The following is a 123,026-nucleotide window of genomic DNA, read 5'->3' as shown; positions in this document are numbered from 1 at the left end:
CCCAACAAGTGATTCATGAGAGCAACGAACTACTCGAAAAAAAATTTTGTTTGATCCAATCCCCATGACTTATATGAAGTTATATCAAAAGCTCTACAACAACCACTTGATTGCCCCAAGCTGTTTGAAAGCACTCAAGCCACCCTATCCCAAGTGGTATAATCCTACAACTTACTATGACTATCACTACGAAATCGTTGACCATTTCACTAAAAATTACATTACTCTAAAGTATAAGGTGCAACGATTGATCAAAGATGAAATGATAAGTTTTGATCAAGGAGAAGCAACAACACCTAATGTTAATGGTAATCATTACCTAATCACAATGTCAATACTCTGTGTAAGAATCAAGAATACATTGATCCGAAAAAGCCTAGAGGGCTGCAATGAATCAGAGAGCCAGATGTTAAGAATGATTCTTCATTTGATCACATAGGGCTATAAATTTTGGAAAGAAAAAAGATGTTAGGGTTGATTGAAAGTTGATTGTTATTTTAAGATTTCTTTTAGAGTAATGTTAAGATTTCTTTTATGCAATTGAATTTTATTTGTTATCATTTTAATAAAAGGCAAGGATAATGCATTTCATTACATTTTCTTTGTCATTCAATCATTGTCCTATGTTTTATTACCTTTTATAACTTTTCAATCTTAAAATTTAGATGGTGAATATTTAGACAATGATAACAATAATTCTGACATTTAATTTTGAGAACTCATTCACATTAATCTGAGGAGATTATTTAAGCAAAAAAAGCCAGCTACTAACAGATGTAAAATAGATATGTCTTGAAGTTATGCAATCTTTTATAAAGATCTATGAGCTTGTTTTTGTTCAATAGATGATCTTTAAATAAAGCATTCATATTTGACATGAAAAATGATAATTTTTCTTTTACCATTTGAAAAATCATTCATTGCTATCCATTTTAAGCCTATTATAATTTTTTTATCTAAAGAACCCCGACTAAAGATCACCTTCCACACTGAGAGGCAATTTTTAAAAAAGAAAAGAGACGAAATATCACAAAAAGATATCAAATAAAAAAAAAGAAAAAAAAGCAAAACAAAGGAAAAAGAGAGAAAAAATGAATGCCGCACATGATTTAGGACAAAGTAATGAGAGTTTTTTTATGAGAAATGAGATGAAAAAAGGGAAAAGTAGTCTAATGAAGTGGAATTGGGTAAAATGCCAAGTTGTATCAAATGATGAGAAATGATCATTTGGTTTTGAACCCTTTAAACATATGTTTTGAGCCTATTTTATCTATTTCTTTCATGATCCCTCACCATGGCCTACGTTACGACCTTTAAAAGTTCATTTGGATCAAATGTGAGTGCTCGAATTGAATGATCATATGTTGGGCTAAGACATGCTTGTGATGGAATAACGAAATCATGCTACATTACTCTAAAGATTGATGAATGTGAGATATCACTAATGGATTAAAAATGAAAAGAGAAAAAAATTAAAAATGAGAAGAAAAAATAAAAAAAGAGAAAAATGAAAAAATAAAAATAAAAATAAAAATGAAAGAAAAGAAAGACTCAAATTGAAAACCAAAGAGGGCGATTTGAATGAAAAAATCTCTAAGCTGAGAGTTGGATAAATAGTTTACATGGATAGAAGATTAAAGACATCTGAAGATCTCTCAAAGTTAGGATAAAGTTTGATGAGCTGAAAATTACTTTGAAAGTCAATGGAATGAGTTTTTAAAAAAATCTTAGATTAATGTTCAGAATTGTTTTAATATTCATTGTTTGGATATACCATTCATCCCAATGACATGTGTCCAACTTATTTCTTTCCCTATTTATTTTTGTACCAAACTCATTCTTCATTGATTACCTTTATCTCAATTCACCTTGTGCTATCTTATTTTTACATCCCCAAAATAAAATCGAGAAAATATATGAATGCATTATATTTTTCATGATTTGAAATGATGATGAATGAATGACAATGTGCATAAAAGAGTTTTGCATTCCTTTGAAAAAAATCTAAAATGATAAGGGAAAAAATAAAGAGGGTGCAGAAACCTAAAAAGATGATTTGAAAGGATGCATAGTGTGACCAAATAATGAATATAGTAATGGATTGGCTAACAAAATGAAGAAAAGGTAAAATTTGAAAAGATAATATGACCGAGTGATGAATATAGGGATGAATTGGTTGACATAACCTGTGAGTTGTGATCGAATGATAAAAATAATGTGGATCAATGGGTGAAATTTATTCTAAAATGATTAGTGCTGAGAAACCTATAATTGGTGACCAAGTGATAATGGGCGAAATTTGTTTTGAAATGGTTAGTACTAAGAAACCTATGATTGATGACCAAGTGATGGAGCATGAAATTTGTTCTGAAATGGTTAGTGCTGAAAAACCTATGATTAATGACCAAGTGATGGAGGACGAAGTTTATTTTGAAATGGCTAGTGCTGAGAAGCCTATGAGTAGTGACCAAGTGATAGAAAATAGAATTCATTCTAAAATGGCTAGTGTTAAAAAGCTCAAAATAGTGGAGTCTTGAGATCCATATTACCACATTAGAATTTCATGACATTGACATCCACATTACATACATTGCATTTGCATTATTGTTTGGGGAATATTTAAAATTTTGGTTTGGCCATGCACTTGCATTATGTAGTAAACATTTGACTCATGGTTGAAAATATGGCATTTGTAGTATTGTGATGAGCTAGATTATTGCATTTACATAATTAAGAAAACATTTGCATCATTGATCATGACATTCATTACATATAAAATTTTTATTTTGATAAAAGTTTAAAAGTCATCCGAAAATTTTTTTTGAATATTTTGATAGAGTCTTTGAGACAAGATTGTGATCCTATAATGAAAATCTTTGAATTTTTGAGTTATTAAATGAGAAATCTTGGAGTTTTCAAAAAAGAATCTTCAAATTTTAAATAAGAACTTTTGAGACTTTAGATGTGAAACTCTAAATGTGAACCTTTGAACTCAAATGAGAAGTTTTATACTTTTGGATGTGAATCTCTAAAATTTGAATGAAAAGCTTAAACTTTTTGGATGTGAACCCTAAATTTGTTAAATGTGAACCTTTGAACTTGAATGAGAAGCTTTGAACTTTTGGATGTGAATTTCTAAAATTCAAATGAGAATATTTAAATGTTGGATGCGAGTCTTGTAATTTACAAATGCGAATCTTGAGATTTTATAAACTTGAATTCTTGTGAAACTGAAATTTTGATAATCAAATTTCAATGAATTCTTGCTAATTTGAACCTTTGAATTTCAAACTCAAATTATGAATCTTTTGAGTTTTCATTACAAATTTCATCAGATCCAATCTATAACTCCTCTGGACATGAATGTCAAGAAGCTTTTTATTTTTCAAAATTATTGTGTCTCTATTTAGATGAGCATTTTATTTTTTTAAATTATTGTGTCTCTGCTTAAAGGAGCATTTTATTTTTCAAAGTTGTGCCTCTGCTTAGAGGAGCCTTTTATTTTTCAAAGTTGTTATGCCTATACTTAAAGGAGACTTTTATTTTCTAAAGTTATTGTGCCTCTGCTTAGAAGAGCTTTTTATTTTTCAAAGTTGTTGTGCCTCTACTTAAAAGAGCTTTTTATTTTTCAAAGTTATTGTACCTCTGCTTAGATGAGCCTTTTATTTTTCAAAGTTATTGTGCCTCTGTTTAGATGAGCTTTTTTATTTTTCAAAGTCATTGAGCCTTTATTTACAGAAGCCTTATTTATTTTTCAAAGTTGTTAAACTTCTACTTAGAAGAGCCTTTTATTTTTTAAAGTCGTTGAGCCTCTACTTAGAGGAGCCTTTTATTTTTCAAAGTCATTGAGCTTTTATTTAGATGAGCCTTTTATTTTTCAAAGTCATTGAGTTTCTTCTTATGGGAGTTTGATGTCATTCAGCCAGTTTGAGTGTCTGATTTAAAAAAAAAAAAACAAAAGCAAAATGAATGTGTTGGAATGATGATAAGCATGCTATCTACGTCTTTGCACAATTCTTATTGCACAGAAAATGCGTAAAGAATAGTAATTATAGACATCTTAATTAGTCCGAACTCAAGCCCATTGGGCCTGGTTCAATAGGGTCCGAGCCTAAACCTATCAAGCCCGGATTAATTGGGTCCAAATGGTTAGAGCTCAATTGCTTATTTTTAATTTTTTTAGATTTTATTTTATTTTATGGTTTTTTTAATTTTATTTTGATGCTTATTTGTGTGTTTTTTTTCTTTTCATTTTAGTTGATTTATTTTTAGGTATTCAGGGGTTAAGATAATGAAGAAAAAATAAAAAAATAAAAAAAATAATTCCTGCTAGTGGAAGAGTTATAGACTGATTTAATTTGCAAATAGGATAAATCCATGTTGGGTGATAATATTGAAATCCTGTCAATTATGGACTCATGATCAAACTGAAACTCTTTTGATTTTTGGCTTTATAAATATGTACATTGATCACACAGATCACATAGAGAGAAAGATCAGATAGACAGAGAAAATACATAGTAATAGATTAGGCAAAAAACACACAAAAGATAGAGTACAAAAATCAAGGTGATCACACAAAAAAAATAAAAAGCAGAAGCAGGGAAAAATGTTTAGAAGAGCTACGACAATCCTAGAATTTTTAGGAATTTTTTTTTGAAATTTTGGCAGTTTTTTTTTTGAAAAATTTTTGAAAAAATTCTAGATTTTGGTGAATTTTTTTGCAAAACTTAAATTTTTCGATGACATTTTCCAGTTTTTGGTGTGTTTATCCTAGTTTTCGATGAAGCTTCAACCGAAATTCTGGGTTTGTATAGAGAAATAGAGAGGAAAAAAGAAGGAAAAGAAAGAAAAGAGAAAAGAAATCTGAAGAAAATATCGAATTTTGGCCTTTTATACAAGCCCCAAAATGACACCATTTTCACCTTAAAAAAAATCCATGATCTGCGCGTTTCTATTCGGACCAACCTGACCTGATTACAACCCATTCCGTCGACCCGCATTTCAGCCAATCCATTCCAGCTGAGCCGAGCCGAGTCGCACCCCTGAGCAACACTTTTAAGTCATTGTTTTTGTCTCGAGCCGAGCTAAATTTCAGTTACTAAGTCGAGTTGTTTCATTTTTTTGGTATTTTATTTATTTATATGTTTGTTTTTAGTATTTTTGCATGATTAAATTTAAAAAAATAAAATAAAAAAATATTTTTTGAGAATAACTAATAATTATCTAATAATGAAATTTTCAAAATTTTCAAATGATAAATTTCTATAAAATTTTTAAGTGAGACATTTTATCTAAATTTATCCCAAATTATGAAATAATTTAGATAAAGTTTCAATAACAATAATTAATATTTATTTTCAATAAAAAAGGAAGAGAAAAAAAATACAAAATAAGAAAATATTTTTTGAGAATAAATAATAATTATCCAATGATAGAATTTTTAAAAATTTTAAATTGTAAATTTTTATAAAATTTTTAGGTGAGAAATTTTATCTAAATTTGTTCCAAATTGTGAAATAATTTAGATAAAGTTTTAATAATAATAATTAATATTTATTTTCAATAAAACAAGAGAAAAAAATAGAAAAACAAAAAATAAATTTTTTTTTGGTTGAAAATATTTGACAATTATCCAAGAATGAGATTCTTAAAAATTTCAAATGATAAATTTTTTAATAAATCTTTAGGTAAAAAATTTCTTTAAATTTATCCCAAATGGTTGAAGAATTTAAATAAATTTTCAATAAAAAATAATTATCATATTATTTTATTTTCGAAAATAAAAAAAGCAAAAAAATTTCTAATTAGACCTAAATGGTAAAAAATTTAGAAATCCAAAAAAAATTTTAAAAAAAATTTTTAAATGGGCCCAAATGGTGAAAATTTTAAAAGTTTCAAAAAAAATAAAATATTTTTAATTTGTCTCAAATTATGGAATAATTAGATATATTTTCAACAAAAATAAATAAATAAACTTTTTACGACGACGGAGCTTCTTCAAGATATCAAATAAAATTCTTGAATACTCTTAAAGTGAAAAAATATTTTTAAGAATTTTATTAGATTGATGGAAGAATCTTAAAAGCTATTTCTAATATCTAACATAAAAACTTAAAACCATTATAATCAAAACCCTAGGTAAATTTAAAATAAAATGGTACCATCGTTCAGATAGGCATGTGGGGGTGCTATAACATTTTTCACATGTAACCGAATTCTTGAATCCTATTCTGGTTAGTAGACCCGAACCTATTCTTTTAGAAACTTTTTGTCAAGCTTAAGAGCTCTTTAAAGGGATAGATTCATTAGGTGGCCAATCACACCTAATTAAAAAAAGATTGGTTGTGACTCTATTCATTTGTTAAGTCTAGCTATAGATTTATAGATCTATATGTTATGATAATGAGGTCAGTTTAATATCATGTTGTAAGCTGATGGGACATCAACAACTATAAATTCTATAACTGAGGTAATAATCTTCGATTTTATTCCTAAAAAGATCGATAGCTTGATTGTTCCTTTCATCGATACCTGTTCATTCCTAAATCTTATTAGTCCTTAGTGATCGGTTGTAGCTTATTTTCACTTATTCCCATTTTTTTCATGGTATCGTAGTACATGATGTTGGTCGAGCTCTCATTATCAAATAGGATTCTCTTGACTATGTAGTTGTACACCACATTCGTGATCACTATAGCATCGTTATACTGGATTTTTTTTAAGATCTTTCAAGCTAAATGAGATTGGCTCATCTCTCAAATCTTTTTCTCTCTTTGACAAGGTGCCTACTTCCATGACCATGCTTGGATTGAATTTCTTTTTGGTTAAGGTGGAGCTGCCTCTAGTGATCACATTAATCACCTCAATGATCAGCCTATTGTTATAGTTTGAACCTCTTCTTAAATCAGCTTATCTCCTTAAGCTTCCCTTCTTCCATTTTTTGGCACTTTCTCTTTGTCTCGGGTGGGTTTCTTTGGTCTTATCTATAGTTTATTTTGGGTTAGCCCTATCTTCGCTACTTTACAAACCTTTTCAACTGACCTCTCTTTATCAGGGCTTCGATATCATTTTTCAAGTTGACGTAATTTTCAATATTATGGCCTACGTCTCTATGAAAGACACCTCTTTTGGTTAGGTCTCTTTTTATGTTTTTGTTTTAGTGATTTTGACCATCTGAGGTTAGAAATTTTTTCAATTTACATCAAAATATTCTTTCAAAAAGTGTTCAGTGCAGTGTAGTTCCTTTCTTCACTAGTGTTTCTAAATCTATACTGTCTCCTTCTTGGAAGAAGATCATAGAGATCTTTACCTTTCTTACAAGCGAAGAAGGGAGATAAGTCTATCTTACCTCGATCGTCAAGAAGGAAAGATAAGCCTTTTTCACCTCAATTGTTTTTTATTATAGCTTTTGGCATTTATATATTTCTCAACTATCAGTAGGACATTGGGCAGAGTTTTGGTTGGCTCTAACGATGAGGTTAACTTTAGGTGGTACTCTTTGTCGTTGAATCCACTAGTTAGGATGGCTACAACGGCCGTTTGTTTAAAGTTTTTAACTTGCAGAACTTTCACATTAAAATGCTTGGCATAGCTTTTTAAAGATTCATTACGACCGTAGTGGATTGACATCAAACTTAGAGCTATCTTCTTTACTCTTTGACTACTCATAATTTTAGACAGAAAAAAGTGGTTAAGCTTTTTGAACGTTGTGATTGGCCTTGATACCAGGTTATTGTACTAGAACCAAGCTGCACCTTTCATAATGGTAGCCATGTTTTTGCACATCAGGGCTTCGTCTTCAACTTGTATCATCATGTTAGTCCTATAATGTTTCAAATGATCAAAAAGGCTAGAAATACCATCGTAAATCTCTAAGGTCAGCATTTTGAACCCTTTGAAAGACATGGCTCTATCGATTTTTTCAATGAAGGGTGAGGTCTCTAGGAACTTAAGCTCATGCTCACATGCCACTACTTTTATTTTTAGCTTTTTCTCCATGCTTGCATCCAAGCTTCTAAGTCTTTGTTTGGTTGCGTTCTAAAGTTTATCTGTTTGGATTTTTGGGTTGTGGCATATGTCGAATTATGACTAAGGTAATGGCAAATTGGAGTGTTATGCTTATTTTCTCTAAAGGTCGAGGAGGCTTCCAGCTCCTCATAGCTTGGATGTCTTACTGCGGCTCCTTGGTCAGAGGTGATCAAGTCAGGCACTTTCGGAGTTTGTGGTGGGATTATAGTTTACAACATCTGTTTAAGGGCTTGTATCTGCTTGGTTAAAGCCTGAAATTATTCCATAGTCAAGCTTATCAGTGGTTGAGGAGGTCGTTTTGAGCACTAGATATTATGTGTTTCTGTTGCAATCGGGATGGTCATATTTCCTTCCTCTAAAGTTTTTTTCTTTGGTGACATTGTTTCGTATTCGGCTAGTGAATGAAAAGGTTTCCCTACGTGGTGCACCAAATGCTTATGTTGAGTTCCAATCTCATGGTCATATTTTGGAAATACATAATAGTGGGATGGTTAGAGGCAAAGATAAAAGTTATTTTTTGTGTTTGCACTTCGACAAGCAAGTCAAAATAGATAAGATTAGAATGAGAGTAATACAAAGAAATAAGAGTAGTATAAACTTGCTTGAATGGCGATTGAACCTTCGTAAGCAATGTGAGATCATTAAGAGACAATAAAAATAGTGCCAAGCTGATATGATTAAACGTGTCAAATCAACTTAATATATTAAATCGGTACAAATAATAAAATTACCTGTGATTGTCTAATGAATGCTTTTAATATAAAACAAGATCATTATACATTTTTAATCATTAAATGTCTCTAACAATTATATATATATATATATATATATTGTTTTGTAAGAATTTTATATATATATATATATATATGTGTATATGTAAATATGAATTGTACGGTGAGTGCCACCACCAAAATATCTGTTAATGTCATCACATGTCTAATTCAATCACTGTCCAAACTCGCAATTCGACCAGCCCCACGTCGCTTACCGACTAAGCTGAGCCGAAGACCAAAAGAGTTTGCGCGTCAATGCTTGCAGATGATACTTGAATTTCTTCTACGCTTGAAGACATATCTCTTCTTCAGCTAATTGTAGAACAAGCAAAAACTTCACTCGCTCTGTTTTTTTTTCCCCTTTTTTGTTTACTAGAGTAGTAGTAATAATAAGGTGGGTTGCGAGAAAATGAACATCTCTCTGGATATCGGGTTCAGATTCCTTCCGCCAGATGAAGAAATCATCAATTATTTTCTTTTGAATAAGCTGAAAGGCTATCATGATCGCACCCGCCATATCAGAGAGGTTGAACTCGTCAAGCAAGAGCCCTGGGAGTTAGCAGGTGAACTAATTTCATCTCATTTCTAAATGATTTTCCATTTTATTGTTTATATGCTGTTAAGTTTGTTATCTTGAAAATTGGGTTTTTTTTTTTTTTTTGCGAGGATAGCCCTGTCTATAATAAAGTCGAGATATGCAGAGTGGCTTTTCTTCTATAAACTAAACAAGATATCCGAGGGAAGAAACGATAGGGCAACGGAGGCTGGATATTGGAAATCAACGGGTCAGGATAGGGTGATCCGTTATGGAGGTAGGGTGATTGGTACCAAGAAGTCTTTGGTTTTCTATAAAGGCCGTACTCCTCGTGGGGTCAAAACCGACTGGATCATGCATGAGTACCGTGCCACTGCTGACTTCGTTCCCCGTAATGCGGTAATATTCGTGCACTCGACACATCCATACTTCAAACAACAAGCTTTCTTTTTGTTGAACATGGAATTTAGTACGCTATAAATTAACTCCATTCTGCAATTTTTAGTTGTTAACTTTTTACTCTTATCTGTTCACAATTGATAGCAGAGCATTCTAACTTTTGATGTCTTTTTTTTCTTTTGTCCTTCAACTTCCATAGGACAGTAGTTATGCAGTCGGCTGCTTAAGGAACAAAGCTGCCGAGAATAGTGAAAACTCAATTTCAAATGATGGTCAGCCAAGTACCCATTTTGCTGCTTCTAGTTCCCGAAATAATGCAGTGAGGGTTACGTCTATGGAGGTGAGAAGGAACATGACTTATAGGCAGCTTTTTTGCTGATAACCTTTTATCTCATACGTGTGTGAGCCAGCATTACAGAAATTAATGCTTTGTTACTAATGATTCTCACTCAGGTGGTTCCTCAACTACAGATCAATAATATGGATTACGAAATAGCTTGGCAGACACAAATGGAAGATCAGGATATCTTTGATTATGATCTTGATTATAGACTCTCACAATTGAATGACTTATTCGACAGTGCCGTTACCAATAATGACCAGAACAGGATGGAAGGAATCTCCTTGGAAGATCTACCACCGTATGATGACTTGGTTGACGATGAGCAGAATGAATGGCAACATCAATTTGACACCACCATCGAAGAAGAAAGGAATTTCATGACTTCCCTGTTTCCTGGCCAAGATCATCAACACTCCTATGCAGAGGTTGGGCACCCTCTTCGCCGTGATTACAGGGCACCATATTATGCTGAGGATAGCCGTGACACTGACCCTAAATGGGCCAATGCATGGGTAAAGAGATATTCTCGAGTAGTTACCGTTGGAGAATATTTCTCCAACTGTGAGTATAAACTGCCAGTACCATAGGAGAACAATTACTGCAATAATGTCTGACACTGTCACACATTATTTCAGTGTCTAGCTAGTTTCTAACTTTGATGTTCTCCTATAGCGTCTTTATGATCTCTAGCAAATTGAAAGTCTTTAGTTGTGTGGATGTCTTGAAGAGGTCATACAATGTTGCTTTGCTACGGTCCTGGCAATGTAATTATTTTAGATTTTCTTGCATCTCTTTAAAGTTTCATGTCTGGGATACTAGAAAATTTGACATACATCCTCTGTATCTTATATAACAGTGTGATCCAATTGTTCGTATGTCTGGCCAAGGCCATTCAAAAGGATTCAATCAGCAGCGAATGGAAAATGGTGTCCGTCATGATGAGATCCTGATAATGGATTCCACTGTTGACTCAGCAACAGTTACGGCCTACGAGAACGATTGTCATGAATCGGTCCGGGAGGAACAGTCTGTTAACTCAAGAACCTGCAAATCTCAATATGAGCCAAGATCCCACATGTCAGTGGTGCAGGGGCATCCTACAAGCGTCGAATTGCAGGTTAAATCTTCAGGGAGAGCAGTATCCAGAGACATGGTAAGTTAATCAAACACTGCTTCAAAGGTGAACTGAAATCAATAATGCTTTCTTTAGTATTAACTGTTTTTTGCTCCACATGATTTCCTTTTGCAGACAAGAGAAAGTAGTGTACGTTGTCCTGTTGTTGAACTTGTCCAGAACAAGAAATCCATTGTGCAATCTAACAAAGGCCTTAAAATGGATCGGGACAGGAATGCAAAATTGGATTTGAACTCAACATCTAAAGGGTCAGCTGACAGCGTTAGAAAAAGATCTTTCAATTACCTGGTGATGTCCCAGCTGAGCTCCAAACCGAATCCACCTTTAGTACATGTTGGGAATGTACTTTTGGGCGTGATTTTGTTCATAGTTGTGGTTAGGGAAGTTATGTTTCTTCGTTAGGTAAAGTCGTGTGTGTTTCAGGCATTCCATTGTAGTAAGACATAAGAGAGCCGCAAGTTCATGCAAGGTCTAGATCGCTTGGCTTGTGTCTCTTTTGAGATGGAAATTGGAATAAGCTATAAAGATAAAGTGTTACCATTTACAGTGAACTTATGTTATTTGTAGTTTGTCTGAAAAATCTAAATATTTTCAGAACCCTGTTTTAATTTCGATAGCCGTGTATTATAGTGTTCTAGCTTTAGGATAGATGATACCCCAAAAGCTGAAACGGTTCAAACTTCAAAGCTAAAACGGAAATGATGCAGTTGATGATGGGGAATTGTGCATATCTAAATCTGAATATAAAAGCGTACGAACATTTAGCTGTTAAAATATAACATATCACCCATTTTAATTATTTTTCCCCAGCTAATTCATTCTAATTTCAATTTTATGATATTATTTTCTATATGCTCACAGTCACATACATTTAGGGCATCTTTTCTTTTGTCAAACAGCTTTGTTTTACTAGTGGAATATTTATCTTTTTTTGGTGGGAGTAGATAAGTGGGTAACGCAACAAACCAACAAATGAAAATTGTAAGAATCTGAATGGGATGGCAATGCCAAAAAGAATGGCGAAGAATGAAGATGATGTTGGCCAAACCTTAGGGGGCAAGTTCATAACAGTGAAATGGAAAAACTGAAGTATTAGTCAAAAGAAAAAATAACCCTTGTAAAGATACCAGAATAAGAACAGTGGCTTGGGTTTTACCAGACTAAACTGAACTTGACAACATTGGTAATCAAATGTGAAAACTAGTAAAACTAAGACAGTTTTGGGACCCACATAAATAAAATCTTTTTCCACAACTTCTCGAGGAAGGGGAGTTTTGCTCTCTATAAAGTTTCTTTTTCTCTCGACTTAGATTTCAGGGGAGCACCCTTCCTTGTTCCTTCAGAGGAAAAACATGCAATTTCATAGCAGGAATTAGTGTTGGCTTTGGTTTTGTTTCTTCCATCGTCTTCTTGTTGAGTTGCCCTTTTGGTTTCTCCTCAATTTCTGATGAGATGAACTGTTGTAGCTGCAACGACATAGTGGGATACAGATTCCATCCTACAGATAAAGAACTCATCGATCATTATCTATGGAATAAAGCTCTCGATCGTGATTCTGCTGTCCAAGCTATTGGTGAAGTCCCTGGCGACCTATGCGACTGGAAACCTGAAGAATTAACCAGTAAGTATCGAGTTGATGGTTTTTTTTTTAGGTATAAAATTTGTAGTCATGCTGTTTCTGTATCGTTGACTTTGGTTTTGCTTTACAGGGTTTTCAGCAAGAAAATCTAATGATCAAACATGGTTTCTGTTTTCTCGAAGAAACCATAGTAAACGGGTCAAGAGGAAAACCAAGTTTGGGTACTGGAAATTGACGGGCAAACATAGGAGTATAAAGGCCAACGTGGGAATTGGCACCAAGAAGACTTTGGTTTTCTATGAGGGTCCTAAGGTAAAATGGACACCTTGGGTCATACATGAGTACACTTTACCTGATACACTTCCTAATCAAGTATGTTCTTGTATCCTAACTCTGAATTATGTTTAGTACATTTACATTTATTTCAATTTCTCTTTGGTCGCATCGATGTTTATGTGTTAGCAGCTCAAAGATTTATCTTTGCTTGTACTTATTCATTTGTAGGACTGATACCAAATTCAATTTATGTGAATCCTGAATTTTGTTCTTCTTCTCTTCTGTATTTTGAAATTTGTTTGAGAAAGTAACAAAGTGTCTTTCAGTCTTTCTCACTGTTGAACTTTGCTTTGGTAAAGCAACTCTAGAGAATTTAATTTTGAAGAATTACTGCTAGTTCCCAAATTAGATATGTATTCTCCTCTACGAGTTCTATTTCAATTTCTTAAATTTCATGGCACAGCTCAATTTGTTGCTTTGTTTCTTTTATTATGAATTGCATACTTTGGTATAATCTTAATTAGGAGTGTTGATTACTGCTGCAAGTCATTTAAAGTATGTGATCTCTAGTTTAGACTTTAATACTATACTGTTTTGTCGTCTCTTTGTACAGAAGGGTTTTTTTCTCTGTAAATTGAAGAGAAAAAATGATGAAAAGGCTGGCATTAGTGGTGAAGAAGGTCAGCCAACTAATGTTGCAGATGACAAAATTTTTGATGTAAGACACCTTCTAATGAAACTTTTAATACATGTGATGCCTATAGAAATGGTAAAAAGTATCTTGAACTATGTTTTTCTGTAAATCAGAATTCATTGGCTATTAATGTTGATGAGTTACTGGCACAATTAGGAGAGACAAATGGCTCTAATGAGGTTGAAGATGAGGTTGCTTCTGCACAGAAACTACAAATGTATGGTGAGCAGGTGCCTTTTTGTAATGCTGACTCATTTTTGTACAACCCTAGTGAGGATTTTTATGGGGTTCACAATCAATCTAGCACCAATGAACAGGATGATAAGTTACACCTCCTTTCTTCTACACTACAATCTCAGATGCACGAGAAGCATGTGCCTTCTTGTAATGATTTCTCATTCTTGTGTGGTTCTAATCGTGACTTTCATGAGATTCAACGTCAATCTAGCACCAATGAACAAGATGATGAGATTCAACATCAATCTAACACCAATGAACAACATGGTGAGATCCCACTTCAATCTAGCACCAATGAACAAGATGAAGATTTTTGGAAATATATTTTCGTCGACGATGATGATACCTATCGGTAGTGTACCGGTTCTAGGCATACTTTGCTTTGTAGTAGTATTCACTTTTGCATTGAATTTAAAGAGGAACTGGAAGGCATATCCCTATTCCAACTAATCAATGTGGATACTGACTCGACCTACCTACTGTAATAATGGAGTTGTTGATTTTCTTATGTCAATATAGAGCAAATCTTTTATGTATCCTTAGTAGTTTACAATGCTGCTCTACATAGGGCATTTGTAATGCATCCATGAATCGCCTACGATTGCCATTAATATACGGATGATGAGTTTCTTCATGTTCCTCTTCTACCATGGATGAAATTCTCTCCCAAGTTTTAGACCTTATGATATTTTATCTCAACATATACTAAAGCCTAAAGTAATTAACGGATGAATGGGGACTCAAAATTCTAAATAATTTATCAAAGAGAATAAAACGCCACCAAAAACCCTTTCTCTGAGAACATATTAAAGAACTTGCATGCCATGATTTCAATTAATGGAAGAATTTAAACAGCGTGGCATGAAAGATTATAGAATTTCTAATGCTAATATTTCTTTCATTCTCTGGCTTTGAAGGGAGGCGTAAAGGATCAGCAAAGCAAAGGCAGGGAAATTCATTGGTTGATGATAGTGACAGAGAAATGAGAAGAGAGAGATGGGGACAGAATTAAATCTAAGCGTATAACGAAATTCAAACTTCAATCGATCCTTTTCACTGATCAACAACTCAAAAATCTCCCATGGATGCACAAAGGGTTTGCCACGTTGGAGCCATGATCTAAGCCTATGGCACCGCACCAACCTCCTAAGTCCTGAAATTGGAAAAACTGTAAACACAGTTTCTTGGGGGCCCATTCACTTGAAATCATAGCTCATGACAAAATTTACATAGAGATTTTTTTTTTACTGTAATTTGTAAAATTAAAAAAATTAAATTAATAAATTGATAAATTTAAATACAAAAATATGTAAAATATTATTATTAAAATATTATTTATAATTAAAATTTGATCAATATTTTTTTAATAATATAAATTTTATTAATATTTTTGTTAAAAATATCTATTTAAAAATAAATCAAAATTTATTAAATTTTACACGATTAATTTCTGTAAAATAATTTTTTTATATATTTATTTTGATTTTTTATTTTAATAAATTAAACAACTTAAAATTTAAATTAATCATTTTTTACCAAAAATGTTTTTTTAATCACTTTAATAACTTAATATCACTAGATTCTATTCTTGGAATAGATATAGTAATAACTCGATGGGTTTTTCCATGAATTAGACTGCATGCACCAAAGCCTTGGGACGTTAATCGTTGTGAATCCCAATTCCTCCAAGCTGCGAATCTGATGATCAAAGGTACCAGCCTGGCTGGTGCCAGCAGCGTCCCACCAATAAGCTCTTTGGATATTCGTGTGGAACAAGGCATGCGGGACCCACTAAATCTTTGTCTTTTTCCTTTCCTCAAACTTCTTGAGTAAGGGAGTTACAGTAACTTACTATTGTGTTTGTTGTTTGTGATCATATTCAGGGGATGTCTCTCTTTTCAGATGAAGACATCTGAACCAGCTTCACTTTTCTTTCTCGTTTCTTTCGATCATCGTCCCGTTTGTCTCTTGAACTCATCTAATTTCTTTCGTTTGTTCTCGTTATCTGATAAGATGACAAGCATCAATAGCAACAGCGACATAGTGGGGAACAGATTCCACCCAACTGACAAAGAACTGGTAGATCATTATCTATGGAACAAAATTCTCGACCGTGATTCTCTCGTCCAAGCTGTAAAAGAGGTCGATGGTCTTCTCAACAAAGATCCCTGGGAACTACCCGGTAAGAATTCTAGCTTTATTTTTTTTACATATATACCAGTTTGTGACTTTAAAAATACTACTGTATTTATTAAGCCTGGGTTATATTTTTGAAGGTTTTTCTAAAATAAACTCAACTGATCAATTGTGGTATTTCTTTTCCCGACGACGAGACAACAAACGGGTCAAGAGGACAACGGATAAAGGGTTCTGGAAAGTAACGGGAAAGGCTCGGAAAGTAAAGGGGAAGAGAGGGAGTGCTGTAAAGAAAACTTTGGTTTTCTATGAGGGGCGTGCCCCTAATGCAAAATGGACGCCATGGGTCATACACGAGTATACTTTAACCTCTACTGTTCTTGATAACAAAGTATGTTCTTTTGTTTATCTTAGTTTTAGAATTCTGTCATCTGTCTTAGCTTTAGCTTGCTTATGTTTGTTCGTTATTGGCGACTGATATTGAATTCAAAGTTTATCTCCTTGCTTAGTAACTTTCTTGGTATTTAACGGGGAAACTAACTCTATAGGGTCATGATTGTTGTAGGAGTAAGTCTTGATAAGCTAATTGATTGTTCCCAAATTTGAAAAACTGGTGTCTATCTTATCTTATTAGAATTTCTTTAGTAATTTTCATTAGTTGGTTGGTAACGTGGTCCAATTGAAGTGCAAACTTGTTATAAACCAACAAGTTGATCAGTGATCACTGCTCTTAAGTCATTTACAGTGGTTATTGAGGTGATTGGAGGAAAATGGTAAATCCAAAGAGTAAGTTTGATGTGTAAGCTCTGTTCAGGTTTTGTTATATATATTTCTGAAATTTAGAATTTAAGGCTGAAATTGAATTTCTCTTCCACCCGTGCAGAAGGGCATTTTTCTCTGTAAATTGAAGAATAAAGAAGATGAAAATGCTGACACTTCAAGTGGTGAAAGTTGTCAGCCAAGTCTGGCTGCATATGATGAGATTCCTGAAGTAAGATGCCTTGTACAAAGTTCTCAAGTCAATTCCTTGGACTGATAGAAATATACATAACTATTTTTGTTTCTTTGTGATTCAGAACTCAGCCGTGTTTAACCCTGATGAGATGCTTGACACATTGGAAGAACCAGATGGGAGGGATGAGCCTGAGAACAACTCTCTTGCAAAGCATGAGGATCAGGTGCCCTCTTGTGAGGAGTTCACTCATTTGTACTTTCCTGATGCCAATGATGGAGTTCAACACCTGTCTAACTCCGACGAACAGAATGATGAGTCCTGGATTGGATATTTAGTCGACAATCACGAACTCTATCCTGATGAAAGGAGCAATGAACAAGTTGTTGAAAACGAGGGCTGCAATTTGCCGCTAGTTGATACGACTATGATCTACCCCGCAGAGTCCTCTGGAAAAGGATCACGCTTTGATGATGGTGTACTGTTTGGGGCCATTGAAAGTGAAAGTGAAGAATGTCAAGCAACGGTAAAAAAGTACCCTTAGGGTGTATTTGGTGCATAATGTTATGATAAAATAGAATAAAACAATATTATGATTAGCATTAGATTAAATAGTGTTATGTTATCTTGTGTTTGATGTATGCAATTATTAGAATAAAATAATTTATTTATTATTCAAAATTATCTTTTTTCAAAGTTTATACAATTTAAATTATTGATATAATTTTTAAGGATATAATAGGATATATAAGTTGAATCCTATGGATTAAAAATATTTTTATTCATTTTGAGAGGATTGAATCATGTTATATTAAGATGATGATTAATCATTTTTATAATCCTATCTCTTTCTTTAAGTACACACTAAATATAATATAAAATGATTATCATCTATGGTACCAATAATATTATGCATCAAATATGACCTTAAGAGTATTATGATAAGTTGAAAAGTAACACCATTAGAATATTATACTACGCAAGCAAGATGGGTAGTCCATCTTCTTGTTATGTTGGTTTGGTGATATTGTTCTATGGAAAAAAAATTTTTTTGGTTGCCCAGCCTAAGGATGAAATAGCATGCCTATTTCACAAATGAAATGTTAAGCTGGTTCCAAAAAATGAATACGAAAGTGAGTAGTACAATCTCACACTATTTTTGGTGGAAAAAATAATGAAGGGATGGAAAGAAACGGAATGAAAGAGAATCAATTCTCTTTTGCTTGTATCTTTTTTTCCTTTTACATAGAAACTTGGTGTTAGTGAGAATGATTTACATCCCAAATTCTTATAATTCTCCTATCATATATTATTTTGTGGATTAACCTATGTTTTTTAGCTCCAATATAGGTCTCATTAATTTCACTAGGGTCCTGGAAAATGCTTTGCAGCAAATGGTCATGCTTTGCTGCAGTCTTGGCCCCCTTTAACCTTTCAGAAGCACTAAATTGCTTTGTACTTTCTCTTTTAGGATGTTTAATTAATTGTCTGTTTCTTCATCCATTGCAACAGTATCAGCAGGTAGTAAGTGCTCTAAGCATGCTTGATGAACGTGCTGGTTCAAAGAAATTTCAAGCAATGACAATGGTTAATGCAACAAATGTGACTTTTAACTGTTGTAGAGCATGATCCCTATGGGAGGGAAAGGATGTTATCTGCCCCTAATGAATCCGGGGAAATGGACGGCCCTTCCGTTGATTCAGCTGTTGATCTGCATTTTCTTGTTCGTGTTGCATTAGCAGAAAGTCTAGATTATTCTTTTGCCACAATATTCCACAATCCTCACTATCAAAAAGATAGATCTCAAAATTTAATTGAGCAAGAAGATGATCCAAAAAGCATCACTAAGAAGGGAAAGTTTTATGGAAAAATAGTCTCCCAAGACAGGGTAAGGGAATCAACCTGCATCAATTGGAACCCTGACAATTCACCTACATAAAGGAAAGATGTTCTCATAATGAAATTGCTCAGGTTTATGTCATTTGCTTTTAACAAACCAGCTTGACTCCTTTCGCAGGCTATAGATGTAAAACAGCTGTCAATCCGCCTCAAAAGGAAAATGCTGTTACGGAATCTAACAGAAAGTGGAAAACAGCAGAAAAAAACAATGGAAATAAGAGCTAGCAGATGCATTTGAATGAGTCAGCTGACAGCGATAAAAAAAGGTTTCTCCATATGAGTAGATAAACCTTCATTAAACCATAAATCTAGTCAATCGTCAATATGTTTTGTCAATGCTCTTGTAGGCATGGTATGGTTTATACCAGTCATTTATGAATTGATTTCCGTAGCAATTGGTCCTAGGAGTTGTTGATAAAGAAAGAAAAAAATAGCCCTAAGCTGTTATGCCACCCGATGTCTATAATTTTATCATGACAAATCCCTATCTGATTCCCTCAAATAAAACCTGTGTCACTTGGGCAAATCCATTTCACATGTAGCTGATAAGCCTACCTTCTTCATGAACCAGTACTTTGAGTCGAGACGTCTTAACTCTTAATGGTGAAGCTATATATAATATCTTCATAATTTGTATTTGCTGCTCTTAGTTGGTATCTTTGTATTTTTCCTGTACCCTGCCCGTGCAATTAATGCAAGGATAGCAGATTTCAGTCTCAAAATTTGTCACGCGTGTTTTCAAACTAGAAATAAATAAGTTCATGATGTGGCTGCGGGTTTTCTTGGCTGTTGCTATAACTTGACTCTTTTTCCTGGTGACTTCACTCTCGAAGCTGTGTGAAGATTTGGTTCTTGCGTCCGAACTTGATGGTTGAAGCTTTTTGAGAAATACTATTTTCTTATTCATGCCACTTTTCTTCTTGTATTTTAGAATTAAGGTTTTGTTTGGTTAGTTGAAAAGAAATATAAAAAGATGAAAATTGGAAGAGAAGAAAAGTGGAAAGATGGATATCATTTTTTTTTTTTGTTGGTGCGTTTGGTTGGAAAAATTATAAAAAAAAAAATGAAGAAAATGTAATTTTCTTTTCATTTATTGTATGGTAGAGTTGAAAAATAAAATAAAAGAAAGGAAAAATTACATGATTTTACTATTATAATCTTTTGTTCGTTAAGATGAAAAAAAAAATCTAAATATAATTGATAATTTGGTAAATATATAATGCATGTTCACACCTCTCTTATTTTTTTTCTTTCTTTTATTTTTAATTTGGAGTAATTTGTTTTTGTTAATGAATGTGAAAAGTGACAATCTTTTTTCTTTTTTTTTCCTACCAAACACAGTCAAAATTCATTTATCTTTTACTTTTCCATCCATTCTTTTCTATCCTTTTACTTTTCAACCGTACCAAGCACAGTAAGAGTGAAAATTAATTTTATCTGTTACAGGAATTCAACTCAATAATCAATAATTCATAACTCTGTAATATCTGAAGATTGAATGCAGGTAGGTCACCTCACTAGTTGTTGTATTTTCGAACATCAAAGCATTCCAGTTAGCATTTGGATGCAATGCTCTTTAGTTTATCATTCATCTTACGCACAGCGCCAGAACTTCACCCTCATGTTTACAGATTCTCCGAGACTGTGCATTCCCTGGACTCTTTAACCCTTGTTTCTTTCGTTCTTAGAGACACGTAGGTCAAGCTTAATTTCAAATTTAATAACTGATGCAAGTGAAATAAGAATCAAACTAAACAGAACTCGAAATGGCTGGAAAATACATTGATATCACTATTCACTTTGTTAAAATTCAAAAGTTATGAGAGGGATTAAGAGTTAGAACCTCAGCTAAAATGCCCTTCTCTTACTACAACCATAGCATGAAGTCACGATCTTGCCCTTATGCTTATTAACAAAAGGATGCTTGTCATGGAACATTCTAGACCTCCAAATAAAAATAGTTTCAAAGGTTTGGTTTCCTACATTCTAATCATGATCCTAACGAAGATTCTAGAATCGAAATGAAACTCATTTCCAAAGGTTTGATGTAGTATAATTTCGTAATAGATAGTGGGGAACATAACTTACATAAAGAAAGGCCAGAGGGTGACTGATTGAAAACAGTGAAAAAAGAAGAATCGAGATGGCAGGGATGGTGGTGTTGGCTAGAACATGACAAGCAATTTCCTAAAGCAATCCCAAGTAAATCAAATACCAGAGTATGAGTCCAAAGATTGACTGTTTAATGATAAATGTCTCAAATACTCTTTACTATTAGTCCTTTTGTTCCTTATGGTCATATGCTCATTCCTTGAATATGTCATGCATGCATAAAGAATTTGCCACATAATTAATAGTACAGCAGATTTCTAAGCTTCAAATATCACTTTTGCTGAGCTCTCTTTTTAACTTTAAACAGGTTAAGGATTGGAAATTGGAAATCAGACACGGTCTAGTGGGGTCAAGATGCAATCTTTTTCCACAAGTATACTTGAAGGTAAAGTAGTATTCTTAGTATCTTACTGGTTAGCTCTTCGACTGTACTTCTGCTATTGCTAGCAGACTGTTCTATTTAATCCTGCTGTCCCTCCTCTTCATGCAGTGGGCAGCAGTGTATTTCCATCAAATATCAAATTCTGGCTCTCAATTTTGTTTCTCCTGTTTCTTCTTCTAGGTGGCTATTTCGGAAATCTGGATGCAATGAACTACATGAAGGGATTCAGATTCCATCCAACAGATGAAGAAGCCATGGAACTTCTATGGGACAAAATAGAACACGACAGTGATTCGATTGTCCAAGTTGGTGATTCCTCGGTTCGAGTCATAACCCAATTAAAAGACATCTGCGAGTTCGAACCTTGGGAATTGCCTGGTAAAGCACTTGTTGCATGTTGTTGCAGTTTCAGATGCCCACTTGTAATTTTTTTTTTCTTTTTTCTCTCTTCGTTTTTGCGTCTTGCAGGGCGGTCGGAGTTAGGGTCAGGTGACAATGTTTGGTATTTCTTCAGCTCACCAAGATACAAGTACCGCAATAGTAAACGAAAAAACAGGGTTACCAAGAGAGGATACTGGAAACCAACGGGGAAACCTCATGAGACAGTTATAACATACGATGGAAAGGAGATCATCGGAAGCAGGCATACTTTGGTATTCTACCAAGGTCGTGTCAGTGATAAAAAGAAAAATGAAAATAGAACCCCCTGGGTCATGCATGAGTTAACTCTTAGTCTCCCTAACCAAGTATGTTCTATAAGCTATCTGCCAAGCCATGAATCAGATTACTTCTTTTTTACTCTTTTATCTATTTTTTTGGTCTCTTTTGTCACAGCAAATTAATCGGCAGTGATATTTGTTTGTATGCTGCATTAATGATGCAGCACCATGGTTTTCAAGGAGTTTTTTGTTGGAATTTTTCTTAAATTACTTGGCATGGCGACCCTGTTCGTTTGTTTTTGAAAGTTGATTATTAAACTGTTCATTTTTTTTTTATAAATTAATTATAAATGTGATGAAGAAACGTAGATAAATGCAGTTGATGTAATTCTGTTTTATTTGGTGAAAGTTTGCCAACATACACTATTGTGTTGTTTTTCTTTTACCTGTATTATTACTACGATAATGTCAAAATTTTTCGTGGGTGTCACACTATTTTTTTTTCATTTAATTTTGTGTAGAAAAGTTTAGCTCTATGTAAACTGAAGAAAAAATATGGGAAGGTAGATGTTTCAAGAGGTGACGAAGGCCAATCAAGTCACCCTTTGCCTTCTAGCTTAGAAAACCACTGTACAAACAACGCAATTCCAAAGGTTAGAAGCCTTAATTTCTCTATGTTAACAATGATGAACATATAAAAAATTATGGCTTATTTGTGTATGATTCAGGACCAGTTAAACTCTAATGGGGTATTAACAGAGTCGGAAGCATTTACTGAATATAGTGGAATTCAGTCTCAATCTACCACCAATGAACAGGATGATGATGAATTTGTTGGTTCACTTCTTATTGATAATGATGAAATCTACAGCAAACACCCTTACGTTGTTGATGAGAATGAAGGCAATAAGCTATCCTCTACCTATAACTTCCAAATACATGTTGCTGATAATGATATTCCAAAAGTAAGCTAGGAGGAATTTTTTTTTCTAATCATTTATCCATGTGGATGATGATAATCGCATCTAAAACCAATTTTTATTTGTCTATGATTCAGCACCAGGAAGGCTTTTGTGAGCTAATAAACCAAAAGCCAAAAGCACCTAATGAGTGTGTTGGGACCCTAGATGAAGTTAGGACCAGTGAATATGATAATTCCTCGTGGAGTTCGATTCTCACTGCCAATGATCAGACCTACTCAAAAGAAGGAAGCAGATTATTTGCTGAGATCGAGGGCTCTAGCTTGGCTTTAGAAAATCACATGAAAGTGGATTCCATTCCAATGGTAAGCCTCTTCGAGAAACTTTTCAGTTAAATTATTCATGCACGTGACGATGAATAGATCAATAACTAATCTGTCTTTATTTATGATTCAGGAATGTCCAGAGTTTGATGAGCTTTTACGGAAAGGGATATTCGTGGCTGAATTAGTAGAACCCCTGCCAGAAGCACCTAAAAACTCTGATGGGGATCAAAATCATCAGTTTAGCACCAATGAACAGGATGATGAGTTTTGGAATTCAATTTTGTTCCCAACTGATGAAGTTGAGGCTTACCCTGAAGTCCTACGAAGCAAACAACAGAACTTAGCAGATAAGAATGATGGCTTCAACTTCTCCATGAGCATAGAAGAGTCACCGAATGATTCATTTCGAATGGGGTCAACTAGGAAAAGGCCACGCATAGAATCTGAGGGGTTAACCAGTAAGGAAGATATTGAAGCGGCTCCAGCTCTGGAAAAGAAATACTGTTTTAATACAGAACAAGCACAAGCTGATTCTTATAATAAAGGAGCCTTGGAATACGATGGAAATGTTACATACAATTAACAGGAGAATTGGAGAGAGATCAAAGAAAGCTTAGTGCTGAAGTCAATCAGTGTATGTAAATGAGAATATGGATTTACCTATTTTATATAAAAGTGTGGGCATGAAAACAGATGGAGTAATATTGTTGTGAGCTTGCTATACCAAGGATCTTTGATTTTTAGGTCCAAGTAATGGTGAAAGAGTATCAATCTCTAGACCAGGAATTTGAGCACTCGATGTTTACATCCACACATCCACCAAGCACCAATAAAGCTAGATAATGAAAGAATACAAGATTAGAGGAAAAAGGAAGAACCAAAAAAACTATTTTTAGTTTGAATAGAGTACGGACATTCAAAACAAAAATGACAGAATATCTTAATGATCTTAACTAAAAAACCTGTGTTGTACAAAATTTTACAGCATGCGCAATCAAGCAGGCCCCTACACATCGATTCACAGTGGACTCCGTTATCACTAGTTCATAAAGAAACAGTTTATCAGTTCCTGACAACAGAGCTGAAGTACACAATTCAACTATTTTTTATGTGTCCACATTGTTAAAGTTTAAGCAGAAAATTAACTAATTCGGGAAAACATTTGAGATCTTACATATCAAAGTGCCAAAAAAAATCATATCAATTAAACACAAACAGGAATTTTTGCATGGATGGAATCCTCAATCTCATTCCTCCCCCCCTCTCTCCCACTTGGGTGAGTTTCTAACCAAGTTCCACCAAGGCATTTTCATTTGCCCCTACTAACCTTGATTATTAAAAAACCATCACATTCAAAAGCAAGCAGAAATCATAATTTACAACATTTCAAGGCTCATGCAGTTGGCATACAGTAGTAGGGAAACAACAATCATAGCTATAAAGACTGCATAAGCACAAATGTCAATTATTTGTCATGTGGAAAACTGTAAAGTATTGATTATCTGACCTTTTAATGCCACTGTATTAGATGATAAAACAAATAAATCAATGATGTAAATCACTGAAGGTGGAAATTCCCAGACCTGTAAAATGTAAAACTGGAGTCAGATGGATGATCTTTGATTACAAGTATATAGATAGAGGTGAAAAGATCAAGGGAAAATGAAGAAGCCAGCAATATGTTTCTACAAATAAGATCTTTGTCTAGTCAACAGGCCAAGAAGCATATAGAAAGCAAACCATCGTGGCAGCGAGAAAAATCTTGAAGTAACTTGAAATTAGAACAGCAAGCAACAGATCTCTGAACCTGTAAAGTTTAGAAACAATAGGTTCATTATTTGCTATGATAAACAGAGAAATATACCAGACAAAAAATCCATAAATAGCTAATCCAGTAATACTATAATTAGTTTTTAACAAATCCTTATTTTTCTAATGCCTCATCAACTTTTTCACACCACCTAAAAGATCACATACAACTACATTGTAGACAAATGTCTCTAATCTTTTCACTAGTGCTACCTCTAAGTTCTCAATTCGGAAATTTCCATAATTGAAAATTTTTTCAAGCTATCCCCTATCCTCCCCTCTCCTTTCCACAACTTCTTTTTCTATTGCCATCTTGCAGACCTTACCCTCATCAATTCTTTTACACTCATATTTCATGGGCATGTCTCCTGCCTACCCTACCAATAAATACTAAAATGAGTACCTATCAGTAACCCTATAACCAACAATTAAATAAACCACATTATCAAAGTTCACTGGCAGAGATACCTCTAACGTAAGTAGCATACTAAGAAAAATGCAAACACAAACCTAGAGAATCGAGCTGATGTCTTCAGCACGTTCCTGATTGCAAGAAGAAAAGAACATAGAAACAAAAAGTTTCCAAGAATTACATCCACCAACATCTATAATTGGCATTAGCAAAGATGTTCAGAAACTATATACAAACCAAACACATCAGAAATCTAGAATCTGAAATTTACCCACACGTGCATAAGATAAACAAACCTTTCGATATATCCAAAAAAATGAAAAAATGCTCATGGACATGCCCCATTCTTCCTCAGGTCTTTTGACAAACAAACTTCTGTCTTAGATGGTTAAGGCACCCAATTTATTATACAGAATTCGAAGAATTATTGAACAGTGTTAAATTTAGTTAAACGATATCTATTAAGCAAAATTTTCTCCAATATGGATACAAGCATCCATAACAAGAAAACCAAATAATGACTTCCACAATAGACCCTGCAAAGTTTCAAAATACCCAATTCATCGTAAGAGCCAGCATTTAACCATGACTATCAATAATTAAATAAAGACCAAATATTCTGCTTTAGTAACTAATCAAATAGCCAAAAGAATGTAAACTGAGTAGCAGTCTAAAACGAAACAATTCAATTGTACCTGAAAATGGACACTTTGTTGGCTGAGCACATTGTAAATTAGATGCCTGTATGCTTTCGGCTTGTGCAAGATTAAATCAATCAAAACAATCTACACCAATTTTTTTTTAAAAAAATCATTACCCAAATTTTTTTAAAGTAATAACTAACAAAAAAATAGAGTATTTGAGAATAAATGCCAAAATATTTTCTCTTGAGCTATTACCATGAGCTCACATTCAATATACTCATCAGCAACTGCTTTACAATTCTCCTGTAAAAAAAAATCAATAAGTTAATAAGAAATTGGAAAAAAATGTGATTTTTACAAATAAAAAACAAAAGTAAAGCTTACGCATTTCATCAATCGAATGTTTCCCGGAGAGTATTGAACGAATAGGCTTTTGACCAGAAACCCGCACTGGACACACCGGTATTCCATTAACCAGAACAAGAAAGAAAGCTAAACTTTTTTTTTATGGGTGTTTTCGCTACAATAGACTTGACGGTGAAAAGGCTGGATTTCAACTGCAAATTTGCAGAGGCGAATACGAATCAGAGAGATGGGAACTGAAATTTGTTCCGTTTGGGAATAATCGGTTTGAACAGACTCCTTATCTGACCCATTATTTTGTTTGGGTCATGAATTTATCTAGGAAAAGCCCAATGATTTGGGCCATGCTTACATTCGTCATGGCTATCTAGTTTTTGTGGCCGAACAATGGGCTATCCATTTTACTTGCAAACAAATTCTCAAACCCGTCGTAGGGTTTTTTATATTTTAGGGTTAGATTTTCCATGAAATTTTATGGTCGAAATAAAACGTCAAAATCACTTTCATTTTTCAAACTTATTGAGCTTTTTATTTCCTCCACTTCCATTTTTCAAACATATGCTACGAAGAATAATGTTTTGGATCTGACCCATTATGTTTTTTCCCCCATTTTTCTATTCATTGTCGAAAGATCTGATCAATAGTAAAAAATTACACTTTTTAATGCACAAGAGGAAGGTACTAACAGTCTTTTTTGAATTTTAAGAATGGATGAAACTGAGTTTTTCTAAAGTGTGACATAACGATTTCATTTAACAAATTGAACATATATATTACCGGCTAAAAGTATACATTGAACTCTGTGATATTTCCTCTATCCAGAACAGGCAGATTTCTCTTTAAATGAACAAGCTTATATATAGTAGGTTACACATCTTACAGATATGTATAGAGCAATGGAACTGGAATAGCCTCTAGATTAAAAATTAAAACTAGTAGTAGTAGTAGTACTATTCTTTTTCTAAATACCCATTTAGTGGGTGTAAAATTAAGGGAGGCTAGCTAGAAGAGATGAGACATCAAATTAGCTCTTGAGAATCCCATCAAACTCACTCACTTTCTCCAACTCATATTTGTTTTCTTCTTCTAATTAATGAGAAATCAAGGTAGATATTATTATCAAACTTAGATATGTCATTTAATGCACATAAACAACAATTTTTAGCCTATATGGTCCCATATATTCAAGTTCAACACCCAAAAGAGAGTTTGGTCGACATTTCAGGCCTCCTGCAACAACCTCAAAATAAAGTGGATAAAAAAGGTTTAAGCTTCCGAAAAGAAAAGAAAATAGGAGGAAAAACTTAGCAGTGAAATCAGAAATGAAAGAAGCCACCGATTTTTTTTTTCTTTTTTTTTCCCATGGCTCTGATATTCTTTCTCTTCATCATCTTCGCTCCTCGCACATGTGGTTTCTTTCTTATCATCAATTATTATGCCTATCAAAACCTAACCTATTTGTAACTCTCTTTATAGGGCGTGGGGAACTTCAATTTCAATGACTTTTTTTTTCTTTCTTTCCTTTTGAGCGTCGCTTGCTAGGAATCTTGTGATTGAAATTATAATGAATCTTTTTAACAATAATTCCACCCATCTTGCTGTCATATTTATTATTAAAATTAAATATAATAACAGTACCCTATGCTTTAACCTTTATATATAAAATCTTTCCAACAACTGTGGCTTTAATCTTCATTAGTACTAGACTATACTTTACCCCAACTTTCCCTTGTTACTAAAGCATCATGGAAACATGAAAGAGACATTGTATATGTTAGGAACAAAATGGGTATCCGTAAATTGATTTGCTTTGTTTCTGAAATATTATTATTGGTCTCCTTGATGCTTATCTATAACTTTTTTCACTTCATATTTGTTTATCTTTCCTTTTTGAGCTTCTTTACCCCTCTCTCTCTCTTGGCCAAGAATAACTCTTATATGGCTTAGAAGTTATAAAAAAATTGCCGTTAAAAACTAGTTATATCTGATTTCCTATCTAACAGACTGAAATTTGCTTTTTTTAGATTTAGAAGGAATGAAAATGGAATCTTCAAAGTTCAAACACAGAATGAAGGGATGGAAATATTGAAATTTGTTTCTGTTAAACTCTTTTTATGTTAACTTATAATCTATATCAGGCAAGTCCTGATGTAATGCAACTGTTTTATAAATATCTAATTAGCCATCAGCTTAGAGAAATTGAGGCTCTTTCGGTCAAGCAAACATCTCCAACTTCTATTCTTTTGCTTGATGTAGTGCAGCTGTGTCTCAACTCTCGTGTACAGATGTATATATAGTTTGAGACTGCTGCGATGTTAGGAAGAGTGGATGAGTTTACAAAACAATACTATTTTAAGTTCATTAATATTTGGTTAACTTTGCCTAATCAAATGGAAGCAATTTGTTTGCTTTCTATGTTAATTTAATCTAAACTGATGGCTATATGATTGTTAGAAAAATAGACATGTATCTATATGTGTTTGCATGTGCATAGATCCTAAATACTGCCACCTTTAATATATATATATATATATATATATATGTGCATGGTATTTTACATCTTTTCTTCAATATCTCGAACTAATGAAACAATAACTATAAACAAATTAACTATATTAGAACACTGCAGGCTTTAATTTCCTTTAAATGAAATTTTATATCAATGTTCGTATGTTGAATGGCAGTTGTACCATTCAGTTACTATGAAAAACAGTACATTATAGTAGTATTTATTTTAATAAAATATTGCACTGCATGACCACACACAAAAATGGATGATCACAATTATATATATATATATATATATATATATATATATATATATACACTCCATATTTTATCATTGCGCAATTCAGAAATTTATGCTTCCATAAGTAGAAAACCATATGCAACAATGAAAATGCAAAGAAAGTATATCATCAGAGTATTTTGTTTCTGTTATTTTTGGTTTCTTACATTTTAAATGATCATCGGCATATATAAATAAGCCAATCCAAAAGCTTTAATTTTTTCTCTCCTAGTTGTCTTACATCTAAGGAGTAGTATCAGATAAAATTTATATAAATTTCCAGCATTTTATATCTACACTGTCAACAAGGCCAATTTTATACAGCTTTCTTATTAGATGCAGATGTCCTAATCCCCAGATATGTAGAATTATGCAGTAACTAATTATGGCTAGCATGAATTGGCCAAAAAAAATTATGGCTAGTATGAGTCATGCATCTAAAAAACATCACATATACAGAAATTGGTCAAAATTATATCAAATGCCATGAAAGATATGCATTTGCTGCATAGATACTTCAAAAACCTGTAAAACTACCCATTAAGGCTAAGGCAAAATCGTACTTCTAATATAGCAGTGACCACCAGATATATATATATATATATATATTATATATGTAGTATCACGCACAGATATGCCCTTTACATAGCTAGAGAAAGCAATATATATATTTACATAAATATATTATATATACACATCAAAGTGGAAATGCATTTCTTTTATATTGACTGCATGACATAGATGACAGAAGGTGTTATATGTATTTATTGATGAACGCAATTCAACTAACCAGGAAGAGCAAGAGTGAATTCACTGGATTTTAATGCTTTACTACTATTTTAGTCAATTTCAAAGCAGTATCACTCAGTAAACTGAAGTGAAAATAATTGATTGGGAATGTTACAATAAATATTTTGAACCACCAATTACCAATTAGCATGCATACCAAGAAAATCAGATCTTCTTCAAGTGATAATAGTGTATTTGAATGCTTATAAATTGCTGATATAACCATCCTAAACGTGTTTATTAGTTGGATCAAACATCATTTTAACCCATTTCATGTCATTTGAGAAGCTATATTTGATGTCAAATTACTGCTATACGTTTATTAATTTTCCCTAGCATACTTGCACTACCTGATGTTGCACATCAGCGTCTTCTCGTCCCTCATTTCTGCGAAATCTAAATATTATAGCAAAAATGGAAATTTGACCAATAAGAACCTATGTAAATGGTGCGAATATTTGGTGCAAATGTATAAATTTAAAAAAAAAAAAATCCGAACCCTCTTTTGTACAAGAGACTTTGTTTTTGTGTTAGCAGTTCAGACAAGATCATGGCTGTAAAGAGAAGACACAAATTACCAAGAAGTAGTAAGGAAACTCTAACCGGTAACAAATGAAAAGTGATGATATATATGTAAGAAATTTTCAAATTAAAAATAAGAATACATATGATACCTTTTTACAGTGCTGCAACTTTTCTGTGCATGCATTACCTGCAAACCTGCAGCTTGATTAAATTTTATAAACAATATAGTTTTTATTGAAAAAATAATTATTAAGAAAAAAAGAACCTCTAAATTATACAAACGATAATCCTACTCAAACAATTTTCTATACCAAATCAATAAAATAATAAAAAATAATTAAATATATAATTATAATTATTTAAATGCTGTTAGCTTTTGTTGTTTAGTTATACAACTTATATATGGTTTTTTAATATTTGTTTGCCAAAATAAACCTTTTCTATCTCTTGTTTTCTCCCAAATTGTAAAACAAATTAAAACAATCGTAACTCTAAAGAAACTATGAAAGATAACAAAATGTATTTAAAATTAAAAACTAAAACAAAAAAAAGAATGTCACATGTGGAATAATGTTGAGCTAAGTGTCAAGCACATATGTTATTTGTTTTGGTTTTATTAAGTTAAAAATAAATATCCATTACCAACACATGCATAACAGCACAATTAAACTCTGTCAGTCAGGGAGGAAGGAGGGAGGGGAGGGGGAGAGAGAATTACAGATGATAAGATAACTATATATAGAAGAGGGGAAACAAACTGGGGAATACAATCAAGCCACAGATTCAGTTTGGAAAGGGCAGGGCCTAGTAATGGAAAAATATTATTTAATAAACAAGTTGGGAATACGCTTATGATATATTTGTATATGTATTATACACAATTTTCACCTTCTTTCATATTTAGCTCTTCACAGATCCCAAACCTTAACTAACTAAAACAATATTTAAAGAAATAAATAAAGTAAAAAAAAAAAAAAAAAAAACTCGGAATGCTAAAACTTATCTCCAACGTCTTTCAAACCTTTTTCCTAAATCCAGAGGCTGTCGAAATTTTGATGATAAGGCAACAAAGAGAGAAAATGCAATCCTTCACTGTATTTTCCTCTTCATCAGAGATCTCAATCAATGGACAAGGAAGATTTTCCTTTCATTGAATAATCAGCTTGCATTCCGGAAAGTGGGGTTTTATTATTATTATCGGACAATTTTGGTTGGAGAGAAGAGTAAGAGAAATGAGGAGAATCATCTGATTCTATTGTGCCATGAGGAAAAGTAGAGGAAGATTCATCTTGTGTAGGACACTCCATGTTAACACCAAACAACCTTAGCCTTTTAACAGCAGTTTTATGACCCTGAACAACTGGCACTGAATCAATCACCATTGGCTCTTCTCCTCCTTGCACTGACACAATTTGATGATGGTGATGTGACCCAGATGATGACCTTAGATAATACTGCGCCATATTGCCATAAGTAATTGCCTGATGCTGCATCTGTAGCTGTTGTTGTTGCTCTTGCTGTAGTAGTTGTTGTTGATGGTGATGATTATAAGGATAAATACTGTAATTCAACCTATGCAAAGGCTCATAGTTCCGTGACTCGCACATGGATTGAGGCAGCGAGTAGAGTCTACCCCACCGGACTGACTGAGGAAAGTTGAACTGATTTTGGAGCTGAATATGTGCAATCGATGTTGGATCTGGTGCATTCGGCCTGCGCCTACAGCCAATGTATAACCGGTCTTTTCCTGACTCCCCAACACCCCGTTGAAATGACACGATATCACCTGCATCAAGCTTTTTTTCCTTGACAAAACGACTCCACCCTTTGGTCATCACATAACTCTGGCTGCTATTCCAATAGGAGTACCGGAACCGCCACGACTTGCCGTTCTGATCTTCAAAATTCAGCAACAGCCCTTTTTCATTTGATGACGAGTCAAGAGGGAAGTACTTCTCAGCATGTTGCTTGGGTATAACAAGGCGGTTGAGCTTGCCTACATCGCTTGGTGTGACAACTTTATCAAACATGTGTTCTCTCTCTATATACCTACTACTATCACCGCCAGCTCTACAGCTTCCAATATTTGATTCTTCATTATTGTTGCCAAGTGACAAGTCCATCAGCTCTAGTTTCTTGTCAAAATTGATAGCAGACTCTTGGGTTTTGTAATCTTCTCGAGAATCCAAGGTTCCCAGCCACAAGTTTTGATGTTGCTCAGGAACAATATCTTTGTACTTAGAAGGAGCAGAAGAAGAGTAAGAGGAACATGGGAAATTGCTCGTAATTTCTCTTATGACTTCCTCATCGTCTTCCTGATCTTCATTATTGCAATACCCTTTTTCTTCTTGCACAAAGTTCATTATGATGGTATGATGACCCCCTCCAAATTTTATCTTCTTTATCACACTAGATGATATGATTTAGATGAAAATCCAACCATAAGAGTGATGGCAAAATGGGGGGAAAAGGAAAGAAAAAAAAAAAAGAAAAAAAGTAGGTCGAGATATTTAGCTGCTAAGACTTTTTTGTTTCTAAGGAAAAATAAAACCAAAACAAGACCTGACCTGCAAATACTGGTTTCTTGGAAGTACGATTTTCTTTCTTCTAGATCTTTGAGGGCCAAGGGAAGCAAAAGACAGGTCTCAGTACAAAGAACGATCAGGTCGGTGCCTTCTTCTTTGAAAAAAAAAAACAAAACACACCGAAAACCCTAAACAAGACAAATTAAGGCCATAGAGGAATCAACCGGAAAAGTTGTTTCTCGTCTAATTGACCTAGCATTTGGCTTAAAGAGAAAGCAAAAAGAGAGAGAGAGAGAGAGAGAAGAAGAGAGAAGTGGGATGAGCAATTAGGCTTTAACCCCAGTTTTTTCTGCCTCCCTCTCGAGGTTTCTTTCTCTGCCAAAGTTGAGGCGTCGATTTTCTTTTCTTTTCTTTTTTGGTTCTTAAAGAGAAAGAAAGACGAAGAGTAAGGTAAATATTCCTACGTAATGGCCTATGAATGATCTGGTTCCACTCATGTGCGCTCGTCCTTTCATCATTTATGGCTTATCTCTATTATCTTCGACCCAAATGGCCAGTTGGACTTTTAACTCTCACTCAGCTTTGAACTGTTAAAAATTTACCTGCAAACTCTTTTTTTTTTATTGGTTGGGGGGGGGGGGGGGGATTTTAGGCCAAGCCAGTTTGAGAGAGAGAGAGAGCATGTTATGGTTAGGTTTCGAGTTTTGACTTTGGTGTCATTGATTGTGTGCTGTTGCTGATCCTGCGAAAGGAGGAAAAGTTGAGGCCATTGAAGCAGACCGACCTGGCTTTTCCTCCTCCTCCTCTCTCTCTCTCTCTCTCTCTCTCCCTCCCTCTCATCCTCCAACTAGTCGGCAAACCCCCCCCCCCAAAAAAAAAAAAAAAGATTCCTCTATTATCATACAACAAGCCACACCCCCTCATTAGTGCAGTTCAAGTTCATCAACCCTTTTTCAAGCTTTCAACTTCAAACCCCACTCCCCATATTACTTTTTGGTTTCTTTAATTTCACAGTGAATCATATATGAAAAAGGGAGCCTATAGCATCAGAATATGGAAAAAGATATGGGTTAAAAGTGCTAAAATTTATATTCATGACTATTGAATATTATTTTTTAAGAATAATTATATGAACTAATAATATATTCTTATTCATACATTATTAATCCTACCATATCAAATAACCAATTGTTTTTTTTTAATTTATGTCAACTATATATATATATATATATATATATCTCACTTGCATGTACATAGTAAGCCTTTGATGTTTTGAACTGTCTCCAAATAAGAGGACAACCTAATTTAAGGATTTGAATTGAAAACCAAAAAAAAAAAAAATGTGTACCATATTGCAACTTGCTAATATGACTACTTTAATTTGTGAAAGGCTAAATATTAAATTTTGTTGAGTACTATAATAATATCTCAATTATTACAAAAGCTCAAATCATAGAGTGAGGATAAATGCAAGTACCCTCTAAAATTAAAACAGTGGACCGTAAATGCAAATACCAAAAGCCTAAAATAATTAATTAAAACAAACCCAAAGCATATCTAATTTAATTTTATCTATAAATACACCATTTTCATTGGTTCATAAAATGCAAAATTTTAAGAATTAATGATGACCCAGAACGTTTTAGTTAAAAAAATAATAATTAAATGAAGTGATGATACTTTATAGCTAGGAGTGATTAATATTAATACATGTACATGAATTATGAGTCAATTAATTAATAATTACTGTATGTTTGCCTGATGACCAGGGCAAGTAAATAAGAAAATTAACGTGGTTTTAATATTGGATAAGTAATTAGAGTAGTAAGTTAATGAGCTGGATGTTCTTTTGTATTCTGATGGGTGTTGTAATATTGGCTGTTATTACAAAGTAATGAAATACTATTGATTCTAGAAAAAAAAAAAAAAAGGATTTATGCACCTAATTTCCCCTCGATTTAGCCTTTTTTACTTAATTTTTTATTTTTAACAGAAATAAACGGGCCTATCTATCAATGTAAAAAATTGTGAGGTAGTTATGCGACAAAGTATTCATTCCCCATAATGTCTAGTAAATGAGGACCTTTGGAATTTAAGGAAACTGGCGACCTAACAGATCTTTTCAACTCTTCAACTAAGGGTTTAAATGAAACGTATGTACATGAATTTTGTTATGTTAATAATGTATTTATTTGATTAATGAATTAAGAAATATTATTTATGATTATTTATGAAATTTTAGTTTTTTTTATTTGTTTATATTTTTAAGTGTAAACAAATTTAATATGAATAAATTTTGTTGTATTTGTAATATATTTGTTTAATTAACAAACCCTAAATATTATTATGATTGTTTATTATAAACCAAATATATTTATGAATTGTTTGTTTTACGTATTGTTCATTTACACCTTGTTAATCTTTTTTTTTTTGCAAGTCCAGGGATATTTAGATTGAACAGCTAGAAGACTGATTTTAAAAATTCTTTAGTACTATAATTTTAAAGTGTTGCTTTAAGTATTGTAGTTTCAAAAGGCTTAGGTTACCATGGAAACTTCAAATATTGTTGCACTAAAGGATTGAAGGTTGTGTTAGATGATTTTGCAATGAATTAGGTTTTAATCTTTAACCATACACATAATATTAATTTTGCTTTCTGCAAACATAACTAGTCATCAGCAGGTGGATGTGGCTATTGATTTTTGTGGTCCAACTAGATCTTCCACTATATGCGTTGGACAGAAACCTCCATCAAAACCATATTTTTTTTCTTGCCTTTGATGGATTTTGGCGATAAAAAAATAGGTTAATATTTAATACATTAAGCATGTGTATCAACCCCAACATCGGTAATACTTATACCGACAAGTTTAAGGTTAATTCTATGAAAATGAATGAATATCTTAGACATTGTAATTTATTGTATCAATAATGTTTGTGAATGATTGGATAACTTGATTGTCGGATCAAATAACACTATCATAATTTTATGTATTTCGAAAAATTCGTATAAGATCAAAGATTTAACATATGTGTTAAAATGATATTATCTCACATCTAATAAATATTTAATATCATATAATTTTATATTCAAGTTGGGCTCCTCCACTTACTACTAATTAATTTTAAGTTAGATACTAACATGATATCAGAGTCAAGAATTTTTTTTTGTTATCCATTTTAAATCTGTTACGTGTAGATTTTTTTTCATTTCCACCCACACGTTATGTAAGTTTATTAAAATTGTATTATCTCACATATAATAAATAATTTTATATTCAAATTAGACCTCTTCACTTACTACCAATTAATTTGCTACATGAAACAGCTAATAAGGCCTGCCCCACTTATTGACTTGGGAATTTGCATGCCAAATTTATCAATTGCAATTAGTGTCCCAAAAATCAGTACGTAGCCCCACTGGTCCAGACCATTTTGGACAACTATCATTTTTATTATTAGAGTAACTGTATTTATATTTTCATAAATGCAAATTCAATGATTTCTGGGTAATATAAGTGATATTGGTTCAGATGTATATGGTATAATATATAGTATTAGTAAATTTATAACTCCAACCATCTAGTTTTGATGGTGTGGGGTTGGAATGTACAAATTATTTGAATGTGTAAGGCTTAAAAAAATCTAAAAAAAGACATGAATTTTGAATAGCATCAGAGGGTCATTATTAATTAAAAAATATTTGTGAATGCTTTTGAAGTTTTTAAGGTAGTTTTAGAAACAAAAGAAAAATGCTAGAAACAAAATAAATGCAAATCCAACATATAATGGTTAATAAGTAGGTTAATATTTTTTAGTGAATGTCTTGATGAACTGTTAGATTTTCAATTAAAACAACAGTTCAATTTATAGACATAGTTAAACATTTCCTCTACGATTTTTTTATTATAATATTATAATTATTCAATCAAAACAAAAAAATTATGTATGGATTCATAATTTATAAATGTGAATTTTATATAAAATTTTGATGATCCTTACAAAATTTTAAATTATGATTAGTTAATTATATTATAATCATTGTGAGTGATATATATGCTCCATAAATACTAGTGCATTTATTTTTTAATTAAAACAAACATTATTGGATTTAATCTTTCCCCTCATGATGAGACCATAGGCTTAATTATTTGTTTATATATTTGTTTTAGTACAACGATTTTTTTTTCTGAATTATGCACGTAATTCAGAGAAGTGCAGAAATCAAAATGGCACCGTGGATTTAGATTCAGCCACATTATTTAACAGATGGCAATGCAGGCAGGAAATCTGAGGGAGGATCGATCACTAACTAAAAAACAAAATGAAGGAAACAGCTGCAAAAGCAAACAAAGCAAAGTATCGTTCCTTTAAACCCTCTTTTTTTTTTTCGCTGCCTCTAAAAGGTGTAAAGAGTACAATGCATTGATCGAAAAAAAACAGGTTCGTCTCAATCTCTTCAGCTACCCGCACTTGATGTATGTAATTGTAGTTATAACGTTTACCGAGAATTTATACGAGGAAATCAAATGAGTTAACATCAAAGCTAATCAGAGACAAGAAGGGGAGGTATGGGTTCTCACTTCTCACTGCTCAGTCTGCCGTTTTTAAAGCTGAAGCAGCCTATATATTTCCAAACCCTATACTGGGGACCTCTTTCTCTCTCTCTTTCATCATTTTATTCAGATGAAAGGTCCTCATGCTCCACCATTTTTATATAGTTTTTCTTTTCTTTTGCAATACTGTTTTTCCTTACAGCAATAAGTTAATGTTAGTAGTTCTAATTTATTTCTTTATTACTGTCTGGTAAAATTGCATTTAGAGTACTTGCAACTGTTGGGTTACAGTTTATATGTAATATAGGGTCGAGCTAATAGGGACAGAGGGTCAGGACCACATTCCTACCTCGGGTACCCCCCTTCCGCACCCTCCCCCTCTTCTTCCTCCCAAACAGACTTTGATCCAGTTAATGGTTATCTTGTTTCATATCTTGTGCTGGCTTTTTGTCCCCTTCCTTCTCTCTCCCTCTCGGTTTCGGATATATTTCTTCCCCTACCTTGTCCAGAGACCATCATTTTCTTGTCACTTCTTGTAGTTCAACAGTACTCAAGACAGTCAGACTCCCCGTCCCCATTAAAGAGGTAGATGAGATTATTTTTTTGTATACCACTCTTAACAAAAAAAAATGGGCTGGCATCTTCATTAAGTACCCACTAATATTGTTTAAGTGATAGTAGTAAATATTTAATTTCAACAGAAATAAAGCTTGAAAAGATTTGAGTTCTATATATAGTCTTGATTTTTTTTTTTGGTGAATATATTGAGATTGCAGTAACCATGATCATTAAACAATAGTGCTTTTTTTTGGTTAGATTCTAGTCTTAATTAGTAGGAGTTTGTAGATATAATAAATATTGACATCAAATAACTATGATCATCTTTAGCCCATTAAGGGACAAATTTATGTCATGTTTTAAAGAATATGATACTAGCTACTGTATTTGAATGTTTATGATTATATATCTGAATTTGGATCCACTTAGAAAGACCAGCAGAAACAAGGAAACAGGGTTTTTTTTTTTTTTACAATTTTTTTTATTGCTTCATGCGTTTGGCTTATGATGTTCTGTGAGACACATATCCTTGCTTTCATTGGTCTTTTCTTTGGTCATGTCAGCGGTGCCCACAAAACCAGGTTTTGTATATTCATAGTTTATTAACCATAAAAGCACCGCATACATGGGGTCTCCATCAGTAGTGTTATCTCATTTGATGAAGATATGACGATAATTGCAACAACTGTCATGCCCAAGAGTCAAGGGGCGAAACTAAAGTAAGCTGTAAGATTGCTTTACATCAAATTTCATATGAGGCTATGCTTCTAGTTTGAGAGATTAATTATTTAATGATATTGCAAATTATACAAGAGTCTCAAACAGTGGGCCCTTATGTAAGGGCAAAGGGATTCTTACAAAATGCACAAACCAACCAGCTAGCTAGCTGAAGAATGGAACTTGAAATCCAGCAAGGATACCAAAATAATTCCTTTTGAAAATATGGGCACACCCCCGGGGGCTGCAGCTGCTTGCTCTAGCCTTGTAGCAGGTACTGCACAGTTTAGCAACAGCATATATGTGTAAATGTAAGAGAGATAATAGTTTAAAAATTAATTAACCTCACACTAGTAATCTAGTGGCTCACCCTGCCCTCTGAAAACCGTTGAGCCTGCCTGTTTTGGTCACTTTTCCTTTTTCTCATCAGACATCCATGGATCTTAGCCCACCAGCTATCTGTAGCTCTCTCATTTATTCATGTTTTGTGGTGCCTAAACTACATAAATTTTCTCCCTTTCATGCACCTTTTTCTCTCCATGATGTTTGGTTTTTGTATTCAAATCGAGCTGTGTCGTTAAATTATCTTTCTTGCCCAAGCTGTAACCACAAATTCGGTCGAGCTTTTTGGTTTCTTGGAAGTCATTACTGATTAGATGTCACTTAATTACGAGAAAAGTATCCCCTACTCAGGACAAGGAAAAGATCATTAGACTTTAGATAAAATTTTTTATTAAAAACATAAATAATAACCACAATAGAAAATTAAAATCAATAAATTAAAAAGTCTTATTTTATAAATTAACTACACAAAATTTGAAAAAATTTGAAAAATTTTTTATATATTTTTTAAATAGGTATTTTTAATAAAAAATTTGTTAAAATTTTTAATGTCAATAAGTATTTATCAAATTTGATTTATAAATAATTTTTTAATATATTATTGATTTTTATATTGAATTTTATTAATATATCAATTTATATTTTTTATTAAAATTTTTATTAAATCATTCATAAAAAAAATTTCATAAATTTCACATATATAACTTCATTTAAATTTTATCCCTAAATGACAAAAGCCTATGTTCATATATTCAATTAACCTCTTCAATTAAAGGGAAATACAGATATATACCCTATGCTTTATGCTCATGCATGTCTTTCTTATCCAAATCATTTTCCCCTTTTGTTACATCAATATGAAATAAAAAAAAAAAAAACTATATATAATTTTCATGTATGACAGTATAAGTTATTAGACATTCTTTTTTCTAAATGAGATAACAAATGGATCTTGGGTTAGACAAATTGTAAAATAGACGAAGGCAAGGTTCAGTATAAAATAAGCAGTGTAATGAGATGGAGAAGGCTTCCCACTACACCACACCTCAGTGTCAAACGGTGCCTAATTCATAATGTATCGAGTTAATAACATATCTCTGTCTATTTGATTGTCAAGATCATTCACTGCTTTCTATGAAAATTAACCAACTACTGAAAATAGATGCATATAATGCCCCAACAATAAGTATCCCTGGTCCAACAACCTTTTGGACTCTAAACCACTCGTTTTCAAATACTTATATTGCTAATAGTGAATAACATAAATCTTTCCATGGGTTTTTAATTTCATCTACCTTATTCATAATTAATAATGAATGTCCCTTTTTCTTACATAAAAAGTTAAAATTTGAAAAAAAAAAAAAGAGATTATAAAATAAGAATGATTTACATTAACGTTCTTTATTCCTTTGGTTACCTGAATTGTTTAGCACAAAAAGGTTAATTTTTATCTTATGTCCTGTTCTTTTCTAGTTCATGCCTAACTAGACCTCTAAAGAGCCTATAAAGCTACCAAGCTGCCCACATCTAGCATGCATAAATGTGGCCCTAACCCATTTACCCATCCTCCCTATCCAGCTTCCTTAGTCACTCATCAATGTCAACTGTCAAGGGTCCAGTTGAACGAGGAAAGAGAAGAACCACATTCGGTTTCTTAGCGACTAATAAACGACCCAAATCTAGTTTGGGATCAGCGCAATCAGTGTGGCTCTTATTATACCAATGTCCTGAAACGACACTGAACTTATAATCATAATCGAACCGATCCATCGATTTCTCTAATATAAGTTACCCTTACAGGTGATTGAGACCTCCATCTGACTTCCCACATAGTCCATTGAATTCTGGAAGGTAATAAGAATTTTGGGTGATGTCTACCCCCACGAAAGATAAAAAATAGAACTGCGGAAGAATTAATTGCAATAGGGTAAAATCATGTAGAATAAAGTTCATCTGTTTCCATCCACGGCATCTATATGTACTACTTGTACCGCTCAACTAAATAGTCTTTTGGTTCATGGTGAATAAAACCAAAAAGAATGACACTTGATGATGACTACCTACTATATTTCTCTTCTAATATAAGATTTTACTTCCTACTCTCCATTTTGTTACTGATTATACTGTTTTATTCTTATTTGTTTCTGCTTATTTTCACTGGGAATTTTGGAGGAGTTGGGTACGAATGGATGATAGCGGGGCAGGCAGGAGAAAGTGAAATTTGAAGTACGGTGGCAGAGAGTAGACGGCCAACAACCTGATAATTGAACTTTATTCTGACTATTATTTCTTCCTGGTCAGCAACCTTTTTTACTTTCTATTGCTATTTTGTCAAACACGTATACAAATATGACTTCATTTTTCAGCACTGTTCTAACAGCTACAATGAAGGAAAGCGTGATCCATATGCACTTTGAAAAGTGGGTCATGGTGGGTCTATGGATTTGGTCTGTTAGATTTAGGAGCACTTTCATGTAACAAGGTTCTTCTGTTTACAGGCTGACTCAAACAGTGTGGAGAACGTAGGCCCATGGTCATTTAATTAGTCTGCAACGGTACCCCTACTTGATGCAGAGCCCATTTTGGGATGCCTAGCCCATGATAAGACAGATGAAATGGGAATCTATCTAGATTTTAGGCCTACTAAAATCTGAAACCGAGACAAATCCAAAACCTCTGTTTCTTTTCTTTCATCTTTTAGAAACCAGATGTTCTATTCCATAGCAATGTACAAAAACGCAACGCTTTGAGACCCATTGATAATGGGCAGGAGCAGGATGATGGCTGATGGGCTTTCGTCTTGCCTCCTGCTCGGCATTCGGGACTAGACTAGCTTTGATAAGATGCAAATTTAAAGACCTAATTTTTTATTTTCGTCCCTTTATACGATATTGTATAGTAAATGGTTGATAGAGTATTCAATTCTTAATTTTAACGATCAACACTCAAATTTTAAAAAGCTCATGTATAAAAAATATTTAGTAACATTGGCATATATATTTATTTATTTGAAATATAATTTTTGATTTTTGTCTTAAACAAACTGCAAATTAAACCTGTTGAATCTGACAAATAAGCAAGTTTTGAATGGATGTGTGCATGGATCTCTTCTCAAAGTGCAAGTTCTGAATCTTTCTCAGAATAAAGAAAAACAATGGTTGATTTGATGAGGGAAAGAGGGGAGTAGGAAATGTGGAATATTGTCGGTTTGAATTCATCTGATATCTCTGACCACATGCAAATTTCGTGCACTCTTCTTATGTCACTGAAATTCAGGACAGGAAGCATATCCGAAAGCTAACTAATTTTTGCTGATGAGAAATCTAACTGATAATAGTATGGTTGAGCGACAAGCAATGACAATTGGCGGCATGAACGTCTAGCTTTTAGTTTTTTTTTTTTTTTTTTAACTACTTATCACTGAAATCGGTTAATAGACATGTTTAATATCTTGGGAGAGATTGGTCCGGGTCTGACTGCCCTTCCCCTGTGTGGATTGATGTTGCTCTAGTCTTGATGCTTCTTTTTAGCAGTATAAATGATGAATGGATCCTATGATATTTCTTTATCAACTTTTTTGCCCTGTAAGTTGTTTCCCATCACTTTATCAGGTTCAGTAAAACATATTTCGATATCAACTCGTTGCATGAAAAAGACCAAGCATTTCTTGCATGAGTGGTGCCCGCCCCCTCATTCCAAAGCATTTCAATTGACTCCATCAACTCTATTCTAATTTCATCAATCATGACCCAACTCTCATAATTAGATGGCTTAGCTTTTTACTGTCAACAATTTTTTTTTGAAGAAAAGTTTAGAAGTAGAGAAGTTATTATATTTTTAATAAAAAAAATTTATGAATTTTTTAATATTTTTGAAATTTATAAATTATTTATTAATAGAAATTTATGAGGTTCAAATATAAATATTTTGTGTTCTTCAAATTTTAACTACTTGCATCAACTTTTATTAGTTCTGCTAACAATTTTATTTCACTTTTTTTTATTAATAAATAAGTTATTCTTTTTTATATGATATTAAAATTAAAAAAATTATAAGTATTAAACAGTAAATACGTTGAAAGTTACCTGATGGGTAAATATGATTGCGTGGTTGTAAATGGGTTGTTTTTCTTTTTCATAATATTAATATCTAATGTAACCCATTTCTTTTTTTAGTTCATCACTCTTCTAACCAAGCATTAAATGATCGACTGAACTTTGACAGATGAAAGAGTCGAAACTTCACAATTCCCCATAGCTATTTAAAGAATCCACCAGTAAATTAATAAATTTCTCATCTAATTAAGAAACAGCGTACTACTTCATTTATTTTGATTAGACAAAAATGGGGTCAGAGTATAGAAACATTAATTATGAAGTTTTTGAAATTTTGTTGTTGGTACAAAAAAAAAATTTTGAAAAATTAAATCTCATAGTCTTAGTCATATTTTAAATTTAAATTTAATATTTTTAAATATGATAAGTAAATAATAAAAAAAGTGAAATGATATAGATTAAAATTAAAAAATATATGTATATATAGTAAAAATAAAAATATATATAGTTTATATATAATATATAATATTGTGATATAATAATTTTTTTATTTTATATATGTTTGGTATGAAATAGATATAATATATATATATACATATAAATTGTTAAATTTTTTTAAATTGATTAATTACTATATAATTTATTAATAAAATATTATATTTTTAATTTCAAATCAGAATTTAAAATTTATCAATCTCTATTAGAAAAAATAATGTTCTAAACTCGTGAGTATTAAGGTTAATTGATTAAATACCAAAATAATTTTAACAAACATTCTTAAGGTAGATGTTAAAAGCAAAAGGAAAGCATATTTTCTATTACTTAAAAATAAATAAAAATTTTATTTATTTATTTTTGAAGATGATAAATATTTATTCAAAGCGTTTTAATCATTTTAATTAGTTTTTATATTTAATTTTAAATTATTAAATTTTAATAATAAATTTAATAAAATTAATTTATCACCCATAACTTCTACTAATTGTTAAATAATGTCGCAAAAGTAAGATATTGTTTTTCTTCCGAAATCACACTGATTTAATGAGAAATTTGGTGGGAAATTAATGCAAACATCATTGAGATGCAAAGAAAAAAAAAATCATGGATTAATTATTATGCCAATTAGAAACCAACCGGGCCTTCAAAATTCACCCAATCACAGCACAAATGCCCATTTAGTTGACCCCACCAAGGGATGATTTCATAGGATAAAAACATTCAGCCTGATCTAGGGAATAATTTCCCTTTCCTCTTTTTTTTGAGAATAAATCAAACGGCTCAGAATGTTCCACCACTTTTGACCTTTGAATTCGTCTCTTAGACTTAAGTCTTTTTTTCGCTTCCCTCATTGCAAGAGTGGGCTCCATCTGTGTGACACGTGTATTCGTACTTTTCTTTTTCACTCGTAATAAAATTTGCTGTTCATATGTTTTTTTCTTAGCAAAAACTTGGCAATTGAAAAGCAAAAAACCTTAAAACCCCCCACTCCCTACGGTAAACACAGTTAGACTGACAGCATAGTTCCCAAAACCCTATCGTACTATCCTCTCATAAATCACCACGTAATCCCAAAACCTTATAAAATCAACGTGGCACAATCCTATTGGTCTAATCACTTGAAACACCGTCGCACGTTCGAGTTTGAAGTGGAAAAAGAAAAACACAACCGCCTCAAGTATAAGAAGTTTCTTTGTAAATTGTAAGAGAAAAAAGAAACATTGCGTAAAGAACAATAAAAAACCCCTTATTTTTGTATTTTTTTTTCTTGTTTCTTTTTCTATCTCTCTTTCGGAGAAAAAACGGAGCTAAAACCCAGAAGCAAAGAGAGAGAGAGAGAGAGAGAGAGAGAGAGAGAGAGGGAGGGGCAAGCACAGGAAAGCAGATATAGAAAGAACGAAGAGACAGAGAGAGAGAGAGAGAGAAAGGCACACGCTTGAAAAAAGGGGTCAAAAGAAAAGAGAAAAGGAAGATAGCAGAATAGGCGTTGATAGACCGTGGAATCTAAGAATCACACACAAAGTTATGGTGGGGATGCTGGTTTTATTTATTTCAAAGTTTCTTTTATTTTCTGTTTCTCTTTTTAAATGAATCCCCTTCCATAACTATATTTCTTGCGTGTTTCCTGCGGTCTATCTACTCTTAATCTGTGTCTTCGCTCTCTTTTTTCATCTCTCTGTTTTTTTTTTTTTTTTAATCTTTATAAAAACTCTCGCCTCTCTCAAAAACCCAATCAAGATCCTTCGTTTTCTTTCCAAGTTCTTTCTTTTTCTTTCTGGGGTTTCTTTATAATTGTTGTTGTTCCTTTTTTTTTTTTCCATTTTTTTGGTGTTCTTTCTTTTCTTCTTTCGTGTTAAAGATTTGGGCTTTTTGTTGTTGTCTTGAAGTGGGAATATTGTAATTTTAAATACTTTATTAATGGAGGATGAGAGCAGGGTTTCTGGTAGCAATGGGTCATCTTACTGGCTGGATGCTTGTGAGGACATATCATGTGACCTGATTAATGATTTTGTTGATTTTGATGCTCCTATAGTTCAAGAATCAGCTGACAATGCTTCCAATCAAGATTTCTTTGGAGGACTTGATCACATTCTTGATAGCATCAAGAACGGCGGTGGCCTTCCTCCAGTGGGCAGTAACAATAATAGCTCTATTGTCAATGTAAATGGAATTCCCGATTCCGTTGTTGGAGATGAATGGTCTCCGAATGAGCCTTCTGGGGTTTCCAAGAATTTAGCTGAGAACTCGGTTCCACCACCTAAAGTTGTCGAAAAGAATAACCTTGAAGGCAAAGGGCCGGAGAAGAACTGTGATAATAGTAATTGTAATTTGTTTGATTATTCTACTAAGGAGAGTGGAGTACATAGAGACGAAAAAAGGTCTTGTGAGTCAAGGGATAGGGGTTTGGATAGTGAAGAGAGGTGTGGCAAGAGGGCTCGTGCGAATGGTTGCAAGAGTGACAGGCAGTATTCTAGTAGAGGCCAATATTACCCCAGGGATAGGGAGAGGTGTTCTGCTAGAAAAAGAGTTCGCGATTGGGATGAAATTGATAGGAGAGATAGGGAGCATGTTAGGAGAAGGGAACATTATAATGGTAGTAGTAGGAGGGATGGGAGAGATAGAGAACCGAGGGGTTATTGGGAGAGGGATCGGTCAGGGTCCAATGAGATGGTTTTTAGGTTGGGCACTTGGGAAGCTGACCGATACAGAGAAGGGAAGGCAGCTAATGATAAAAGTCAGGAATGCAATGGAAAGATGGAGAAGAAAGTTGAACAGCCTAAGGAAAAACTTTTGGAGGAGCAAGCTCGTCAATATCAATTGGATGTTCTTGAACAGGCAAAAAAGAAAAATACAATCGCATTTCTTGAAACAGGGGCAGGGAAGACACTCATTGCTGTTCTCCTCATCAAAAGTATTTGTGATGATTTACAGAAGCAAAACAGAAAAATGCTCTCTGTCTTTTTGGTTCCTAAAGTTCCACTAGTTTATCAGGTAGTAAAATTTGTAAAATTTTAATGTTCTTTTTAAGATTTGATGGGTTTTGTTGTTTTCAAGTTCAGTTCATCTTATTGATTTTATTTGCCCCCCTTCAGCAAGCTGAAGTTATTCAAGAGCGAACTGGTTTCCAAGTGGGTCATTATTGTGGGGAGATGGGTCAAGATTTCTGGGATGCTCGTAGGTGGCAGCACGAGTTTGAAACAAAACAGGTAGCTTTTCAAGTTCATTTTAAGCTTTTCTTTCTTGTTCTAAGGTAGGATACTACTTTTTTTTTTTTTTTTTTTGGTGTTTGTCGGTACTAAGTAATGCTGTATATTACTCTAAAATTTTTTAGGTATTGACATTACAATGAGCGTTACACAAAATGTTTGTATATCCAGTCTGTGGTAATACTTTTATTACGCCCAGATTTATCTCATTTGTTTATTAGCTATTATATGACTTAGGTTAGATTTTTGAACCAATGTACCGTTGTTCAATTTTGTTGAAACAAAAGGGTGATATTGATAAGTTCTCGAATGCTAGCATGGTCCTTATATGCCTACTCTATAGATTTGGAATTTAGTGGAACTGTCCACCCTTTATCCCATATTAAAGGGAAAAGAGGAAGAAAAAGGAAAGCCCTCCTTGAATCGAAATACGTTTCCTGGATGCTAGCAAGATCCTAATATACCCACTATATAGAATTGGAATTTAGTGGAAATAATAGTAGTATACCCTTTATCCCATTTTAAAAGTAAAAGAGGAAAAAAAGTCAAAATCTCTGAATTAAAACTTGTGCAAGCATATTTTTATTAAACAGATGTAGTTCTACTGAAACATGCACAATCAACTGAAAGGAGCTGTATTTGATATTTTGGATGGATGGAAAACTTCTTTATTTGTTTTGTACTTTTTGACAAAGTATTATGGCTTCCGTATTCTTGTCATTCTATATTTAATCGAGCAACTTTTAGTTGGCTGTCTAGCAACCAGATGTTCTCAAAACAGTTGTATCTTTTTCTAGCCTTCTGGAGCTGTTGATTCTGCATATATGAATAATTGTTGAACTTTTGCTTAAGCTGGTTGTTAATGTATCGGGTTGCTGAGTGCATATATACAGAAATGGCTTTTATTTAGCTACAACTCCTTTTGTTGGTTCTGTAACTTGAGATTATTTCTTGATTTACTGAATTGGTGTTTTCTTGCAGGTTTTGGTTATGACAGCTCAAATTCTGCTGAATATTTTGAGGCACAGCATAATTAAGATGGAAGCAATCAATCTTCTTATTTTGGATGAGTGTCACCATGCTGTGAAGAAGCATCCATATTCACTGGTGATGTCCGAATTTTATCATACGACGCCAAAGGAGAAGAGGCCTTCTGTTTTTGGGATGACCGCTTCTCCTGTTAACTTGAAGGGTATATTGTTATTTTCTAGTTGTGGGTTTTTCTTCCAATTTATATTTCTTCTAGTTGAAGGAGCATCTCTTTCCTTCAGTTGATTGTAAGATTTTTCATGTAACACAAATATTTTGGAATTGTTATATTCAGGTGTTTCGAGTCAAGTTGATTGTGCAATAAAGATTCGTAACCTAGAAAGCAAGCTGGATTCTGTAGTCTGTACAATAAAAGACCGCAAGGAACTTGAGAAACACGTGCCAATGCCCTCAGAAGTTGTGGTAGAGTATGACAAAGCTGCCAGTTTATGGTCCCTTCATGAACAAATTAAACAAATGGAAGTGGCAGTTGAAGAAGCTGCACAGTCAAGCTCTAGAAGAAGTAAATGGCAGTTCATGGGAGCTAGAGATGCAGGAGCCAAGGAAGAGCTTCACCAAGTTTATGGTGTATCTGAAAGAACAGAAAGTGATGGAGCTGCTAATTTGATACAAAAATTGAGGGCTATTAATTATGCACTTGGTGAACTGGGCCAATGGTGTGCTTACAAGGTATCATATGTTTTAAGTGATTAAGGTTACTATGACTTTGCTTTTTTTCTTAGTTGTGCAGAAATGATCTTGGTTCCTTTCGTTTTCCTTTTTTGCAGGTTGCACAATCTTTTCTGACAGCTTTACAAAATGATGAGAGGGCAAACTACCAGCTTGATGTGAAGTTTCAAGAATCTTACCTAAATAAAGTTGTATCTCTCTTACAATGCCAATTATCAGAGGGAGCTGTTACTGACAAAGATATGAACACTGCAGAAGCAGAGAACTTTAATGCTCAAAATGGGACCAAGATTGATGAGATTGAGGAAGGAGAGCTCCCTGACAGTCATGGTGGATCTTTTAGTTTACTTTTCTAGCTTTCTTTTGTTACTTTGCCAGCCCAACTTGAGACTGATTTGTTCCTGATTTTGAAAACTGATATATCAACCAGATGTTGAATATAAGAAACCAGCTCAAACTTGCATGAGTTAGACCATATTATAACAATAGTTAAGGTCACAAATATTAGGTTAGTTCCTGGATACTTGATGTCAATGGAGTTTGCTAGAATCAATTTCCTTGATACACCAGTTTTCTTATTCACGCACGTGGGGCACTTGAAGTTAAGTTATATTTGCTAGCTAACTTTGAATGTTTGCTTGGGGTAATGTTAAGTAAACCACCAACATATATTGCTTGTTTTTGCTGTGTTTCTTGTCCTCCTTTTGAAGGAAAATTTTATTATCCAATATATTTGTAAATAATGATATTTTAAGAACATTTTGGTCTGTATTCTCAACTGGTGTAAGTTTTTGACATAGTTGTCTCTGGTGGGGAGCATGTGGATGTGATAATTGGAGCAGCTGTAGCTGATGGAAAAGTGACCCCAAAAGTACAGTCGTTGATTAAAATACTTCTCAAATATCAGCACACGGAGGATTTTCGTGCAATCATCTTTGTTGAGCGAGTTGTGGCTGCTTTAGTTCTTCCTAAGGTTAGAAGGAATGGCATGTTTTATTATGTTTAATGATAGTTTTTCTCCCACTTGCAGTTTCACAATAAATGCTATTTCAATTCTTTGTGAATGGACAGGTTTTTGCAGAGCTTCCATCTCTGAGTTTCATTAGGTGTGCAAGTTTGATTGGGCACAACAATAGTCAAGAAATGCGGACTGGACAAATGCAGGATACAATTGCTAAATTCCGAGATGGTCGTGTATGTCCATATTCCATGCTTCCTATCTTAAGCTGATTGAGATCTGAATCATGCAATTGTTCACTTTTGATAAATGTTTTTGCTTTCTATTGTAGGTGACATTGTTAGTTGCAACTAGTGTTGCTGAGGAAGGATTGGATATTCGCCAATGCAATGTTGTTATTCGTTTTGATCTTGCAAAAACTGTTTTGGCATACATTCAGTCTAGGGGTCGTGCAAGGAAGCCTGGGTCAGATTACATCTTGATGATTGAGAGGTACTTCTTTTGGGTTTGGTTAATTTAAACATCTTCTTTCCACCAAAAATGATCCAGACAAACTCTACTCTTTATATTGTCTACAGAGGAAATTTATCTCATGCTACATTCCTAAGGAATGCTAGGAATAGTGAGGAGACCTTGCGGAAAGAAGCCATTGAGAGAACTGACCTTAGTCATCTGAAGGATACTTCAAGGTTGATTACGGTAGATATGGTACCAGGTACAGTGTACCAGGTTGAATCAACTGGTGCCATTGTGAGCTTAAATTCTGCTGTTGGACTCATCCATTTTTACTGCTCTCAGCTTCCAAGTGACAGGTACTGTACTCATTATAAGATATTGACATTTGCTGCTGTCTCTATTGGGGTTCAGTCTTTTGCTTAGTGGCCCTTACTTTTGGATTTTAGATATTCAATTCTTCGTCCTGATTTTATTATGAAGAAGCATGAGAAGCCAGGAGGTCCAACAGAATATTCTTGCAAACTTCAACTCCCCTGTAATGCACCATTTGAAGAGCTTGAGGGTCCCAAATTCAGTTCAATGCATCTTGCCCAACAGGTATGCTATCTTGTCACTATCTACTTCTTCATCAAACATATATTTAAGAATATTACTAATGTTGGTAAACATGTGTAACATGTAGGCTGTATGTTTGGCTGCTTGCAAGAAGCTTCATGAGATGGGAGCATTTACTGATATGCTTTTGCCAGACAAAGGAAGTGGGGAAGAAGCAGAGAAGGTTGAACAGAATGATGAAGGAGACCCACTTCCGGGAACTGCTAGGCATAGAGAGTTCTATCCAGAAGGTGTAGCAAATATACTCCAGGTCAGTTCCTCCACGGATTTGACTTCCTGTATGTGTATTATGGGAAACTAGCAGATGCAACTTTTAGCTTATGCAATTTATTGGATGTCAATTTTAACTGTTTCTTTTCTCATTTTTAAAGATATACATGCTAGTGCATATGTCCATCTTTATATTCTGCAACCACCATGAACTGGATAATTTCTTCGTCGCTACCTGCTCGGCTCTTTGTTTTTATAATTTGACCAAGTTTTCCTTTGTGTTGCTGGTACAACACTTTTTTTTTTAATGCCTATCTGAACATCAAAGTTGGAAATGCCTCGTGTTCTTCTTGTTGTTAAATAGTAGTATGCGTTGGGGTTGTTATACTCTGGTTGCCTAACAGGCATATGAGAAGTAATTGCTGTTGTGAGATTAGTGCTCTTTGTTGTTTTGACAAATCAAGAGTAGAAGTACAAATGTTGTTTAATGTTTTTATATGCTGACTTTGGCAAGTGAATTGTAAAAATAGAGGATCATAACTTGCAATATGGCATTTGTATTTGATTGCATGAGAGGTAGATTCATTATACCTATATTTGCTTGTTTTTGAAGTTCTGGTACCAAGTAACATGGATGATGATTTTGGCTATATGTTTTAGGGAACTTCTATTTTGGTAGAAGACTACAGTTGTCTAGTGTTGTATGTACGCTAAAAGGATTTGCCTTCTTTTTTCTTATGAATGAGGAGGGGAGGTTGTGGGAAGAAAACAAATGTGGTTCAATACGTCTTCATAGGATACCCTTAATCTGAGTAAAAGAAAGATGAAAATAAGGAATCATTCAGAAAATTTTTTTTTTTTTGGGAGGGCAGTAAATGTATTTATCTTAACTTCTAATACTTCAAATTACTTGAATGATACAATGAATTATACAATTTGGTTTCAAAAATTAAGGAATAGATAGCAAAGTATTATCAAATTTTCAAATACTTATACATGCATCATAAAGGACAGATGAAAGTTTTCAAACTTAATAAACAGCCAAAGGTTTATGCACAATGTGGATTGTCTGTTTCATAAGGGGATATAATTTTTTTTTATGGGTTTTAAAAAACTTTCACAATACCTCAACCATGAGAACGTTGTTGCTGTGAGTGATACTATTTATGATGAAATACTTTGGATAAAATTGTATCTTTTTAACTAAGGGCTACATATGTCATTCTTTATGCCCTTGGTGTCTAATGGCTTTCTGTTTAAAGCAAAATGTTAAAATGCTTTCTGGTCCACAGGGAGAATGGATTTTATCTGGAAATGGCACTAGTGACTCCAAAATACTTCATCTGTACATGTATGCTATCAAATGTGTAAATAATGGCTCTTCAAAAGATTCATTCTTAACTAAAGTCTCAGATTTTGCAGTGCTTTTTGGCAAAGAGCTGGATGCAGAGGTACTTTCTTTTGTTTTTATTCTAGCATAACATGCATTTGGTAAATAAGATGTTAATTACAAATCAAAATTTTCAATGACAGGTGTTATCGATGTCGGTGGATCTATTTATTGCTCGAGCGATGATAACTAAGGCATCTCTTGTCTTCAGGGGATCAATAGATATTACTGAAAGTCAGGTGAGTTGCTGTTTAAATTGTTTGGTTAATGATTACAATTTGAGGCTTTTGGTGTTTATACTTCAGACTATGCTTTTGATATAACTTAAAAAGTCTGCTTATGTGCAGCTGGCATCCCTTAAAAGTTTTCATGTAAGATTGATGAGCATTGTACTGGATGTGGATGTTGATCCTTCCACCACTCCTTGGGATCCTGCCAAGGCATATTTGTTTGTCCCTGTGGTTGGCGATAAGTTTGTAGATCCTGTAAAAGAAATTGACTGGGATTTGGTTGATGATATAATCACAAAAGATGCATGGAGCAATCCCCTTCAGAGAGCTAGGCCAGATGTTTACCTTGGCACAAATGAGAGGTCGCTTGGAGGTGACAGAAGGGAGTATGGATTTGGGAAATTGCGTCATGGCCTGGCTTTTGGGCACAAATCTCATCCTACTTATGGTATCAGAGGAGCTGTAGCGCCATTTGATGTTGTGAAAGCTACTGGTGTGTTTCCTAGTAGAGATGTTATTGAGGTACGAGAAGGGGATTTGACTGAAGGCAAATTGATGATGGCTGATGGTTTCACACATGCAGAAGATCTTGTTGGAAGAATAGTAACAGCTGCCCATTCTGGGAAGAGGTTTTATGTGGATTCAATACGCTATGACATGACAGCAGAGACTTCCTTCCCGAGGAAAGAGGGCTATCTTGGTCCTCTGGAGTATAGCTCATATGCCAATTACTATAAGCAGAAGTATGAATTTGATATTTCTTATTTAATTCCTGCTTTGTTCTCTCCACCTTATTAAAATTAAAAGTAACAATTGGTTGCCTATTGATTGCTTCTTTTTAATGGATGGGATAGCCTTAATGCACCTCTGTTGTTGTGTGTGAAGAAAAGAAAAGCATGTCTTACTCTGTGAAGGACATGGTTGACTACTTTTGGGTGCAGAATATGTGAGCTTTTCTCACAGTTCTATCTGATAGTAGTGGATGTCCTTGCAGATTAAGATGCTTTTTGTTTCTTCTCGCGCAACAAAGAGTGCATTAGGCTATTAAGTCCTCTGTATATCATTATCAGGTACGGTGTTGAGTTGAGATGCAAACAACAACCTTTAATAAGAGCTCGTGGTGTTTCATATTGCAAGAATCTCTTATCTCCTCGATTTGAGCACTCAGAAGGTATATTTAGAAAATGCTTCTTGTCTCTGACATTAGTTTGGCATGTTTTATGGTCCTTTTGGTGCTAAATGTAATGTGTATGTATCATATGAAGGTGAATCTGAAGAGTCTCTTGACAAAACATACTATGTGTTTCTTCCTTCTGAGCTGTGTTTTGTTCATCCACTTCCTGGATCACTTGTTAGAGGTGCCCAGAGGTTGCCCTCTATTATGAGGAGGGTTGAGAGCATGCTTCTTGCAGTTCAACTTAAGCACATAATACAATTTCCAGTCCCTGCTTCAAAGGTGTGATGTAATCCTCACACTGATCAAATTCAAGCAGCTTTCAGATGATCACTAAATGTTTTCTTTTATATATACAGATTTTGGAAGCTTTGACTGCCGCATCCTGTCAGGAGACGTTTTGTTATGAAAGGGCGGAGCTTCTGGGGGATGCTTACTTGAAATGGGTTGTTAGTCGCTTTTTGTTTCTTAAATATCCCCAGAAACATGAAGGTCAACTGACCAGGATGAGACAACAAATGGTGAGTAACATGGTTTTGTATCAGTGTGCACTATACAAGGGACTTCAATCATATATCCAAGCGGATCGCTTTGCACCATCTAGATGGGCTGCTCCTGGGGTATTGCCAGTCTTCGATGAGGATTCAAAAGATGGAGACACGTCCTTATTTGATCAAGAACAGGCAACTGTTGATGTTATACCAGGAAAAGAACCTGGTGATGGGTTTGAAGATGAAGATATGGAAGATGGTGAGATTGAGAGTGACTTGAGTTCTTATAGAGTCCTCTCTAGCAAGACCTTAGCAGATGTTGTTGAAGCACTAATCGGAATTTATTATGTTGAAGGTCGCAAGAATGCAGCTAACCACCTCATGAAATGGATTGGGATTCAGGTGGAGTCTGATCCTGATGAGATGGAATCTGTAGTGGGACCATCCAACGTTCCAGAAAGCATACTTAGGAGTGTAAATTTTGATGCCCTAGAAGGTGCGTTGAAAATCAAGTTTAAAAATAGGGCCTTGTTGGTAGAAGCTATTACTCATGCTTCACGCCCATCTTCTGGAGTATCCTGCTACCAACGATTGGAGTTTGTTGGTGATGCGGTCTTAGATCATCTTATCACAAGACATTTGTTTTTCACATACACCAATCTGCCTCCAGGTCGCTTAACTGATTTGCGAGCTGCTGCTGTAAACAATGAAAATTTTGCGCGTGTTGCAGTAAAGCACCAGCTGCATGTGCACCTTCGACATGGATCAAGTGCCCTTGAAAAACAGGTTTACTATCTGATTTCTTCGCTGTCCATATTTAATGTTGGGGTGGCAGTTTTAACCCATATCTATGTCTGTTATGACACAGGCTGCAGCTGCGTGCTTCTTGTTTATGGTAGTAATTTCTTCTTCAAGTTATATCAAAAATTTTTTTTTTTTACTTTAAAACTAAAGAAATCTCTAGAATAAAACTATTTTATTCTTCTATATTTGTCTTATTACAATACTAGAATTGCATAAAAATATATAGGCTAAAGACTGAATATTCTTAGCCTTAAAACCCAAGATTTTCATGCATTAAAGCAGCTAATCAAATGAGTAATTTACTCTCTATACACAATAGAAAAATATCTAATGGATTTGGTGTAATTAACCAAATCACTTCTTATTCTAAAAATAAGAGACTTAACTAAAATAGATAATGTCAATCAATGAAGAAATAATGAAGATTACATTTTGACAAAAAAAGTTTTCTAGAATCAATCTACTTAGTCCTATCATGTCACTGCTGGGTTAGGTGGTGTGGTGTACAGGTCAAGTTTTAGATGGTCACCCTTCTATAGTTTTAAACCAAAATTTCGTTGTTTATGATCCCAGTGAAAAATTTGCAATCTTCTTGCTTTACTTTCATTTTAGTAAAATCTTAACTGAAGAAAAATTGTAAAATTCATAAATAATAGAGTTTAGGATATAATTCGAGACTAACTGGTATGTTTATGTGACAAGTGAAGTTATGCTTGATGAGTTTAAAATTGGTACATTCTGTTTTATGGGTAATAAGTTGAACAGAAAGGACATTATTTGCTTGGTGTAGGGCTCCTTGAGTCTGCAAATGGTGGGTTCCTCCTAACTTAGTATTCTTGGCCACTGTTTCAGATTCGGGACTTTGTGAAGGAAGTTCAGGATGAGTTATTAAAGCCTGGGTTCAACTCATTTGGTTTGGGAGATTGCAAAGCTCCAAAAGTTCTTGGAGATATTGTTGAATCTATTGCTGGTGCCATTTTTCTTGACAGTGGACGAGACACTACAGTTGTCTGGAGGGTTAGTTTCAGCCAAGAGACCAAATTTATTGTCCCTGAAACCTTCCATTGCTTTTCTTGCAGCTATATGAACAGGAGATCTGATAAGGGAAATTTTTGTTCTTGCTTTCCAGGTTTTTCAACCTCTGTTGCATCCCATGGTCACTCCAGAGACATTGCCAATGCATCCTGTGCGGGAACTACAAGAGAGATGCCAGCAACAAGCTGAAGGCTTGGAATACAAAGCCAGTCGAAGTGGCAATTTGGCCACCGTGAAGGTTTTCATTGATGGTATCCAGGTTGGAGTTGCTCAGAATCCCCAAAAGAAGATGGCACAGAAACTAGCTGCCAGGAATGCGCTTGCTGTTTTAAAGGAGAAGGAAACAGCTGAAGCTAAGGAGAATACTGAGAATGGGAAAAAGAAGAAGAATGGCAACCAGACATTTACCAGACAAACTTTGAATGATATCTGCCTCCGTAGAAATTGGCCTATGCCCTCTTATCGGTAGGAAATTACAGTCAGTACATTTTCTTCCTCTTGTGTTTTGACAATAACACAGATAACTGATCTGAGGCATCGATATCTTTAGGTGTGTGAATGAGGGGGGGCCTGCGCATGCAAAGAGATTTACCTTTGCTGTTAAGGTGAATACCACTGACAGGGGGTGGACAGATGAATGCGTAGGTGAGCCAATGCCTAGTGTTAAGAAGGCCAAGGACTCGGCTGCGGTGCTTCTCTTGGAACTTTTAAACAAATGTTATTCATGACAATGTGGAGGACAACCATTATCTTGGTATTCTGTTCCCAACCCTATCTTTTCAATTGACCCCGTTGGTCGTGGAGTATATCGCAATTCATAGTAGTTTTTTTTTCCCCATTAATGGACATTATGCATAGGCCAAGGAAAATTTATAAGCAAATGGATGAGTAATTTTGCATGGATTGATGTCCATATCAATGTAATGGAGGAAGAAAAAGATCAAAGCATAGATGATGCAATAATTCTTCCTCTTTGTACTTAATTAAACGAGATACAGGAGGCAGTTATCTTCTTTTTATTTTTTATTCTTTTATTCTTTTTTACTATAATCTATATTTCTACTGTGTATGGTTAATAAAAAGTTACACCATTTAGCACCAAAAATAGTTGAAAACAGGCCGACTAAAGTCTACAGTAATGCTAAGTAACGTGGAATTAAATATATTTTGAAAATGATACATTCTAAATGTCTCAGTTGCTTCAAGGTTGTTTTTGAACAAATCTCTCAAAAGATTACAAGAGGCCAGTACAGAAATACATAGAAGGTGAGCATGATCAAAATGATCTGCACAGAAATAGTGAAAATCCAAATCACATTCTAGTAACTGATACATTCACTCTTCATTTCTTCTCACAAGAGAGTTTAATACAACAAGCAATATATAATAAACATTCAGAACTACAAAAAAAGAAGAAAAAATCAAAGGAGTTGTAATTCTTATTCAACTGCAGTTAAGATGTTTTATTCAGTATAATGCATTTCCCTCCAAGAATGAATGGAAAATTGAAGGAAAATAGCTTTTTGAGCCTATGGCCTCAGGGTGTGCAGAACGTACTCGGCATAAAGGTCCCTGCACCATAGCAACACAAAAACCTCAGTGAGGTGGAGAAGTGTAAGAAAAATGCTGACTAATATAATTATAGCTCTTTAAGGAAGGCATACATTGAATATTGGATGGCTTCAAATGCAGTGCTTGCAGGTAAAAACTCGTTGACTGCAACCGCCTTGTTCTCGTTTTTCTTGTCTGTGCCATGTTAAGAAGCCAGTATTTCTCACATTGGGGAACAAACTTAAATATTCTTTCAATAAGCAACAGATATGTTGAGCAACGAGTATATAATTTGAAATTGAAAGGATACAATCTTCAAAGAAACGGCGGATCTCAGTAAGGCGGTGAGGGGGAAGATCTTTGATATCAGTGTAATGTTTGTATTCTGGATCATCAACACAAACTGCAATGATCTTATCATCTTTCTCCCCCTGGGTGACAATAATGAAGCCATTATCACACAAACTGAATGGAAGAAGTGTCAAAAGGTTAGCTTCAAACTTCAATGAAATACCTGGTCAATCATGGGCATTAGACCAAGGGCTCTGGCTCGCAGAAAACATCCAGGAAGAACTGGCTCCTATTCAAAGAAATGACATTATCTGAGTACTTGCAGTTCATTTGTTAACATACAGCTCAAAGATGCAACAATCGAGTTGTAGGAATAAATTTGGCATAATGTACTTAATGCCAGATACTAAGCCATGGAATTCCTAGGCACCTTAATGAAAAGTTCCTTGTAAGCAAAGAGGGTGATTCAGAGCACATTGAAGGAGAGGGGGCGTGGAAATCAGGTGGAAGAAGCAATCGTCGACAATGAAACACATAAGATGCTATTATAGTGATTAAATTAAGAATAGTAAATATTAATATTAAAGAAAAAGTTATTGATAAAAACAGAATCATATCAGCAGCACGATAAATGCTATTATAGTGATATAGCGATTAAAGAATCATATCAAATGAGTAATACTATAGTATTAAAGAATCATGTCAATAACTTTTTCATTAATACCATAGTAAGGTTACCCATTTGATAAAAACAGAATCATATCAGCAGCACTATAAACTTCTATCCTTCGGCATTATAGTCCATCACAATATAAACTGGAGATGGATAGAGGAAGATCAGATAGGTATTTCACCTGCATGATAACCAAACAATCCAAGGGATCATTATCTTCACATAGTGTGTGAGGGATGAAACCATAGTTGTGAGGATAGACCACTGAAGAATACAAAACCCGATCAACCTGAGATTCATTTAAATAGTAGGAAACAATTACAATATGGAGAGACATACAAGAATTTAGAATTTAGGGAGGACCAGGACTGTATTATGTGAAGTAAATACTTCCCTTGTTCAAAAATTTTCCAGTCCTAGACTGAAATACTGGCATATGTCCTGATAAACAGGACAAAACTGGAATTGTTTGGAAGAGGGGAAGAGTCTTGGCCCTTGAGGTATGGCTCTATCTATAGTAGCTCAGGAACATGTTCTAGGAACTTCTATCTTTGAAGGATGTAAAGTTTTTCGTACCTTAATCATTCCGGTCTTCTTGTCAAGTTCATATTTAACCTTACTACCTTTTGTTATCTCAACAACCTGTACGGTTGGACAAAAAATTCAACAAGCAAACAATTAGCAGTGGTTGGAGGTTAGAAATTTCGGCTTAATATGAGAAACTTTTTCCAGAACCTTAAGATTGTTTCTTCAAGGAGGAAAACTAGGGGAAGTTCAGGTGAACCTAATAAAATTGGTGAAGGTTGTTGTTGATACTATAAAACAGGCTAATGTCAAAAAATTTAAATCCATAAAGGTTCTATTGACGAGTTCAGGCTCCATAGGATTTATATGATTGATTTGATATAGTTAAAAAGAATGCATACACAGTTGAAAACGGTTGGAGCTTCAGGTCCTGCAGACAATATTTTTGCAACATGTCAGTTACCTAGTCTGATTTTTTTCTTGGCCAAGCACATTCTGATTATTCACTCAGACAATATTAGCTAAAACATCAAATCTGATTATTCACTCAGACAATATTAGCTAAAACATCAAATCTGATTATTCACTCATTGGATAGGTACCAATCTCAAGATCATGCCAAGGATGTGCAGCAAATGATCTCCTTGACATAGATGAAAGGATCCTCTCATTCAGACGGGGTGCTTGACGTGGAGATTCCTTTTGACCTGCTTCGCTCATCTTTTTCCACAAGAAGAATAAATTGCATCAACATTCAATCAAATTCTAGTAATTATGTCAGTCCAGTCATCAGTTGAAATGAATATTGATCCAATTAGAGTGGCACTATAAATCAGATTTAAGAATTTATAATAACCATGATGCATAAAACATGTAGCTAAATGTTTCTTGGAGCTGAATGAATCAAATATTAGATACATATGGTGATAAAATGCCCAAACAACTAAGTATAAATTGTCCCATTGCTCAGATGATGAATGCCAGGGAATGTACTAGAAACTATTGCAAATTTTGGCAAAACCAATAGCCAACATGATCTTCAAGAGTAAGGAAAAAGCTTACAGAACTTTCACACTCTAACAACCTAATACGTGGCTTGTGCTTTGGCAATAAACTGATAATAGACCAGCAAGTAACCCAATACTATGCCATCGTAAAAGTCACATAATTTTACTTTAATCAGTACACAACCAAAGTGACTTTGCACTGCGGATCACCAAAAAAAAATGTGAAGAGAAAATAACATAAATAATCTATTACAATCTGATCCAATGACGCATAAATCTTCTCTTAGGGATAAGCCATTATGGGTCAGGAGTTTATGCTTACAAGTACATTATAAAAGATAGTACTTCACAGTACTATTGATCTGTATGAAGGTTGCTGCATCAATCAAATACAAGACAAGATCAATAAATAAGCAACTTTCTTACAAATCTATTTCTTCTGCAATCTCTTTTCCCAACATGGTAAAACTACTAAGTAAAAAGGTTGCTTTTATTGCTTTTAAAGCTTTACATCTATGCCCGGCTAAACCAAAGTCTAGAGCTTGTTCATGAATCGTAGTAGGATTCAATAAAATCCTATGGAACTTGTGCCGTTGCACTGAAACCCAGGAATGTTAAGGCCATGAAATATTAGCCGATAAAGTGTAAACGCGCGATCTATAATATATACAAAAAAATAAAAATAAAAAGGGGTTTCATTTGTGATCCTAAGCAGTGCAGAAGTGAAAGAAACGTACCTTGGTTCTGCAATAAGAGTGTAGACACAGAAAAAGTTTTCGATTATTGATCCTAAAGCTGCGGTTAATCTACAGGTAAATATTTATAGCATGGAGGGTTGAAAGTTTGTTTAAGAACAAGAGAGAAAAGAGCTTGGTCAATGCTTTGAGGCAGTGCCTCGTGTCTGCTGTTGAGAAAAAAACAGGTTGGATTTAAAGTTCTGCCTCTGCCCACCTCCTCGGCACATCCTTTTTTCTCTCTGACCTGGCTAGTACTAGTAAATATATTTTATTAAAAAATTTCCTCTTCCAATTACTTCTATTTTGGAAATAAAAATGATTGTGCAAGGAAATAAAAGCCAAATTTAGTTCTTTAAGACAGAACCCTTTGTCGCATAAATGCAGGTTGACCTGAAAATGTTTGCTTAAAATCTAAGCAGTTAAATGTCGGCCCTGAGAAGGGGCAAGGGTACAGGTGTTGGTGAATGGACTTACAATCTGAAGACAAACAGTAGTTAAGGTTAGTACAGCATTTGAAAACCTCAACTAGGTATCGATGAAGATATTCGGAGGAATATCATACTTATCTTCAATAAGATTCAGAACATGCCTCCACAGGTAAAAAACATAATCCGTTTCACTTATTTCATGTTTTAGTCTTTTTTATAAAACAATAGAATAAAGATCTATCTACAACATAAAAAGTGAATTTACCACGGTAAAAGGTTTGTCCATAAAGGAAAGAAAACGAATCTGAAATTCCTTAAATATTCCAATTCTTTCGTTTCTTCCTTTCCTCGTCAAAGTGCTTCATCAGCCCTGCAGCCATCGGCGTCGTTTCCACACAAACAAAACCGGAATGAAGGGCAAAAATATAGAAATAAAAAACATAGTCCAATAAGACAACTGCAAACGTTTTCAAATATTTTCTTTCTTTCTCTGTCTGTCTTCTCTCTTCTTTTTCTTATTTTCTTTTGTTAATTGAGGAGCTAAAAAAACCCAAAGGATTTCTAACAAAATCATCATCATCACCATTACCAAATAGCAAAACGACAAGAAACGATGATGTTTTTAACTCAGGGAACTAAAACCCAGTTAAGCGAGTGAGTCAATTCGTTAGTCGTTGATGATAACGATGACGATGGATCTCGGGGGACGGAGCCCAAGCCATGCCCAACTAGTGGGAGACTATATACTGGGTCCCAGAATCGGTTGGGGTTCATCCGCGGTGGTTTGGAGGTCAAGGCATAGGCAACTTGGGTTCGAAGTAGCAGTTAAAGAGATTGATAAGAAACTCCTGAGCTCTAAAGTTGGTGAAAATCTACGAAACGAAATTTCCATTCTCAGCACCATTAATCACCCCAATATCATCCGCTTTTTTGAAGCCATTGAGGTCTTTCTTTTTTTAAAAAATTCAATTGAAACCCACTTTTTTGTTTCAATTTTGAATTATTTTTTGATTGATTAATGTGTAAGTAATGCTGTGGCAGACTGATGATAGGATATACCTAGTGTTGGAGTATTGTGATGGAGGGGATCTTGCGGCTTATATTCATCAACATGGGAAAGTGTCAGAGGAAGTTGCCAGGCATTTTATGAGGCAATTGGGTACTATATCTTGAATTTTTATAAATTCTATTGCAATGTAGGATTGGTTTTTACTTCCCAACCTCATTAATAGTAGTAGCTGGTTTAAAGTTAAGTATTTAATGGTTGGGGCAATTAAGTTAGATGCTCTTCATTGGAATGTTTAGGGAAGTGGGTTTTGGTTGGGAACCTCATAAAACAGTTAAAAGAAGAAACTTTTGCTTGTTTAGTACTAACAGTATTTAAATTAAATGCTTGATAGTTAGGCAGTGGGTTTTGCAATTTTTATTGTTGGAAAAATTTTTTTATGTCTAATTAATTGTAAGATCTTCTTAATTACAGTGTTTAGGTGTATGGATATGATGCCAAACGTAGAAATTTGTAACTTTTCTTTCCTTTCTCTTTTTGGCTTTTATCTTCACTCATCAGTTACAGTTGAATCCTGTAATACTTATTTAAGTGGTTGGGCAATTTGGAGCAGGATCAACGTAAATAGTATTTGGCTGTTCAAATTCAAACATATTAATTCTATATAAGTTGGTGGTTAAGGGAGTGTGTTGTAAGTGTTTCTTCGTAAGAGCTCATTTTTTCCTTTTATCCCACATTCACTTGCTATTTAGCTTATTGAAAAATCTGAAAGGCCACAATTTGTGGACTATCTTGTGCAGCTGCAGGATTGCAAGTTCTTCAAGAAAAACATCTTATTCATCGGGATCTAAAGCCACAGGTCTGGTGCTTGATTATCATAGTTTAATTGTATATTTGTTTGGTAGAATATTGATATTCTCATTAGATTGTGTTATTCTATGCTATGAAGCCAAATTTAGATTATTGATATGAGAACCCCTAGTGTCGACCATGTTGTTTGGTTGGAGAATTTATTTAGTTTTAAAAAAATTTAGACATTATTCTTTTGTAGGATTCTGTAGTGTGCTTCTCTTTTTTTGGATGTGAGTATCTCTATTTGGTAATTACTGGCATCTAACATCTGTAGTTGTAATGTAATGAAGACTGGATCTTTGGTTTATCAATTTATTTCTTTTAAATTTGTTGCAACTTTGCAGAACTTACTACTGTCAACTAAAGCAGCAACTCTGCAACTGAAGATAGGAGATTTTGGTTTTGCAAGGTGAGCACTTTAATTGGGCTTTTAGCATAGGACTAAGTTCATTGACATTGCTGGACTTTCAAACATGTGGTATAACTTACATCATTTTGTTGCTTTTGATACTTTGGCCTTGATACTTTCGCTGGACTTCTCTTCTTAGTTTCTTAGAATGGAAAAGTCTATTTCCTACATACACACATTGACCCACCCCCACCCCACACCCCCCCCTCCCCTTAAAAAATCTTCTGTCAGAGCCTGTATAGAGCAATGTGTTCCATGAAACAACTGGTCAGCCATGTTTGCATGTGGTGATTCGAAATTATATAATCATGGTTATGATTTAGATAATTATAGAATGTTTTGACACATGGCTGTTGTTCATAGAAAGCCATTGATAAACCTTGTATGGCAGATCGCTGACACCCCTAGACTTGGCTGACACACTCTGTGGTTCACCATTGTACATGGCTCCAGAGATTATTCAGAATCAGAAATATAATGCAAAGGTGAAACACTACATTGTTTTTCTCCCCTCACCCCCCCCTCTTGTTTTTTTTTCTTGTTTTTCTATCTTTTACATAAATATAACAATCTATGCAGGCTGATTTGTGGAGTGTTGGGACAATCTTATTTCAACTGGTTACTGGGAAGCCACCATTTGATGGAAATAATCAGTTACAGGTTTCTGAGAAGAGTAATCCGTTTTGCTTATTATCAAAGCCTAAATGCTTCTCATATTTATTGTGATTCTCTGCTGTACACAGCTATTTCAGAATATATTGAGATCCACTGAACTGCAGTTTCCAGAAGGTGCCCTAGAAGAATTACATCCAGATTGTGTTGACCTTTGCAGAAGCCTGTTACGTCATAATCCAGGTACTGGTTACTATTGTGCAGGTTTTTGTGCTTTTTGCATATATTTTTATGTTAAAGTGATTGTTGTCCTACACTCAAGTTTGTCTTCTTATATAGTACTAATAATTATGCTAAAAAATATGAAAATTTGATATTATGCCTGCAATTTGCTAATATTTGAGATCTTTGGTTTACTTGCAATACTTATGTAAGGATCCTTTAATCTAAAGTTTAACTCAATTTGCAGTTGAGCGTCTGACATTCATGGAATTTTTCAGTCACAAGTTCCTTGGGGAGTCAAGGTAAAATCCTCTTTTAGTACATTTGATGCTCCCTGTTCAACATGCTCTACGTTAAGTTGTCCAGTAGTCAAAGCAATTCAAGCTACTTGGATTGAATTTATTGTATCATTATCTGTAGCAAGAAAGTGGATCTTGAGCTGGACTCATCACTTCCACAATCAAAATCAATGGTTGAGCAGTTTGATTCTTCTGCCTCTGAGAAGAAATCTCAGTTACTATCTGGGCATCCCATGGACACATCTAGCAGAAAGATGAAATCAGCCAGTTCATCTGGACATGGTATAGAATTACTTTCAAAGGAGCATGGTTGTTCATCCAGTGTCGAAGGTGCTCATGGGGCAGTGCCTCTTATTGTATGTGATAACAAACGGAAATCTGTTGATAACCAATGTTCATCAGATCAGCCTAGAGGTGAGTTCTTCTGCTAAAGCATTTTCCCATTTATGCTCTTTTCTCTTTTTTTTTTTTTGAATTCCTAATTTTCCTCCTATGACCAGTAGCTGACTCAATGGAGTACATTGAGAAAGAATATGTCATTGTCAACCCTCATTTTGCATCAATGGAGGCTTTCTCTTATTACCTTGAGACATCCCTGCAAGATAATTCAACTAGTAGGCTTTTAAAGTGCCAGGCAAAGAAGAGTGACCAGGAATCAGCAGTTTATGTGGAAACAAAGGAGGCTGCTGGGAGTTCTGCTAGTTTTGCAATAATTCCACAATTTCAGGGATCAGATCCACAGGCAACATCATCTGAATCAGCTATGTTAAGGGAAGTGCAGGGACTTAGCATACTGCATCCCTCAACTAGACTGCAATTGTTGCATCGGTATGCTCAGGCTATAGCAGAACTAGCTCAAGAAAAGGTTATCTTTTTATTCTTTTCTGCTGAATAAATACAAAGTATATCTTGTTTACTGATAATGGCATGACCGAGAATGTCATGGATATTCTATTCTAGCAGCAGCATTTTGTTGCTTTTAGAGGAAAAGCTAAAAAGTCAGTTTGTTCCCATTTATATACCCATCCTATCTGGGCGTTAGATTATCTGGCATTTCAAATTTGCTGCTCAACTTTCAAGAAAGCCTGCTTTTTTTTTGGTGATAAACTTTTAAATGCTTTAGATTTTGCAGTGTAGGAACATGAGTTGCAACATATGGCCTTTAGTGCTGTATGTGCTCTGTACTCACAACTGATGTAAAAGACAGTTAGTACTCATTATATTTTAGCATGTGAATTTTCCATTCATAGTTGAGTAAAAGCTTGTTAATTTTTCTAAAAACAACATTTCTATTACTGTTGTTGCAGATGACATTCTTGGTCTAACTGCATTCTCACTTTGTAGTAAGGTTTCTGATATGCTCAATGGCCTTGAATTAAGTATCTCTAACAGCTGTTGGCTGCAGTATAATGCAGGACTATTTCTAGAATCATTTTCGGTTGAACTTGTTGTCTTGGCTATATGGAAGAAAGCTCTTCAGATCTGTGGCTCTTGGATGACCTCTGCTGCAGAAAATGAATTACCCGGAAGCAGTTCAGTCAATGAACCTAGCAATGTTCCGGGTAGTGCAAACTTGTCTCTAAATTCAGAATATAATGTAGATTTAACCAGGCCGTCATCTGTTTGCATCTGGGCAGAGCAAGGGTTTGTTGTTGCATGTGATCGTGCGGAGAAGTTATCATGTCATCTTCAAGATATGGATGGTTTGGCAGTGAATCTGAAACAATACTTTGTTATTAACTACTCTTAATTGGGTTTTTGATTGATTTAAGATATTTGTCAAATAATTGCAGCTACTGTTGAGATGCCTGATGCCATGGAAATAATATATCAAAAAGCAGTCACTATGGGGAGAAGAGCTGTGAGTAACTTGTATTTATTTTCTTCACCCTTCGTAGTTGTGATTAATCAACAAAATGGGTTTTTTTCCTTGTTCTAGGTAGATGAGTATACGGAGAACAAAGGTATTGCAGCAGCATCGTACTCTAAAGCAATGCTTTTACTTTCATTTATTGTAAGAGAGGCGTTTAATCTGCCATTGAACCCACCATTTTCACTGACTCCTGCCAATAAGATGCGAATTCAGACCTACATTAACTATTTGCAGACCAATCTCAGTTTCTAACATCAGCACCATTTTCCAAGCTGTCTGCAGACTCCCCCAAGTGAATAACGCTGCTTGTCTATAGATAATTTCAACTACAGCAATTTTTGAATTGTGTTTTCTTGACAAGGATATAAAGAAAGACTTGTCTGGTAATGACATTATACGGATAGATTTGGACATATATCTAATGTATAGAAAAAGTACATTACCAAAGCTGTCTGGAGCAAAATGATCTATGTTGAGGAGGAATTACATGTAAATAATAGTATTCTTCCTCGTGATAGACTGCAAATCTGGATAGAAATTATAACCTGTACAGTCTTATTTACTATACATGGATAGAGTTCTTTCAGTTAATGTTGGATCTCCGGAAGCATGCTTGATGGATTTTGTCTAGCCTGACAGCGATTATTAAATGTTGATAGATAGAATCTGCTCTGAGTCATGCCCGCAGCTCTCTGGCAGGCTCAACGCAGTGACCCCTGTTGTCTTCAGAAATGAAATTGTAGTGGAAACAACCATATACCTGAAATAAATTGGAGATCAAATCATCCTCCTCAAGCAGCAACTACAAGGGGTATGAAAACCTGGTGGCATACTTCATCATATTGAAAAATGTCACTCACCATTCAACATTTTTTTGACAATGAAATTTTAGATATTGACTTAAAAAAACAAGGAAAAGTTGACATCTAAAGTAGAAAACTATAGTTAAGGCTGGAAGAATGAAAGAAATAGGCCTAAAAGCAGTTAAAAAGTCTCCATAAACGAGTCTGTACCCCTGGCAACCGAAAGGCAAACAAACCCTTTCTTATTAATTAGCCGTTTCACTGCATCAAAAAGGTTTCAGCTTTTGCAGAATTTGATCACTAAGCAAAGGGATAGAAGAATAATATAGACAAGGGCATATCTTCGAAGAAAAGAGGCCAAATCAATGGCCATTCAGTACTTAATGTTTCTTATCTATTTCAAAGGAGTTTTTTTAACCGTAGTGGCATGGTCCAGGTACGTCAACGTTGACATATAGTACACACACACCTACACGAAAAGTCTCGTGAGCTGCAAGCCTTAAGATTAAACATGAAAGGAAATAAGATATTGGGGGGGGGGGGGGGGGGGTTACAAATTACACGCAATAAACAAAATTTTCCTTTGTTAATTGCATGGAATAGTGTAAGTCAAGTTGAAGCTTCCCCTCCCAAGCGTATCCTCTTAGGACCTTTCTCTTCACCTTGACTGCCGGTGTTCATCACTCTGTTTTCCATGGCTTCCACAGAACACCTTTTGTAAGGTTTGAATCCTGTTCGGCGGGCTTTAAGCTTTGCATGTCCTAGTCCAATTGTTAGCAGGCTCTCTTCCACAATGCTCTCTCCTCTTGACAATGCATTTTTCTCAACTTCTTGATGGTCAGAACAAGATCCCCATGCCTTGCTGTTGAGGTCTAAAGTTGATGCCTCTCTGTCTTTCTCATCTGTATTTCGCTCGTCTTCCCCTACATTTTCCTTTTGCTGCGCCTTATTCTTGTCGTCATGCGGAGGAGAAAAGCTTTGTGGCAGTACGTCTCTGGAGAAGAGGGCTTGAAAAGCCAGTCGCCCCTGACAAAAAAGATACTAACAAATAAGTAGTGGAGCCATAAATGCGATCATATCACAATACAATTAGAATAAGTTAAAGCTACATGGAAAAACAGACATATCAACTCACCTCTTCGGATACTTCCTTCCAAGAGTCACTCAGGTTGCTAATGCTTCTACTACGACGATTACTACACTCAGCTTGTGGATGATTTGCATCAGCTCCTTTTGAGTCTTCATTGTCTTTTTCATGTTTTTCTAACATATCTGTCTCCACCTCACTACTTGAAGGTGTATTGGAACCACACGAGGACCGGTCAACTTGTTTCCTGTTCTTTGTTTTATTTGCATCTTGAGGCTCAGTTACTGCACCAGCCTTCTCATCATCGTCAGCTTTCACTTCAGTATTCACTTTTGCATCTCCACTCTCTTCACAGTCTGATGATGATGAAGTAGGTGATCTAGATGCTGAATGTTGACCTTGCAAACCTTCAGAGTATTTGGGGTCCAGCTGTTGGTCCTGCATGGAAAAATCTTGATCAGTATTATCTTTTCTTTCTGTCTTTGCAGTTGGAGCTTGACCATTCTCCATTGGAGGATCTGCAGCAGTGGATGCAGGAGCACAGTTAAAGCCAGCGTGTAGAGGAGCACATACAGGAAGAAGTCCATGGGCAGCCCACCATGCAGTAGCAGCTGCTACAGTTGCAGCAGCAATAGCAGCCATACTTGGAGCAGAGTTCATCTGTCCAGATGGAAAACCTCCTTGGCTGCATGCTGGAGAATCAACAGAACTTTCAACATTTGCATATGGACAAAATGTAGCCGCAAAGCTTGCTGCAGCATGAGCTGCAGGATTCTGTAACAAAGTAGACACAATGAGACTGGAAAAATTGGAGGAGACGTGTAGAAATGATCGATAGTCCTCTTGATTGGGGCGAACATGCATAAAGGGAGTATGAAAAGTTGGAAATGCCTGATGAGGAGATCTTGGTTCATTATTCTGATGTTCAGTAGTAGCAGATGCAGCTGGATTTGCAAACATGTTAGGTTGTCCATGAACATAGCCCATAGGATGAAATACAGAATCCTGAAAATGCGTATCCTGGGAAGGATTCTGAGCACATGTTCCCAGGCTTCCATCTAAGACATGCACAGCAACATGCCGAGGATAATTTTGAGTGGCTTGCATCTCATCGGTATGTAAAGCACCATCCAAATAATCCTTTTTCTGGCCTTGAGCTGATTTATCATGTGACATGCAAGAATTCTCCAAGTTTGAAGCTTTATTTGTACCATTATCCTGAATTGTCTGTTGGACATTAAGTTTAGAAGCCTCATAAATTTCTTTAAAGTTCTAGAGTAACATAGGGTTCATGTTTTTCATCATGATTTCTACCTCTTTTAGCGAAGGTACAAACTCCCTAAAAGTGCAAGAGTTTCTGACTGGTGCTGATGATGATATAGAATTCTTGTTTGCCGAAGACACAGAGGAGCAATTTGCTTCGTGGAGAAGGGTAAAACCCTCAGAGCAACTCTCATCTTGATTTTCTTTCAGATTTCTAGGCTTTTCATCTCCCTTAGGTCTCTAAGAAAAAGATACATATGAAGCTTAGGTAAACAAAAAAAATGGAAAATAACTAAGCAGCATGAATAATTAGATAAACAAAGTCCGTGAGGAGAAATTAACCTCTGGAAGTGGTTCTTTCTCCAAGTCCAACACTTTTTTGCAACGCAAAGATATTGACATTTCAGATTTTCCATCCTTGGATCCCACCTGTGCTGAGGTGGCAGCACCCGTCTTTCGAGGATAAGGGTTGCTTGGTTTTCTTTTAGGGCGTGGAGGTGGAATTTCTATGTCAAGAGCTTGACCTATTGTAATGCCTTTAGCAAGTGCCTCCTTCTCCAACTGATAATGGAATATTTGTCGATAGTCAACTAAAATGAAAATTTGGCCCAAAAATCAAAAATAAAAATATTTACAGTTACTGATTTTGCCAATGTAACATCAATAAATGAAGTGTGCTATGAAAATATATGATACGAATGGAATAATGCAATTTGCCTTTAATTAATTTATTTTCCCAGGAATTATTGTAGACAAAGAGATAAATTTGTTTTTCTCATATGAATGCAACATAGAAAAATCTAACCAGAATAATACAAAATATTATCACGAAAGTAGAAGTCCACATATATAATTGCTCCAGCATCTACATATATCTCATACAGTAGGTTCATACAAAATTTTATACTCCTATTATCAATTATAAAGGCCTGTTTTATGCATTAGATTTCTCTGCTTCTCAGCAAATAATTAGAATCCATCAGCAAAATTTATAGAAGATTAACACATTTTTTTCTACCCTCCCTTCTGAAAGAATATAAACAATTGTGTCCTTCGTATCAGGTAAGATCATTCCAAAAGGTAAATCCTGTAAACTGCCTTTAATGAGTTATCTACATTTTTTCAGTCCTTTAAATCCATCATGTGTTCTCTCAAAGACTCCTGTGAAATATAACATTTGACAGCACAAGACATGCACACAGGCCACAATTGAACTAACATACACGACCATTGGCTAAATGACTGCTTGGCTAAACCAGCCCCTCTCTTTTACTAGGAGAAAATTTTAATATTATATATATATATATATATATATAGAGAGAGAGAGAGAGAGACGGAAAGAAAGGGGTTAGTCTATTATACAGAAAGAAAATTAATGGTGGTTTTTTAGGAATCACACTTTAAGTTCTGCATAAAATAGTTTAATCTTGCATAAGGTCAACTTATCCGTATAATGTGAATCAAACTATCCATGATGTTTTTTGTCATGTAAAATTGAGATCATTACAATGTTATGGTTCAGACTTCAGAGGGAAGAAAGAAATTCGAAAAGCATTAACCATAATAATCTTGAACAATCTTCATTTGCTTATCCTCCAGGTCAGAGTTATCAATCATAAGCTAATCAAGATAAATATGATGTTGGAAACTACTAACAACAAAATATGAGCATTTTGTTTGAGAAATCAAGAATTTGAAGGAATAAAAGTAATCGTTATTATGTACCTTTAATTTAACATAATTGGCAGGTGACCGCCAATAACCTGCGGGATGTAAATCTTTAAAGGAGAATCCAGTAAAATTTCATGAGTGGTTCCTTTTACTGAATAAGTATACCACATTCACTAAATAAGAATAATCTCTTCATATGGACCTATGAGATGCTTACCTCAAATCTAACATCATAATTACCTATAAGGCACATCTTACACACCCAAGCAGCTGCTCCTATGCTTGGCTGCAAATCTTAAGGTACTCTGGGACAGATTGATCCCAGCATGATCATATCGTGGGTATAATATAGTTTTCAATTAGCAATCATCTTTCTGATGAAAAGTAAAATATGCAGATTAGTATTATATGTTCCTCATCACCAAAAATGACATTAGTTCTGTGTCATAAGTTACAGATCTTTATAGATGTATTATCCTCAACCATAAATGAGTAGCTTATCCTGCATGCCAAACTCTCCCAATTCCCAGAAATGGAAGGAAAGAAAAAGAAAATTCATATTTTAGACCTAGTGAGTCTCTAATTCATACTAGGTAATTCTTGCTAACATTTAAAGAGATTTCACACCACTAATCTAGATGCCTCAACTCACCCTGTAATCCAACAAATTATAACCTACACCATAAGACACGTGACATCCTTGCTAGCACTAACTACTCAGCTGATTCCACCCTATCACAGATAAGGTCATATAGAAGAACATATGGCATAATGGGATCAACATCTTAAAACACATAATGACTAGCAAAGAACATCCTTTTGGTAAAAGTTCATCAGACCTCCTGCTGGACAATATATGAAACACCCTAAAACTACATTTTAAACTCCCACCTCGTACTGGAGACATGTTGCAAATGCAGGTAATAAGGTGGACAAAAGTCCCTTAGAGATTGTCTTGAAAGGATGTGATACTTGCCACTATAATTGAAGTTTAGCTAGCTATCAAATTTTACTAAGTACAGATTCATTGTCAATATCAGACGCTGATGAATTGAACTATTAGCAAAGTCAAAACCTTTAGATAGTCAACACATGAAGGATACGTTAATTGGCAATCCTAACTGTCCATGAAGTACATACTACCCATGGATGCTGAAGAATTCAATTTGAAGCAGAGCCAAAATTTTGGGACATGGTTACTGCTGAGTACCTTATTATTGGTGGATTTTACTCCCTTTACAAATTCAGACTAGCATTTAAAATGCACCTAAATGACTATTATGTGCCAAAAAACCAAAAATATTAAATGCCAAAACCTCTGCTGTGGTAGATTAAGTAAAAAATTGCATCAGACGGTTCAAAAGTGACCAGACAAGTGGATGCCTTGTGCATAAAAAGCTGGTGAAGTTCCTACGAGAAAGTAATAATTTATAGCAACTTAAAAATGGAACATGCTCCTTTCTTTTCTGACAGATAAGATCTGATGATGATGAACCATCCTTGAACACACCTAATGGCCGATCTCATATGGAGACCAATAGCTGAACATCTCCAGAACAGCAAAATAAATTTGTAGATAGGAGAAAGGCTATCACCCTGAATGAGGTATGCTAAATTAGTATTTAGCAGCTCAGGTGCTCATCTTACTCAAGGTTGATGCCTTTTCTAGATAATAAATAAAATCCAGTGTGGTACTTCATATAACTGGTTATAAATTTGATCACTGATATAGGACACATGTTTTTGACAAAGAAAAGTTATGTAATCTCTACAAGTATTAGGTATTAACGCTTCCTCCTTATTCTGTTGCTTGCATATGCCAGAGGAAACCTCTTATATCCTTTTTGTTGTATCAATCAACAAAATTGCTTATAAAAGTAAACGGAAAGGCAACATAAGGTAGAGAATAATCATTAAGATTTCCCAACCGATCAAAATAGTGAAATTGATGGATCAATTCCATGTATTTTCAAGCAGAAAAAAGAGTTGAGAAGCAGAAATATACATTGAATATAAGCATAAGCAAGAAGGCACCAAATGACCTTTGAAAAGAACTTTTGAGCATGACTCCTGATCTGCACAGCAGTCTTTGTTCCTATGTGTTCTGCAAATCAACAAGTAAACAGAAAAGAGAGAAGAGAAAGATCTCCAATTAAGAAAATAAAGAACAAAAGCATTTCATATGTCAGTCCAAACAGGCATATCCAACGAATTTTAGCTCAATCCACAATAACAACAGTTCTAAAATGACAGTAACTGAAATATTTCTGTTTTTCCACCTCACAAAAAAATAAAATAAAATAAAATAGAAAAATAAGTGAAAACCTTCAATGCGTTGCCAAGCTCGTCCATAGAGCTTCAAGGCCTCTAGGAACCTATTATGCTCATCCTCGGTCCATCGTTCACGTTGTTTCGTAATAGTGTAAGGCTTCCTAGTCTACCATTGGACATAAAAATTCAATAGTTAGAGATTTTAACAACAAAAACTCCACTTTTACAATTCCAGCAAGCATAAGTTAAAAAAAAATAAAGTTTTAACTGTTTCAATAATTAATACCTTAAAAACGAGTTCTTCCCCGGAGGAGTATGTGTCCATTGACAGGACCTGGGCAGCGCTAACGCTGCTTCAAATCCTCTCTAACGAGCAACGGGTAAAGCAAAACCTCCTTTTATTTCTTTCCTCGTCCTATACTACAAATAACAAAGCCGTTTTTGAACTCCACAAAACCTGATGATAGCTATTTACTACTGCAAAACATAAAAGCCAACAACAATCGATAGAGATCCGTCTCTGTTTTTTATTACCATTCCAATTGATATTATTTTCTCAACATTCATAATCATAACAATAAAATTATATACTTTTTCATAACTATTTTATTTAATCACATGGTAAACTTTGGATGAAAGTTAAATCTCTGGAACTTTAAAAAAAAATTATATATCCACCGTAACAGTGAGAAGAGACGGCTTCTTCCAAAGAACTTAAAAGAAAATTCCTTTATTCAGAATCCTCACCCAAAACGAACCCGTAGACGCCAAAACCTTTCAAGAAATGAGAGAAAAGCTTTAATTAGTAATCAGCAACACAGTTCCACATCCAAACCTCCAGCAAATGCAAAACTTTGCCGTTTTGACAGCCAAAAAAATAAAATTTAACGAAAAAAAGTATTCTTTACCTTCTATTTGGTTACCAAGAAAAAAGAAACTCAACTGCGTGCAAACAACATGAATTTAAACTAAGAGCGGAGCAAAGTTATTAAGAAAACAATCATTTTAGGAGGCAACCAAACGGAGAGTAAAGAAGGAAAGCCCTAGAAATGCGGTGGAAATACCTTGAGAGACAGCCATGTTGGATGAGAACTCTAGAAGCAACAATCACGCATGAAAAAGAGTTCACCGGAGACCTGTCGGAGAACTCATGGTTTCCGGCAATGAGGAGATCGGAATCAAAAGAATTTGGAAAACGGTTTTTTATTTTTGGTTAAGAAGAAAAGAATTTAAAGAAGCAAAGCAGAAGCGAAAGCAAGCTTATTTTCGGTGAGACCTAAAACGCCAGAAACTACAGTTTGGAAGAAGTGGGGAGAAATCTCAGCCACTACAATTTCATGTGGATTTATTTTTCTAAAAACCAAAAAAAAAATGTTGGGCAACTTTGATTTGAGGCTGCGAAAGACTGAACGGTAAACAGAAAGGAGAGACGCACTGGATGTTGCCAAGTGGCAGTAATTTAATGGTTGATTTAGCTAACGCCCAACCTTGCGCTTTTTCACTTATTTTTCTTTATTTTATTTATGTTATTCTTTTTTGCACTTGGACTGCTGCTTCCTACCTTCAAATCTCAGCCACAAGTTCCTATCCTGTGAGGTTAAGTCCGTAAAAGCGCCTCCAGCTATGCCACGTGGGACCCTCCTGTGAGGTGGACTTTTACCGCTTGCCTGTTTGTCCCGGTGGCTTCCGTACTTACAAGTGTGAAATAGAGGATGACGTTGTGCAAGCGAGGCATGTGTAACCGGTACGTGGCGGTTGGGGGCAGATGTGGAGTCCGGCATTAATGGGTGAAAAGCACGAGACGCGAGTGGGAATGGATGTCAAGTGCGACGGTTGCGGTTCATGCGGTTCCGCGAAGCTTTTGGGGGATAAATCTTTTCCACTGTTTGCTCAGGCAGAAGCCGTAAGTTTAGAGTCAAAGCCACTGGATTTGGTTCCATAGCAGATCTACGGTGATGATCCCCTAGCAACAAATCTAGGGACATTTTCCCTCCCCCTGTTTTCTCTTTTATTTTATTTTATTTTTTTTAAGATAAACTTGAAATTTAAGATTGTTTGCATTGAATTGGGAAGAACTGAGCCCCACAAGACTAATGAATTTCAAAACAACATATTTCTAGACCTGAATTAGTTGTTATTGCATCACACAAAATTTCAGAATCTAAATGGATGCTTCAGGAAAGAGATTAATAGATCTACTTTTCAATTTATTAGCATATCTTGCATAATAATCGACATTTACCTAAAAAAAAAGAATAAAATCATTGTGAAATTAGGTCTCACCCTTCAAATGATCTGTCCTTTCCTTTTTGGGGGTTTAGACTTTAGATCATCTATATAGGGGAGGGGACAGGGAGACTAACTTTTAAGTGGCCTGCTATTTTAAGTAGAGAACAAATTTACAAGGATGGGCTTCAGGGTAAGAATGAACCCAAATTGATGGATTTTCCAATGGGCCAACAGCAATTCTGAACATGAAGAATGTTGAAAGCTCTGAATTATAAATATGGGTCAAAATCGAAAAGACATGGATTGCTTCCTGTTCTGTCCAAAAGTTCATTTCTATTGATACGAAAAGACAAGACTATCGATTCTCTGACTTGGAAAGATGTGCCCCTAATTGCGTTTATATCTATACGAGAACTAAAATGAGGCTTTCCTGCTGCACTTTGATTTCTTACCAGGATTAAAGGAAAAGTAATCAAGCCATGATGTCTCCGATGGATTGTACTTTTCACATTCCAAGATCCAAATTTCATAGATTATAATTGGAATTGGAGTTTCATGGCAATTGGAAAGCTCCTCTTTGCTTTTACTACAAAAAGATGGAAAATTTCAGTTTCAGTAAAATGTACCAAACAGAGTCTGAGAAGACAAGTCCCAAAGTACACATCCAAAAGAACTGCAATTTACAGTAAAAAGCATTGTTGCATAACCGAAAAAGATTTGGATTACCTCAATTATTCATTTCTAATTTTTTTTGTTGCTTATTTTTTAATTCAATAATTACTACCTACTTGGTTTTCCCATTTCTTTCAAAATTTGTAAATTGATGATTGATTTATTAAAAATACTTCGTTAATTTCCCTTTAAACAGAAAATTACCAACCCAGTAAGCAACTGTCAAGACACACCAGTTGTCAAAGGTGGCTGGTAGATATGAACAATTGAACACCTAGTCATCCCCTCACCAGTTGCTGACTCATGCTCTGGGTGACGAAGGAACCATGACGTTATTCCTTCGTGAAGCAGCTAACCACGGACTTGGGGAACCCTGATGTAAATCGTGAGCATTGATGCAAAAGCTCACTGTTTTTATCGGGAAACCTTTGGCAATGGTGGTTTTCAAGATGAAAGTTAGACTGACTTTGTCAGAACCGTTATGTTTGTGCGCTTCTCGTTTATCTCTTTTTCCTTGGTTGCTTTTCAATGCTTTTCCGGTTTGGGCGTTCACCTTTTTGTTGTCCGCAATGTATACGGTTACAATTAAACAGCGTTTGAGGCGTTTCTCAGCCGCCAAGCTAAAAATATTTGATGAGTTTTGCAAGTTAACTCTTTAGTAGATACAAAGAAGATAGTAGACTTTTGCCAATAGTTAGTATATCTCAAGACTTGTATAAAGATGGTTGTGTTGAACATTCTAAGTTCTGACTAAATCTGATACATACGTCAATGTAAAAAACATTTGCAACGCCATGAATTCAGACTATAAGATCTCTGATTGTTGAGTTTATGTCTTAAAACGCCGTTGCAAAAAATTCATGTCATTGAATAACTAATGCACAAGTGCATCTTTTTCTTCAGTCAAATTTGACAATGGAACCCTGCTCACTTCATTAGTTTGCGAAAAAACTATCTTGAAAAGTTCATATGTCAGCCATCGATTCATCATTCATAAATGACCAACTTTTTTATTTGTAAATTAATTTTAAAGTATTTTGAAAGTAAATCTGGAGCTATTCTGTATTTGTATATCAAACGAAACCATAGGACAGTTACCAAAGAAAAGTGTTCCTCATTGCCAGCTCAATCCATAAGGAGGACATCGGCAGAGATGATTTAATCGCTAAAAAGTGAAGAAAATAAAAATAAAAACTAAAAAGACCATGCTGGAAGCACCAAAAGTCATTTGCCTCCGCTTTTGTAACTGTCGTTCTGCATCTACCACTAGGCAACTGTTTCACCAAGATTTTAAAACATAACAATGTCCCTTTCTCGTGAGAAGAACCCCGGGAATATGAAAGATAATAGATAAAGAATTAAATCAAAATCTTTATTATCTTCTAAAACAATATTTTATATAATTTCAAGTCTATTAAATTATAACTTTTTTATGTTGGTAGAATATACTTATATTTTTAATAACAAATCTTTTAAAATTAATAATAAAATACTTACTTTAAAAATTATATCAATCTAAGGACAAATACTAATTTTATTAATTCAAGTAATTTTTAAAATTAAACTGTTAAACGTACAAATATCAAAATTTTAAAAAATAAAAAAAATTAAAAAATAAGTATAACTACTCAATAAGCAATTAACATCTCTTCAATTGAAATAAATATGATTAAAACATTTAATCCAAAACAAAAGAATTAAAGATCAATTTCAAATTTTCTTATTCTTCAATGCTTCAAGGATCGTTAAAACTTGTTTTTAAATGCTTCAAAAGTTTTGGTAACTTGATCTTGAACAAATAGAATTTATCTCCTTTCTTTAGAAAGAATTAAGATCAAAAAGCAATATCTTGTTTTTCGAGTTTTTCAAAAATTTTTCAATTCTTAATAACTTGCTGTTGAGATTTTAAAGAGGCTTTAACGTTTTCAAAATATTTTTCTTTTATTTAGAATTGTGAATTATATAGTTAAGAAAAACACTACATTTATAATGTTAGTATGCGAGAAAAGAAAGAGTTTTAAAAGAAAACAACCTTTTTTATTTTATTTTTAAACAATTGTAATTTAAATACAGATAAAAATTAATGATTTATTGATGAAGTTTGATTGGTCAAATTAAGTGTTTTATCTTTAATTAATAAGTGATATATTTAATTAGTCATAAAATTAATTAATTAATTATATGATTAAATTAAATAATATCATTAATTCACATTTCGATAATTAATTAATCATTTAAAACTTTTTTAATTAATTAATTAAAAAAATTTATTGGATATGTGACACTTCGTAATTGAAGAAAATTTATCTTTTTACAAAGATCACTGGAAGATTGTAAAAAAAATAAAAATTTTAATATAATACGTGGATATTTTTTACAAAAATTATAATTGAAAAGTGTAAAAGATAAATTTTACTTTAATCATTCTATTGTAAACTTATAATATCAAATTGCAACATCTTCGGAGTTTATTTAAAAAAAAAAATTTTTGTCAGAAAAAGCTATTAATGAAAACTGTGGATAAATTTTTTTTTTTACATTAATAATATTCATGGACTGAGTGAATTGATTAGACTATAATAAATTTGGACTTGAGTATTATAGAAACTAATTTAGATTTATCTATTCTTAGGAAAATTATTTCCTTTCCAATAAATGGAAAAGAAAGGACCCCACCAATGAATTCAGCCTGCAATTTCATAATATCTACGCTTCAGGGCTCTATAAATTTGTTAGTTTGCCATCATCAAGACCATCCCAGAAATTTGACGAGTCAGGATAGAAGTACTATAAGACCAATTCCTCCAATGGCTACACAAATGAAGCCACTATTAACTGACCTTGTATCAACGGTGAGCTCTGTTCCTCCAAATTATGTTCGATCTGAATCCGATCGTCCAAACCTCAATGAGGTTACCTTTGATCATTCCTTCCCTGTTGTTGATCTCGAAAGCCTTTATGGTCCTAACCACTCTAGTGTGATCAAAGAGATTGGCGAAGCATGCCAAAATTACGGTTTCTTTCAGGTACACGATATAGCTTAGTTTGTGCAGTCCTTAATTTCTTTTGTTTTTACTCCAGATTTACTTCCATGTAAAAGATGTATCCATGACCATGAGTAACATTAATTACAATATTTCAAGAAACGTTGTTATCTGTGAAGGTTAAAAATCATGGCGTTCCAAAGGAGGTGATAGATAAGATGTTGCATGTCTCAAGAGACTTCTTTCATTTACCGGAGAGTGAGCGATTGAAGAATTACTCCGACGATCCTATGAAGACGACGAGACTTTCTACGAGTTTCAATGTGAAAACTGAGAATGTATCTAGCTGGAGGGATTACTTAAGACTCCATTGCTTCCCTTTAGAGGACTATGTTCATGAATGGCCAACCAACCCTCCATCTTTCAGGTTCCACAACCACATCTTCAGGGGTATATTTTATTTAATTTATTCCCATTTCTTTTTACTTTCTTGTTCCACAGAGAAGATGCTGCTGAGTACTGCAAGAATACCGGAAGACTGGCACTGGGGCTGCTTGAAGCAATATCAGAAAGCTTAGGCCTAGAAAGGGACTATATCAACTCTGCACTGGGAAAGCATGCGCAACACATGGCTATCAACTACTATCCACCCTGTCCCGAGCCAGAGCTGACCTACGGTTTACCTGTTCATGCTGATCCTAACGTTATCACCATTCTCCTTCAAGATGATGTGCCTGGTTTGCAGGTGCGCAAAGATGGCAAGTGGATTGCTGTCAACGCCATTCCCTACACCTTTATTGTCAATATTGGTGACCAGATACAGGTTTGACATTTAATACGTACATATTTATAGAAAGTCCTATCAGTAATTATGAGTTTCCATTCATTTTCCCACTCAATTTGGCTTGGGAAACGTATTCTCAAAACAATCATAATATATAGGATAAAACTTTAATGACACGTATATTGATTTTTCTGTTAATTCCAAATATATTTTTAATTAGAAAAATATTCACCTCCTTAAAATCAATTGAAAACCCATGTTGGTTTTATATTTTTATTTTTATATGGTAAGAGACATCTTTGACACCATTTTATATTGTATAAGAGATTTAGAGTAGACCGCTGCTAATTAATAGAAATCAAGAGACAAATTCAAGGGTTGTTGACTTTTCAATTCGGCAATTTAGAAAATTTTATGTGCAGTGAAAATATTGAATTTGAAAAGGTCTGCCCGAATTGTTCCAAGTAGTTCTAGAAATTAATTTTTTTTTACATATTTTTGAAGATAGAAAAGCTCTCACTTTCTGTTGTTCAAAAAAATAATAATAATTAATTCCCAGGTACTCAGTAACGATAGTTACAGGAGCGTGCTGCACCGGGCAGTGGTGAATTGCAAGGAGGAGAGGATCTCTATTCCAACGTTCTATTGCCCATCACCCGACGCCGTCATGCGACCTTCCCCGCAACTGATCGACAAGGATCATCCTCCCTTCTACACAAACTATTCATACAGTGAATACTACCAGAAGTTCTGGAAACGGGGTCTCAACGCTGAAACATGTCTAGACATGTTTAAAATTTAACACATTTGTCTTTATGTAACGAGACGCAAGAATTTACTATTTTTAGAAATAAATAATTAAATAATTAATTCATATATACTCCTCTAAATTTAATAATATATATCTTGTATATTATTTTATATATAATTTATATATTCTTTTAATTACTTATCAGATGTTATTTTTATTTTTAATATTTATTTAAATAATAAAATTATTTTTCATGTCACTCAAATAGTGGTGTGCCATGTACTAAGATGGTAAGGCACTTAAAGATGAGAGAAATTCATTAAAGAGACTTCAAACAAAAATTATTGGGTGGAAAAAAAAAAGGAATTTGGAGGATGAAATGTTTAGTTACCTTGATTTAAATATAGAGTTGTAAACCTTGAATGAGATACAAAGAGAAATTCAGATAGAACCCTATATAACGAACAATAATGTGACAAATCTATTAGCTAATCCTAAAAATTCTAGAAGCTTACTTTTCTTTTGTAATTTGCACATCTCAAAGTGTTTCTTAGTTTGATCTTTCTTTAGAAATAGAGGAGAGGTACTGAGGCTCCACAGCCTTTTACTCTCTTGCAAAAGAGTGAATTATCTTCTGTAGCTCATCATGAAGCCAAGCAAAAGCACACTGGAAATTTATACAGTTGTAGTTCTTACTGTTTACGTTGACAAAAGAAGATCATTATTTGCACCAGATAGAATGCTACGGAGGAGAAAATAAAAATATGCATGTATCTCAATTTCCCATGACCAAAACCATATCACATTAGTTTACTCTGGTTAGCACTTATGCTAAAAAAATGAAGCAAGATCACATGTTGATGCTGCAAGTATTGGCTTCAGATTTCAACTGTTCACCTCATCTGAACAGCATACTTAACCAGTTTCCTCTAGCTGTTTCCAATTATTTCTTTGTATTTGTCTTTTATTTTCTGTACCAGAGCTTCCCTGAATTTTAAGAAGTAGGATGAAAGACCGTCAATGATACGGGTAATATTCTTAGAAAGGATAGAACATAATGGTCTTTTCTGCTAAAAAGATTAAATATAATGCACAAATGAACTGGCAACGAGAGATTTAATTGAGAGAGCATGCATTAGAAGACTTGCCTGTCAGGCCTGAAAATAAGGTTCTTGTATGCAAACCACTGCAAGGAGAGACAATATATAGAAAAATTCATAAGAAAATGGGAATTCCCGATTTAATAATTTATAGATTATTTTATTCATGGATATATCTGATCAGTCAACTCATTTGCAATTGAGAGGAAGTAGAGAATATATTCAACCTTGTCTTGGAATCTATCAAAATCCTAATTAACAAGACTGATAGTAACAGAAATATGTTTCTCAGTTGATAACTTGATACTTTAAAGAATTGGCTTTTAAACAAAATATATGGATATGATAAATAATCCTGACCTCTAGTAAAGAAGATGATAACTTATTTGGGGGTTCTTATTTCTATAGAACTTTCACTTGAAACAAAAGGGAATTAAATCCAGCTCACCCCACTGTAGCCAATACCCACTAGCTCCAGAAGGCCAGGAATCAGAGGAAGCCTATCAATTGCCTGTTAGGGAAGACACCCATTGAATCAATTTAATTCTCATATTTGAAAATTGAAGTGTAATGCTATTCATGATTAATGCTTAATCAGTTAAGGCTTAAAAGAATCCGCATATTTAGAATCTCACCGAGATCAGTCCAGTAGAGCCCCAGAGGGCAACCACTCCTGCTACAGCAAGTGAACTCACAGCATACTTGTCCTCAACTTTATCCCACTGAAAACCAATAATATCTTCGTGTTATAAATACAAAATCCTGCATAATAACAGGAAAATGAACAAAAAGAACAAATATTACAAGAAATGTGAGGCAAAATTCTTACAGTTTCTTGAATTGTCTTGACAATTTCTGGCAGCTCAGTTGTCGCAACTTCCGCTGGAGCCTCACCTGTGGCCATAGCCATCATATTTCGAGCAATCTTGCGACCTGAAACAGTTAAACACCATTCCGTATTGTACTTCAGGCATGATCAAGTGTGTGATATATCTATGAAATGACATATTGACATATATGTCATTAAACTTACAGTAAGCAGTGGTCTTCCAGGGACGACTCTGGGAATGAACGGGCAGAGGAGGAAGAGTAGGAAGAGTCACACATTGTAGGGATGCAGCAGTTGTTTGACGAGGGGACTTGGCATCTACAAGGGTAGATGAGGAAGGGATTGATAGTGCACTGGAGGAAACTGAAGCCATTGATAGTCAACCTCTAACAGGATGTAGTTCTCTAGTCCAGAGAGAGTTTCCCAGGTCAATGAAATGCAGAAATGATGCAATTTGGTTAGTTTTTATAAATTTATTTGCTTTATGTTTTTGTTGCTTTCCTTTTTTTCTTTGTCTGGTTTTAGTTGGAAATAATCTGATAATTTGGAAAGGGGAAGTGGAGATGGTTTGTCGTCCGCCTTTAAAGCCACAGAACCACTCATTCAGTTCATCCAGATAGTGCTGACATGGAGGTTGGATAGGCAATTTATGGTGTTTGATCGGATATTGCTCCAGGTTGGCCCTCCACTGCGTCAAAATCTTTCTCAACTCTCAGAAAGAACCCAAAGTTTTTTTCTTGTACCCATGTACTCTGTAGTTTCATTTCTCAAATGATAATAATTTTAAATTTAATTTTTAAAACAAGATATTTTGAACACATAAAATCCACATCATTATATATAAATGATAAATCATATCAACAAAAAAAATTACCAAAAATTCAAAATTAAAAATAAACTCCTTTAATCCTCTTTTAAAAAAAATTAGGGTTCTTTTCCTACTCCAATCTCCTTTGACCAAGTGATTTCTTTTTTAAATATTTTTTTATAACCAACGTACTTAAATTTTGGAAATATTTTGTACAGGCATGGGTGAATAATACCCTAAACCTATAATCCTTTTTCTGAGGATGAATTTGAAAGAATCATAAAGGGGGTACTGGGAGCCTACGAACCCATTATTTTTTCAGAGAAAAAGATTATAATGCACTTGCAGTCTTTTTTTTTTCCAAGCATTTATTGATTGAAAGCATATTATGAGCTTTTTTTTTTTTTTTTGGTCATTGGGTGTTTTTTGGATTTGATTTTTGTAATGATTTTTTGATTTTCTGATTAATGCTATTTTTTTCTCAGTAATGTTATTAGTCACTTACAACAAAATTTGTTAAACTTAAAGATGCATTTGGAGCCCAACTACACTTTGAGATTCCAAAAGAAAAAAAAAAAACCGGTAGATGGAGGGGCCGAATACTTAATTGTTTTCTATTAAAAGGCACATAATGCTTAATCTTGAATGAAAAAAAATCTGCTCGAGCAGAGGCCCGTCTAAATCTCAACAGTTTGATTAATATATTCAGTTTTCCATTCATGATACATACACAAGGTTAGATACTCATTGTCTCAAGTACTGGTGATTTTTGCAAGAAGAAATTTGATGAACTCCATCTCATGACTCACACCAGATATATCGTCAAAACTTTTAGTTGTTTGAATGTGAAATCTGAAGGAATTTCTTCCTTCTAAAAATCCAAATCAGTTGCATCTATAGCAGCTAATGTGTTTTGAGGATCCTGAAATTTTAAGTGCTGATTAATCCTAATTCTTGTATTTGTTTATTTTAATTTTTAAATTCTATCACAGATTGCTGATTTATTATGCGACAGTTTAGGTTGTTCTACAATAATATTGGAGTAAAAAAAGAAAAAAAGACAAGAAAAAAAATCAAACTCAATTGTCATATAACTAATGACAAAACATAAACCTTAAATTTACCCAATAATTTTAACTAGAAAGTAGAAAATTTCCATGAAATATACAATTCTCCTGTTTGTTTTATTTTTCTCATTTGTCCTTATATTTGGTGCTTGTACATTAATTTTTTTTCAACTTCACAATAGGTTAGATCAGAGTAACTTGGGTTTCAATCTAAAGCCAATCCATCGGTCCTGTAAACGGGCCTAGAGAACATCACACTAATCGCCTCAGCACCTGATGTCAATTATGGTCTAGGTCCATTAAATACACTACTACCAACGATATGTGAGAACGACCTTAGCTGTGTTAGATATTAGGCAACATTTGAGAGTAAATTTTTTTTCCCAAGAAAAAGCTTTTCCTCACCCAATTATTTGGGCTCTCTGCAGACTAAAGCACGTTGATAACTGGAATTTTAATCGTGACAAAGACAACTTCTTTCGATAACTAATGAGGTTTTCTTAATATTCTATCCAAAATCCGAAGCTTTTTTTTTTTCTTTATTCGAATGAATTCCAAAGCAAATTGATGACATAACGGAAATAAAAGTTTATTCCTCAGAACATGAAAAGGGTCAATTCCAAATATCCAATATATAGCTAGGTAGATGAAACAATAGCAACTTAAAAAGTTACTGCATTGCAATAAGAGATTATGTCTGGACCACTTGGAGGTGAATAATTACTGGTAAAAAGGGGGGGAGATTAGGATGCCATAACTGAAGTTCTAAGCATATTTTGATTGGCCAATCTCGAAGTCCCCACAACCTACTATAACTTTGTCTTACCACAATGACCATTTGGAAAAGTGAATTTTTAGTATTGGTCCTGCAAAAGAATTTGATATTCTTATCACTTTTCGACTGCCTACGCCAAAGCGTAAGGGAAAAAAAAGTACTCCAAATCCGCAGAGGTAAGGGTCAATTAGAAACCTCAAGACTTAGCTGTGGAATACATTACGTAGTAAATGTACGTCTCCAAATTAAAGGCTACGTTTAAGAACACATCATTCGCCGAAAGCTAACCAAACCAAAAACCCTTTCAAGACCACAGAAGAGAAGAAAATTAAAGAAATAAACATTTCCTGATTTTCGACCTTTTTTTTTTTCTCTGGCAAACGTGCTACATGCACGAATAGAAAGTGAAGTCCGCAGTTGAGAAGCCACACTGCACGCGCTCGCTCGCGTAGACAAAACTCCTCACGTCATCCACAATCTTTTGACCCTTCTTTTCCTTCACATCCTAAAGCATTGCTTTGATTGATTGTACGGTGAAGAAGGATGAAAGAAGGTGAGATGTAGCCATGGGGGCACGAGAGAGAAGATTTTACGTGGAGATCTCTCTGGTCAGTCTCTGTTAAGATGCGGGATGCCTTTCCATCAGAAGGGAATCAAGCTCTGATTGTGACCCCACTTCAAACTTTGGGACATTTCAAAAAAAAAAAACCCAGGTTTTAAGCCTTGACCATGTCAACACCCAATCAAATTCAAACCCTATGACCTAGATTTGTTTGCATTTTTTTATTTGTTCAATATTTTTGTTAGGGGATTAGAATTAGAATTTTTTTCATGTGAGTTTATAATATAGATAAAAAGCAATGCTTGCTCAGATTTTTTTTTCTCGTTGGAATTTGTAGTGAAAGACTGTACGCATATAGTGCAATTGTGGTACATGATCGAGCTTAGCATTTTCTTCATTGGAATTTAAAGAATGGTGAGATGGGCAGGGATTTCTTTTTTTTTTTTTTTTTTAACTTTTGAAGATGAATGAACAGGAACCAACCACTTATTAGCCATCTTCTTCGTTTAGTAATGCACATATATTTTTGAAAGATGCACATGTATACATATATATTTCATACTTGTGACTGGTTAAATTTTATTTGCTAAATTTAATGATTTAATATTTTATAAACAAATTATATGATTATTGACCAATTAAATACATTTTTAAAAAGTTTAATTAATAAATTAATGTGATTGAATATTCCTAAATTTTGATGGGAAATAATCAGGTGGGCGGTGACTTTGTTTTATGGTTAACTCCCTTGCTCGCATTCTTAGGCTATACAACTGTTGTTAACCATGGGACAATTAATGCTTATATTGTTAAGCAGGCATAATGATTCAATCTCCTTATTTTATTAATACCATCACTAACCTTCTTTAAGAATTCTCTACTCCATTGTTCATTAATAATAACAACAAATTCAGATTATTGAATAAATTTTACAAAAATTATGAGATGAAAAAGAATTTGAATAGGGGTTTTGAAAGCTTAGTTTCATGAGAGGACGTAGTCACATTCCCATGTCACCTGTGGTATCAAACTAGGGGCAGAGACGCTGCAAAAAGCTGGAAAAAGAAAAAGCGATCTTCTGAGTGGTCCCAATGTCTTTCTTTCTACGGCTGACGGCGATTTCTTTGGTAAACCACTTTCAACTTCTCAATTAATACTTTCTAAAAGCTTAAACAAATTTACAAAACTCAAGGTAATGCTAATGATAATGTGGAAAAGCGTGAATAAAATAAGCTACTGCCAATGATAATCATATATAGAGATGCGAGATTAATTGCCTTTAGGTTGAATATGCTGGCTCGTCCAGTCGTCCTTCCCAATGAAACATTCATTTATGCCATTATCTGTGACCAACGTTCTTCTTGGATCCATGTTCTATATACTAATTTATTTTTAATACGGTTGGAATTGCCCATGTTTTGGCTCCAGTATAGTATGTCTAAAACTACTGTAAATTGCTAGTACTATTTTTATTAGAGTATCAGCTTAGTTTAGGATCATTGACTTGGAAAGAGAGAGCTTAGGATCATTGAAAAGAAACTGATAACATAGAAGGAGGAGGAGGTAGTAATCATGGAGCTGTAGCTTGTATAGGGGTTTTAGAAAGGGCTAGGAAGAAACCATATGATGTTGGATTGGGACTGACCTTGGCCGTAAAAAGAAGCAACACGAAGACCACAATGACTAGGACTTGGCTACGATGGGAGGATGATTTGTCCCTGGCCCGGACATCTTTTGATTCTTACACATGGGGATGTGTGCTTTAAGCTGTTGCACACTTTGCAGCTCTCCCTCTCTGACCCCTATGACAATTTTCAGTCTAGAACGTGGGTTGCTCTTCATCAATTAGCTTTGACTTTGCCTATTTCCATCAAAACCCTTCTCCTTCTCTTTCCTTTGTAGTTTGTTTGTATAAATAAGAGTACTTTTGTCTCTACACTAAATGTATCATTACACTTTTTTTTTTTTTGGTTACACGAAGCTAAAGCCCTAATACAAATAAAAAAAAAATTTAATTTAAAATCAGATTTTTGATGTTTATTCAAGCACTTTTAATCATTAAATTAAAGACTTGGAGACCATTATACTTTGAATGTATGCATTATACTTATTAGACTAAATCATATTTGTTTTGAAGAAAACCACTGACCCTTAATTTATTTATTATTGAATACATCCAAGTGTAGTTTGAATCCTGTATTCACTTCTATATACCACGTCACTCATCTGCTTTTCTTAATTAATTCTCGCCCCATTAGTTAAAAACATGGTGTGATTAGTTTGGAAATTTTGTGTTTAGTTAATGGGTTTGTCAACTTAGAAATTGTCACAGGCAGGGTCAAATTTTGCTGATGCGTGAAAGTTTCAGGTTGTCATTTCAATCCAAATACCCCGTTGATAAAATTTAGGAGTCAATGCAACTGAGTAGAGTACCCAAGTCGATTATGAGACATGAGCCCATGAGCTCTGTGGTTCTTGGTGATGCGTCAGGAAATGGAGACAGTTTGGGATTCATCAAATATTTGTAATCCCAACCCATCATCACTGCCATTCTTGTCTTTCCTGTCAGGCTTTCCTCAAGTAATTGAAATTCCTGCAACTATATTGTAATTGTGAATTACCGCTTTATCTAGTCTTGGGGAAAATTTAAAAGGGCTCTTCTAGGTCATTAACCTAAATTTTTGCAAAGTAATGTTATGATGTTAATGTTCCAGGTTTTGTTTTCATGTAGTTTCTTAGCTACAAAATTCTTAAATGGGGCCTAATGAGCACCTTCGAGGACCAAAAATTGGGGATTAGAGCATAAATAATATTATTTTGCTAATATTCCTCAGTTTTGTCCATTCCTTTACTTTGATGAATTAATTTTAAGCTAATATTGAATCACAATTGATGGCACACTGAAGAAGTTCAATACAAAAAGTTGTGATGAACCAAAAAAAAAAAAGGATTTACTGGTTGTAGCTTTTGATAAAAAAAAAAAAAAAAGGATTTACATGTTCAAAAGAGATGATCATGATGCCATTTCCGCCTCAGGACTAACTCTAATTCCAAAACCAGATTCTGATTAAACATCTTTTCTTCATCTTTTTCTTCTTAAATAATATATAAATCCTAGAAGTACAACACCAATTGCTTCTATATATATATATATATATTTATTTATTTATTTTTCCTTTGCCTTGCATTTGGCACAAAATGCACTTTTTAGGTTCTCATATTACTAGTAGATCGAGACTACAACAGATTATCTCATGTTAACTTCTACGCAGACCATAATGGATAGTACTAAATTATTACAGCATTGCTTGTATTCTTTGAATTTGTATCTAGTAAGGTCATTTTGATTCAGACAAATATATCATTACGTTTATGAAAACTTAAAGACAATTATGATAATACCATAGCGGATGTGAGTATATTATTAAGAAATGCCAATTAAGAATTTAGGATATGAAATTGTGATGAGTTTGCGTACTCTTAGGTTTTGAACGGTTGTGAAGAGTGATGAATCAGTTGTACTTTTGAGAGTCATAAATATAAGAAGTGGTCCATCACCCATGAAGTTAAAGCTGGAAAATGAAGTGTGCCTAAAAGAACACGAGTCGAAAAAGAAAGATGCGAACAGGAAAAGGCAAAGGAAAAAAGGAGTAGGCGGAGAGGACAGTGTGTGATGATGAAACATCCATGGCCATACATTACGGACAAGTATAAAAAGAGGAGCATCACTCGCAAAAGTGCAATAACGAGATTTAGATTTATACAGCAAATTTTGAAACTCGATGAAAGCCATACACCCTAAATTGGACCCCCACTCACCCTCAACTCTCACCACTCCACAGTCCACACCAAAAACTAGTACTAGGATAGAATAGAATCATCCTCCTAAAACCACAAAATACGAAAAAAGAAAAAACTTGGAAAGAGCTAACCAAAGATTAAATATATTTATCATTCTAATAAGTAAGAAATAATTAGTGATAAACAAGGGAAGTTTCTTAAGTTAAGCTGTAAACATCAAGGGCTCTGTCTTGCATTGTCTTTGTGGTACAAAACATTGCTTCAAATGGACACAGTGGAAGGTGCCCTCTGTTTCCTTTCTTCTATTCTCAAAAGCCCCAGCCCCCCTTTTCTTTCAACCTTTTCCCTGGTCTTCCTTTTCTACCCGTACTATTCCCTCCAGGAATCAAGTCAGCTGCCTAACGACCAAATCCTTTTTTTTTTTTTAACCTTTGAATTTAGCTGAATATTTGATGAACTGCTGCTTCTATCTCATCCGCTGATCTTAGGTGACAGCCGTCCTCCATCTGCCATTACAATTTGCAGCACACCCCAGAAAATAACAAAAAAAAACAACAAAGAACAAGACAAATATTGAGAAATTTTGGAACTAGGGTTTGAGCAAGTACTTGTTGAATAGTAAAGACCTAGGTTAAAAAAAGAAAAAACTAAACTAAAAAACATATTAGTTTTACCTTGAGATTGAATGAGTAAAGAACAGAAGCTTGCGTAGAAGTAATGTTGAGATGCAAAACAGTTAATCTAAGACTTTCCAGGGTGACAATGGCTTGTAACAGCTGACCGGGTCTTCTTGAACACTGAATCTTTAAGTTTACATGATTGTGTATTACATTAACATCTATTTCAGCTGCACCTGACTTGCTTTCTGCATTTACTTCCTCTCCGCAATTCCCATCTTCAGATCCAATTCCAGATTCCGGCTGTGAAATTTCCATTGCAGACTTTGACACTGAATTATTACTTTCTTCAATTCTTCTCATTTTCTTTTGCGCTTCCTGGGATTGAAGAAGTTGCTCTAGTTCCTTAACGAAGTCAATTGCACCTCCTATAATAGACGCTTGGTCACCCTGTAAAACAAAATAAAATATGATATTTGGTAAAGAAACGATAGCTATACCACCTAACTGTGGGATTAAAAATTTGCTGGGATTAGATTGATATACTCTTTGGATATAAGATGGAGGCATAAGAGAGCGGAGAGAATTTAGATAATCATTCATTTGACGTCTACGGTTGCGTTCAACGGCAATGTGGGTCATCCGTTGGCTCTCAACTTCTTCTTTGTTCTTGGCTGGCTTCGTTCGTTTTCGCTTTCTTCGTTCTCGAGTAATGGAAGGGGATTTTGTGAAGTTTTTCTGAGGTGAGGAACCAGAGTTACCTTCTCTACTACAATTGTCTGCTGTTGCTGACTTTGGTGGGTCTTGGTTGGACTCGGAGCTGACAACTTCAAAACATGAACTGGAATTTGCGTTCCTTTTAAAGTCTTTGGTCTCAGATATGACTGGTGAATGTAAGTCGAGCACTTCATGGGTAACACAGCTTTCAAACTCTATGGCTTGAATTTGGGTTTCCATTTCCAGGACGAAGGGGTTGTTGTTTATCTCCAAAGTCTTCTTCGAGTGTTGCAGTCTCAAAAGTGTCTGAAAGTTGGGTTCTTTGAAGGCAAAAAGTTGTGGGGATTCTACACTTTGAAGCATCTGAAGGAATGGCATTTTGTCTTCTAAGCTTGGTATTGAAAAGTGTGCATCTTCTTCTTCTTCTTCTTCTTTTTCTCCAAACCTTAAGCTCTCTGAGTTAACAAATCCTTGTTCTAAGCATTCCACTTCCAAATCCTCTCCTAATAACTGCAATGAATAATTTGAAGGTAGGAAACAAAAACCAAAAGGAAATGATAATGTGAGAAAATGAGAAAAATTCTTAAGTGGGTTCACATAACAACCATCTAAAGAAATTTGAAAAAAAAAATACTGAAACTAATCGGGTGGAGGACTCAGGTTTCTCAGCAGATAAGAGAGAATGAAAGCAGTGTGAGAATAGAATGTTAGAAGAGTAAGAAGCAGCAGTAGAGCAGTCGCAGATGTTAGAATTTTCCAGCAAAAAACCACGCTGCATTGAATGCAAGCATTTTTACAGGAGTAAATGCAGATGCAATCTATATCTTGATTCTAGAAAAAGGATTGAAGAAAAGAGGAAGTATAAAAGAAACAGAAGTACTAAAGTAAGCAAAGTAACATACGCAAGGATTAATTGGTCCTTGGAGCCTCTCCATAACAGTTTAGTAGTAATAAGTACTTGGAAGGAATGCCTTAAATTCTCTCTTTCTCGTTCTGTATCTCTCTCTCAGTTACCAACATTCCATATGGTGATGCTAAGAAAACAAACACAAGTCATAAATGTAACCCCTAAGAAGCAGAATAAGACCCCATACCCGAACACAATTTAATTCCTTAGTTTTCTCGTGCTGGTAATACTCCTAAATAGAATAATATTAAATGCTTTGAAGAACTCTCACAGAAAGAAAGAGAAAAATGTCATCAGAGTAAGAATGCAACTCGAAGCTGGTGTAAAACAATGGTGAAGAAAATGGAAACAAGAAATAGATGTGGTGTGAAACGAAGGGGGGAAAAGACCCAACTGAGAGTGAGAAGATATGCAGGATATATTTGGGACTGGGAGAGTTGGTGAGACTTAGCTTTTAGCAGAGAAGCGGGGGGGGGGGGGGGGAGAGAGAGAGAGAGAGAGAGAGAGAGAGGGGAGGTTGTCTAGTTTACAAGGTCCCAAGCATTATTGGCGGTGGCAGTTTTGTCTAGCAGCGGGGACAGACAGTTGTGGGGGCTTCCCTTTCAAGCGTACGTAAAAGAAAAGCTTTGGAAAGTCCTCCTATGGATTGTGTCACCCGTCTGATGATGGGTCATTTCCTTATAGCGCATCTATTTCTTTTTTGTTTTTGTAAAAATCCACCAGGGAATTCCCCCTTTTACTGCTACGCATATAACCTTCATTTTCCATTGCACATGGGTCCAATTGTACAATTAAGACTTCCTTTGCCTCCAGGGTGGTAATAGTGACCCTTCCTTCTGGTTCTGGTTACAAGGACAAGGGAAGAGTTTGCTAATTCAGTTCTATTTAGATTCCTAGCTCAAATGGTTAAATGGTTAAATTGATTTGCCTTCAAACTCAGTACTTACTATCTAATTTGGGTTGAAAAGAAAATGGGGAAGGAAATGGTATCACCTCCATCATGCTGTTAGTTAAAATAATAATAATAATAATAAGAGGTGAGACTGAGACAGGAAAGGAAAAGAGATTAACTTTTAATATGATCTCATTTGGTCAAATTCATATGGATAACAATAAATTCGCAGCTTACAAACTTATCATTTTTATTCAAGGATGAGCGTCCTTGGTGTCCCAAAAACATGTGGAGGAGTTGCCATTTTTCTTATTCTCAAAAATTGAAAAAACAGCTTTGACAGGGACCTAAGCTCTCCTTAGCCACAGCTGTGAGCTTATTCTACATTAATTGTCTCGAGGACAGAAAATTTGTCTTCAAGTGGAAGCAGAAGGAAATTGAGTTTTAGATCTGTCTTTTGCTTCAAGCTTAATTAGTCAAGTTCCTCTTCAACCAATGGAGAGTCCTTCTTGAGTATGGTTAAGATTTAAATGTACCAATGAGCGTTAATGATTTCAGGGGGCCTCCACTGGTAAAATTTAAACTGTCTCCATGACTTTACTCTGCGACATTGCTCCTATTTTGCAAGTCACTTACCCCATTAGAAGGGCCTTGTATGTCGAAAATTGTAGGAAATAATGTTCTTGGTTCATCTAGTTTGGCAGTCCTAAATCTCTCTGCCTCCACTATCAGATAAAAACGCTACCTTGTAGTTGCTCAGAGCCTAGTAATACTATACAAACTTGAAAAAAAAATTATGCCTTTTTATTTAAGAAAATAGCACCTCCAGCAGCATTTAGATAGCTTCAGAGGAATTACCTGATGATCAAGGCATGACTCTGACTCGAATCTTTCAGAAGCCTAACAAAGACAACAATCTTGACTGCCAGACCAAGTAGTAATAATTTTTTGGGTTGCTATTAGAACACCGTTGCTGTCAACTGTTTTATGGAGACCAACCCTGTCTTATAAGGCGATTTCCTTTCCCATTCAATCAATTTTTTATAAAAAAATTTTCTTCTGAATGATTATTCTGCATGTGGCAAACTCCTTTCTTTCTACCTAATAGGAAGCGATTGAACAGCTCACACGTCCCTTCATGGTTCATGAGTGGCAAGATATGTACGTGACTAATGCGTTTTTATTCACAGCTTCACGCACCAACAAAAGCAGAGATAAAAGACGACTTACAAAATTAGACAAACACAATCTAATAAAATCGGAGCCTGAGAATTGAGGACACATAATTCATCTGATAATGTCTTAATAATCTTATCCATTTGGACTGCGGTATAGCCCTTTTCAACCTATAAAACTATTTTGCACATCTTTAGCCACACAACCAGAGGCATTCTCTTTCTCGAGAAAACTGCAATTTTTGGTCTTGTCCTGTAGTTCATAGATTACGCCCACACATTAGAGTCGGTCTAAAAAAAAGAACCGTAAATGTTACCACTGCATACCGAGCTGGCATTAGTCTCATCAAACAGTATTCTTGTCTATCTTCTTGGTTAAACCAAAGCCCCAGGATTGCAAGGAACCTTATCCCTTTCTTGCAAGTTGAATTTCATTTTCATTTAATTTACGTAACTGGTTTCTTCAGCTCATTCACCTGTAACCATGACAGATTCTAGATTTAAACGGGCTGCCGGACACATTTCAGAGAAAAAATATCAGGGTATAATGGAAATCTCAAGTGCACAGACTGAGTGAGACGATGCCAGTGTCCCCACCTCCCAACATCACATGCCAATCTGTTCATAGTAACTGAGTACGTGTTCACGGACCAGGTGCTTAGCCCCATCTCATATGATCCCTGTGACGCAAAAAATTTAATTGGTGGTAGACCCCAATTATTGGATATGCACCTGTGTTGGTAAAGATTGCTAACTTTCTTTCACAGCATGATGAAAACTTTTCCCTTAAGAAGAAAGATGCATGCATCTATCGAACTAAAATGGTAATAAACATGAAATGCACCGAAAGGGATGATTCCATGAACGAAGTTTACATAATATCTACTGATTAAGTCTTGGATATGGACTTCTAAGCAGAAAATCATGTGCTAATCCGGATAAAATATCAACCATAAGCCACCTAATATATGTAGAGTTTGATCCTTGGGATATAAAAAGCTTTCAAAAGAGAGGACAATGAGGCCCCAAAAAATCTTCCCTTCCATTAACGCTCTATGACTGCCAGTATGGTAACATGACTGCTATTATACTCCCTTCTCATACGTTCTATTACGTTGTCTAAGACCATGTCAGCATCTGCTTCTGGCCTGATTTCGACATGGCAAGCTAACAGGATCTTCACCACAGTAATATCCCATATAAATAAAACATTAAAAAGATCATTAAGCTACAGGCTTAACACTTGGACCAGGTTTTAAAATTCATTGGGCCTCTTCTTTTGTGGACCAAAGACCAAAAGCTATTGGCACTACATTTTTAATACTTTGGGCCTAATTAAAATGAACAGTCTGGATGGCCATTAATTGTTAGTTGGCTGGGCCTTGTTGACCAATTAAATGACCTCCATCGAGCCTACCACGTCTTTCTCCTTCCTGTTTATTCAAAAAAAAATGTTTTTTTTTTTAATGAGTGTTAATTCAATCTTTAAATTTAATAAAATACTTGGTGTTATCTTCGGCCAATTTAAACACATTCTCATGGTCGTTTTTTTTTAACAAATAGGATAATTTTTAGTCTTACATGGTTAATGTAATTTTCAGAGTTAAAGAAAACATAGGCGAGAAGTCAAGCTTTTGGGTTGGTCTGTCAATTTTAATAGTAATTTAGTAACTCCAAAAACCATCGAGATTGTTTAATTTGAAAGTTGCAGAAAGATTGGTTAAACAACATGTTCTCTTGATTCAAGACGCTTTAGCCTGGTTATTGGGTTTAGGGTAACGCACTAAGGCTTGGCAATTGTAGTCACCTCTATCACAGGGAGTGCGTTGATGGGTGGGTTGATCAGGGACACGGGACCTGTCCCTTGTGCAGGTTTAAGCTCCTGCCTTGTCAAGCGGATGATGAGGACGCAAAAGGTAAAAAAGATCCATGATGGTTGGAAAGAATTGCCTCTCTGTTTGGCGAGAATTATTTGCTTGATACCCTCTGACCCATGTTATTTCTGCAAAAAAGAAAATTAAGGAATGCTTTTTTTCAATCAAGATTTTCATTAGTATATTTTTCTTCCTATTCTTTATTCTTTCTCTTGGTTCAATATGTTAATAAGATATGATTTAAGCAATCGATATGAGGTATATAAGGCAACTAATTAGTAATAATAAAGCAAAGGTAGATGAAGGGAATATTACTTAAAAGGAATACAGAAAACGAAAGGTTCTATCAGCACCTAATTAAAGAATCCTAACTTTGTTTCCTTGTCGGTGAAATACTTTGCCTCAGTTTGCAAGTGAGGAATGTATAGTCAATATTATGTATGACAAACAATAAACTAAAGATAAATAAATAATAATAATAATAAAACAGATGGTGGCCAACTTTAGACGCATGTACAGCCATGCGTCTAAACTTTGGGGCCATGTGGCAATCCATCTCAAAAATTGTAAACCGACAAAACACAAATTTCAGAACAAACTAGAAGCTACTACTTCATAGTTTACACTGATCTGCAGTCGAACTGAAACAAAGATGATAGTGAAAAAGTGAAGAAGAAACCCCTTTGCATTAATTTTTCTGATCACATTGCTTAGGAGTACATGTTTGATGTTCCTCAACATACTTCATATCTGATAAAGCAGATAGAGATACATATACATATCTCTACATAATTCATATATCAACTTTACAGGGAGGAGCGCCAAGCAAAGGCACCTGCCCTACTACTCCCTTCTTCAAACCAACCCAAACATCACATTTCACATAAATTCCGTACTTTCCTGTCTTTATAGCTCCAGTTTTCCATCTCAACTTTCCCAACATCACCACCCTCAGCACCACCACTCCGTAAGCTTCATCCATCATCAGTCCGTTCACCACCTCTGCCGATGCTGGCACCGTCTCGCTACCAAGCACCGGAGACAGTACCACCGTGCTCTTTGTCTCATGGTACAGTGGCAGCAAGTCCACTGGAGGAGTAATCTGTTGGTTTCTATACGAAACATAAGCTTGCAGCTTTTCATAGAAGATGGAGACTCTCCTGTTGGGGTTTCTTGTAACAATTGTGAACTGCATGGAAGTGGAAATGAAGGGTTGTGAGGTGGCGTTGAGTTCATAGATAGCAGCATCGACAACAGTGAAACGAGGCTTGTGGGGACGGTAGATGAGCCAAACAGTAAGCGCTGTGGCTCCTGCTAAGAGGAGGAAGATGAAAATACATAAGCAAAAGGACCGGCCTGCACCTCCTTGGCTTTTGCTTGGTGGCCTGGGTTTAGGATAGAGAGGGGGAGCTTGCTTGTCTTCGCCCATTTTGGGTGATGGGGGTTGCTGTCGCTGAGGGTCTTGTGATTGCTCTTGGTCTTTCATGGAAAAGTGAATATAAATGTGACGGTATTTGCACAATAAAATGGATAGAAACTGAAAGAGGGAGGAGGGTTCCTTGGTGGTGACGGCTGGCCTAGTGACAATATTGTTGAAAACAAAATTAAAGAATGAGAACAATATGTGTGAATATATACTTCCTGTTTCGCCTTTTACTTCAAGGAATATAGCCGGAGGCCCCCTTCAGATCCATTACTTACTAGTCCCTCATGATACATTAATCATAAAAGTTTTTTTTTTCCTTTTATCTCTAATAATTATTATTATACATTAGAAAGTAATGCAAGTATTGATCAAAATTGACTTAAAAGTTTCTTTTACCAAAAAAAAATTTAACAAAACATAAACACCTTAAATTAGTTTACTCAAGGTTCGATAGAGCTGCGAAGCTGATGATTGGTATGATGGCTCGTCAATAGCTTTAGGCCTTGAGCCAGTAGTAGGACATTATATGATGTTAACAGTATAAGGCCTCTGTGGACTGATACTTATCAGGCTAGAGCTATCAGTATCACATACTAACAGACATTATTATATATGATGTTGTCACCTTATCCAATATTATCATCCTTTTGGTACTTTGTTAATGTAAAAGAAGAGGGGAAAATGAGATAAAAGAAAACAGTAGAAAGGGAAAAGATGAAGTTCCAAATCATTTGCCCAAAGCGACGGTTGAAATAATTTGACGTTCATTTTCATGCTTTTGATTTAAAGATTGTAATTTGTAATCCGGGTCCCGAAGAGAGGAGCCTTCGTGGGTAAGAGATAGAGGAATGATAAGGGATAGTTTCTTTTTATTATTATTATTTTTTCTCTCTAGATGGTAAGCAGAAAAAAAGTAGCACATTGGGTGGGGCATACTGTGCCCACTGACCAGCAGCTGCAGCACCGACAAATGGATAAGTTCTTACCCAAATGTATATGCACTGGAAGAATACGTGGCTGTTCTTTGCCTTTTCAACATGCTTGGCCCCGAATCCCGATAGTTTCATGCCTCGTCGATGCCGTCATTCACTGGATCCCAGTATTCCACGTTGCAATTGAACCGAGTGCCACCTGCATATGTATGCATGTCAGAGTTCCATGGGTCTCCTCTCTTTCTCCATGTGACAAGTCTGGTATTTCGCTCCAACTCCATTCACCATTTTAGTTGGAACTTGGAAATCACTTTCTTCAATTTCTGCAATAGAAATTACTTTGTTTCTCCTCTTTTGTTTCTTCCTTTTCGAGTTTTGCCCCCACCCTTTTAAGGAGGCAGGGTGCATATCTCATGAAACATCAATCTCAAAGAACAATGATACATTTGTTATAGAATCATAAATGCGTTTCCCCTTGATTTTGAATTCAGGAATATACCTTTCACTAGAATTATTTCAACTCTATTCAACAATCAGAACTTTTGCATCCGTTTACATTTGATACAAAAAAAAAAAAAAAGAAGAAAAAGACGGAATGAAAGATCCTACGCAGTCTAGAATATCAAGTTGTACAGAAAAGAGTCAGCCATGAGAAATCCGTATTTTAACCTATTGAAGCAAATTACATTATACAACTAACCTGCCAAACTACAATCAGTCAGTTGTAGTTGGATGCAAAAGAAAATGACAGCATCACCCATGGCAATAACAAAGGATCAGCTTGCAAAATATTTCGTCTATAACATGATCCTACTTCTTTCTTAAAACTTCTTGAATACGCTTGCAACAGTAAATTAAATTCATCACCATTAATTAAACATGGGAGAACAGATACAACATATTTGATGGTGGTTGGGCTTCCTTATAGCATAAGCCTGCACTCCCACGCTGGAAAAAAAATCCATTTAATTATTTTATGTGTATCTATAGCTCCAATATGTGGCAGTGATGGAAACATGCTAAAGGAATTAAAAAATGTTGGCAATAATAATTACAAATCATATTATTGCTTCTAGTCGCTTGATATTGTTAGAGGGTGATTGTCTCACGAGCCGGAGCTTAAGCTTAGAACAAGCTGCGTCTCAGGATCCACTTGACTCAAGACTTACGCACGGACCGTGACAATTGCAGGTATATGGAAGATTAGCTGTCTGCCTCTAGCTTTAGCCACCCGTTATGGGAGCATGATGCAGAGATACCATTTTTGGTGAGTGATGTTTGGATCCACAGAAAAGCCATCAATAGAAGCTTTGATGGCAAGTGGTTTGATTCAATAAGGGCGCGCTTTATCACAGTTGTCACAACGTATTTCCATGGTCCACCAAATTTTGTGGCGGTACCAAGGTTGTTGAAGCTCCAGCATTAGAATCAGATGGTTGGTAACTATAAAAAATGGTTTCTTCAAGCGATTTTTGTAACTATCATTACCCATTTGCAATTAAAATTGGGCCTGATTCCTGGTGTTCCAAAGGAAACTGGTTTCAACTTCCAAAATATTTACAAGAAAGTGGGATATATTTTCTTGTCAGCGCTTGAATGAAACCAAAATTTGATGCAATATGTAGCCATCTATTTGTTTCGATGGAGTGATGAATTAAACCAAGAATTCATTACGGTAATTATTTATGCAAATTGTGGATTTTAATTTGGAAAAGCGATACCAAAAGATTCTCTTTTTTTTTTTTTCCTTTAAGATATTGTTTCATTTATATCCTATTTAATATATTTTTCTAAGAATCAAGTGAATAGCGTTGGAATTAATTAATAAAATTTAATTATTAATCAATCTTGTCATTTTTCTTAAACTAAAATAAACTAATAATTTTTAACAAAAGCAATTATTATTATTTTTTAAAAAATTATTAAAAATATCAAATGAACAATTAAAAAAATATTTATATTTGATGCATTATTAATATATAAATTTTATATATTATCAATAAATAAAATAATATCATATCATTAATGAAATAAATTAAATGATGTTAAAAATATTAATTTTTGTATATTTATTTTAAAAATTAATATTTATTTATTAATAAAGTGACATTTGGTTGATAGTGCATAAATTTTATACTCTCAAATATAAATTCTCACAAAAATCCATACCTAATATTAAAAACTATTAAAATGATCAGCTAACACTAAGCAAGTAAGAAAGCACGTTCCTTAAAGATAATAAACATAACTATGACTCAAACAAAGAGCTTTCAAGTTTCTATTAGAAGGGTCAAAAACGAAAAAGCTAGCTGTTGCTATGCTGAAATGCTTATGAGAGGCCAAACGAGGAGTTTATAAGAAATTACAAGAAAGACCAAAATAGCAGGAAATAGGGCCAACCAACCCTTTGGGGTTTGCCATTCAAAGCATTTGTCCAAGTAACAAATGGAAATTAAATTAAAAAGAGCACATAATTGCTACACAAGAAACGCTAAAAAGATGTTGACAAGAGATTGCTTGCACAAACTGAATCTATGAGGCCATGCAATAATAAAAAGTGAGCATAAATAGATTGATCACGACCCTAATTTGAAAGCTTAGACATGAGCAGTTCCTTCAGTGAACTTTGGATCCTCACATCTATATCGGCCATCAGGTCCAATTCCAAAACCTTTTGGATCTGCAAACACATTTTTGAGCAGCTGGCTCCGAGGAGGAAGGGGGCTTTCATCTGCAAACTCGACAGCATCCTCTACCACCTCATCAATCTTCTTATCTATGGCCTTTAACTCTGCCTCACTGGCCAGATTGTTCTGAATGAGGTAGTTCTTCAGGGCTGTGATGGGATCTCTTGCTGCGTAGTGAGCCTTCTCAGCTGCCAAAGAAGAACCAAGAAATTGAAAAAAGTGTACATTTATGAACTCTTAAGATCCAAATTAAGAACAGAAGTTAAATGTGCAATCTCCCTCGACATCATTTATTCACTCAGGAACTAATCCCCAAGAATCCAGAAACTCAATCATTTAACTTCAATCAGCATGCTTTTACCAATAACATAACAAACGGATTCTTATTGAGCCATAACATAACAAACAGATTTTTATGGAAAAAATAACAGAGTTTAGAAAGCAATCACTTCAACTTTAAGACTATACAAGACCATTACAACACATGCATGCGGGTTGTTTTTTTGTTTTATCATTGCAATCTAATAATAGCTCAATCAAACCAAACATTTCGGGAAACAAAATAATAGGAAAAAGCAAAGACTAGAACTAGCTATTTCTATCATACAAAAAAGTAAAAGAGGAAAAAAAAAACAATAACCAGAATTTGCTAATTAAATCATAAAAATAACACCATAATAAATAAGCAAAGATAATAAAATGCCTACCAGGGTCACGAAGCTCATCAGGGTCAGCCAATGAGTGTCCTCTAAACCTATATGTCTCGCATTCGACCAATGTTGGGCCTTCTCCTCTCCTAGCCCTGGCAATTGCCTCCTTAGCCACTTCCCTTACCTTCATAACATCCATCCCATCGACATGAATACCAGGCATCCCAAAAGCCGGTCCTTTCTTATAAATCTGAGGATCAGAAGTAGCTCTCAAATGAGACATCCCAATAGCCCACAAATTATTCTCAACAACAAACACGATAGGTAGTTTCCACAGCGCAGCCATATTCAAACACTCAAAGAACTGCCCATTATTACAAGTACCATCCCCGAAAAACGCCAACGTGACATGATCACAATCCGCTTCTTTCAAAACCTCCCTCTTATACTTAGATGTAAAAGCCGCTCCTGTGGCAACAGGAATCCCTTCACCAATAAAAGCAAAACCTCCAAGCAAATTGTGCTCACTGGAAAACATATGCATCGACCCACCTTGGCCGCGGCAGCAGCCGGTGGTCTTACCGAAGAGTTCGCTCATGACGGCACGTGCAGGAACGCCTTTGCTTAAGGCGTGCACGTGATCACGGTACGTGCTTACGACAGAATCTTGTTTCTTTAAGAGCTTAATAAAACCAGTAGAAACAGCTTCTTGGCCGTTGTAAAGATGAACAAAACCAAACATTTTACCTCTGTAATACATCTGAGCACACATATCTTCAAATGCTCTCCCTAATACCATATCCTCGTATAATTCCAATCCTTCCTCTTTCGTAATTAACTGAAAAAGTAGAAAACTGAATAAAAATCTAGATTTGTTATTAAACAGATTTATATGAGTTGTATATTGGTAGCAGTGAATAACTGTTTTAGGCAATAAAATTACAAATTATCCAAAAAAAAAAGAGAAAAATGAGGTTACCAGATTGGGGGTGGATTTGGATTTCTTTTCCTTGACGACATCGGAGACGGCGACAACGGTCCCAGATTGACGATGGAGATTCAATTTAGAGGAAGAGCTGAGGCGGAGTTTGCGGATGGATCCGAGGAAGGGTGAGGGGGCGTTAGGGATTTTGAGAAGGTCGAAGAGGAGCTTGTCATGAGATCTGGGGGAAGTGGTTTTGAGAGGGCAAGGTTGGGTAGCGAACTTGGCTGTGGAGAAAGCACTAGACATTTTTTCTTCTGAAAAGGAGTATTTGTCGAGGAGGTGGAAAGGAGAGAAAATGGGAGGTGAAGAGGGAAGGGATACAAAGAGGGTACTAAGATATAAATGGGAGGGGGGAGGGATACGGCGGAGGAAACGAGGGAGAGGGCGTGGTAATAATCGACTGGAAGGATTTGATGAAACTCAACGACACATAAACACAGCTGGGGAAGTTGGAGGGTTTTCTTTTCGTGAAGTCAGTAGGACTGCAACAGACATTTATTTTTTATTCTTAAGTCTTAACCAAAATATTTGTGATTCTTGTTGCCTCTTTCTTTTGCTTTTGGGGCTATGACGGTTGGGAGTTGGGAAGATGTGTGAATCTGCCTTTGCTACTATCAATTCTCGTTCGATTGTCAAAAACGATGTCGTTTGCTGTCCTTCAAGTTTCATTTCTTTTGACTTCTGAAAATATTCTCAAAGAAAAGACTATTAAGATCGATTTATCAAATTAAACAATTAGCCAAATTGATATTGAGATAAAAAAAAAAAAACGTTATTAGGAAAAAAATAGGTCTCTTCACTGTTGGTTTTTTGAGTTTGGATCTGTACTAGGGAGTCCATTCGGTGTGTCGGCAGTGCGTAGAAACCATGGGCATCACCATTTTGATCATTAACATGCCCGGCACCATCATGATCACCATAATCATGACCACCATGATTATAGAAAAGCATTATATTTTCCATTTATGTTGTACTAGTTGATGAATGAAGTGGTAGGGAGACGAGTTGGAGCACGTGAAACTGAAGATGAAGGATAAAAACTGAGTGTTGGTGTTGGCAGCTTCAAAGGAAGTTCATCTCTAGTATCGCTAGTCTACACATGCCAATTTTCGTGAGGGTGTGCTGGTTGTAGTCTAGAGGGCCATCAACTAACTAAACCTTCCTCTGTAAGAGCAGATTTATTTCTAGACTTCTGAGTATCCTTCTTAGGCAAACAATTAGAGCATCCAATTGATGCCTCATTTTCCAGAAGCTCACATTGAAGATTGAGTTGCGTGACCACAACTGAAAACTTGAATACGAAAGCTAAAAGACTTCTTGGTAAGAAGGCTGTTGCATATACAACATAGTAAACTTCGTGGGGCACATCTATGAGAAGCTCCCTTCTTCAGTAAGCTCATGGAGTAAAATTTGTCATCCTCAATCAAAGATTTGGAAGTATCCCTAAAAAAATTCACCAAAAATTTTAATATTAAAATTACTCGTTGCAAATTATTACTGAAAGAAGAGTTCTACTAAGTTGCTACAAAATCCAACTTAAAAGAGAAGGGCTGGAAACATTTAGTTATTATGCTGAAGTCAAATGACATTTCCGAAATAAAGTCTTGCTGCATAATTTGTTGCCTAATTATGTATACTACAGTAGTATATACATCATGCCAACGGAATCAGGGTTTTTGTTTCTTTTAGATGCCGCCAATTCAAGATTTATAGCATCAGCTGTGAGAATGAATTCAACGCACTGTGATGAAGCCTACAGTAAAGCTTCCCTAGTTAGTTCTGACGATGAACTGAAAACATCAGGAGGATTTACTTTTACAAATTAAAATTCACAATTATGTATGCAAATTTAGTCATGAAGGACTACTTGTGTGGCCCACCAATGCACTATCCTATTTACAGGGACAGATTGTGGAATGTGGTGCAGTAAATGGTAGGCTATATTTCTTGGTATGCTTATTTCTTTTTCCCTTTTAAAGAAAAAATGATAAAGATAAAACAATGCTTCAACTAAATTCAGTTACAAGTATATAAACTATCTTTATATTCAAAACAAACAAACATACCAGAATTCTACTTTCGTAGCCATAAATTCCAGCATTCCCAATTTGGTAAGCTTAAAATCTCCAAATTCCTGGCTACCATTATCAGATAGTAGTTTTGATACAATAGTTGGAGGACGAACATATCCTATCATTCCCTCTACAATCTCTTTGATGAACTGAGAGAACAGTTTCCTCAATACATGACCACCTTTGTGAGATATAGGGATCCTCCCCTTGATTATGCATTGCTCTTCCTCTTCAGAACACAATGATTCAACTAGCATTCCCAAATGATTTTCCTTCTCAGATACACTTTCATCGCAGTTTGAACCCATCAAAGGTTCACAAAATCTGCATTGAAATTTAGATGGTAAGCATAGGAAAGAGTAAAACATACCCAAGCAATTGGAGATTATAGCAGTTTTCACCTTTCCTTTTTCCTTGTCGTTTCCTAGATACCTCAATAATTTACTGTATTTTCTTGTTTATTATAGATTCAAACTCTGTCTCTCCATCTTTAATCATTTGAAGGTGATTCACCCTAGATGTACTCTTTCTATCACATATAATGTAATCTCCTCTACTCAGCTATCAGGTCTCGTGCAAAAAATAATGAGTTTCAAATTTAATGAGGAAAATGGGAAAATAATAATGCATTTTTAGTTGTCTAAAGTTGATCAGTAGTTTTACACAACTCATTTATAAATATTTAGCTGAACATTGAAAACATGGGATAGAAGGCTTAAATTTTGGAGAAAAGCAAATAATGAAGTTGCTGAACTTACGAGTAAAGTAATCTAAACCAAAGCATCTCAGACTCTTTTGGATTCAAACGAGGTGTATTCCAATGGCACAATTCAATACACGCATGCAATGTATTGTGTATGTCATTCATCTGTTTGATAAAGATCAAAAATAACATCAGGGTTTCCAGTCATCCAAAAAATAAAAGATCTCAACGTTATTTCCTAATCGCAGAGATATACACTATAAACCTCCTTCATTTTTAAACCAGAGTTGAAAACTGACATAATAACTGCAAAAGGAAAATTAGAAGAGGCAGGATCATAAAAAGTGGCTAACCTAAATCATAAGAACAAATATATATATTAAAAAGATAATATGAAATGACAAATAAGGAACGCCATACAATGTGACTTAAAGCTGTGCATATCTATTGTACAGCAAGGGGAGTTGGGCAAGTTGCAAGCTATTACATAAGCAATGCAATACATAGGCACTTACTTCCAGATAAAGCTCAATCATCATCAGTTACATGAAGACGATTATTTTGCAGCAACTTAGGAAAATTAGAGATTCTTTCCAAGTATGCTTCAAGTTCTTTTGATGAATCTTTCCCTCTTCTTCCACTAAAGACATAATCAATCTCTTCTTCTCTTAAACAAGAGTAGTTGAGGGTGCCTGATAAGAGAACCTTGATGACTGTCTTTAAGGAAAGGAAAAGGCTTTTTGGATGAGAGTTAAGTTCAGATAGGATATACGAACTTTCATTATTAAAATGGTCAATAACTAAGAAGAATGTCCCCTCTCTGCAAAAGATCATAAAAGCATAAGGTTGACAAGAGGAAGAAATCATTTCTAGAACAGCAGAAACAACCTTTTTAAAGATAACAAAATAGAGACAAATCCGAAATTCATATGAAGTACTACCTGCATAGATTGACCAGCTCTGGAATCCAAGAGATAACTGCTGATTGAAAAGTAGTATAATCTCCATTGCTCAGCTGCATTAACGTGTTGTTGATAAAAGCCAAGGCATGAATTGGCTCATCCACATCTTTTATATAGCTATCGAGAGCAGCAAGATACTGATGTCTGATGGCATGAATTAAGCCACAAACCTAAACATAAGAACACAAACCTTAAGACCTGAAGAGAGAAAACTAAACCTTCAAATTATGTTCACAGTGAGAAATTAAAGAAATTAACATGGTAAATATACCTGGTAAAAGTGTGCATTCTCACAAAGTTGTAACACGTTAAGATTGATCCCAATCAGTCTCTGGCACTACCTCCCAAAGTGCCAGTAATCGCTTCTCTCTTCTTTTGGATGTTTCAATACTAATGGTGGAAAGACTATTATTTTCTAAAGTCAAAGTATTCCAAAGTCTGATTTGCAACATAGTATGCAACAAACTCAAACAGATAACCCATGTCCTTTTTTGAAGACCATGCTTCTATAGATTCAGTGTCTTCATTGCTTTCAAGCCCATCTGCTGGAGAGACAGTCTTTATCAAGAACATGAACAAAGCATTGATGGTATTCTGAACCAACATAGTTTCAGATTGAGCCATCAAATGTATTTCCATTTTAGCTTCGACATTTTCATTGCCAGACTCAGAAAAAGAAAGTCTGGTTCAGGGGATTTGTCTTCTATGAAAGCACATTTGAGAACATTTAAAGTAGCCTCAGTATCTAACTCTAAGAGATGATACAGACTAAGGTATGCCCCTTCAAAAGCCAAAGTTGAAGCTGATTTTCGATCCTGGCCATTAGAAACCTCTAACAAAAACTGCGGAAGTTCTGTCCTAAGAGATGACAAGCCTGACGGTGGAAGAGTACCTTGTCCTATGGATAGAGAATTTTGATATTTTAGTGATAACTGACAGATTCGATGGTGCCAAAGTTTCTTAGAATAAAATTGTGCAAATGATCAGCATCAATCATTTCCAAACCAAGGTTGATAAATCATTCAAAAATATGTAAGACCCTACATGTACTAGTTCAGAAATGCAAAATCGCTAGAAATCACTATAAAATAAAAGTTAATATAGGATGTCTTTTTCAATAAGCCAATGCATTGGATAGCATTTCAAATGTGTGTTAATGAAACAATAAGCAATTAAACTAACAAATTCCACATTAATTACAGGTCAATTAACTTTCTATGGTTCAAATCAGTTCAAGATCCACATAGCCAGGAAAGACAATTAATTTTTTTTAAGTCAAAAGATAATTTGATTAACATCATGCATCTTTTTCACCAATTCAATAAAGCAAAACTCATACCTGGTGGAAAAGCAAGACCGGAAAAGCAGTACTTCAAGCAAACAAGCATCCTGTACCTGATAAGTAATGATAGAAAGCTAACAATATGAAGATCAAAAGAAATGCGATATTAAATATATAATGAATTTAAAATACCACGCTATTAGAAAATAACCACTAATCTAAATAAAGTGGAAAGAAATATTAACAGTAAACAATGCAATTTTTTGCTCCCCAAATCTTGTAAGAAGGCCTCACTTTCAAAGAACAACATATAGAATTCTATCAGGAAAAAATATTTTATAAACTTGTAAACTAACATAGACTGTTAGAAGTTACTCCGATATATCTTGTTCCTTCTGTTAATTTAGGCAGCTGAACAAACAAAACAAAGCAATATATCAGACTAAACCACATGGTCTGTACTACTGTCTTCATATCATTTCAATCCTCCACATCTAATAAGAAAGCATTGAAAAGTGATTAAAACAACTGTACCTACATGCGTTAGTTTCTGCTAATTAACATATAATTGTCTCATCTGTTTTTATTCAAGCTTGCTAAAATCAGCTGAGTAAGGCAGAAGCCACCTTAGACTTGGGGGTTGGGCTGCTCACATGGACAGAGGTTATTTAACTGGTTAAGACTTAAGAATGGTCCGAGGAGTAAAGAACAAAAGGTAGATAAGTTATATAGCTTGTATGAGTCCAGAACAAAATAGAATCTATCCTTTAACTAAACAAGCATCATCTTGAATCCCATCAAGGAAAAAACCCTCCTAATCAACATGCCTGTCCATCTATCTTACCCAAGGCCAAAAGCACTTTCTCTTTGACTATTTCATAAAACTACCAACTACTCCTCTAAAGGTGCCCCGAAATCATCTAATCCTTTGTTGAAAAGAAACACCAGAGCACCATACAAGCCATGCTCCAGACTTAAAATGACAACCTACAATTTAGATAAGGAATATTAATGAAAATTTTGTGATTAAAAAAAAAGAAAGACAACAAGAAAGCAACCAAAAAGACATGTAGAACACATATAATAACCAGATTGAAGTCCAAGGAAGAAATGTCCATGTGGAGAACACACTGTTCCACTCGCTGCAACCATCCTTGGCTGCTGTAATGCTCTACCAGCACTTGCATTATCTTCCCAACAAAGTAAAAGTAAAATTACAATGCTGTAAGATGAAGAATAGAGCTACATATTTAACATTAAATGGTGCATCAGGAGGCAAACATCCAAGCATGTCCTTCCATATGTATGGCTCCAAAAGCTCTAAAAATGTATCTAGAACATAAAAAAGCAAATTATTCAGAGATCTATCAATTATGTTTAATGAGTGCCAAACAAGGCAGTCATCGTAGGAAAGATTATATTATGCTCATCTTCACTAAACTGTGCATAGCACAAATTTTATGGAGGAAATATCCCTTAAATGTCACTACACCAAAAACCATGAGAAGAAGAGCCATTATACTGATTCTGGATATAATTCATTCATAACTCAAATACCAAGAAATCCAATAAATAATATCTAAAATAAGAGTTACTTCATCAACAATTAAAACCTACTAAGCATCATTCTCTTCAATATCTTCCCAAGTTGTCTTGCTCTGTCATTAAACTACTTAAATTGATTTTTCAGTGCCAGTTTGCCCCAAAGAGATGCAAGTAAAAATTAAATTTTTGTTCTTAAGTTTGGGTTCAGAATTTATCGATGAATAAGGAGTTCAGAGAAACTATGCATATTTATGACATTCAAAAACTAGTTCCAAATGATGCTAACTGATAAGAAAGCACTCTAGCTTGAGTCCATTGGATGTGCAATTACCATCACAAACAGAGCCAAGATTATCAGATATCAGGCATGACATTCTTTCCTTAAGCTTCAATTATAGCAATTATACCAGAAAGATAATTATTCTACATCATTAATTGTTTGACTTGGCAATGTAGATCTCAACTTTAATATTGAACAAAGAATACAGAATATGGAAGTAATTATTGCAGGCACAGAATGAGCTGTGTGTAATACCTCTTTGCTGAATAGCCATGAATTTGGAGAAAATTTCATCAAAAAGAATGTGACTCCTCTTGGCATGGGCACAAAATTCAACAGCGGCACCACCAACACAAGTGAATTGCTCTTTTATTTCGGAGTGCACAGAACCGTTTCTGATTCTTTGGTCATCTGGCTGGTCCACTATACCAATTTGGTTACGAAATGCGGCTGAAATATAGGAAAACACTTCAACTACATATGAAAAAACCAAATCTACAAGATTGGGCATTATGGCCTCCTGCACTGCATTCAGGTTTCTAGGAAGGTCAATAACGCCATGGGCTTGACCATCATAAAGTGTCATTGCCATGCTCAAAGCTCCCATCCAGTCACTGGCTTTCTGTAGAACCTGAATCCTTTCCTTCCATGGAAGAAGTTGGCAGACAGCAAGATGCATAGGTCCTAGTACATATACGGAAGCTCCTCTCATGGATACATGATTATGATAAGATTTTTCAGGGTTTCCAAATACTTTAATGAAATGAGTATGATATGCAATGAGATCATCTCCTCCCACACCATCTACAGAAATACTTGTTTGGTGAATCACAATTCCATCCCTAGCAAACAAGTAGAGCTGTCCTGTCATTGTAAAAACCACCATCATCTGTACAAGAATGAAAACCTCCACTAGCAAAATTGTTTTATGAAGGAACAAAAAAAAGCACAATAAAATCTAGATGAAGTGGAAATGCCTGTGTAATTAAACAAACAAAACCATGCATACCTGATCATCCAACCAAGCCACACCTATCGCTGAACTGTCAAGAGACCATTTCCCATATACTTTCAGGTCAGATTTGACCAACTTTGCAACCTGAACTTTCCGATCCATGCAAGTGCAAGCAGTGAAACTCTTTCTGCTGTTTCTATTGATGCATTTTCTGCAGCATATTCATATCAGAGAAAATTGTCAATGCAAAAAATAACAACCTCGATCACTCTATACCTGATGAAGAACCAGGAGGCCATGTCATACTTGTCCATGCAGTGCAAGGCATGGAACCCTCCTGCACACCATCTGGCCAAGAAAATTGCACATAGACTTCTAATGTTGGTGTAAGCCTTACCTAAAGATGAGAAAAAGTGGCTTCAGCAAATGGTGGATCAGAACTGTCTAGAAGAATGCAAATATAATCCTCAACATAAAAGATACATCGAATTTGCGCAATCATCCAGACTTCATACCACCAAAATAGTTTGATAGGTGATAAATATGACCACACCTTCTTCAACCAGAGAAGAGCCTTCGGAGAAGAGTTTCCAACCTGCATCTCCCCCAACTACACCTCCCATCTTGCTACCAATACTGCTAGTAGAAAATGTAGCATTCCCTTGAGATGTCACCAAAGTGCTCCCGCATGAATCATCAAAAAGAAGGGCGAAGCTGACAATACAGTGCCCATTCTTTGTCCATCAAGAAGGCACTATGTCAATCAATATCAGTTTAGAATAAGTAGATCCTCAATGCAAATAGACTTATTTCAATGGAGTAACTTTTTACCTGCATTTTGATCAAGAACCTATTAAATAAGGGCACAACGAGAAAGCATGTAAGAGGATCTGGCCTTTACTATGACCTTGAACCACTTTAAATTGGCAAGTAACTTGAGAATCCTGCCCCAGAAATAATGTATCACTGGTGTGGTATGTTCTCCCATAACAACTTTTGCTGCCAATGCCCTCTGAACATTCCAAACTGTAACATGACCGTCACCATAGCCAGCTAAGAGCAGGTCTCCTGGCTGATCGAAGCACATGGATGTTACAGGGGCAAGGAACTGATCCCCTTGCAAACCAAGTATCACCATCTAGAATACATATGACATAGTTAAACAGCAAAGTTAACTCAAAAAATTAAATAACAAATCAAAAATCAAATTCAAGAAAGTGTGAAAACTGTATGCATAATAAAGCTTCGAAGCTCATCAGACAATCAATTGCAGTAGAAGTCAACAGGGATAACTACAATACTAAGATTCACCCGTATCTTGTCAAGCTGCTGCATCATGTCTTTTTAGCCACAATGCACTAATAAGATATGGCAAGATTCCATCTTCCTAATTTCGATCCATCAAGCCAGTATTTGATACTAAATTTTATTGTTTTGGGCATTAGAATGCATTGTCATAAGAATATTTTCCTAGTACCCTTAAATTTGTCTTTAACAAAAAAGAAGCAGAATTAAACAACTTTAAAAAGGCATATATTTCCAAAGAAATGCAACCAAAGATGGAAATTAAAGAGATAGAGCAATTGAATCACCTTAGGATCCATGTTTTCAGCATGATAAACATAGTATTTACTGGGCTCTAGGATGGTGACTCCTTTAGTCATCCCACAGTACTAAAATTCAGATGAACAGCCAAAACTTGCGGGGAGTCATGATCAATCCAGAATACCTGTGATAGAGTCCGAGTGATTGCATTGTTAGCCTCAACATCAAAGTATCCCAACGTGGTTGAACCCCTCCTAACACCTTCAAGCCGCATTGGTTAAGCAACAGCGCCCTCCTACCAATGCAAAGCAGTAGAAGCTGTTTCTTCTCAATCTCTTCAGCCAATTCAAGTGGCTTAACAATAGCACGCGAATTCTTCTCCACCCTCCTACTTATCCTCTCACTCTCTAATTGCACCAATCTCACCTCTACAAGCTCCCAAATATCACTTATCGAACTTGCATCATTACCACCTCCACTATTAGCAGCACCAGCAACATGCTCCTCACCATCTTCACCACTAGGCTTATCATTTACTATATTCTCTCTTTCCAAATCCACCATCTCTAAGTCCTTATCTATGTTTCTCCCCTGAACAACCTTAGGCAAAGACAAAACACTCTTTATATGAATCATTCGCATCAAGAACAATAGAATTCTCACACACAGAAGCAGGGGGAATTTCTTTATCGAAAACTTCTTCCAAACCCGTAACCGTAACTTCTTTATTCAAGTTCTCCTCAAAATCAAGCTTACAAGAGCCATCCTCTCAATCAATTACTTCATCCGTTTCACTTCCCTTATCTTTAGTATCAACCTCACCATTCTCATGGGCATCGGCAGATTGAAAATCGCCCATTTCATTATAATTATTATAATCATCAATTTATAATTTTTCACCAACGTTTGATTCAGAACTAAGCCCAACCGGTTCCCCATTCAATGAGCTTACCTCGTGATCATCACTATCTACAACCTTGTGGAGAATCCCACCGCTTACAACCCTTATCGACTTGATCCCGTCAGGCATGTGGTGTTGGAACCGACCTCGAAGCGCTCCTGGTTTCGTATTGGATTTCACTCCGCCGAACAGCGTCGGCAACTGTTTTTGAAGAAGACGTTGACGAAACTCTCCATATCGGATCCCAAATCCGCGTGAATAGGCTAGGCTTCGACGATTCCGCTGGTCCTTGTGCAAGGGCGTCCCTTTCCTTCAGGGAATCCGCGAATCCTTGCGGAAGGATGTTGAACCGGGCAATATGGTTATTGGAGTGGTGATGAGCGGAGGGAGGCGATGAGGGTGCGTAGGACGAAGAGGTATTAGAGTCGTTGAGGATTTCATCATCGATGGTGCGGTGATATATGATGGTGTTGGAATCGGCGGAGGTCGAGTCCCATACGGTGGAACCTTTCCCGTTGTCAATTAAAATTCATCGTTTATTCCTGGAAATAACTTCGCCGGTAGTGACAGCATTGTTAGAAGCGTGTAGTTAAGGAGGAGACAGATCACAAATTATTTCCGGACAATTTCAGTTTGATCAATTAAACCCATAATTTATTTTATTTTTCACTGCTTCAAAAATAAATAAATAAAGTTTCCCTAATATATAAGGATGTATACCATATAACAACATATACTTTTACAAGTTATAATCAACAAGATTAGCAAAATATTATGCCAGAAAATTAGATAGCAAATTTCGCCTATTATGTCACCCAAAGAAATTTTAACATTATCGAAGCAACAACTTTGCTTTACAAAATCCAAGCTACATAGGCTATTCTAGTCATCGAATTATGAATTATAGATATACTGGAGATGAATTAAGTCAATAAAGAAAGTAAAAGATAACCAGAAAGAATCAGAGTAAAACATTCAAGCATCAAAGACCCAGCCCTGGGTCCACTGTATCGTACTCAGAAGAACAGATATAATAGGAGATTCAGTTGATGTTCCTTGTACCAAATGGCTAAATTTACCAGTCAATATATTTGGCAAGAGGAAAAGGAAAGGTACCAAATCCAAGCAACATAGCAAAAAATAGACAAACCGAAGCTTAAAGGACTAACATTCAGCCAAAAAATAAGAAAAGTGTAGAGCTCAGAACCAATGACTAATTACAGTAATGAAAAGTTACAACAATCTGTTAACATGTATAAACAACCATCATACCAGTTGGATAAAATCAAGAGATGTCATAGGTAGCATAACGATGAAAACAACAATCTGAAACAAAAGCATGCATAGCCATGGAATAAACCACATCAACTCAATACTCTGACAAATGGCAAAAATTGGTCTAGAATACTCGTATATGTAGGAAGATTCAACCATACAACTCAAAAGCGAAAAACTACTCAGTCTCACTTCATTCAAAAAGACATATACTTCTAATTAACAGACAAGTACCCATGCTAAATAAAACTCAAACTACTGTTATAGCTTAATGCACTAATCCAGTAATTGACCAAATCACAAACTGAAAGGAGCATCTAATCGAACAAACTGAATCCCATATCATCATCACTCTCTTCCTCTGGCTCCTCCTGCAAAATTACCAAAGAATCACATATCAGAATAAATGGTGCAAGGCAAACATCTACACTTATTTATTTGTAAAGTTTAATCCCACCTTCTTCTTTTCCTCAGCAGGGGGTGGTGCTGCTGCACCACCTCCACCACCAGCTGCAACAGGTACAGCCGCAGAAACTGGAGCACCACCACCACCAGCTCCAACATTGGTTATGAGATCCTCAATGTTACACTTCTCGAAAAGCTTTGCGAACAAGCTTGGCCAATAAGATTCAACAGAGATATTTGCAGCTTTAATTATTGTTGCAATCTTCTCAGCCTATTAGCGACAGTCAAAGAAAAAAAAAATCTTCCCATACATATGGGGAATCTCTCATTCTCTCAACAACAATAATCAAAATTGCTACTTTTCCTTTTTCATTCATAATCCTATCAGAGAAATTAAAAACAAAATTCAAATTATAAATCATAGAACCCTAAAATGCATAAAGGATACGGTAATGGGGATTCCATCATCATAGAGAATCAAAGCAGCGTAAGAGCAAGCAGCTTCTCCAACCGACGACATGGTTTCAACTATGAACATTAAAATAAATAAATAATAAACAATTAAAAGCCAATCCATATAAAGATTTTTAAAAACATCAAGGCTAGAAATGAAAAGAAAATTCTTGGAAATCTCTTGAAGGAAACAATTTTCCGAAGAAACAAACAAGAAAAGAGAGGGAAAGGCAGAGAACTACCTGAGAGATGAAATCTGGGCGTGATGAGTTTTCGGTAAGCTGTGCAGCGCCTCCTCTCAAAGCAAAGTGTCTCTAGGGTTTCTTTTCGACTTTACGAGAAGGGGTTTTAAAGAAAAAGTATGATTTGGGCTCATAAGATTTATAAGGCCTAGTGAACAACTGGCCCGTCTTTGAAATTAGGGCTCAATTACAAGAAAATTATAACGATTTTTTCCCGGAAATAGCGATGTCTTATGATACTCTACAGCATTTCTAACTTTTTCATTTTGATGATAAATCTGATTTTTGAGTTACATAAAGGAAGATTTTTACGTATTAAAAAAATAAGAAATCATCCATTCTTTTGACTCATGTACACCCAAAATAATAATAATAATAATAATAATAATAATAATAATAATAAAAATAAAAAATAACGTATTTTGACAATTTTTTTATATATTTATTTATAAAAAGATTCATTGCATTCCGTGAGAAAGTTAGAGCGAATTTTCAATTTTACCATTTATACGAGTCAGTTCAAGATGTTAATTACTACAATGGAAGAAACAAAAAAAAAAAAAAAAAGTCTTGATTCCAAAGAAATTCACAAATTAATACTAAATAGTATAAAAGAATACATAAACCTCACCACATACTTTCATAAAGTAACGTAAATTTTCATTTTTTTTGCAACCAAAAAGTATAGAGCAATTTTCAATTGATTTTGTTTAAAAAAAATTTTCTAATTATGTAATTTTGCATAATTCTGATTTACCTTTTTATTCTTTTCTCCTCTTTTTGTTTTCACACAGAGACACATCTGAGCATGCTTTCAACCTATATATTGCATGTATTATGTATGTAATAGGATGAATGTTAGCATTAATTATACAAGAAAAAGACTGGTTACCGGACAATATTATCATGAGGGAACTTCATAAAAAAAGCAACCTCTCCTCTCGGTGACATAGGGAGATGACCAAAGTAACACTTCTTCATAACTAGAGTTTTATCTCTTTATGGGTCAAGAATAAGTGCAGACATCCACAATAATCACGCCACTTGTGAACATACAAAGAGGGGACAACTCTGACAGATCTGACATTGTTATACTGACAAACATATAAAATATGGTTAGTTATTGCAAAGATGATATGAAAGTATGAAATATAGCCACAAATAGAGAGTATACAATGTCGACCTTCTCCATCGTAGTTAAACTACCGCAGTGCTGATAAAAGGACAAGCTGCTGGTTCTGAAATTGAGCTGATCATTAGGAAGAGAACTAAGGCAACAAGGTTGATTATAATAGGAATAGCATCAAATTTTAACTACAGCCAGAGCACGCATAAGCAAAAGCAAAAGAGGGGGTGGGTATACAGCTAGCTTTGAACATTCATTCGATTAACATCTTTTTCCGTGGGGAATTCACAATCAAAGAGCTCACAACAAATTTCAACAGTTACATGGGAAAGTATTTATCTAATATCTAACACAGGACAGCTTCATTTACATCGAAAATCAAGAGAAATTTTAATAACCAAATCCAGAACAGAACAACGATGTTTTCAATCCCGAAAATAATCAAAAGCGTTGAGTAAAACGTCATATAATCAGAAAGAGGGAAAGAAAAAACAGAGATTTTTATTTTTTGACAACAAGAAGTCGAGTCGTCAATGTTAATGTTTGATATCTTCTTCGATATAGCAAACCCCACATCACCAAAAATATATTATCTCTGCAATTTAATCTCCACAATTTCCTCTTAAACACAATATGAATCTCAAAAATCTAAAACGTAAAAATATTCGACAGAAAGTCTTTAAATTTAGAAAACAAGACGCGATTTCTTGTTGAAAGCACAAAGAGCAGGTCATGTAAATTGACTAATATAAGAATACATCAACACATAAAAGATGAAGCAAAACCCTACATAGAGCAAAAGACAGGAACAACAATCGGAGACGAAAAAACCTACCCTGTTTGGAGCCAGGCGCGAGAAATTTTCCACGTTCTTGAGCAGAAAAGATGTAAATAGCCTTTAGAAGCCTTCATGCGTTTAGATTTAGGTGGCACCACGGATTGGCTGCTTAATCCGAACCCAACGATTTCGATCTGATATGATTTTATAAGATTAATTTAAAAATAAAATTAAATTTTGAGTCGAATCGCGTATTATTAAAAAAAAAATTAAAATAAGATTAGGTTCGAATTTTAAATAAATTCGATTTAATTCGATCCGATATTATAATAAAAATTATTTTTTAATTTTTAATTTATATATAATTATATATTTATATTTTAAAAATAATATTTTATATTTTAAAAATAATATTTTACTAATTTCAAGTCAGATCGAATCGGATACGATTTATGTAATATCAAATTTCGGATAAGATTCAAATATTAAAAATTATAAAAAATTTTAAATTATATGCTAATATAAATTTTATTATTATATAATCGAATCAAATTCGAGATTTATAAAAAATATGTCTTCACCCAACCCCAAGCAGCAGCGTCTATTTATACGTGTGTTTTTGCCTATAAAATATAGTTTCTTGCAACCGAAGAAACAATTCAAGTCGGCCTTTTTTTTTATATAATAAGAGTATTAGAAAGCCCAACTAAACTCCAAGACCAAGCCCAATATATTCACTAAACCATGAGGATTTTAGAAAGGAGCGGCCAGCCCAATCTGCGTTTTTTTATTTGTAGTAGAATTTCTAAGCCCCATGTCACCGTATGAGCGGAAGCGGGAAAAATTACAAGTCAGTTTTAATGATTTTTTAAACGTAAAAAAGTAGTAATTTTTAAAACATTTTAAACGTATAGAAATTATATTTTTTAAACGTAAAGAAATTTTTTTTTTTAAGTTATCTAATGTCAAATGTGTGGTAATTTTTTTTTTAAATGAAAGAACATAAATATCTTTACTTTTTTTTAGTTTTTCTCATCTCAAATCAAAATCCAATCTGAACCTAATATATACATTTAATATTTAAATCTTATCCGAATCGAATAAAAAATCGATCTAAATCAAATCGAACAATATAATTTTGAATCAATTTTCAAAATTTTCAATTTTTTTTATCCTTATTTGGTTAAAGAATGATAGAGCACATCATCAATCTGATAAAACTGATGAAACCATGACATATACATGGGAAATGTTTTGCAAATTGGAAGCATATATGAATAAGACATTTCCTCATTAATAATTTGAAACTAATTATAAGTAGTGAATTGTCCAAGATGTTGAATATTACCAAGTCCAAGTGCGCTACTGTATTGTTTCGTTTCTTTAAATTAGGCTTACTTTTCTGAAAGAAGAAAAAGAAAAGGCTTACTTTTTGTGAAGTTATTAGGCAAAGGGACAACTTTAAAAATTAAAAAATGTTGCTAAGATTCTTTTATCATATCGAAATCTTTACCAAAGAGAAGTGGGTTTCAGACCAATTGAGATTGTGACGCCTTCTGCCATGCAACATGCTGGCTGGTCCATCTTCGACTATTGCGCAAAATACCAGCGATGCTATATATTAGAATTTAGAAAAGTAAAATAGCTATTGACCCAGCATTAAAAATCCCTCAAACCAAACGGCCCTCGAGAGAAAATTGATGAATAAAATCTTTGCAAAAGCCTTTCCAACAATGACTTTGATTGACATGTCGAACAACTTGCCCTTTGTTAAATGTTTTGGAACCGACCAACTTCGTTGTTGTATATTTTTATGTTTATGAACAGTTGCTGAGGGACAGAAGAGATGCCTTGGAGGATGCAAAAGCTATTATAGCACAGTGTTTCTCCTGGTTTTTCTCTTGACACACTTGGGATGATTTGTTGCAAGACAATATTCTTAGAAACTTTTCCAGGCTGGCTTTCATTGAATTGGAAGGATCAGAAGTATGATATGATATAACCGGCATGCATGCTCGACTCTGAATCATTAAAAGGTACACCCCTACAACCATTGACTTCTTTTTCTGAGATCATGATCCCCTAGGATTCCAAACACATGCATTGAACCTCAAAAGTGATGATCATGGAAAAGAATGATTTGATCGATTAAATAAAAAGAATAACCATTGAAAGCGAAAGATGTAAGATAAAATTAAGAGATGATTATCTGTTAGAAGAGAGAGACAGAGAGAGAGAGAGAGAGAGAGAGAGAGAGAGATTAACACCATCTTATTATCCCAACTAATCCTATGATGAACAAACAAAAAAAATTACAAGTTAATGGGTGAGCTATCCGAGCTTGCCCTTTTTCTTGACCAATCAATCAAATTTGGGTTCAAAGATACAAAATCAATCTTGTGAACCACTTGCTACAAATATGAACAAGATTGTCATCGGATGCTCTCTGCAACCGAGACAAAATCATCTAATAATTAGTGTCTAAGGTAGAATCCAAAGCCTATATTTAGATTCCACCTTATGCAAATATATGAATGAATATGATTTCTTCTCCTAATGCTAACAACTACTTATGACTCCCTACTCTCCTAGACCAAACATGTATGATTAATTGGTGACTAAAGATGATAGCTAGTAAGACAATCCTATTGGGCATGAATGGAGAATAATGAATTGTAGACAGTTAGTGGATCGAGCTTTACATCTAAAACGCCCGTTCCATGAATGAACAATCCCCTGCTGAAATTCTTGAGTTCCATCCCTTGTTATGCTAGGCGATCAGCCATGAAGCATCCTTCTTTTGATCAATAACTTGCTTGTATTCTTTTATTCAAATGTTTCCTTTTTGCTTGACCTTTACGTCACTTTCAAAAGATCTTTGATTATCTTGTAAAAGACACTATATCAGTCAACAAAGATTAACTTGATGGTTTCTTTTCAGTAGGTGTCCCAGAAGCTCGTGAAGGACCTGGCACCTTTCCAACCTCCTCAATTGTTGCTGTTGTTGCTGGGGGTAATGGTGCTGTTATTAGTGGTGTTGCTGTTTTCGCTGTAGTTGTTGATGACATTGTTGTTGTTGCTGATGTTGCCGATGCTGCTGTTGCAGTTGCTGTAGTTGTTGCTGCAATACCTGTTTCATATTTTGTTTGATAATTATCAACTGCTGCATTTTGTATCAATGTTCTCTTGCAGTTGTTATTACACACCAAGTGTTTAACTAATTGAAAATACTCTGAATGTATTTAGAGAGATGTGTAAAATGACACCTGGGGTAGTTGCTGCCATAGGCAATGAATATGGAAATGATAGGATTCCTGTCGAGCTATACTGCGGAAGCAAATAAGGATAATGTACCATTTGGGGATATTGAACTCCAAAACCATGAGCCTGGCTATTTGGTGCATATTGAGCATAAAATGGATAAAAACTATGAAACATCCCAGGTGTCACTGATGCCTCGGTAGTGTAGTAAGGTGAAAATTGTTGACCTCCATAGAGACTATAATAGTTCTGCAAAACACCAATAAATTCAGCTAAAGAAATGTCAAGGAATTGGTGTAGTATATATTATTTCTTATTTTCAATCTCTGTTTGTAAACACTAACCAAAGGATAAATGTTGTCTTGTGAATATCCAGTGCAACTGAAAGTAAACAAATAGAGAATCAGATTGGTGAAGCAGAATAAATGAAACAATCAAGAGTACTACAATGCAGGTTAAAAGAAATGCCATTGGATTTCATTTCTACAATAACTCACCCATAAGCTGAGTAAGGAATTGAATATTGACCAGTTGGTTGTTGGATATAAGTTGATGAGGAACCATGATAACCAGGCGGTGCCATCAATCCAGGTGCTGGTCTAAACCTTCCTGCCCCTGCATTTAAATATTCTTCCTAAATTAAATTATTTTATACCTCAAGTGTTTAGATCCACATTTCATTCTATCAGATCACATTGACTAACTATTTATCTTGATCTAGAAACATAAACCAAGATGAAAATGCTTTCAAAATATAGATCCCCAGAATGAATAAAAAGGGGATTTTTGAACTTTTGAAATATCATTATCAAACAATGACATTTTTCTCACCCAAATGTTGGTGAATATTTACAGGACCATTTAACATATGCATAAAGAGTTGACATTGAGATAAGAAGATGGCATTTCAACAAGAATTAATACTAACAAAGAAAAGGGAAGGGATGAAAGAAATAACCATGTTGAGGAGTTGGTGTGCTAGTCTTTTGTGCACCCAATGAAGCAAGATTGCAATTTGCCCTCCTTCCATCAATGATAGGAGAAGGATTTTGACATGCTCTCCTAGCTGCCTCTGGATCCTTAAAGGTAACCTGGAAATGAAAAATAATGAAAAGTGATTAATTTTTTTATTGTCATAGAATGGATAACAAAGGAAATAAACAAGGCTTTTTACAAAAGGATGAATAAGCTTACAAAGCCATAACCCTTGGATCTCCCAGTATTCTTATCTGTGATTACAACAGCCTCAAGAATCTCTCCAAATTGCTCAAAATAACGCCTCATGGTATTTCTTTGAGTTTCCCAAGCCAATCCACCAACAAAGATTTTTGTAAAAGTTGTGTCATTGTACTGCCCCGGATTGTTACCACTCACCATCTGAAATTGCCTTTGTTGAGACATATAGAAAACAGACCAGACACCCAAATAAAACAGGGAAATATAGTTTGAAGAAAAAGGCTAAAAGAACCCAGAACCAAAAAAAAAAAAAAAAAAAAACCACCTAGAAGCCAAATATAGAGTGGTTAAAAAATGATAAAAGAAATTTCAAAAAAAAAAAAAAGGACTTGCAGTAGAGCCGTTTTTTGGATTATCACATCAATCAACCCAAAGCTCTTTTTCTTTTTGGCCTTCCTCAAGCACTCTTGCACTCGTGTAGGTGATTTTGTTCTTCTTCTAGATGTTGTTTTTCTAATGCTATAACTGCCACTTTTTCACAACCAAAACTCCTCAGATTCCTCAACAACGATACCCGTAACGAGAAAATCATTACTGTTCAGGGGATGGAAAAGGAAATGACAGAAGATAAAGAAAACAACAACAAAAAAATCCCTTCCCCAACAAGTATAAAATATATATATTATACTCCTCAGGGACCAAGTTATAACAAAATTGAGAGAGAGAAAGAAAGAAGGATGATAAAAGGATGAAGAAGAAGAAGAAGAATAAGAAGCAGGAGTAGCAAAAAAATTAAGAAAAATGGAAAGACAAAAAAGCTGCTAGTGGGTACCCACGACAGTAGTAGGCAAGAAGAAAAATCAAGACCAAAGACCCACCCTTTTTTGCTGTAACAGCACTTTCTCTCTCTTTGTATTACAACAACAACAACAAAGACAATATACATATATGATTAACATGTATCAGCGTGTTAGAAGGGAATGGGGGGACTCCTTAACATCTGC

At 34.8% G+C, this 123,026-nt stretch overlaps 16 protein-coding genes, 1 long non-coding RNA gene and 3 pseudogenes across 88 annotated transcripts in view; 8 read left to right on the top strand and 12 right to left on the bottom strand.

Moving 5' to 3' along the window:
* The first annotated feature begins 8,986 nt into the window (after positions 1–8,986).
* On the top strand, positions 8,987–11,828 carry LOC111313992 (uncharacterized). Of its 4 annotated transcripts, none has more exons than XM_022914930.2 (6): positions 8,987–9,367; positions 9,476–9,738; positions 9,938–10,078; positions 10,192–10,593; positions 10,938–11,234; positions 11,331–11,828. In XM_022914930.2, the coding sequence occupies exons 1-6, from the start codon at positions 9,214–9,216 to the stop codon at positions 11,616–11,618; spliced, it is 1,545 nt and encodes a 514-aa protein (XP_022770665.2). In that variant the 5' UTR covers positions 8,987–9,213; the 3' UTR covers positions 11,619–11,828. The 4 variants fall into 4 exon arrangements, with proteins under 4 accessions (XP_022770665.2, XP_022770666.2, XP_089609264.1 ...); XM_022914931.2 differs by having other exon boundaries at positions 9,048–9,367; positions 10,210–10,593; XM_089753138.1 differs by having other exon boundaries at positions 9,053–9,367; positions 10,210–10,506.
* A 148-nt stretch (positions 11,829–11,976) lies between these two features.
* LOC149512097 (NAC domain containing protein 50-like) lies at positions 11,977–15,358 on the top strand. Its single transcript, XM_089753141.1, has 5 exons — positions 11,977–12,837; positions 12,926–13,167; positions 13,685–13,789; positions 13,879–14,269; positions 14,920–15,358. The coding sequence occupies exons 1-5, from the start codon at positions 12,669–12,671 to the stop codon at positions 15,012–15,014; spliced, it is 1,002 nt and encodes a 333-aa protein (XP_089609267.1). The 5' UTR covers positions 11,977–12,668; the 3' UTR covers positions 15,015–15,358.
* Positions 15,359–15,631: 273 nt separating this feature from the next.
* Positions 15,632–18,788, top strand: LOC149512096 (uncharacterized). 2 transcript variants are annotated; one of them, XM_089753140.1, is made up of 6 exons: positions 15,632–15,779; positions 15,886–16,184; positions 16,279–16,529; positions 17,022–17,129; positions 17,215–17,616; positions 18,603–18,788. In XM_089753140.1, the coding sequence occupies exons 2-6, from the start codon at positions 15,905–15,907 to the stop codon at positions 18,717–18,719; spliced, it is 1,158 nt and encodes a 385-aa protein (XP_089609266.1). In that variant the 5' UTR covers positions 15,632–15,779; positions 15,886–15,904; the 3' UTR covers positions 18,720–18,788. The 2 variants fall into 2 exon arrangements, with proteins under 2 accessions (XP_089609266.1, XP_089609265.1); XM_089753139.1 differs by lacking the exon at positions 15,632–15,779 and having other exon boundaries at positions 15,848–16,184.
* LOC111313990 (uncharacterized) lies at positions 18,739–20,213 on the top strand. Its single transcript, XM_089753142.1, has 2 exons — positions 18,739–18,978; positions 19,108–20,213. The coding sequence occupies exons 1-2, from the start codon at positions 18,739–18,741 to the stop codon at positions 19,225–19,227; spliced, it is 360 nt and encodes a 119-aa protein (XP_089609268.1). The 3' UTR covers positions 19,228–20,213.
* LOC111313991 (NAC domain-containing protein 89-like) lies at positions 19,118–24,182 on the top strand. Of its 6 annotated transcripts, XM_089753135.1 has the most exons (9): positions 19,118–19,255; positions 20,436–20,493; positions 21,409–21,486; positions 21,664–21,861; positions 21,952–22,229; positions 22,664–22,795; positions 22,871–23,107; positions 23,200–23,427; positions 23,519–24,182. In XM_089753135.1, the coding sequence occupies exons 3-9, from the start codon at positions 21,456–21,458 to the stop codon at positions 23,969–23,971; spliced, it is 1,557 nt and encodes a 518-aa protein (XP_089609261.1). In that variant the 5' UTR covers positions 19,118–19,255; positions 20,436–20,493; positions 21,409–21,455; the 3' UTR covers positions 23,972–24,182. The 6 variants fall into 6 exon arrangements, with proteins under 6 accessions (XP_089609261.1, XP_089609257.1, XP_089609262.1 ...); XM_089753131.1 differs by having other exon boundaries at positions 21,664–22,229; positions 23,519–24,181; XM_089753132.1 differs by lacking the exon at positions 20,436–20,493 and having other exon boundaries at positions 19,127–19,255; positions 21,664–22,229; positions 23,519–24,181.
* On the bottom strand, positions 23,420–26,951 carry LOC111313993 (protein ARV 1-like). Of its 2 annotated transcripts, XR_016332851.1 has the most exons (10): positions 26,638–26,951; positions 26,509–26,556; positions 26,305–26,394; positions 26,100–26,145; positions 25,906–25,988; positions 25,708–25,802; positions 24,896–25,195; positions 24,351–24,427; positions 24,049–24,223; positions 23,420–23,875 (listed from the first exon to the last, which is right to left on the bottom strand). XR_016332851.1 is itself a non-coding variant. In XM_022914935.2 (9 exons), exons 1-9 carry the CDS (start codon positions 26,722–26,724, stop codon positions 24,342–24,344), a joined length of 678 nt encoding a protein of 225 aa, XP_022770670.2. In that variant the 5' UTR covers positions 26,725–26,940; the 3' UTR covers positions 24,247–24,341. The 2 variants fall into 2 exon arrangements, 1 of the variants encoding a protein (XP_022770670.2); XM_022914935.2 differs by lacking the exons at positions 23,420–23,875; positions 24,049–24,223 and having other exon boundaries at positions 24,247–24,427; positions 24,896–24,971; positions 25,129–25,195; positions 26,638–26,940.
* A 4,335-nt stretch (positions 26,952–31,286) lies between these two features.
* LOC111313364 (B3 domain-containing transcription factor NGA1 pseudogene) lies at positions 31,287–34,083 on the bottom strand (annotated as a pseudogene). Its single transcript, XR_016332741.1, has one exon. The product of XR_016332741.1 is annotated as a B3 domain-containing transcription factor NGA1 pseudogene (transcript).
* Positions 34,084–45,179: 11,096 nt separating this feature from the next.
* LOC111313985 (endoribonuclease Dicer homolog 1-like) lies at positions 45,180–57,283 on the top strand. 5 transcript variants are annotated; one of them, XM_089752707.1, is made up of 22 exons: positions 45,180–46,960; positions 47,062–47,175; positions 48,157–48,367; positions 48,500–48,894; positions 48,993–49,224; positions 49,695–49,867; positions 49,966–50,088; positions 50,184–50,344; positions 50,431–50,664; positions 50,755–50,905; positions 50,991–51,173; positions 52,426–52,584; positions 52,667–52,762; positions 52,871–53,496; positions 53,824–53,924; positions 54,019–54,209; positions 54,287–54,677; positions 54,774–55,204; positions 55,287–55,313; positions 56,075–56,239; positions 56,352–56,722; positions 56,808–57,283. In XM_089752707.1, the coding sequence occupies exons 1-22, from the start codon at positions 45,887–45,889 to the stop codon at positions 56,983–56,985; spliced, it is 5,787 nt and encodes a 1,928-aa protein (XP_089608833.1). In that variant the 5' UTR covers positions 45,180–45,886; the 3' UTR covers positions 56,986–57,283. The 5 variants fall into 5 exon arrangements, with proteins under 5 accessions (XP_089608833.1, XP_089608832.1, XP_022770644.2 ...); XM_089752706.1 differs by having other exon boundaries at positions 54,287–55,204; XM_022914909.2 differs by lacking the exon at positions 55,287–55,313 and having other exon boundaries at positions 54,287–55,204.
* Positions 57,284–57,557: 274 nt separating this feature from the next.
* On the bottom strand, positions 57,558–61,869 carry LOC111313989 (soluble inorganic pyrophosphatase 1-like). Of its 5 annotated transcripts, none has more exons than XM_089752757.1 (9): positions 61,735–61,869; positions 59,900–60,017; positions 59,699–59,727; positions 59,349–59,414; positions 58,954–59,061; positions 58,323–58,388; positions 58,119–58,239; positions 57,922–58,003; positions 57,558–57,829 (listed from the first exon to the last, which is right to left on the bottom strand). In XM_089752757.1, the coding sequence occupies exons 1-9, from the start codon at positions 61,753–61,755 to the stop codon at positions 57,787–57,789; spliced, it is 654 nt and encodes a 217-aa protein (XP_089608883.1). In that variant the 5' UTR covers positions 61,756–61,869; the 3' UTR covers positions 57,558–57,786. The 5 variants fall into 5 exon arrangements, with proteins under 5 accessions (XP_089608883.1, XP_022770660.1, XP_089608884.1 ...); XM_022914925.2 differs by lacking the exon at positions 61,735–61,869 and adding an exon at positions 61,042–61,183; XM_089752758.1 differs by lacking the exon at positions 59,699–59,727 and having other exon boundaries at positions 61,735–61,858.
* A 12-nt stretch (positions 61,870–61,881) lies between these two features.
* On the top strand, positions 61,882–67,268 carry LOC111313988 (serine/threonine-protein kinase ATG1a-like; annotated as a pseudogene). Its single transcript, XR_016332645.1, has 13 exons — positions 61,882–62,413; positions 62,511–62,628; positions 63,276–63,334; positions 63,672–63,736; positions 64,128–64,221; positions 64,316–64,396; positions 64,480–64,591; positions 64,818–64,872; positions 64,991–65,283; positions 65,370–65,734; positions 66,275–66,572; positions 66,663–66,730; positions 66,809–67,268. The product of XR_016332645.1 is annotated as a serine/threonine-protein kinase ATG1a-like (transcript).
* Positions 67,269–67,885: 617 nt separating this feature from the next.
* Positions 67,886–75,034, bottom strand: LOC111313986 (protein LATE ELONGATED HYPOCOTYL-like). 50 transcript variants are annotated; one of them, XM_089752751.1, is made up of 12 exons: positions 74,902–75,034; positions 74,746–74,779; positions 74,585–74,611; positions 74,124–74,252; positions 73,892–74,003; positions 73,609–73,670; positions 70,238–70,456; positions 69,947–70,135; positions 69,524–69,859; positions 69,206–69,406; positions 68,681–69,070; positions 67,886–68,571 (listed from the first exon to the last, which is right to left on the bottom strand). In XM_089752751.1, exons 4-12 carry the CDS (start codon positions 74,160–74,162, stop codon positions 68,155–68,157), a joined length of 1,965 nt encoding a protein of 654 aa, XP_089608877.1. In that variant the 5' UTR covers positions 74,163–74,252; positions 74,585–74,611; positions 74,746–74,779; positions 74,902–75,034; the 3' UTR covers positions 67,886–68,154. The 50 variants fall into 50 exon arrangements, with proteins under 50 accessions (XP_089608877.1, XP_089608856.1, XP_089608858.1 ...); XM_089752730.1 differs by having other exon boundaries at positions 68,681–69,406; positions 74,124–74,257; positions 74,516–74,611; XM_089752732.1 differs by having other exon boundaries at positions 68,681–69,406; positions 74,516–74,611.
* Positions 75,035–79,502: 4,468 nt separating this feature from the next.
* On the top strand, positions 79,503–81,457 carry LOC111313363 (protein DMR6-LIKE OXYGENASE 2-like). Its single transcript, XM_022914030.2, has 4 exons — positions 79,503–79,764; positions 79,902–80,149; positions 80,224–80,545; positions 81,066–81,457. Exons 1-4 carry the CDS (start codon positions 79,546–79,548, stop codon positions 81,306–81,308), a joined length of 1,032 nt encoding a protein of 343 aa, XP_022769765.2. The 5' UTR covers positions 79,503–79,545; the 3' UTR covers positions 81,309–81,457.
* Positions 81,458–81,869: 412 nt separating this feature from the next.
* Positions 81,870–83,743, bottom strand: LOC111313362 (protein CURVATURE THYLAKOID 1B, chloroplastic-like). The gene is made up of 6 exons (XM_022914029.2): positions 83,391–83,743; positions 83,187–83,290; positions 82,993–83,079; positions 82,806–82,868; positions 82,406–82,443; positions 81,870–82,244 (listed from the first exon to the last, which is right to left on the bottom strand). Exons 1-6 carry the CDS (start codon positions 83,557–83,559, stop codon positions 82,187–82,189), a joined length of 519 nt encoding a protein of 172 aa, XP_022769764.1. The 5' UTR covers positions 83,560–83,743; the 3' UTR covers positions 81,870–82,186.
* A 6,336-nt stretch (positions 83,744–90,079) lies between these two features.
* On the bottom strand, positions 90,080–92,973 carry LOC111313361 (transcription factor bHLH67-like). Its single transcript, XM_022914028.2, has 4 exons — positions 92,436–92,973; positions 91,363–92,043; positions 90,874–91,266; positions 90,080–90,705 (listed from the first exon to the last, which is right to left on the bottom strand). The coding sequence occupies exons 1-4, from the start codon at positions 92,466–92,468 to the stop codon at positions 90,637–90,639; spliced, it is 1,176 nt and encodes a 391-aa protein (XP_022769763.2). The 5' UTR covers positions 92,469–92,973; the 3' UTR covers positions 90,080–90,636.
* Positions 92,974–96,738: 3,765 nt separating this feature from the next.
* On the bottom strand, positions 96,739–98,058 carry LOC111313360 (NDR1/HIN1-like protein 1). Its single transcript, XM_022914027.2, has one exon. The coding sequence runs from the start codon at positions 97,865–97,867 to the stop codon at positions 97,175–97,177; it is 693 nt and encodes a 230-aa protein (XP_022769762.1). The 5' UTR covers positions 97,868–98,058; the 3' UTR covers positions 96,739–97,174.
* Positions 98,059–101,119: 3,061 nt separating this feature from the next.
* On the bottom strand, positions 101,120–104,313 carry LOC111313981 (pyruvate dehydrogenase E1 component subunit alpha-3, chloroplastic-like). Its single transcript, XM_089752925.1, has 4 exons — positions 103,890–104,313; positions 103,056–103,742; positions 102,134–102,914; positions 101,120–101,614 (listed from the first exon to the last, which is right to left on the bottom strand). The coding sequence occupies exons 2-4, from the start codon at positions 103,305–103,307 to the stop codon at positions 101,337–101,339; spliced, it is 1,311 nt and encodes a 436-aa protein (XP_089609051.1). The 5' UTR covers positions 103,308–103,742; positions 103,890–104,313; the 3' UTR covers positions 101,120–101,336.
* On the bottom strand, positions 104,155–114,898 carry LOC111313039 (uncharacterized; annotated as a pseudogene). Its single transcript, XR_016332366.1, has 21 exons — positions 114,841–114,898; positions 114,579–114,796; positions 114,297–114,470; positions 114,027–114,188; positions 112,453–113,829; positions 111,692–111,998; positions 111,376–111,614; positions 111,137–111,257; positions 110,915–111,071; positions 110,161–110,794; positions 109,348–109,412; positions 109,169–109,270; positions 108,925–109,067; positions 108,138–108,193; positions 107,070–107,696; positions 106,778–106,968; positions 106,290–106,656; positions 106,093–106,189; positions 105,892–106,001; positions 105,128–105,457; positions 104,155–104,504 (listed from the first exon to the last, which is right to left on the bottom strand). The product of XR_016332366.1 is annotated as an uncharacterized LOC111313039 (transcript).
* Positions 114,692–115,848, bottom strand: LOC111313982 (large ribosomal subunit protein P1-like). The gene is made up of 4 exons (XM_022914907.2): positions 115,682–115,848; positions 115,435–115,514; positions 115,039–115,257; positions 114,692–114,952 (listed from the first exon to the last, which is right to left on the bottom strand). The coding sequence occupies exons 2-4, from the start codon at positions 115,504–115,506 to the stop codon at positions 114,899–114,901; spliced, it is 345 nt and encodes a 114-aa protein (XP_022770642.2). The 5' UTR covers positions 115,507–115,514; positions 115,682–115,848; the 3' UTR covers positions 114,692–114,898.
* A 642-nt stretch (positions 115,849–116,490) lies between these two features.
* LOC149512095 (uncharacterized) lies at positions 116,491–117,754 on the bottom strand. Of its 2 annotated transcripts, none has more exons than XR_016332636.1 (3): positions 117,643–117,754; positions 116,856–116,919; positions 116,491–116,775 (listed from the first exon to the last, which is right to left on the bottom strand). It is a non-coding gene; the product is annotated as an uncharacterized LOC149512095 (long non-coding RNA). The 2 variants fall into 2 exon arrangements; XR_016332637.1 differs by having other exon boundaries at positions 116,865–116,919.
* Positions 117,755–119,755: 2,001 nt separating this feature from the next.
* The window catches only part of LOC111313359 (uncharacterized), a 3,706-nt gene continuing 435 nt past the window's right edge, over positions 119,756–123,026 (bottom strand). Inside the window, exons 1-6 of the mRNA XM_089752975.1 lie at positions 122,041–123,026; positions 121,805–121,937; positions 121,344–121,461; positions 121,191–121,227; positions 120,852–121,095; positions 119,756–120,715 (exon numbers count right to left, since the gene is read on the bottom strand). The exon at positions 122,041–123,026 is cut by the window's right edge and continues 435 nt beyond it. Coding sequence (XP_089609101.1) covers positions 120,504–120,715; positions 120,852–121,095; positions 121,191–121,227; positions 121,344–121,461; positions 121,805–121,937; positions 122,041–122,247 — 951 coding nt within the window. The 5' untranslated portion in view covers positions 122,248–123,026 and the 3' untranslated portion in view covers positions 119,756–120,503. The remainder of the gene's footprint in view (positions 120,716–120,851; positions 121,096–121,190; positions 121,228–121,343; positions 121,462–121,804; positions 121,938–122,040) is intronic.

Source organism: Durio zibethinus, chromosome 23 (genome assembly GCF_047325235.1).
Source record: "Durio zibethinus cultivar Kanyao isolate XHJ-2024 chromosome 23, ASM4732523v1, whole genome shotgun sequence".
NCBI classification, from domain to species: Eukaryota; Viridiplantae; Streptophyta; class Magnoliopsida; order Malvales; family Malvaceae; genus Durio; species Durio zibethinus.
Note: the sequence above shows the minus strand (reverse complement) of the source record. Positions and strands in the feature narration are given on the sequence as shown.

Coding starts and splice junctions, on each gene's coding strand:
- LOC111313992 (XM_022914930.2), top strand. CDS start 9,214: ATGAACATCTCTCTGGATATCGGGTTCAGATTCCTTCCGCCAGATGAA. Junction 10,079..10,191: donor TGAGGGTTACGTCTATGGAG/GTGAGAAGGAAC, acceptor ATTCTCACTCAG/GTGGTTCCTCAACTACAGAT. Junction 10,594..10,937: donor CTAAATGGGCCAATGCATGG/GTAAAGAGATAT, acceptor CTTATATAACAG/TGTGATCCAATTGTTCGTAT.
- LOC149512097 (XM_089753141.1), top strand. CDS start 12,669: ATGAACTGTTGTAGCTGCAACGACATAGTGGGATACAGATTCCATCCT. Junction 12,838..12,925: donor GAAACCTGAAGAATTAACCA/GTAAGTATCGAG, acceptor TTTGCTTTACAG/GGTTTTCAGCAAGAAAATCT. Junction 13,168..13,684: donor CTGATACACTTCCTAATCAA/GTATGTTCTTGT, acceptor CTCTTTGTACAG/AAGGGTTTTTTTCTCTGTAA.
- LOC149512096 (XM_089753140.1), top strand. CDS start 15,905: ATGAAGACATCTGAACCAGCTTCACTTTTCTTTCTCGTTTCTTTCGAT. Junction 16,530..17,021: donor CTACTGTTCTTGATAACAAA/GTATGTTCTTTT, acceptor CCACCCGTGCAG/AAGGGCATTTTTCTCTGTAA. Junction 17,130..17,214: donor CATATGATGAGATTCCTGAA/GTAAGATGCCTT, acceptor TTTGTGATTCAG/AACTCAGCCGTGTTTAACCC.
- LOC111313990 (XM_089753142.1), top strand. CDS start 18,739: ATGTTATCTGCCCCTAATGAATCCGGGGAAATGGACGGCCCTTCCGTT. Junction 18,979..19,107: donor AAATAGTCTCCCAAGACAGG/GTAAGGGAATCA, acceptor CTCCTTTCGCAG/GCTATAGATGTAAAACAGCT.
- LOC111313991 (XM_089753131.1), top strand. CDS start 21,456: ATGCAATCTTTTTCCACAAGTATACTTGAAG. Junction 21,487..21,663: donor TTCCACAAGTATACTTGAAG/GTAAAGTAGTAT, acceptor TTCTTCTTCTAG/GTGGCTATTTCGGAAATCTG. Junction 22,230..22,663: donor CTCTTAGTCTCCCTAACCAA/GTATGTTCTATA, acceptor AATTTTGTGTAG/AAAAGTTTAGCTCTATGTAA.
- LOC111313993 (XM_022914935.2), bottom strand. CDS start 26,724: ATGGAATACCGGTGTGTCCAGTGCGGGTTTCTGGTCAAAAGCCTATTC. Junction 26,557..26,637: donor ACATTCGATTGATGAAATGC/GTAAGCTTTACT, acceptor TTTTTTTTACAG/GAGAATTGTAAAGCAGTTGC. Junction 25,196..25,707: donor ACATCAGCTCGATTCTCTAG/GTTTGTGTTTGC, acceptor TAAACTTTACAG/GTTCAGAGATCTGTTGCTTG.
- LOC111313985 (XM_089752706.1), top strand. CDS start 45,887: ATGGAGGATGAGAGCAGGGTTTCTGGTAGCAATGGGTCATCTTACTGG. Junction 49,225..49,694: donor AGAGCTCCCTGACAGTCATG/GTGGATCTTTTA, acceptor TTTTTGACATAG/TTGTCTCTGGTGGGGAGCAT. Junction 53,497..53,823: donor GCCAATTACTATAAGCAGAA/GTATGAATTTGA, acceptor TATCATTATCAG/GTACGGTGTTGAGTTGAGAT.
- LOC111313989 (XM_089752757.1), bottom strand. CDS start 61,755: ATGGACAAACCTTTTACCGTG. Junction 59,728..59,899: donor TTGGCATGATCTTGAGATTG/GTACCTATCCAA, acceptor TATTGTCTGCAG/GACCTGAAGCTCCAACCGTT. Junction 58,240..58,322: donor TAATGCCCATGATTGACCAG/GTATTTCATTGA, acceptor ATTGTCACCCAG/GGGGAGAAAGATGATAAGAT.
- LOC111313986 (XM_022914915.2), bottom strand. CDS start 74,162: ATGGACACATACTCCTCCGGGGAAGAACTCGTTTTTAAG. Junction 73,671..73,891: donor AGCTTGGCAACGCATTGAAG/GTTTTCACTTAT, acceptor GTTGATTTGCAG/AACACATAGGAACAAAGACT. Junction 68,572..68,680: donor GGAAGGAAGTATCCGAAGAG/GTGAGTTGATAT, acceptor CTTTTTTGTCAG/GGGCGACTGGCTTTTCAAGC.
- LOC111313363 (XM_022914030.2), top strand. CDS start 79,546: ATGGCTACACAAATGAAGCCACTATTAACTGACCTTGTATCAACGGTG. Junction 79,765..79,901: donor AAAATTACGGTTTCTTTCAG/GTACACGATATA, acceptor TTATCTGTGAAG/GTTAAAAATCATGGCGTTCC. Junction 80,546..81,065: donor ATATTGGTGACCAGATACAG/GTTTGACATTTA, acceptor ATTAATTCCCAG/GTACTCAGTAACGATAGTTA.
- LOC111313362 (XM_022914029.2), bottom strand. CDS start 83,559: ATGGCTTCAGTTTCCTCCAGTGCACTATCAATCCCTTCCTCATCTACC. Junction 83,291..83,390: donor CTGGAAGACCACTGCTTACT/GTAAGTTTAATG, acceptor TAACTGTTTCAG/GTCGCAAGATTGCTCGAAAT. Junction 82,869..82,992: donor GCTCTACTGGACTGATCTCG/GTGAGATTCTAA, acceptor CTTCCCTAACAG/GCAATTGATAGGCTTCCTCT.
- LOC111313361 (XM_022914028.2), bottom strand. CDS start 92,468: ATGGAGAGGCTCCAAGGACCAATTAATCCTTGC. Junction 92,044..92,435: donor AAGGACCAATTAATCCTTGC/GTATGTTACTTT, acceptor TATTCATTGCAG/TTATTAGGAGAGGATTTGGA. Junction 90,706..90,873: donor TTTACTCATTCAATCTCAAG/GTAAAACTAATA, acceptor TTGTAATGGCAG/ATGGAGGACGGCTGTCACCT.
- LOC111313360 (XM_022914027.2), bottom strand. CDS start 97,867: ATGAAAGACCAAGAGCAATCACAAGACCCTCAGCGACAGCAACCCCCA.
- LOC111313981 (XM_089752925.1), bottom strand. CDS start 103,307: ATGTCTAGTGCTTTCTCCACAGCCAAGTTCGCTACCCAACCTTGCCCT. Junction 102,915..103,055: donor CCAAATCCACCCCCAATCTG/GTAACCTCATTT, acceptor CTACTTTTTCAG/TTAATTACGAAAGAGGAAGG. Junction 101,615..102,133: donor TGATGAGCTTCGTGACCCTG/GTAGGCATTTTA, acceptor CTTCTTTGGCAG/CTGAGAAGGCTCACTACGCA.
- LOC111313982 (XM_022914907.2), bottom strand. CDS start 115,506: ATGTCGTCGGTTGGAGAAGCTGCTTGCTCTTACGCTGCTTTGATTCTC. Junction 115,258..115,434: donor ATGATGGAATCCCCATTACC/GTATCCTTTATG, acceptor TGTCGCTAATAG/GCTGAGAAGATTGCAACAAT. Junction 114,953..115,038: donor CTGCTGAGGAAAAGAAGAAG/GTGGGATTAAAC, acceptor GTAATTTTGCAG/GAGGAGCCAGAGGAAGAGAG.